This window comes from Microtus pennsylvanicus, chromosome 3 (assembly GCF_037038515.1).
Source record: "Microtus pennsylvanicus isolate mMicPen1 chromosome 3, mMicPen1.hap1, whole genome shotgun sequence".
In the NCBI taxonomy this organism is placed as follows: domain Eukaryota; kingdom Metazoa; phylum Chordata; class Mammalia; order Rodentia; family Cricetidae; genus Microtus; species Microtus pennsylvanicus.
The window spans coordinates 4,879,073-5,005,204 of NC_134581.1; the positions used below are offsets into that span (position 1 = coordinate 4,879,073).

At 49.6% G+C, this 126,132-nt stretch overlaps 4 protein-coding genes across 13 annotated transcripts in view; all 4 read right to left on the reverse strand.

Moving 5' to 3' along the window:
- Positions 1–286: 286 nt before the first annotated feature.
- Positions 287–23,146, reverse strand: Exog (exo/endonuclease G). 3 transcript variants are annotated; one of them, XM_075964172.1, is made up of 7 exons: positions 22,911–23,127; positions 22,768–22,802; positions 20,961–21,110; positions 19,865–20,004; positions 17,660–17,736; positions 14,753–14,864; positions 287–2,515 (listed from the first exon to the last, which is right to left on the reverse strand). In XM_075964172.1, exons 4-7 carry the CDS (start codon positions 19,895–19,897, stop codon positions 2,054–2,056), a joined length of 684 nt encoding a protein of 227 aa, XP_075820287.1. In that variant the 5' UTR covers positions 19,898–20,004; positions 20,961–21,110; positions 22,768–22,802; positions 22,911–23,127; the 3' UTR covers positions 287–2,053. The 3 variants fall into 3 exon arrangements, with proteins under 3 accessions (XP_075820287.1, XP_075820286.1, XP_075820288.1); XM_075964171.1 differs by lacking the exon at positions 22,768–22,802 and having other exon boundaries at positions 22,911–23,146; XM_075964173.1 differs by lacking the exons at positions 19,865–20,004; positions 20,961–21,110; positions 22,768–22,802; positions 22,911–23,127 and adding an exon at positions 18,272–18,362.
- A 5,100-nt stretch (positions 23,147–28,246) lies between these two features.
- Acvr2b (activin A receptor type 2B) lies at positions 28,247–65,093 on the reverse strand. Of its 4 annotated transcripts, XR_012909934.1 has the most exons (12): positions 59,492–59,763; positions 43,799–44,006; positions 43,411–43,520; positions 43,134–43,285; positions 42,912–43,070; positions 41,380–41,523; positions 40,930–41,078; positions 39,043–39,157; positions 37,711–37,849; positions 37,497–37,627; positions 35,820–37,013; positions 28,247–30,692 (listed from the first exon to the last, which is right to left on the reverse strand). XR_012909934.1 is itself a non-coding variant. In XM_075964177.1 (11 exons), the coding sequence occupies exons 1-11, from the start codon at positions 64,762–64,764 to the stop codon at positions 36,819–36,821; spliced, it is 1,539 nt and encodes a 512-aa protein (XP_075820292.1). In that variant the 5' UTR covers positions 64,765–65,093; the 3' UTR covers positions 28,247–36,818. The 4 variants fall into 4 exon arrangements, 3 of the variants coding, with proteins under 3 accessions (XP_075820292.1, XP_075820289.1, XP_075820291.1); XM_075964177.1 differs by lacking the exon at positions 59,492–59,763 and adding an exon at positions 64,713–65,093 and having other exon boundaries at positions 28,247–37,013; positions 42,912–43,055; XM_075964174.1 differs by having other exon boundaries at positions 28,247–37,013.
- An 8,813-nt stretch (positions 65,094–73,906) lies between these two features.
- Xylb (xylulokinase) lies at positions 73,907–110,667 on the reverse strand. 4 transcript variants are annotated; one of them, XM_075964178.1, is made up of 19 exons: positions 110,487–110,666; positions 109,265–109,347; positions 107,254–107,323; positions 104,057–104,137; positions 101,297–101,383; positions 100,719–100,847; positions 99,236–99,301; positions 96,664–96,736; positions 95,071–95,189; positions 91,045–91,126; positions 89,041–89,081; positions 88,385–88,500; positions 87,621–87,736; positions 86,972–87,045; positions 84,770–84,866; positions 81,023–81,081; positions 78,722–78,809; positions 77,072–77,166; positions 73,907–76,071 (listed from the first exon to the last, which is right to left on the reverse strand). In XM_075964178.1, the coding sequence occupies exons 1-19, from the start codon at positions 110,541–110,543 to the stop codon at positions 75,994–75,996; spliced, it is 1,611 nt and encodes a 536-aa protein (XP_075820293.1). In that variant the 5' UTR covers positions 110,544–110,666; the 3' UTR covers positions 73,907–75,993. The 4 variants fall into 4 exon arrangements, with proteins under 4 accessions (XP_075820293.1, XP_075820295.1, XP_075820296.1 ...); XM_075964180.1 differs by lacking the exon at positions 107,254–107,323 and having other exon boundaries at positions 110,487–110,667; XM_075964179.1 differs by lacking the exon at positions 77,072–77,166 and having other exon boundaries at positions 75,934–76,071.
- Positions 110,668–121,597: 10,930 nt separating this feature from the next.
- Positions 121,598–126,132, reverse strand: part of LOC142845458 (3-ketoacyl-CoA thiolase B, peroxisomal) — a 10,458-nt gene continuing 5,923 nt past the window's right edge. For both annotated transcript variants that reach the window (XM_075964182.1, XM_075964183.1), the window contains 7 exons: positions 125,501–125,599; positions 124,517–124,597; positions 123,151–123,341; positions 122,822–123,001; positions 122,507–122,562; positions 122,277–122,422; positions 121,598–121,956 (listed from right to left, as the gene is read on the reverse strand). In XM_075964182.1, the coding sequence (XP_075820297.1) occupies positions 121,881–121,956; positions 122,277–122,422; positions 122,507–122,562; positions 122,822–123,001; positions 123,151–123,341; positions 124,517–124,597; positions 125,501–125,599 (829 nt within the window). In that variant the 3' untranslated portion in view covers positions 121,598–121,880. The remainder of the gene's footprint in view (positions 121,957–122,276; positions 122,423–122,506; positions 122,563–122,821; positions 123,002–123,150; positions 123,342–124,516; positions 124,598–125,500; positions 125,600–126,132) is intronic.

Below are 126,132 nucleotides of genomic sequence, written 5' to 3' on the forward strand. Positions count from 1 at the left end.
GGAGTTCTAACCCTTGGTTTGGGCCCTCTTAATGAAACACAACTCAAGCCCCGCTGTCGTACACATAAAAGGTGAGGTCAGTGCTAAAGAGCACGGGCTGCTCCTGCAGAGGACCCCAGTTCAGTTCCCAGCATTGACACGGTGGCTCTGGAAGTCCAATCCAGGGGGTCCAGTGACCTCTTCTGACCACTGTGGGCAACAGGTGCTCACGCTGCGGGCACAGATGCATATGGGAAAACAGTCATAAAAAGGTTCAAAAGGAAAAAGAATGAGACCTGGCACACTGTGATGTTACATTTTTATCTCTATTTTTCATAATAACCAGGAAATACTTCATAGGAAATAAATACTGATATAGTCAAGATTCTTCACCATCCAGGAGGAGAGGCAGGAGTGAGGGAAGAGACCCAAGACCACCAGCAAGTAGTGCCAGCAAGCAGAACAGAGAGAGGCTCAGCTGCATGGATTCAAGCAGGGACCCAGGACATAGCCCATTGAGTGCCGCCCCTGGGGCTCCTGGAGAAACACCCAGGCCCCACCATCACCTCTCTTCTGAGGAGACAAACTAACAGATTTTTTTGGTCACAGTGACATTTTTGCTTTTTATCCTTAGCAGGACTGGCACAAGCTAATGGGGAACAGCAAGATAAAACAGAATGGCATTAATCAGCTGGAGTGCCCTACCCAACTTTTTCTGTTTACTCAAATGAAGGAGCAGAACAGGGTCAACCAATGCCTTATCTTTATTGTGAATCCGGAGCATTTCTATCAGAGGCAAACAACACATCAAAGATCTCCCCGGTTCCACTGCTCGGAACACGGCAGCCGAGTGACAGAACCAGACACGTCCTTCCCCTGGAAGCCACTGGACTATCTACACCTAGGACAGCTCAAGACTGTAACCCACGACAGCTGCCCCCTCCCACAGGAGTGGCCCAGGATCTACCTCCTATGGTGTGCTGGCCTGGCAGACAGCAGGACCATAGGCACCTGGTGACTCGGCACACACCTTTCTTGGGCTCCTCTGGAACGCCCCAAGTGAAGGAAGAAACAAGCCTATCTGGCCCCATGGGATCCCTGGAGGGAATCGCAGGCTCTGGTTAAACCACAAACCATCTCCATCTTTGCTCTCTTCTTCCCAGCTCAGGTGTTAAAGTGTCCCTGCCTGAGGAGACAGCAGAGACAGAGCCTTCTCAGCAAGCAGAGCCTCGGCCCAGGAATTTCCCATGGACACAGGTGATGTGGGATTCCCCTCCGCATGCTGTGAATACCACTGGTTAATAAAGAAGCTGCTTTGGGCCTATTGCAGCGCTGAATAGGGCAAGGTGGGAATTCCAAGCAGATAGAGGAGAAAAGAAGGCGGGCTCAGAGAGATGCCATGTAGCTACGGGAGGAGAAAGACACCCATACACCGGTACCGGTAAACCACAGCCTCGTGGTAAAATATAAAATAATAGAAATGGGTTAATTTAAGATGTAAGAGCTAGCTAGAAATACGCTTATGCTATTGGCCAAGAAGTATTGCGATTAATACAGTTTCTGTGTGATTTCGGGGCTGGACGGCTGGGAAACAGACAAGCAGCCTCCGCCTACACATAGGTATATACTTGAGTCAAACTCCATCCGACCTTGTCTACTTCTGTAGAATACCAACAGGGAAGATACAGTTCTCTACGCCTCAACATCCCCACATGTAGAATGGGAACAGAGGATTCTGCACAGAGGCTCAGTCAGACAACGCAAGCAAAGCACTGCCTACAGAGCACACTAGGAAAGGTTTCAACAGACAGACAGAAGGACATCAGGATCGTGGGAGGAGAAGCAAAAAGTACATCATCAGTGTATTTGGACAGGAGAGGAGAGGAATTCTAAAAGCCACCTCCACCAACTCAGATCCTAGGGAAAGAAAACCCTGAGTTTTAAGCTCTTAAGTCTTTGGAGGGATGTTTAGTCAGGATTCCATCATTTCTTTAAAATAAGTCTGCTAAAATACGACTGCCTAGAGAGGGAACGCCTGTTCACTCATTACAGGCGCTCAGCATACACCCGGACTCTAGGACAGGTTTTCCCGCTGGGGATCCACCTGCTCCTTAGCCTTCAGTTCCTCTAGCTTCTTCTCATAGCGACTCAGAAAGTAATCGTCAGGTTCGACCCCCGAGTTCTTCAGAGTTTCCAGGACCTTCTCCAGTCTGGCCACAGAACGGGCCCCGTCGATCTTCCTTGTACTTAGGTACAAAGTGAACTCCTGGAAATCCAAGAGCTTACAGGTGTCCACAGAGCAAATGTTCCGGATGTTGGTGGTTCTGTCCAAACGGGGGAAAAACACCAGACCTGACATCTTCTCTAAGTCCTGCAGGCTCACCTGGAACTCAGTTAACTGGGACTGGAACCCAATAGCTGTATTTGGCACCACAAAGGCCCCCAGTGCCAGCGGTTCCGTAGATTCCGGGCTTCTGCGAGCCAGAATCACCTTGTAAAGGTGTGAAGGAACTGCCACGTTGTCCTCACCGATCACCTAAAAACAAAGCAGCCCAATTAGTGGCACTGATCTGTGCCAACAGTTCCCAAGGTTTTGTTCCTACGTCTTAGATGCATTACCATAAAACCTCTTGTGAGCAGCCTCAGTGTACCCCAGTGCAGAGCCCAATGCTAAGGAAAACCAAGAGATTCAAATAAAGACAGTTCCAACGAGTCTTTAAAGTAATTCTGCCCCAAAGATCAGGACAGAGGAGGAAGGGCACTAATCATTAAGTTTTCAGGGGAAAATGCTGTTATTTTCTCTTTATCTCCAATTCAGAGTTTTTGGCCCTTTACATAGGAGAAGCCAAAGCTGCTGGCTTCAGAGTCTCAGCTCTCATAATAAAAACGGCCCTGGCTTAGCAAACTCACCAGCAGCTGCCATGTCAACAGAACTTTCTAGACCACTTCGATCGCAGCTCACCTTTTCACAGTAAGCACATGCAACTGATTTTACTTAGTTTTAAATGTTCCTGGACTACCAGACATTGAACTTGTAAATTATGCTGTCGTCAAATCAGACATGATGAGGAAGGCCAAGCAGAGAAAACACGTTGGCTGTGTAGGTTGGACGTACTAATGAAATAACATTATGAACCTCTTCAAATGTCCTCCCAGTGTGCTTAAAAGCCTCATCTGCTGCCTAAAAAACAAAAGCTGAATGTCCATTTACTTAATGGTCCCCGATAAAATGACACAAGCCAAACAAGCATGCCTGCAGTGTGCCTTCCAGGGCCTCCTTCGGCCCGTATCTCCCCCTGATCAGGCAGTTCTAGCTGCAGGTTCCCTGTCAGAAGCTCAAATAAGACAGTGAGATCAGAGCCAAAAAAGGGTTCTTCTCTGATTTTTATAAACTCCTATTCACACCCCACACAGCCCACAACTCCACGGCCATCTACTATCTGTCACAGACTGCCACAACCAACAGCAGGACTTCAGGGAAGACCGAGCCACAGGAATGACATCCACAACCAACTGTCTGTGAACATTCTGAAAGTGGTGGGGGGCTCAGTAGGAGTGAGGTTTATGAAACCACGCGGTCCATAGATTCAGATTTCTTATTCCCAAGAGTGACTTGTGCCACTAGACAAACGAGCTCGGAAAGCTACTGCATGTTCACACCAGGCTTACAATCCCCAGTAGCATCCCCTAACAATGTTCAGGGGTCCTGAACCTGGCCGCGAGCCTCTAATCCTAGATCCTAGCATTCAGGTGAAGGCATGAGGATCAGAAGTTCAAGGTCACCCTTGGCTGCTCACTTAGGGAGCTCTAGGCCAGCCTGGACTATGCATCTCCTTTTAAAAGGAAACGGGAGGGGCACCAGCAACTCCTGAAGGGGAGCCAATGCCCACAGATCACCCTACAGGCAGAACGTGGCCAGATACTAAAATATGACGGATAATGACGATAAGGGGGCTTGGGGGCCAGAATTAAGGGCATAGTGACTATGGAGCCATATTCTCGAAGGGGTATAAATTGAAATGAGCTTCAAACGCTATGTATGGTGGTTAGGGACACAGTTGGTAAGCAAATTACTGCTGCCACCTGGTGGGCTTTCCATGTCACTGCAACACAGCACAAGAACCTCCAGCTCCTTGGAGAACCTTCTACACATCCACTTCACAATTTCTACCTCAACGGCTCCTGTCCACAGACAAATGGCTACTTTCTAAAATACTTAACTGGCCATGTACACTGGTTGCCAACCAGAACTTTCAACTGAGTTCCTTACATACCAGCAAAAGGCATAAACGTTTGACATTTTACATTTCATGGTCTCACTGCATGGAAATGTGCCATTTCTATAGTTCTGGATCTCTCAAACGCACACAAGCTAAAACAGCTCCGATGCTGCAGTTTTGAGGGCACTCCCAATCACTCAGATCCATCTCAATCCTGACACTGGTCATGGTCAGAGCCATAACATGCGACTCTTCTAGTCATGGCCTTCCCTACAAGCAGAAAATGAAATCAGGGTGGCGGTGGCACACACCTTTAATCCCAGCACTAAGGGAGGTAGACGTAGCTGGATCTCTGTGAGTTTGAGCCTGGTCTACAAGAATTAGTTCCAAGACAGCCCGGGCTGTTACACAGAGAAACTCTGTCTCAAAAAAAGCAAAAAGAAAACAACTTCTGACAGACTCCAAAGCTACAGAGAAACCCTGTCTTGGAAAACCAAAAAGAAAAAGAAAATGAAAGCAACTTGTTATCTTGTCCAAGTCAGTCTACTTTGTTCTCAGCACATCTAAAAGAGGCTGTGCCTGTTTGGAAATTCAAAAACCTACTGTTTCTTCCAAGATTTATAGCCGTGTAGTGGTTTTGCACGCTTTTAAAATCCCAGCACCTGGGAGGTAGAGGTAAGTAGATCTCTGAGTTTGAGGTCAGCCTGGCCTACAGAGTGAGTTCCAGGACAGCCAGGACTACACAGAGAAACCCTGTCTCTAAATAAATAAGTAGGCAAGTAAGTAAGTAAGTAAAGTAGGGTTTTCTTCCTTATAGGTAACTCAGCAACACACATTTGAGAAAATGTTCCTAGAATGCACAAGGTTCTGCCAACTACACAGCTCCTCGGGTTCCACTTTGCCATAACCCGGTTCCTTTCTTCCTGTACAAACAGCACCAACAACCCCCAAATGCCCTCGTAGAACAGTATGACAACAGACTGACATGCTAACTTAAAAAGCAAGACCAAAGCACATGCCTTTAATCCCAGCACACAGGAAGCAAAACCAGGGGGTTACTGTGAGTGTGAGTTTGGGGCCATCCAGGGCTATACAGTGAGGCCCTGTATACAAAGACAGAGAAGAGGAGGAAGAGGAAGAGGAGGAGGGTATGATAGTGTAAAATTAAAATCCCAGAACCTAGAGAGGTAGAAGGAGGAGGATCAGGGGTTCAAGGACATGGGCTCCAGTAAGATCAGCAGCCCGTTAAAGGTCAGCAGCAGGTTTCAGAAGAAGTCAAGCTGAACACAAGCGGCTGCGGACAAAGGGTTTCTGTCTGTACAGCTTAACACGAACCAAGCTTCGAATATAATATTGGTACATCAGCAACAAACCTTTTCACACAAGATTTGGCATAAAAATGCTTTACAGAAGAGACTGCTGCTGCTATCAGACCACTCAGGGACCCTGGACTCTTGTCAGGGCCAACAAAAACTGGAAACCAACCAGCAGGAAGCGACCAGAAAATACAACACACAGAACAGCTGTAAGATGGGCTCACATCTAAGTTGGTTATTTCCTATCTACTGCCCGGAGCTTGCTTCCTCCTTCTAAGACACAGAAATAACAACCTAACCCTGTCATAACCACAAAGAACCCCCCAGTTCCAGAAGAAGTTGGCAAGAAACAACACAGGCTCAGCCTGCTATCTGTACTGTCACAGAGTTGCTGTGTCTTGAGTAAAGTTCTTAAGATAAATGTATTTCCTGACACCATTCCCAAGAAGACAAGAAAGGAAGACATCAGACCAAAAATAAAACTACCACAACACATCAAGAGACCACGCCCTCAAAATGCCAATCACATGAAAGAAAGAAACACGGTAGTCTGGAAAACGGACTCAATCCCTACCTAGGACAGGAAGAACACACGAGGAGTCAAGGGAAGTGAAGTCACAGAAATGTTGGTGCCCTGTGTCACGGCAAAGCTAAAAGACACCTGTTGGTAAGGCAGCTCAAACTAAATAGAGCCTCCACTTACGGGACACTGCTCCAGGCAGTGGGCAGATACGTAAATGACCAAACTTTCCCTGGACTTCCAGGTTCCGGGAACAGATTTCTGATTTGCTTCCTTCCTAGGAGGAACTGGCAGAAATCTGGGTTGCGGCTGGCAGGGAAGGGCAGACTGTTAGACACTGCTCACGCCCCACCTCGCATCAGGTCATTTACAACGTTCCTGCCCAAATCCTCAGATATGGTCCACTCATCTGGACTCAGGCTCTCTTGTAACGGACACCTACCTCAGAGAAAGCACATGGCCAGCTCGGCTCTGCTAAGGATGACTCTGATTCGAGCTGTCAGATGGTTCACTTCTGATAACATCACTGCTACCAACCTCCCTGAGGCTCACCCGGACTCAAGGTCCAGGGTGCTGTGATCCACTCCCCCAGATTCTAGTGGACATTTCTGCCTGGCTGTAAGGAACCCTCTTGGCCCATTTTGTTATTTCTGCATGCTAGCAGATACTCCTGGCCTCCGCCTACAGCAGCTTCCACTGCTGATGGACTTAGCTCTGCAGCAGGCGCTCAGCCGCCCCTGTGCCACTGCGAGAGCCTCCAAGGACGCCGCTGAGTGAGCATCAAGTGTCAGAGAGATCCAGGTCTGCGTCTCCCCATCAATCTCAACCGGTGAGGCCTGGGTTTGCCTCCCTATCATGCTCAGTTTCTTGTGTGGAAAGGAACAAAGCCTCATTTTGGTAAGGGCTGAAGTGAGGACAGAACGACGGCAGGGTGAAAGGTCCTTACACGAGACCTCGTCTAAGGCCCTCCCTAGACGCCAGCTCCTTTGCGGCACCTCTCCAAAGTTTAAGCGCATACATGCGCCAGTGCCTGCACTGCAGACCCAGGTACCCCACATTCCCGAGGCAGAGTGTGTATGGCTGAAAACAAGTAGCAAGCCTTACACAGCCATGTGATCCAGAATCGTCAAGCACCCCTTGGAGACGGAGCTCAAGGTTCACACTGTTCCTTCAGAGGAACAGGCTGCTCTCAAAGGCTGCTCAATGTGTGTCCCCTTCCAAACAGCATTAAAAGACACCACTGGACCACAAATGCTCAATTGGAATTGATGGTTCTAATTGAGGGTTCACATGCTAGAACTGTCTGAATTTCTTGTCTGGACATTCAGGCTTCTGCCACCAGGCCCAGCCCTTCATCTCTTCTGCTTCTTCTACATAGACATACTGTTTCTCAGCACAGGTGCCTCTCCACTCCCCCTGCCACCCCTACCGCCCCTCCCAGCCTCACCTTCCCTCAAATGTGCTTTCCTTAGTGAAATGTTCACATATGCTTCTATGCATGCACACAAATGCATTTTTTTTACTCAGTTAAATTCTTTTTTGGTGTTTTTTTCCCCTTTTATTGAAAATTACTAGCAGGAGGTAGTGGTGCACACCTTTAATCCCAGCACTTGGGAGGCAGTAGCAGGCGAATCTCTATTAGTCTGAGGCCAGTCTGGTCTACAGAGTGAGTTCCAGGACAACCAAGGAAGGTGGAAGGAGGGAGGGAAGGAGGGAGAGAAGGAGGAAGGGAGGGAGGGAGGAGGGAGGGAGGGGGAGAGAGAGAGAGAGAGAGAGAGAGAGAGAGAGAGAGAGAGAGAGAGAGAGAGAAAGAAAGAGAGAAAATAGCTTTTTTTCTCATACAGCACATTCTGATTATGGTCTCCTCTCCCTCTACTTCCAGCTCCTCCCCACCTCCCCTCACAGTCAGATCCACCTCTTTTCTGACTCTCATTAGAAAACAAACAGGCAGGGCTGGAGACAGCTTATTGGTTATAGCACAGGCTGCTCATCCAGAGGTCCTGAGTTCAATTCCCAGCAACCACACATGGTTCACAACCATCTGTAATGAGATCTGATGTACTATCTGGCCTGCAGGCAAAACACTGTACACATAATAAATAAATCTTTTAAAAAAAAGGAAAACAAACAAGTTTCTAAGGAATAAAAAGATAAGACAAAACTACATGTTGGAATAGGCTGCTTAGTTAGGTCTCTACTGCTGTGAAGAGACGCCATAACCAGGACAACTCTGATGAGGGAAACATTTATTGGGGGCTGGCGACAGCTCAAGAGGGTTAGTCCATTACGGTCATGGTGGCAAGCATGGTGGTACACAGGCAGACATGGTGCTGGAGAGGTGGCTAAGAGTTCTAAATCCGAATCCACAGACAACAGGAAAGCAAAGTGAGCCACACTGGGCCTGGCTTTAGCATCTAAGGCCTCAAAGCCGGCCCCCAATGACACACTTCCTGCAATAATACCCACCTACTCCTAACAGTGTCACTCCTTGTGAGCCAAGCCACCACAAGGACAAAACAAACAAACAGAAGGAAGAGTCCAAGAGAAGGCACAGAAACAGACTCAGAGTCACTCATTCTCACACTCAGGAATCCCGTAATAACACAAACTAGAAGACACACTATATATGAAAGAACTTGAGAGTTAAAAAGAGAGAGGGAAAAACATAAATAAAATTTTAAAATGAGATGATTTTTCTAAAAGCCCACACATGACATTTCAGGACAGTTTTGTTCCTGGCTGGCCACTACCCCTGGGCATGCAGCCCACCCTTACGAGCAGTTTGTTTCCCCAGTGAACTCCGTGGAGAAAACTAAATTTTCATTTGCATGTGGTTATCAACTGAAGATACCCTCTGTGTTAGAGATGGGGGCCAATTAAATTCTTAAAATAGCAAAATTTTCTTTCCCTAATTAAATTACTAACAGACGATATCCTGCCCTCATGCTAACAGATACACTAAGGAGTTTCGGGTTTAAATTTTTAGTTGGAATCAAGTTTGACCTGAAAAAGAACACCCAAACTAGCTAAACCTATGTTATTATAGAGAAATCTACTAGTGAAAATAAGAAGTCCATTAAACTAAAGTCACAAGGCAGGTCTCTGAGGAAGACAAAAACTAGATGACCAGAGGATGGAGTCTTATCAACACTCAACTTCCGTGTATACATATGACGCATAACGGTGACCAGGGATCACACACACACCCTCCTCAGAAGACACAGTGAAGAAAAGCCTCCCATGTCAACACTCAACTTCTGTGTATACATATGACGCATAACGGTGACCAGGGATCACACACATCCTCCTCAGAAGACACAGTGAAGAAAGGCCTCCCAAACAGTGAGCACTGAGGTAGAGAATTCCGCTCTACTCTTTGGGGCTCTCTCCACCCACTATAAGTGCTGAACACACACAACAAGCAAACAGCAGCAGAAAGCAGACTTGAGAGTCAGCTTGTCATCAGACCTCAGAAGCAGGGCTCCTGGGGAGACGTACTGTGCCACAAAGCAATGGCCTTGTTCTGCTCCAGGATGAAGCTAACAATCTAAAGGAACGCTTCTCAAACCTGCCGGTCCATGTAACGCTCCCTAGGGAGCTTGACAGCTATGCAGATTCTGGAGCCATATTCCTAGAGTTTAGGATAAGCAAAGACTAGAAAGTTTACCTACATTGCCTCTTCCAGAAACTGAGGCTGAACCCCAACATAACACAAAAAAGAATATCAGAAAAGGGCCTGGGGAACTTAAGATTAAGTAGATCTAAGCTAAGTATAAAAAGCACACAGTAACAAAGACTGTTCTGAGTTTACCAATGGCGTACCCATCACCAAACTACCATTCCCCTTGAAATATGCCGTCAGCTTTGGGCCACCCTCCTGTTTTTGCTCCCACCTCCTCTCCCACTTTCTGACTCGTGATCACATTCATCAGACCTCTGAGGCCTGACTGTACCAGGGTTCGGACCTCCAGCCGTCCCTCCCATCTATACTTAAACATCTCATCATTTAAAATGTGTGTGCTCAAGACTTCCAAGCTGATCTAGACACCAAGCCTGACCTCTGAGGTCCAAACTCACTCATCCTGTCTACTCAGCATCCCTGAGTGGTCATCAAATCTCAAAATGACAAAGTGTACTCTATCCCTGCTCATCTCGGACTGAATGTGACTAGACTCCTTCCTCCTCCCCTGAGCAGCCCCTGGGAGCCTCTGCCTCAGCACCCCTGCACGGAGCAATTTTCTCTCAGAGCTCCACTAGCCCCTCACTCGACTGTCAACTCCTATTCTCACAAACAGCCAGTCAAACTAGGTTTTGCGAATGTAAACCAGATTACACTACTCTCCTGATGGAAACCCTGCAGGCGCATCCTGCATCCACAGTCCAGGTTTCTTCCCATCTTTCCTGGCCCACAGCTGCTGTCACACTGCCCAGAGTGCCGTTCCCTGACCGCCAAGCTAGGCTTCTCTCTCACTGTAATTAGGTTTCTGCACAGGTGTTACTCACCCCAAGTGACCAACCCTACCTTCTCTCCCTCCTCCACCATCCTTTACCACTCGTTCTTTAAGGTCCTTGTTTGCCTTTTCACTCTGGATGAGAAGCACCCTAGAGCTGTCCCAGGTATACACTGGAAGCTTAAAAAGACGTGGAATAGCTTAGGTACGTGGTGTGTACCTGTAGTCCCACCTGCCTAGGAGGTTAACGCAGGAGGATTGCTTGACCCCAGCAATTCCAGAACAGCCTGGGCAACAGAGCAAAACTGTCTTTAAAGGTAAAGCAATAAATAAACACACTGAATGAAAGGAAGAGGAGGAGGAAGCTGGGGAAGGAACACAAAGTTAAAGGGGTCCAAGAATAATATCTTAAAAAGTTGATTTCTCTTTTTAAAGAGTATGACGTTAAATGACCTGAACCATCTGAAACAGAAAATGAAAAGTGCGTCACACATTCTTAGAAGCAGCAGCTGTGGCTCCCTCACCTCCCATTCTGTTTCTGTCGTCTGTCTTCAGGGGGCACAAAATGGCACAGAATTATACCTACTTCCTATAGATCCAAACACATGACTCACACACACATGCGATGCTGTAAAAGCTGCTTTTATATTCTCATCAGACCCAAACAACAGGTCTAGATAGGAATGCAAAAGGAGAAACGCCAGTGGTGTGGGAAGTCCTTCAGTGTAAATGTTGCTTTTATTGGTTAATGAATAAAGCTGTCTCGGCCAGAGGCTTAGCAGAATAGGGCAAGGCAGCAATTCCAAGCAGATAGATGTAAAGAAAGAGTAGGCAGAGTCAATGAGAAGCCATGTAGCTGCTGGAGGAGACAGAGGCCGAGACTTTGCCCAGTAAGACACAGCCACAGGCTGATACACAGATTAATAGAAATGGGTTAATTTAAGATATAAGAGCTAGCTAGAAAGATGCTTAAGCTATTGGCCAAACAGTATTGCAAATAATATAGTTTCTGAGCAATTATTTGGGGTCTAGGCAGCTGGGAATGAATGAACAGCAGCCTCCACCAACACCACCAACACGCCACAAAGTGCTGAAGCTGAGATAAGAATATGCATTCCTCCAGGCAGTAGTGGAGCAGGCCTTTAATCCCAGCACTGGAGGCAGAGGTACCCAGGTCTCTAAATTCAAGGCCAGCCTGCTACAGAGTGAGTTCCAGGACAGCCAGGGCTGCACAGAGAAACCCTGTCTCAAACAAACAAAAGATCAATAGGCCCTATAAACTAATAGAAACACGGAATGATACAAGCTCAGAAGCCCAGAGAAGGACCTAAGACAAATAAAGCTTTAAGATAAAAACAAAAACCAAGACCATCACTCAAAATCCACCCTTTAGGAAGCTGACCCTGACTGACCTCACGAATCTGATCCCTGGGCAGAGAGGAGTCTCTAGAAACTCTTCAGGTGACTGACCACCCTAAAAGTCATCCACTGATAAACGAACAGCCACACTCCAGTGTAACCACAGTCACTGACGGCGCACGCACTCCAGTGTAACCAGAGGCACAGCAGCATCCTCCCGTGTTTTCAATTCTGAATTTCACACAGACTTTGCAAATGCTCTAAGAGCTCCATCCACTGTCCACCTATGCCCACCAACTGTTAACAAGTTCCTTGATTTCTTTATCACTCTCTTGTCTGTTATCCCTAAACTTATTTAAACTAAGTCACAGACCCACTGCTTGATCCACAGGACATTCTGTCTTACAGAGACATTCACTCACACAGTCACAGACCAATGACCAAAACCAGGAAATTGAGAACCAACCAGTCTCCAAACCTCAAACGTAGCCGGCTGTCCCCAAATACTCCTCGGTAGCCTTGTTTTCTTTTTCTTTTTTTATTTATTTACTGATTGATTGATTAAAGATTTCTGTCTCTTCCCCACCACCGCCTCCCATTTCTCTCCCCCTCCCTCGTCAGCCCAAAGAAAACTTCCCACAGGGTAGCCTTGTTTTCTGTCTCTAAGACCAGACTATAGGTTTTGTCTTCATATCTCAGTCAGGACTCCTGATTCAAGGTCAGCGGATGGTTCCCCAACTATGACATGGCCCCTCTCTGTGACGAGCACAGTGTGTTTTATAATGTCCTCCCCTGGGCTCCACCCACTATTTCCACACCATGGGACTGAATGCCACACATTTTTGCAGAATTCTCCAAATATCACCCAGAAGTGCCAACTTCTCTAAGTCCCTCTGCTAGAGATGCTAGCCGTGGTCCTTGGGTTAGGAAGGTAAAGTTAACACTTCTCACCTTTTGACCATTGAGTGACTAGGGGACGGGAAGTGTTCTGTTCCTCACAAAACTGCTGCCCACGCTCTGGCATCCACAGATGATTTCCACTTCAATCACTGGTTGCTGTGACGGCCGCACTCCGGCCAATTCCCTGGCTGACACCAGTCAGGAATGTCCCCTGCAACCTGTGTGTTTACTCGCCTGTGGTATTCTGACCTAACCGCAAAGGGTTACACTCCTCTTGGCTTTCCTATTCAGTCAGATATGGTAAGCAGGCGCTCCTTCCAGCTCATTCCTGTCCTCCCGATATGCCCGTTTTCCTGAGCACTTCCTTGGCTGGGGACGAGATGTTCCATTTTTGTACTTTCCCCTACGCAGACTCTGAGGGAACCAGCCGCTTCGCCAAAGTGCTGGGGCCACTTACCAAGAGGTGATTTTTAGAAAGCCAGATCTGCTGGTGGCTAAAAGCCTCTATCACTGCTTCTAAGCCAGCTCGGCACAAAGTAGGACACACGTTTTTATAAGCTGTAGTCTAGAAAGTCATATTCAATAAGAAGAGCAAAACATCAAACATTGATTGCTCACTATTGCATCTGAACAACACAGGTCACAGAAACACCATGCCACTGTATATGCATATTTATGGGTTCTGTTTGCTTTTTTATCTTCTTGGGTATTGTCTTGGTTTGGGAAAAGGAGGGTTGTTGTATTAGGTTTTTGTCTGTTTGAGAACGAACTTAAAGTCGTGTGGATAGAGAGGGGGAGATGATCTAGAATAGAAGAACTTGGGGGAGAGAAAGACTATGATCCAAATATATTTAAATTTAAAAAATTGTTTTAAATAATAAAAAATGTCAAAAACTACATCAGACACTGATTAAAAGTTAATTTTCCTTTTATATTGAGTAAAAATTTTATTACACAGCAAGCTATTTATATAAATCTCTCAATTTCATAAATCAAAACCTAAGTAAAACTGTAACTTAATTTCAGGTTTACAGTCACCAAACTTTTTGGTGGTGAGAGTAAAAGGATCTAGGCAAAGACAAGTATAATTATACCAAAAACAAAAATAACAGGCAGTTCTAAGCATTTTGGTTCTAAGATTTTTTTTTTTAAAGACAGTTTCTCTGTGTAGCCCTGGCTGTGCTGGAACTCTGTTGACCAGGCTGACCTCAAACTCAGCAATCCACCTGCTTCTTTCTCCTGAGTGCTTGGATTAAAGGTGTGCGACACCACTGCCTGGCAAATTCTAAGATTATTGTAGCCGCCTGGTCTACAAGAGCTAGTTCCAGGACGGGCTCCAAAGCTAGAGAGACCCCGCCTCAAAAAAAAAAAAAAACAGCAATAAAAATAAATAAATACTAAAATTAAATTAGCAATTTGGTCAGAAGAGAAAACTGAAACAAATTAGTCTTTCTTTTTCTGGTTTCTCAGTAGCTTTGGAGCCAGCCCATCTCTGCCTCCCAAGTGCTGGGATTAAAGGCGTGCGTGTACCATCGCCGCCCTGCACAGATTAGTCTTAAAGAATGAATTTTTCTGCCTTCCTTCATCACCAATAAGAATGACTGGGCATAATGACCAAAAGAAGTCCCCAGCGTAACTTTAAGGAGAGTGAAGCAGGCTGTCCCAGGGACCTACGTGAAAGCACATTCGGTGCTGAAACCACACGGCACATCTGGTCACAATCAGACACATGCAGACCACACACCCATCCTCCTGGCGCAGTGCATGAAGAGCTCCAGGCACATGGTGTCAGCAGAACACTCAGCCCTGCTCCTGCACTCCTGTAAGATGCCCACAGCAGCAGCTACGGTCTCTCGTGTCTCTATGTCATTAGAACTTCTCACACACTTGGTCTGCTTCCTGCAGTCCACAAGTGTCCTGTGTCTTCAACATTAAAAAAAGAAACATCGAATAAGATTACGAGTCCTTGGAACAACAAAAGCACGAATGTTACAAGTCCCTACCTACCTGGTAACTAACTGTTTTCTTCCCATCACTAGTATGAGGTAAGGTCAAAGGTCCTGATACTATCCAAACATCTTCAAATCTCTCCGTCAGTTCACGACAATACATTTCTATCCTGAAAAACCATCAAAACATGTTATATGTTTACAGGCATACATGTAAGAAAGCAACAAGTCTGGGCTGGAGAAATGGCTCAGAGGTTAAGAGAACTGACTGCTGTTCCGGAGGTCCTGAGTTCAATCTCCAGCAACCACATGATGACTCCCACCCATCTGTAATGAGATCTGGTGCTCAGAACACTATAAATAGATTTAAAAAAAAAAAGGAAGAATAAAAAGAAAGAAAGCAACAAGTCACCCAGTCCCTAGGAAAGACACCAAGAATCTATCTCATTTAAGAAATTAGCTTAGGAATACCTATAGTGGCACACACCTTTATTCCCAGCACCAAGGATGCAGAAGCAATTGGATCTCTTATGAGTTCAAGGTTAATCTGGTCTAAAAAGAGTTCCAGACAGGGGCTACACTGTGAGACCCTGTCTAAAAAAAAAAAAATTTAAAGCCAGGAGGTAGTGGTACACATCTTTAAACCCAACACTCGGAAAGCAGAGGCAGGCAGATCTCTGAATTCGAGACCAGCCTGGTCTACAAAGCAAGTTCCAGGACAGCCAGAGCTATTGAAAAAAAAATTTAAAGCAGTCTTTTGAACTTCAAACTATTAAAAAATATATCAAATCAGGCTTGATGTTGTACACCTTTAATCCAGTACCCAGGAGGCAGAGGCAGGAGGATCTGTACAGGTTAGAGATCAGCCTTGCCTACACCGTATCAAGACTGCAGCTATGCAGGCTTGTCCCATCTGAAGCTGAAGGTCAGACTTACATGGAGACGCTTCTCAGACTGTCTCCAGCATTACCTGGAAAAGTCAAAAGCTAAACCGCAATTCCCTAAACCACGGCTGTTTCTAGAAAATCGATCCTGAAAGACTGATGGAGCCAAACGGTCAGTTTAGTAGTGGCACTTGTCACCAGAATGTATCCTAAAACACTAAAGAGACGAGAAACACAGACTCCTTTACCTAGCTTACCACAGGAACTGTTAGGTTCTGGCCGCCCCAGTGGAAGCCATCTACACAGCACAGTGCTAGGGACAGAGACAGGTTCACAACACAATCAACATGGTAGGGATAAGCACTTTTTGTTTTGTTTTTTGATTTTCGAGACAGGGTTTTGCTGTGTAACAGCCCTAGCTGACCAGGCTGCCTCTGCCTCTGAGTGCTGGGATTGAAGGAGTGCAACACCACTTTTTATAATGCACTAGGCCGGGATCTGAAGGAGACGACAGCTCTTGCCCCCATTCCTCTCCGTTGCTTTCACAGTGCAAATGCCCAGCTACAAGGTGAAGCTCTCCTCTCTACAAGGATCTCCCCAGGGAAAAGAAATGTAAAGGGCCCCCACAGGTGTGCAATCAGCAACACAACATGGGAAGGGGGAAGAACATTCCAGAGCTTCAATAAGCTGGAAGGAAGAGCTTCACGGAGGGGTGAGAGGATGCACGAGTTAACTCTGAACCTCAGCTGGACAACCCAACAGCAGCAAATACTCGGGGGAACAAGCACCGTCAAGCTGGTACCAGAGATACTGCACATTTTTAAGTGCAATTGTGGGTTACATTTTAAACCAATTCTTTTCTCCTAAAAATACAATGTATGATGGCATATGTTATAATCTGAGCAGGTGGTAGGGGTTAGGAAAAATGGATGCAGCAGATGTGCGCTGACTGGAAACTACTGGTCTTTACAGACTCCTCTCATGGTTTTTGTGAGTCTGTGTTTGCATACAAGCACATGAGTGCAGGTGCCACAGAGCCCGGCAGAGGTGTTAGAAGCCCTGGAGCTGGAATCTCGGGCAGCGGTGGGCTAGCTGGTACGGAAGCTGAGAACCAAACTCCTGTCCTCTGCAAGAGCAACGCTGGCTCTTAACCACTGAGCTGCTTCTCTGGCCCCTGGGTTTTTAAGTATAGGGCATTTTCTTAATGCTTATTTTTTAAAATTTATTTATCTTTTTATGTGTGTGTTACCTGCATGTATGTAAGTGTACATGTGAGAACCGGAAGAGGACACTAGGTTTCATGGAACTAGTGTCACAGGCAGCTGGGGCCATCACGCTGATGCTGGACACTGAACTCAGACCCTCTAGACGAGCAAGCATGCTCTAAGTGCTGAGCCATCTCCCCAGCTTTATTTTCTTTCTTTTGTTTGTTTGGTTTTGGTCCTTTGGTGCTAAGGATGAAAGCCACGGCACCTACCCATTTGAAGCAAGTAGTCTGTTGATGAACTACACTTCTATCCTTATTCTGAACCGTAAAATACAAGAAAAGCACGCCTGCCTGAAACAACCTCAACCAGTGTTAGTCCCAAAGCCTGCTGAGACCACAGGACAGATGTAACAATGTTAAAAGAAAGCAGTAGGCTCAGATGTTCTGGTTTCTACAACTAAAATGGTTAACGGCTGTGCTGAACTGCACCACACCAAATCTTTCTCTCACAAAGTTCAGAAACAGGCAGTATGCTGGTTCACCCCTGCCACCCCAGGACTTTCAAGGCTGAGGAAGGAGAAGCCCAAGCAGGTGGCCAGCCTTGGCAATTGACAGTGCTTCCCCCAAAAAGCTTAGAAACTTAAACAAAGAGCCTTCCCTGGACACATGGCTCGCTACTATCAGGAATGTTACTTTGAGTCACTTCTCTCAAAACCTGACTTGAACAGAAGTGAACAAAGAGGCAGGCTATCTTTTGAAGTCTGCTCCCACACAGCCAAGGGACGGGCCTTTCAGCCAGGAGAGCATCTGGAAAGCGAGAGACAATGCATACATGCCCCAACAGTCTCATCACACCAAGCTCATCCACACCTACCTATTCCAGTAGCCAGAATTGTTATCGAAATCCTGAGGCACGATGTTAGAAAGGTAGAAGGTCTCCGCCATGGCCTTCTGTGAAAGAAAAGGAAACAGCATGTTATTCCAGCATGCCTTCCCTTCAAAGGCTCCACAGCAGATGCTGATAGCCCCAAATTAACACCTCATCTCTAACAGCTAGGACCACAGGACCACTCATCAAGGCTGGAATCCGCTGAGGCCAGCAGCCACTCTGCCACCCATCCACATCCCAACCCACTGAGACTTGCTTAGATAAACAAAGGCGTAAATATTCTAAGACAGAGAATTCTGTCATTATGCAATATAACAGCTCCAGGGTCAATGAGATTGCTCAGCAGGTAAAAGTGCTTGCCCCATGAGCTTGTTACCCCAAATTTGGTGCCTGGAACTAACAAAAAGGTGAAAGGAAAGCATTCTACAAGTTGTCCTTTGGCCTCCACATACAATTCATGCACACACGCACACACACATACACACACTATATGCAGAATAAATTTAATTTAAAAAAAAGACTAACCCTTTCTCAAAAAAAATTAATTAATTTTTTAAAAGACTATAAGCTGGATACAGTGGCACATGCCTATCATACCTGCGCTTCAGAGGTGAAAACAGGGGATCAGGAACCCAAGGTCAACCGAAGCTACATAACCGGCTCCAGGACAGCCTGTACCACATGAGACTGTCTCAAATAATAAAAGTATCAACTACAATAAAAAATAAGAACTACAATGTAAATAGTTCAGTGTGCCTGGCTTTCCCAGCATTTGTATCATCCAAAAGCATGTTCATGAGCTCCAGTGACTAAAAGTCTCCAAAGAGAGCTGCAGAGTAACTTCTAGAGGAAATGTTAACTTTCTGGGATTTTATTTAAGGTACAAACAACAACAACAAAACATTTAGTTCAAAAGTGGCAGAGAAAACGTCCTTTTCTCCCGGTTTCTAGCCACCACAAACCCATTCACGTGGCATGTCTGTCCGACATACACAAAGCTATTTCAATGACCGCAGTCACCAGCTGCCATCACCATATCCATCCCTTCAAGGGCGGTCCCAGCCTGACTGGCATGGTGGTCCTGGCCGCCACTGCGGTCCCAGCCTGGCCACCACTGCGGTCCCGGCCGCCACTGCGGTCCCAGCCTGGCCACCACTGCGGTCCCGGCCGCCACTGCGGTCCCAGCCTGGCCACCACTGCGGTCCCAGCCTGGCCGCCACTGCGGTCCCGGCCGCCACTGCAGTTCTACCCTGGCCACCACTGTGGTCCCAGCCTGGCCACCACTGTGGTCCCAGCCTGGCCGCCACTGTGGTCCCAGCCTGGCCACCACTGCGGTCCCGGCTGCCACTGCAGCCCCAGCCTGGCTGCCACTGCAGCCCCAGCCTGGCCGCCACTGCAGTCCCAGCCTTACCGGCATGGTGGTCCTGGCCACCACTGCGGTCCCGGCCTGGCCGCCACTGCAGCCCCAGCCTGGCCGCCACTGCGGTCCCAGCCTGGCCGACACAGCGGTCCCAGCCTGGCCGCCACTGCAGTCCTAGCCTGGCCGCCACTGCGGTCCCAGCCTGGCCGACACAGCGGTCCCAGCCTGGCCGACACAGCGGTCCCAGCCTGGCCGACACAGCGGTCCCAGCCTGGCCGACACAGCGGTCCCAGCCTGGCCGCCACTGCAGTCCTAGCCTGGCCGCCACTGCGTTTCTAGCCTGGCCGCCACTGCGGTCCCAGCCTGGCCGACACAGCGGTCCCAGCCTGGCCGCCACTGCAGTCCTAGCCTGGCCGCCACTGCGGTTCTAGCCTGGCTACCACTGCGGTTCTAGCCTGGCCACCACTGCGGTTCTAGCCTGGCCACCACTGCGGTTCTAGCCTGGCCGCCACTGCGGTTCTAGCCTGGCTACCACTGCGGTTCTAGCCTGGCCACCACTGCGGTTCTAGCCTGGCCGCCACTGCGGTTCTAGCCTGGCTGCCACTGGGGTCAGATGCACAGCCACTTTGTCTCAGCTTTTCTAAAGCTCTCAAACTTTTAAAAAGAAGAATGAGTAGCTGAGCCCCTAGTGGCTTTTCCGCCCCCTTTACATTTAGAATTTAGTTTTCAGAGGCAAGAGAAAGACAGACAGACACAGACATCCTCAAGCTTTACGTTCCACTCCCTAGACCATCAGCCACACATCCTCATCCTCTCAAAAGTGTGCCTACACTGGAAAACTTGTTATTTCCTGCTGGGGCCATGTGTCCTCGTGACCAGCCACTTCCAACATAGTCCTCATTGAGGGCACTGAAGGCTGAAGGGACACTAGGATCAGGCTTGAATTTACAATGTTTTCTGTCCGCGTCACCTGAAAAAAAAACACACAAAATGCTGATCAGTGGGTCTCTAAGACAGGCAAGTGGGCTTCTGTGAGACGGTACTCTTTCAAGTGGCTGTATTAGGGACCACATGTCTTAAGCTCCTAAAATAGTTGATCTATTTCATCTGAGCAAGCCTTGGTCTAGGACAGGCTGATTCTCACGCAGGGACACTAACTCTCACACTCGGACTCTGGCCTTTCAGTGAAGAAACCATCCTGGACAGCAGGCCCAGTGAAAACAAGGTGAGGGGACAGAAACCACCACGGAATAAACGTGAAAAGGGACCATTGTGTCACGCAGACAAAGACCCGCAGAGGGGCGAGGGGCATCACAAAGCTCCACTTCTCACTGAGAGCTTCTGGGAGAGGACAGTGGGAGGCAGTGGTGCACTCTCAGGAGGCAGAGGCAGGTGGATATCTGAGTTCAAGGACAGCCTGATCTACAAAGTGAGTCCCAGGACGGCCAGGGCTGTTACACAGAGAAAACCCTGTCTCGAAAAAAAAATAAAATAAATAATAAAAGAATTAAATAAATAAGATGCCACAGGACTATAGACCATTTACTCTAGTCATGGCTATATGCCCAGAGCTTCGTACCACTGTGCGACACTTAGTGGGTGTTTAAAAAAAGACCTGTTGAGGATAGGCTCCAAAGCCAAAAAAAAAAAAAAAAAAGCCCTGTTAAGGTAAAGATGATGCTCACTGCGTGAATATTTAGGATGGGGTCTTGAAACTCAACTATTGAAGCACGGATGTTCTCAGCCCCTGACCAGCTGGGAAGGATCTTGGGCTCCTTGGAGACTAAACTTGATCCATTTAATCAGAGAGGAAAAATAAGCATCATATTCAGTGTATGCTGTGATAGGCTACAGTTGAAAATATTCTCAACCATCCCCTTACTCTAAACTTGGAAACCCTTTCATCACTCTGTTCCAAGAACCCACCTACGATCTTGTCCTTGGATATATGCTCAAGGACCCATCTGGGCACCCGCTTTGCCTGATCATAAGACAAGGCATGGTTAGTGTAGCGCCTGGTCTCCGTTCCGGTCAGAGGAAATCCAAACTGTTCCAAGACAACTTTTTCTGCAGATTCTAAGAAAGAAAAAGAAAATAAATTAAAAAAAAAAAAAAGAAAAAGAAAACGAGGGGGTGAATAAAATACAAGTAATTAGTGACTCTTACTAAGAACAAACGACTATCAAGACAGCGGTAGCTAAAAGCAAACGGCTCAAAGGTCTCAGCAGGAGTGATTCCCAAAGCTGAGGGGCAGGAGGCTCTAACAAGACAGACCTCATTTGTGCAGTTATTCAGTCAGAGAAAACGGCCAGCAAAATCCCCTGCCTACGGCCTGCTGTGTAATCACCAAGCCTCAACTCTAGGGGGTGTGTATTTGGTTTTGGTGCTGGGGAATGAACTCAGGGTTCTCACTCGTGTTAGGCAGAATTCCTGAGGGCCACATTCCCAATCCTTCCATGTTTCAGTCTGATACAGGGTCTCGCTGCATGGCTCCGCTAACTGTGAACTCGCTCTGTGGTCCAGGCAGGCCTTGAACTTTTGTTCCTGCTGCCTCCACCTACCACAGGTTGCTGAGTTTACAGGGATGCGCTGCCACCCTCAGGACTCTCAAATAAAGGCCTGGCAAGAGGTGTGCAGGGTGGAGGCGGGCAGAGCTCAGTGACAGCGCTGGACATGTGCTAGTCAGTTCTTGGTGCCAAAATAAACAAGGACCGGATCTTACTAGCTTCCCAAATCCGTCTGCACCTCAAACTATAAGGAGACCTCAAAGGAAAACCATCACGTCACCGCTATCAGTCACTGATTAAACTGGATGGGAAAGAGGCTTCTACTTAAGGAGGCAAATATGGCCATAACTGTAGTTTCTCATCACCATGGTATCCCATCTGCCTGGCTAAATATTCGTTTTCATTTTTCTAAAGACCAAAACTCCAGGAGTGGGAGCACACACCTGTTACTCCAACAGGTTTGATGCCTGGTTGGGTAAAAAAAAAAAAAAAAAAAACCTAAACAATCCCTCACTGACACTTCCCCCATGTTTTAATCCAAGGAAAGACTGGGAACCCGGTACTTTCTCCTAGTGGGAGAGAGAGAGATAGAAAGAAGAAGAAAAAAATAACAAAAAAAAGAAAAAAAAAACGAGCTCTCGCCTAACACCGAGCCAGTTACTTCCCAGGCACCAACCACCAGAGACGTCCTCCGGCACAGTGGCAAGTATCAAAGAAGCTGGTTGTTCAGCACACAGCACATCCTGGGACAAGCGGGGCCTGCAGGTGCCCCCGGGGGAACGTAAGGACTTACGTACTCTGAAGACTGGGTAGTCAGTCTTCACAGAAACTCCTCCAGACATGCGTGCTGTGAGGGCTAATGTCAATTTGATAGAATCTAGACAAAATCACCTGAGACAGGCCTGGGTATGCCTATGCAGGGGTGTGGGGTGTGGGAGGGGATCATGGTTGCACTCAGTGACCTGGGAACCCCCTGCTTAACTGTGGGCGGGGTCATTCCCTGGCTGGGAATCCCACACTGTATAGAAAGGGGCCTAGCAGCAGCGGGCATTCATTCCTGCTTCCTGATTGTGGAAGCGATGTGGCCAGCTGCTTTAAGGTCCTTCCCCGCCATAATAGGGGCTGCACCTCGAACTGGGAGCAAAAACGAACCATTCTCTTAAGCGGCTTTCGTCGGGTATTTGCTTGCTTGTTACAGCTACAGGAAAAGAAACTAAGACACTTACTGAAGGCCAGCTCTGTACCAGGTACTGTGCTGCACCTAAGGTGGAGAACAAACAGAGTCTCAGCTCGAGCTGGCGCTTAGGACAGAGGGCAGTGACGTTGGAGCCCGAAGAGGCCAGGGGATGGCGCCCGCCCGCAGACTCACCGTGCGGCTCGCCGTCCCGACGCCGGAGGAGCTGCAGCGCCGTCAGTCCCGCGCCCGCCGCGCCCACGACGGCCCCGGCCAAGAAGCCATTCAGAAACCGCAGCGAGTCCCTGTGGCGGGAAGCGAAGCTCTTAGCAGCCATCGCACCGGAGACGCCAGCGCGCTGCCTCTGCCGCGCCTGCGCACAGCAGGGGTCCGAAGCCTGAAAGGTCCAATCCCAAACCCGGAAACGATGCGCGCACGCGCGGTCTGGAGCCGCCTCCCAGAAGTCTTCGCCGCACGGGGACTCGTGCGCCCCCTGGTGACCAGCTGGGGCAGACGCGCCTGTCTCCATCCCTGGTCCGGGCCATGTGATGAGGATGGATGAGTTGAAAGCGTCGTGACTTGCAGGCTTAATCGCTTGTGCATGGACTGTCCTCAGAAGAAAATACCTTTAGACTCCTTTAATAGTGAGTAAATGCGTTCTCATGATCCAATTCCTTGTGATCCCGAAACCTATACCACATTGGATCTGTTTGCAACACCTGGCTTCAAAGTCAAAATACACTTAACTTCTTAAGCTATGGTGCTTGTACCTCCTATCGAGTTTCTTGGCAAAACAGTACTCCATGGTAACCCGAGACTCTAGACCAGCGCTCAGAAGTTAAAATCCATGCCAAACTACTCGGGCATGGCACCCCATCATGTCTCCTCTTTTAATTTGTGTCTGAACCAACAAAACTGCTTATCTGGTAAAAGTACTGGCCACCAAAACTGACACCAGCACTCAACCCCTGGAGTCCACTAGATGGAAGGGGAGAACTGACTCCTGAGAGCATCCTCTGACCTCCACAGCTGTGCACCCGATGACAGGGAGAACTGACTCCTGAGAGCCGACCTCTGACCTCCACAGCTGTGCACCTGATGAAGAGAACTGACTCCTGAGAGCCGACCTCTGACCTCCACAGCTGTGCACTTGCCCTCCTACATGCACAGGTGTGCACAGCCAGACAGAAACAATTGAATGTGATAAGATTATAATCGGGTTTGGTCGAGCTATCCATAATCCAAGATCTAGGAAGGCTGAGGACGGAATGTCTGAGTTCAAGACCAGCCTACACTACATACTACATAGTGAGCTCCAAATGGATCTTAGCTACACAGCCAGACCTATTTCAAAAAAGAAGTTAAAAATCACCGTTCCATCATCATCATCTTAGACAGGACTAAGACTGAGGAGGTAACACATAAGATGTGTGCCTTCAAGCACACTGTAAATGTTAGCCTATTTTATGACACCACTATTTTTGGTTTTAGAATATGAAACTGGTGGGGGCTGGAGGGATGGTTCAGTGGTCAAGAGCATTGGCTGCAGCCGGGTGGTGGTGGCGCACGCCTTTAATCCCAGCACTTGAGAGGCAGAGGCAGGGGGATCTCTGTGAGTTTGAGACCAGCTTTGTCTACAGAGCGAGTTTCAGGACAGGCTCCAAAGCAACACAGAGAAACCCTGTCTCCAAAAACAAAAGCAAAAACAAAAAGAGTTTTGGCTGCTCTTCCAGAGGACCCAGGTTCAATTCCCAGCACCCACATAGCAGCTCACAACTGTCTATAACTCCTGTTCCAGGGGATCCAACAAGCTCACACAGGCATAGATGCTGTCAAAATACCAATGTACATAAAATATAAATAAATTTTAAAAAACGAATTGGCAAATGTCCACTGATAAAGGAAGAACATCTATTTAATAGGATTATGCGGCGAACTTCTCGACCAGCAAGAAAGAACAACCACCACACGAGGATTCTTCTCAGATCATGCTTTACTGGAGTGCCCTTGGTTGATGGGGAGCAGGAAGCGAGGGGACAGGAAACGAGGGGCAGGAAACGAGAGGGAACGCCCAAGAGCACTAAAGCAGCTGCTTATATAGGGAATTGGCACACGGGTCGCCCTGTAATTGGCTGCCACCATCAGCTGCCACCAGACTGCATCGGGATAGGCCCAAGGACCCTTATCCACCACGCAAGCGGGAAGCGGAGGGGGGGGGGGGGACACGCAGCTCCCAAAGGCAGAGCCAAATACGGAGTTGTTTATTTCCAACAAGACAGGATGTCGGCGCCATCTTGTAATGGCGATCCTGTCCGGCTCACTACAGGATTACACTCAGATGAATGGGTCCTCGAGGACCTTGCAGCATGGCCTCCAACCTCCGAGGTGGACCTAAAGTCTTGTTACAGTACACTGCTATTTTCCGCCTGGAGACAGGGACTCACATATCCCAGGATAGTCTTGAACTCTATGTAGCTGATGGACTTGAATGTCTGATCCTTCTGCCTCCACCTCCAGAACGCTGAGATTCCAGGTGTGTCCCACTATGCCCAATTTAGTCAGTGCTGGGGGCTCCAACCTAGAGCAAGCTAGGCAAGCGCTCTACGAACTGACCACATCCCCAGCCAATTCCCATTTCTTCACTGGAAACCCAGAGCTTTCATCTGACCTCAAGGGCAGTCACTCAGCAGGAGGCCATCTCTGTGACTAACCGAGGAAATTGAAGCATGGTCTTCAAAGCCTCACACAGACAAAGCTGTCTGAGGAATTTCTCCCGAAGAATACCTCTGGTGAAGTCGCGTATGATTCCATAGGTCTCTGACCCTGACTGCTTGAGCTGGCTTAGCCGCCCTTTCCATGGAGTCAGAGGCCAAGTTCTCTCTCCAGGTAGTAGCCTGTGATTTACCCACCTCCGTCCATCTAGACTAGTTTCCAGCCCAGTAAACACACAGCAACTGTATCTGGTCCCCCACAGAGCAATTACAGAACAAATGCTTAAGTACAGGTCTGGAGACCTTGCGACTCAATGGCCCCAGCTCTTAAGGCTCTTGAAGTCCACTTCCTGCCTTTTCCCAAGATAGGTGGCCACCTCACCAGTCTCCTTCCAGTACAGCCCCTTTTAGCCTAGAAATTTCTGTCTTGTGCAATGGAAAACCCTGATAATACAACCAAAAAAAATACTCGTCAGTGGCCATGAAGGCTACTTTGGAAGCTGCCTTCAGAACTTGTTACAGTCATCCAAGTGCAAAGATGAGGTAAGTGAACCTACATGGAGGCTCACAACAGGCTAGAACTCCATCCCAGGGAATCTGACGCCCTCTTCTGGCTATCGTGTGCAAAACACACAGTGCACAGACAGGTGCCAGAAAAACACCCACTTTTTTTTTTTTTAAAGTACAAAGCACATAGGTGAGTTTTTCGTCATCTGGATCTTTTACTTGAATGTCACTGTACATGCCACTTGGCCCCAAGAACTGGAAGGACCGCTGCTTTGGGACAGTGAAGCGTCCTGGGGACCTGCTTGCCCACCTAAATAAAAGGACTGGACCAGTTTTTAAACTGTCCAAGGGAGTCCCAGTCTTCCCTGAGATGCTTGAGATTTATCAGTGGGGGATAAGGCGGTTAATTCTTGAGTCCTTTTCTACTTCTCAAATTTATTTTAGCAAACTATTCACAGTGTGGTTTCTTTTCATGAAAGTTCCTTTGCTATAGGGAAGCAGCCAGGTAAGCCTTAAAAGCCAGTCTTAAAGATTTTCCAACTCCTTTGCCAAAACTGTGAGTTCTGCTGGACCTGGTGGCACATGCCTTAATCCCAGCACTGAGGAGGCAGAAGCAGGCCAGTTTCTTAGAGTTCAAGGCCAGCCTGGTCTGTGTAACAAGTCCAGACCAGCCAGGGCTACATGGTGAAACACAGTCTTTAAAAAAAAAGAAAAGGTTTCTCTAGATGAACAGAAAAGAAAAAAGAAAAGGATTCAGTTGTTGGTTTTTTTCAAGACAGGATTCTCTGAGTAGTCCTGGCTGTCCTGGAACTCACTCTGTAGACCAGGCTGGCCTCAAACTCACAAATAATTACCTGCCTCTGACTCAGAATTCTGGGATTAAAGGCGTACACCACCGGGCTAAAAATCTCTTTTCTGCACTCACTGATGAAACATTATCTGAGAGACTAGAAAGGGCCAGAGGTTGCACAGCAGGCCTGTAAAGGCGGCTGAAGAGTCTTCCAGCAGATGCTTACTTAAGAAAGGGTGACTTACAAGGCAGCTACCGCCTGGCCAGAAGCAGGACTCAAAAGTAACACTTCTCCACTTAAAACCGTGTCTGCAGAGAGCAGCAGGCTGGTTTCTGAGGCTGTGTTCTCTGCAAGGCAACAGAAACCAGTGTTGCTCTACTCCTTCGGGGACTTGGGCTCTCATTTGGTGCTGATTTTCAGTGGCTCAGCGGTTACCCCACACGTAGCCAGGTCTGGAGGGCAAGTCTCGTGCACCTGAACCGGGGCTGCAAAGCAGAGGAAGGCTTGAGGTGGCCTTCCTGGCACTTCCAGAAAACATCCTCCTGTCTTTCAGGAACTCACCCTTACTCGCAGAATAGTCCATTTAGGGGATGACCCCGAGGCCCTGGCCATTTTGCTTCCATCTGCCAAGTACTCTGCTGGAATGTGGTGCCACTAGCTATGGGGCGGTGGTTGGTTTTTAGTTTTAAAAGTTTCATGTATGGCCGGGTGGTGGTGGCGCATGCCTTTAATCCCAGCACTCAGGAGGCAGAGACTGGTGGATCTGTGTGAGTTCGAGGCCAGCCTGGTCTTCCAGGACAGGCTCTAAAACTACAGCAAAACCCTGTCTCAAAAAAAAAAAAAGTTTCATGTATGATTACTAGTGTGTCTGTGTATGCCCATGCCATGGCATGCATGTGGGGGACGGAGGACATCTTTGCTGACACAGTGGCTCAGTGGTAAGAGCACTCACTGCTCCTGCAGAGACCCCAAGGGCCATTCCCAGCACCCATGCTGGGCAGCTACAGCCACCTGGAGCTCCAGTTCCAGAAGATGAGACATCTTGCTTCCTCAGAATTGCACTCAGATGCAAATACTCCCCTGCACCTCACACACACACACACACACACACACACACACACACACAGTTTAAAAATGAAAAATACCCAGGGGGTAGTGGAACACGCCTTTAATCCTAGCACTCAGGAGAGGCACGTGGACCGGAGTACAAGGACAGCCTGACCTACAAAGTGAGTTAGTTTCAGGAGAGCCAAGGCTACACAGAGAAACCCTGTCTTTGAAGAAGGGTGGAGGTGCTGGAGAGATGACTCAGTGGTTAAAAGCACTTGCTGCTCTTCCTGAGGATCTAAGTTCAGTTCCCAGCACCCACATGTCAGCTCACAACTACCTGAGTAACTCCAGCTCCAGGGGATCTGATCACCAGTTTTGGCCTCCCTAGGCATCCATACACAGCATACAAATACACATATACAGAGATACTCACAATTTTTAAAAAAAAAGAAAATAAAAAAGACAGACAAGGTTACTTATTTATTATTATTTATTTTCATATACAAAAAGATAAAACTTGAAATAGTTCTAGATTTTTCCTCCTATTCTGTTGGGGGGTGTGGCTGCTCCTTCACACAGGGGGAAAAACTACATTCACATCGGTTTGTTTGAGGACCCAGTGCAGTATTCAAGCAGCAAAACCCCAACTTAGCAGATCTAATTTCAAACTTGACACTCGTTTCTAAAATTACCACAGGAAAAAGGAGCAAAGATCCACTGCAAATGAATGAACTATGATACAATGTTCTTTCCAAAACATTTGCATTTCGCAACTGTAATTACATGGATGTCTGCTTCAGGCCATTGTGTGTGTGTGTGTGTGTGTGTGTGTGTGTGTTATATATAGATATATATAAATCAGCACACTTTTCAAATCCAGACAGGGTAACAGCAACAAGCTTAACTCTGTATATATATATATTTATATATATATATATATTTTTTTTTTAAAGACATGATACTTTAGTATAACTTTTGTTAATTCAGTAGTACAAGCTATTTTCTGATCTACAAAATGTTTGTTTTATAGCTACAAGGGTGGAAAGTGTCCCGCTACATTTACACCTCACAGATTCTGGCAAACAAACAGTACTTAATCGAACTGGAGCCCCAAACTAGAAGTTTTTAGTTTCAGCACTTGAGAGAGCTTCCTCGTCTACACAGCCTGAAATCATAGACTAGTCACACTTGCAGACTTTGCAATGACTTGTCATTTTAAACTGTGAGAAACAGATGAATCCAAGCTTTTGATTACAATTCATATATACAAGTTAGATAACACAGCTCAGTGAGACTTAGCTACCCATCCTAAGGGCAGCACACACATTCTCCACTAAGTTAGACAAGTCTTAAGTTTTTTTTTCTTCCAAATAATGTACAAATTTAGAAGTAGCTGGTAAAACTGATATATAAGATGGTAAATAAAAAGTGACATTTTCTGTTGGTTCCAACACTGTCCCTGCAAAATTCGATGCTCTGCTCTATTTCCAGCTCACTGTCTGTCACATGCCAAATGCTCTTCTCCACGGGAATGGACATCAAACTCGACGCAAGGTGAGTTTGCAGTACTGCACAACACTAAGACAGATTCAAGGGCAGTTGTGGAAAAAGAGCAGCGGGTGAAAATGTGGCCTCTAACGTCACCATTGGGACCGTGTCGCGTTCATAAGCAGATTCTCTCGCACAGCTGAAAATGGCATCGTGTGGATTTGTGTCATGGCACTGAAATCTCCAAGTCTGTTGCTAATCTGCAGTAACCCTCGCCTTCAGTTCTCAAGTACCACCCAACTGTCTTTGCATTTTTATAGAATTCTGGAAAAGAAAAGTGAGGGAAAGCAAGCTGCTGGCATTTTAATAATTGCGCTCTCGTTGGTGGGCCTAGCATTTCAACGGAGGTCTCTGCCCACGTGACAACTGCTTGCTCCCAGGCGGCCTCTGACAACTCGTGCTTCCTACTCTGGTCTCTGTCATGCTTTTCCCTTATGGAGAAATTATTTGGCTAAACTTATACACTTCGCTCGTGGCAGTGCTCTGGGAAAACCCCACTAGGGCTAAAGCACTTGCAAGGACTGAGGTCAGCAGTCCGCTAAGCAGGGCAGACACCAGACACCGGAGGGCTGAGTTGAAACCCACCAGGTGCAAGCTGACCCTAGTGTCCCATGGTCAGCGGGACAGCAGGGCAGCCCAGGGCAGGCAACTCATGGCTGAGTTACCACTTTTAATCTCACCCTGCCGTCTGTGCCCCAGAGACAAAAATTCAGGTGATGACAGCTGGTTAATTAAGCTTTCTGAACTGGTAAAAAAGGCTCTTTAAAAATATATATATATTTATTTATTTAAAATACATCAAAATGACAAGCAGCCATGTCCCACAAGGCCTAATTCCACAGCAACATACACTACAGACATCTTCCCAGAACGCACTGCGGCAGTGGACGGGGTGGGGGTGGGGCCTCTACCCTGCTGTTTGACGGAATGTTCTAGGTCTGAGCTCTGGAGACTGGAAATGCGGGCGTTACGAAGAGCTGGTCTTTGGAGCTCATTTGCGTGCGAGACCAGCTAGTTAGGTTGCTTTGCTTATTCAGACACGTGAGAATACTGAACACAGCAGAATGCACAGGACACAGGAAGCACCATTCGGATGACATGCCCAACCAGTTCCCCCCTCCCCCCGCAGCGCCAGGACAGGCTTGCCAGGAGCCCCTGGTCCATTTGGGAAGAGTTTTGCTTTAAAACGAGTCAGTGCCCACACTCAGTGGGCCTCCTGCACGTGTGGTAAGAGTCGGCAGTTATCAAGAGAGTCCAGGTGGAGACACCGTTCAACGTGAGGTCTGAGGTAACCGGTTCTTAAAGTACCCGGATCACACAAGTGCATCCAGAAATCAGGGCTGGAAAGGGAGGCAGGGAAGGGGCGGGGGCTAGAAGAGACAAGTAGAGAAAGCTTACTGCAGTTGCTTTTGAGGGGTGGGTGACAAACCAAGGCACAACAGAATTACATTCCGAGACAGGCAGCTGGAGAGCACAGAAGTCTTCTTTTATGGGGAACAGAAGCAGGGGAGCTGGCTTCCAAAATGCAGCTAGAGCTGGGACTAAGTGTCCCCAGCAGAAAGGGGATAGATAACACGTAAAACAACATTCTAAATCAGGATGAAGAGACCACGGCTGGCTTGAAACAACACACTAAGGCTCTCTTAGCAGGAGCACCCATTCAGTGCAGTTCTCTAAGCAGCAGGCTGGAGCCAGCAGGCAGGGTATAGGGAGGAGGTCTTCGGTTGAACCTCAGAACTGGCCATGGGACATGATTTAGCTGAATTATCCACCTCCCCATCCCTATGCAAAGTCCCACCCACTCTCCCCCCAAATCAAAAGTTGAGATGAAGGCCACTTAGGCCTTGCCAGAAACCCTCTGCGGGCATCTGAAAGACACCCCGCTCTGAGATTGGGGTACTGAGTTTCCTCTGTTGGTTCCTGCTTCACAAAAGAGCAGAAAGCAGCCCTGATCAAAAGGGACAAACCGTGCCTGGGAACCCTCCACTTAGTTCCTGCATTATATCCATGAGCCCCACTGTTCAGTATGGTCCTAGATGGTTCTGGTTAGCGGAACTCAGGCCACCAAATCCCATTAGAATGTTTTCTGTGGCTCAAATCTTTCTCTAGATGCGTCCTTCGGGGCTCTGTGCTACAGCTTCCAAACCCAGTCAGGTACCTTCCATGAAAGGAGCAAAGTTTCAACCTCAGAACCCCTTATTCAGCATAAATTAAACCCACTACAAGCTCCTCCCTTCGCCCGGCCACTGTTCCCTCCACAGGCAGGAAGCAGGACCGAGGCCTCACTGCCCTGAGTGGAGCTTGGGCAATGGGGACCCGTAAATCGACTCCGGGCTGCCAGGGTATCCAGGAACCCATGCAAGCGCTAAGCTCCAGCCCTCGTACTCCAGTGTGCGCACGATCCTGAAAGTAAAGCTCATCAGCTTGGATTACAGAAGCGATCTCACTCCAACTCACTAGTTTATAAAAATAATCTGTAGTACAAAACAATCTCCACACTGCGTGGAGGCGACCGTCACATGACAGAACTAAATAGATGGGTGGAGCTACGGACTTTGTAAGGAAAACTTCAAGTGACGTCTCTTAATAGAACTACTCTTATTTACAACACTATCTACAACACTGATGCAGAGTGGTCAGGAGTCAGGGAAGGGTGGGTGCTCCAGAACTCGAGGCAGTGTTTGTTCACTCACATAAAACCCACCTTTGCTTGCCCCTCCCCAAAAAGACTAATGGGGTCGTTCGCCTCCTAACTGTAAACTCAAACACGCAGGTTACAAACGAATGTAGTACGTCTCAGCTGCAGGTGTCCAGATCTCCCCGATCCGAGAGCAGCCACGCGCACCCATGCAGCAGCCTACGCTAACTCAGCCTAGACAGTCCACGGACAGAGGCCTGGAGAACAAGAGGCCGTGCAGAGCCCACTGCCCCATGCTGGCGTTTTAATTCTTTAGGGAAACGTGGTGCTTCCGTGGATGGGGAAGTGGCACTCGCTGGCCTGGGCACTAAGGAGACAGGCATAGCACCGCAAGGTCAAAGTCTTCCTTCCTTCACGCCTGGAAGACGCCAGCATGAAAATGCTAAACTTGGTTTAGAAAAAAAGATGTAGGCGTTCCCGATCTCAGTTCAAATTGTCAGCCCAACAGTAACTTACAGCAATCGCAAAGAAGTCCAAATAGCAATATCCCAAGAGCCCACCAAAGAACTTGGGCTGATTTACTGATTGAACTAATTTTTTAAAATGTGTTGGAATCAACTAATTGATTCCCAAGGAAGTGTTTTAAACTTAATTTAATGTTCTATAAAACTAAATCATTATCCCAAAACACTTCCCTAAACCTCCCAGAGCAGAGGTCTGGGGTACATTCCCAGTAGGATTGCTGGCTACAGAGCTACCCCAAAGCACACATAAAGAACTACACATTAAATCCTGGGTGCACGGAAAGTTTGGCGTCTAGACTGTAAAGGACTCATCGGCCGAACTGCTCAGCCTACTTATCTAAAACAATGTTAGCTGGGATTTAAGCTCAACACCAGGCCAAACAAGCCAGCTGCTGAAATTTAGCCTTTACAAACAGCCAGAGATGAAGGGGAGGTCCCGTCACCCAAGCTGAGAGGAAAGGGACACCTTGCCGTCACCCTTTCTGGCCGGTTCCCCAGTTAGCAGAAGGATGGTTGGACGGCACACAGCACTTCTGGGAAAGGTGTCGCCTACTGCTCCAGAATCACCTCTCCAGAGGCGCCACCAAGTCCAAAAGGATGAAACAGGCGATGGTGAAGCTTGAGCTGAATGAAACTTTCCTGTGATCTGGGACACATCTACGAGCCAAGTTCTTGAGAACAGTGGTAGGAATTCAACTATAGTACAGTGAGCTTTTGCTGTATTAATTATTTAGGAAAAACAAGACATCCTCCTACCCAGCAGTATACACTAAACTTCACACACTACAAAAGTGAAACTCTGTGAGTGAGAGAGAACCAGCCAATCCTCTAGCTCTGGGTGGAACAGTCACTTCTTTGCCTAAGCGGCTAAGCTTAGGAACCACCACATGCCAGGCTGAGCCAAAACGCATGGCAAACATTAAATAGATGTAGGCTGGCCACCAAGAAAATTCCTTCATAAAGCCCAAGGCCTAGGACAGAGTAGCAAGACAGAGAGGGTCACGGGTGTTGTCCAGGCAGGCAGGGAGGACAGAGCATGGCAGGATCATACACTATGCTAGAAGCACCAAGCCTTGTCAGGAAGGCTGACCCAGCTGCACCCAGCAAGCCTGGTAGCCTTGTGATGAGAAGCAGGTCTGCCCTTTGCTGTGGAGGTCTGAGCAGAAGGGCCAGCACGTCCCCGTGCATCTGGTGTTGGGGGCACCAGGCCAGCCCATGTTAGCCCAGACGCTAATGGCTGCCTATGGTCTTCCTTGCCATTCACGAGGGTCTTCTGCAGAGCCCCACGACACGGCAGCCCTGTCTTCATTTGCTTTGTCCTTCTCTGACACAGCCACAGAAGTCTCTGGCAACGGATGACTGCCTGTTATCACAGGGATTTTCAACCAGAACATTCTCTGCCAATGCAGTGAAGGGAAAAGAACTCTCCAGCTGCTTCTCTCCTGACTGATCTCATCTCTCTGAACACACGGGGACTTCCTCAAGCTTCCAGAAGCTTAGGGACAGGGGACTAGAAGGAAAAGTGACATAAAATCTGTGAGAAAGTGGAAGGCAGAGGCCCCATGACCCCACTGGACACAAAAAGAAGAGAGAGAGAGAGAGAGAGAGAGAGAGAGAGAGAGAGAGAGAGAAGCAAGGGCCACTCTGGAAGAGCACCTAGCTCCCATGAGCAACTGGGTGTGTTACCCGAAGGCTCAAGGCGGTCTCCAGCCCCTATTCACAGACACCACCACCCCGACTCTCCCTTCTCCAGGCCACACCGAACAGGTACCCCCTCGTGACACTCCATTCTGGTGCAAAGGCCTGACAAGGACACTGTTGTGGCTGGACACAGGGTCAGCAAAGTGGGAAGCCACCCCCAGAAACGGTATCAGGCCTGCCCTAACTGGGATGTTCTACACCAGAGCTCAGCCAGGCCAAGATGCTATGACAAAACCAAGCCAGCACACAAGAGAAAAACACCCAGGGTCACAAGAGCACACGGGGAATCTAGGTTTAGTGTTTGGCACAGTGTGTGACTGGTGACTGGGTCACTCCCGCAGCGAAGGATCTACATTTCTTAGTGGTTTGTTAAGGGTCAAAAGTAGAGCTCTCCACTGCCTGAGGAGAAAGCTAAAGAAAGCAGATATGGCACTTTTCAATAAATATTTAAAGCTTCTTAAAGAAAGAGGTGGGAAGGAAAAGCAACTGCTGTAAGACCTGTTTCGCCAGGAAAAAGGTTTTCTCAGAGAAGGAAATCCCGAAGCACAAAGTCAGGCGGGGGAGGAGGGGACACACAGAGCTTACACAAACAAAGTCCATGTGCCCCCAACTACCTGGCCAGACCACGGTGATCCACAGAAACAAAGACCAAGGTCTGAGAGGGAAGTCAACTGGCCTTCCTCAGCACCCTGTACACAAACACCCACAGAAAAGAACAAGCCCAGGATGCCCCGGGCACCACACACCACAGGCTGAGGGAGCAGCTGCCCAGCTCTGAGCTGTGCCCTCCCAGACTTCACATCATAGTCACAGGCTGAGCCGAAGGAATTAACCCTCCAGTTCTACCTCACCTGGGCCTGAGAGCTGTGGTTCTGCCGAGTGAAAGTAGGGGTGTCATCCTGAATACTACTCAGGGGACTTAAGGAACAACACCTGGCCCTCTAAGCAACCCAGGAGGAAGTGGCCTACCCTCAAGACAGAGCTGTGCTGTTTAAATCCGGTCTAACCCAGCGCGACGCAGGCCCAGTCAGCTCAGACAGTGACCTGCGGCCGATGACTGCTATTTACAAGAAGCTCCTAGCAAACAAAATGGTAGTGCTGGCTAGAAGACACAAGCTTTTTTCTTTTTCTCTATTATTTCTTTTAAACTTCCTTGTCATAAAACCCAACTCACATTAAAATATACTTCCTACAAGACAACACAACTAACAAAATATATAATTAATAAAACATACACAAGTAGAAAATTCTGAGGTATTTCTGGTTTGAGGTGGTCTGTGGTCATGAAGTTACTTCCTTTACATTTTAAAATTTAAACCTCGGAAGCCACACAGCAAAGGATGTGTATATATGTGGATGTGTGTGTTCTGTCTGAAAAAAAAATTTAGCATGTTTCATAAATAAAAAAAAAATTCCAATGTTGAAACAGCAGCATTAGGAACATTCACCGCCTGGAGCAAGGTTATGGCGTAAGAGAAAACAGTTTTAGAATATGCACCATGCACCGCTTTAAAGGGTCCAGAGAAAGCCGTGTCCAGGAGCCTCAGACAGGAGCCAATAATGCCGCTGCATGGGGCCAAGCCAGAGCTGCAGGCCAGCAAGGCCCCCACCCAGGGATCCTCTGGGCCACTCACCCTGTGCAGTGGGCGCCACAGGCATCTCCCCAAATTGCCAACAGGAAACTGCAGTTCGGTGTCTCCTCCATAAAGATCCACAGTATCCATCATGTCTAACGAAGAACATCCACTAAGCTGTAATGCCCCCACCTAGTCTTAAGACACCAGCAAGGTAGTATTTCCTCCTGTGGGCAAGCCCAAGTTAGTATGAAGAAAACGGGCAGGCAGAGCAGCCTGGCCCCGCTCCCGGACTTTCCCAGACCCTGCCTGTGCTTGCCATTATTACTGCTCGGCCCCCAGAAGGTCCTTGCCCTCGATCCCTTGTTACCTGAGAAAACAGCCTCCATAGCCAAGGGTGTTGCTCCAAATGTGCCCAAGTCCAGTGTAGCTCTGCTCCCAACCCGCCCCAGAAACATCCTCCCTTCCAACTTCGGTCTAGACCATCCTCCTCATCTCTGCTTCCCTCTGCTGGGTCAGGATGACACCCATCAGATCCATGAAGACACATCTGCCATTTCTTAAGCTCACTGCCTGAAAAGGGAGAAACACAAAATAAAGGGGTAGGGGACCCTCTTCTGAGCAAGGGTATGTTCATGTAACAGTCTTCAAAGGTTCCTCTAGTAGAGATTGCAGCATTGAGGTTCCTAGGACAGGAGATGGGTTTCTTTGTGTTACAGACGCTGAGACGACAAAGAGAATGCTGGGGAACAGATCCCGAAGGACAGGAGGTGGCTGAGGCTCTTCAGCACGGCGCTGGTTCTGCATTCACAGCTCAGCACCTCAACGCCTGCTGACGTGTCCGCTGTTTGCAATACAGTAGAACAATATGCTGGTAAAAACTGATCCAATCCAAAAATAATATTATTAATAATAATTATAATAATAATAAAAGTCAAGGTAAAATAGCAGCTGCATTTTATGTGTTTGTTGGTTATATGGGATTTCCAAAACAAAACACAACTTTTTTCCTTTTGTCTTCAGATCCACTGAGTCTGGAGAGACGCTCGTATCCTAGGCTTAGATGCTGGACTCTTTAGGGGGCAGATCCACATTGGTGACGGAGGTCACCAGAGAGACTAGACAGTCCGAGGTAGTGCCGTTGACCGACCTCCTGATGAGGGACACCCGCTCCTCCACGCAGCCCGCAGAAAGGCGAGCCTCGGCATCGTGGTCCCAGCACTCCTCAATGGTCACACAGAGCTGGGCCAGGCCCTGCAGAGCCGGAGGGGGGGGAATCCTTGTTAGGGCAGCAAGTGACGATGTGTCGGGATCAGGCAGAGCCGATGGCCCAGCCACGGCCATTGCAGGTCGATTAGAAGGCTACAAACTGCAGGCCTCCATAGTTCTGCCCTCCCATCAGTCACCTCACTGAGTCCAGGCCTCCCTTAGAGACCCACGGAACTGTGCGCTAAACTTCAACACAGGAAGAAGAGGAACTGCTGTTCCCCCGGAGCACTAAACTCAAATCAAGTTGTACACAAATCCAAACACAAAGGCCCAACATTTAGCAGTTGAGCCACAGTGGGGACAAGAAGGAGGTCAGGGTCTACCTTATTCCCCACAACCTCAGAGATACATCTCTAGGGTCCAGGGAACATGGCGCCCTTTCCTTGTTCCTAGGCTCCTAGGCTCCTGTCATACAAGGCAGGTCCCTTCGCGCACACCCCCAGTCTCCTGAAGCCCCCGCTCCCTCACCGGATGCTTCAGCCAGTGATCCTTAATGGTGGGCCTCATCTTCTTGTGGACAACCACCTCCTGCAGTTCCTCCAGTGAAGGGTGCTGGCCAATCTCCTCCTCAAAGGGCAGCATGTACTCATCGACAGGCCCTGAGAAGCGAGAGGCTGGTGAGATCACCCGACGTCCAGCTCCCAGTCCCCAGGCCAGGACAACAGAGTTGCCACCCACTCACCATCTGCAGCCTTGCAACGAGAAACCAGCTCCCACAGCACCAGCCCCATAGCGTACATGTCGATGCGCAGGAAGGCATCTCTCTGGAAGTTGATGGCTCCCTCCAGTACCTCAGGGGCCATGTACCGTCTCGTGCCAACCTACAGGAACACAAAGGAGGGCAGGGTCTCCAGAGACCAGCTACACTCAAATACATACTCAGCTGGGAGAACCGCGGCCTGTGTACACCAGACCGATTAAGACAGAAAGTCAAAGCACAAAGCCCTGCTCCATCAGAGTTAAGATCATAGCTGATGATAACTGTAGAAACATCACCAAGTGGAAACAGTACTGACAAACTAGCTACACGGGTCCCAGAACATCCCGACAAGCTACTCCAAGGCTTTGTGCTCTACCGAGATTACTACTTGAAGCAAAGCCAGGCACTAGGAAGGTGAGGCAAGAGATCCAAGTTCCAGCCCCGCCTGAACAACACAGAGACCCTCTAACAAACAAGGAGATGGAGAGATGGCTTAGCTCCTATGGTACTTATCACTCAAGCATGAAATGAGTTTGGATATCTAGGACCCGCATAAAGTAGCTTGCCTGCAACACCAGCACCTGGAAAACAGGGCGAGGTCCCCAGAGCAAGCTGGCTAGACTGATGCATGAGATGCCGGTTCAAGGGAAAGACCATCCTTCGTATACAAGGGGGCAGGTGATCAAGCAAGACACCCAGTGAGGGGCTGGAGAGATGGCTCAGCGGTTAAGAGCATTGCCTGCTCTTCCAAAGGTCCTGAGTTCAATTCCCAGCAACCACATGGTGGCTCACAACCATCTGTAATGAGGTCTGGTGCCCTCTTCCGGCCTTCAGGCATACACGCAGAAAGAATATTGTATACGTAATAAATAAATAAATATTTAAAAAGTATGAACTTAACAAAAAAAAAGACACCCAGTGAGTACCTCAGACTTCCCCAAAACTGACCCCTAAATAAAACACGCACACACGCACGAACGCACATACACACACACATGCAGGCGCACACACACACACATACACACACATATACACATACACACACACACACATGAAATGTATTTTTGAAAAATAAATAATTACAACAGAAAAAGACTAAAATACAGGAGTAGTGGCCGAAGCCCAAATGGGGATCCTGGATTGCTCAGCTGCCTGGTTGGAGGAAGCTTCGCCAACCTCCAAGCCTAGGTTTCCCCGCTGGTGAGACAAGAACCCCGGTTCTCTGAGTTCCCAGGCAGCTCCACAGTCACTCTGGCTGAGCGCAGGAGCAACAGCCCTGTGCCGGCTCCTAACTCCGCTGTCCAGACTCCTTACCTGCCCATGGGTGTCCCCTGGAGGCTTCCCCGGCTCAAACCGAACAGCCAGGCCAAAGTCTGCCAGCACAGCAGTGAGGTCACTCTTCAGCAGGACATTCTTGCTTTTGAAGTCCCTGTGGAGGCCCAGAGTCTAGCTGAAGTTCATCAACACCCAGCCCGCCGTGAGCTGGAGGAATCAGGACCCTCCTCCCACTATGGCTCTCACAGTGCTAGAGCGTGGGTGTGCAACTCCCATCTTAAACCATCCCCAACTCTCCGGGGGAAGGAGGGAAAGCTGCTTGGGAGTCCTGCACCGCCCCCTCCAGAAGGCTTCTGCCAGAGCCTGCAGAACAGGCTGTGGTGGCTGGGCAGATCCTAAAAGTCAGTCCAAAGATTCTCAGAGGACATAGCACACGAGTCTTCGGAGAAGTTCTCAATGTTTGGAAAGGAACAAGAGTCTAAAAGCTGCTTGCCACAGCTGCACGGCGGGGCAGAGCAGGGAGTGTGCGGCCTCAGTTCTACCCCAACTCGGGGTCCTCAAGCCCCCAGTCTCCCCAACTTCTCTCTCAGCCTGGCTGTGAGGATTAAACTGAGGACCACACAGATGCTTCAGGCCAGCCCTACATGTACTAGGTGCTGCTGCTAGGCTGAACTATGTGAGCAAGCGCCAACCTTTGCCTCACACACAGCCTTCTCTCACTACTATCAACACCATCGGGAGCCCTTCAGCTTTGAAGCCAACAGTCAACAGGGAGGCTCATCCCTCCCTCAGTCACAGGGCCAGACTGAAGTCGTTCCAGGGCCTCCACTAAGCTGCAGTCTCTGTGCTATTGTTCCACCACTGACAGAGACAGCTTCACCTCACCCGAATGGAACAGGGTTCAGGGAGGTGACATTTTTTGAGTGTTTGGAACAGCTACTGCCAGAATCTTCTTTTGGGGGTGGAGGGGGTGAGAAGGGTCTCATTTGTGGCCTTGGTTGACCTGGAATTCACTGTGTAGACCAGACTGGTATTAAATTCACAAAGCTCCACCTGCTCCTGCCTCCTCAGTGCTGAGATTAAAGGTGTGTATTATCCAGCCTGGCCCCAGTGAGTGCCAGTTAATTGCACACAACAGTGCCAAGTTAACTAGGTGGCTCTTAAGGTGAAATTCAAGGCTGGCATGATGGCTCCTGTCTATATGCCTAGAGTCTGGAGGCCGTGGAGTCATGATAGCCTGAGCTATATAATGAAACTCTAACTTGGAAAAAAAAAAAAAGGATGGTTGAGTGGTGGTGGCGCACACCTTTAATCCCAGCACTTCGGAGGCAGAGGCAGGAGGATCTCTCTAAGTTCAAGGCCAGCCTGGTCTACAAGAGCTAGCTCCAGAACAGGCTCCAAAGCTACAGAGAAACCCTATCTCGAAATACACACACACACACACACACACACACACACACACACACACACACAAGCGGGGGATGGCTCAGAAATCCTAAAAGATCCTAAGACAGTTTTACGAGCCCTGTATCATTTCTGTAACAATCTATCATTTGCCTTTTTAAGCTCATCCCGGGAGTAAAATGCCATCGCCATCATACATAACCAAACACACAAGCTATATACCAGCAAGCATCAGCAAACATAACCTACATAGATTAGATAAATAGAGTCCTTCTAAGGATACAAAATGCTCTTGATCAACATCTGAGAACTAGAAAGGCCAGCTCTCCTAAGCAAAGGAGGCAGCACTTCCTCATGTGCCCAGCAGAGGGCTCCAGAACACTGGCCTGGAGAGCTAGCTATCCTGGAACACAGGAAGGCCAGATTTGCTCTGACACACCACAGGGAGGCGCCTCTGGTTTCCAACACTAGCCCTCTGGGCAACCCAGCACAAGTGCAGGGAGAGCTCCTTGATCCAGGTACCTGTGGGCAATAGAAGGCTTGTGGCCCTCGCCACGGCACCAGGGCACATCCTCGTGCAGGTACGAGAGGCCTCGTGACATTGTCTCTGCCACATGACACAGTTCGTTCCAGGTGATAATGTTCCCCTTGAGGTAATCCGTGAGGGAGCCCTAAAAGAAGGCAGCACAGACTGTGGGCAAAAGCTCCAAATGCAGGACAAGATGCAACCCAACCCAGCCTCTGCAATACGCAGAATGCAGGACAAGATGCAACCCAACACAGCCTCTGCAATACGCAGAATGCAGGACAAGATGCAACCCAACACAGCCTCTGCAATAATAAGCAGAACGGGCAGTGATGATTCTTGCCCAGAGTAACAGGTGCACCTGGTACAGGGGTCATATACCCTAATCACAAAACCACCACGAGACCCATCTGTCCGCTGGGGTCTTTCCGGCGGGGGGAGCTCACCTTGTCGTGGAAGGCTGTGATAAGCCACAGCTCCACTTCCAGGTTGGAGCCTCGTTTCTCGGCAGCAATGAACTGCAACAGGTTCTCGTGCTTCATGCCTGGCGTGCTGAAGATCTCCCGTTCGCTCTGCCACGACTGCTTGTCCTGCAGCAGGGAGGCAGCTCAGTCCTGCCCCTCGGAGCCCCACGGCAGGACAGCCACCCAACACACCCATCTCCATGCCCAGTCCCTGGCTTCCCCACCTCAGCAGCTGTACGACACATCTGGAGAACCAGGCCAACGGCAACCCCTGAGGAGGCTGACACCAGCACCCCGATCTACAAGTGGGACCACAAATGCTGAGGAGGTACCCAGGGTCAGTCCACAAGCACTTGATTTGCTAAGCAAACTGGGCAATAGCTACTTGGGTTGCCTGGTGTCTGAAGCCTCTGAGGAGATCATAAAGTCAAAAACCAAACTCAGGGCCCAGGGAGGTAACTCAGGAGATAAAGTCCTGCCTGACAAACACGAAGACTCAAGTTCGGATCCCCAACAGCCACACGCCTTTAATCCCAGCACTCGGGAGGCAGAGGCAGGTGGATCACTGTGAGTTCGAGGTCAGCCTGGTGTACAAGAGCAACCCCAGTACTGGAAGCAGGCGGGACAGAGATGGAGGATCCCTGGGACTTGCTTGCCAACTGGCCTATCCAATCAGTGAGTCCCAGGCTCAGTGAGAGTCCTTGTCTTGAAAAAACTTAAAAAGTAAGACGCTGGAGAGATGGCTCTGAGGTTAAAAGCACTGGCCGCTCTTCCTGAACACCCAGGTTCAACTCCCAACACAACACATACAGGGAGGCTCACCACTGTCTGTAACTCCAGTCTCAGGGATCCAACACCCTCTTCTGGCCTCCACAGGCAACAGGTATGCATGTGGTAAGCATAGACGCATGCAGACAAAACACCCATACACATAAAAATAAATACTTCTTATTAAAAATAAAGCCGGGCGATGGTGGCGCACGCCTTTAATCCCAGCACTCGGGAGGCAGAGGCAGGCAGATCTCTGTGAGTTCGAGACCAGCCTGGTCTACAGAGCTAGTTCCAGGACAGGCTCCAAAGCCATAGAGAAACCCTGTCTCGAAAAACCCAATAAATAAATAGATAGATAGATAGATAGATAGATAGATAGATAGATAAAAATTTTGTGAAGTCTACGGTGAAACCCTGTCTCGAAAAACCAAAAAAAAAAAATTGTGAAGGGCAGAGAGCCAGGCATGGTGGTACACACTTTTAACTCCAGCACTGAAAGTGGGAGTGGAGGCAGGTAGATCTCTGTGGGTTCCAGGCCACCAGGACTACATACTGAAACACTGTCTCGAAAAAAAGGTGGGGTGTAATAAAGGAAAGACTCAGTGTCAAACTCCAGCCTCCACACACAGACCTGTGCAAACATAAACATGTAAACCACATACATAGCATGGAAGTAAAGAAACCCCAAACCAGCATGGGTCAAAGTTTGGACCACAGAGAGAGAAGATGGCCTGGACACTCACCTGCAGTGGGAAGATCTTTACAGCCACAAAGTCATTCATGAGCTGAGCCTTCCAAACGCAGCCAAAGCGACCCCGAGCCTTGATCTCCAGAAGCTGCAACGGCTTCAGGCCCACCAGAGGGGATGGGGGTGGAGGTCCGGGGTCCTGGGAAAGCAAGGACTAAAAGGAGTCTGTCCAGCAGTCCCTCCTCCCTGCCCTGCCCCCACGCTGACACCGGCTCACCTCATGGACATCCACGTGGCCGTAGGGAGGCTTGCGATGCCGATACATCCAGAAGGCCAGCAGGACAATGAGGGAGAGGCCCCCAATTGGCAGCAGCGAGTAAGCCAGTACCGTGAGCAGAGTGGGGGCTGTCGGGGGTGGCTCGTAGGTGACTGGGAGACACACGGAGCCCTGTGTCACACAGTCCGCCCATTCCAACACTCCAGTAGGTCCTGTAGCCACTCCCCACTGGCTCCAGGGTGCCCCACTTTGACCCCTCTTCCCACGGGCTCCTCACCTTCTGGGCCTCCAGGCTCCGGCAAGTGGGTGAAGCGCTCGTTGCAGAAGTTGCCTTCACAGCAGCAGAAGTACACCTGGGGGTTTTCCTCAGTGGCCACACACTCCTGCCTGAAGGCCCAGAGTCCACATTACAAACTCTGGGACAGGAAAGGCAGGACTCTCCCGGGAACACCAGCAAGCAGGGCTCACCCTCTTCCCTTGTAGAGCCACCCAAGTCTAAGAGGGCCAGCCAGGTTAGACAGACACTGAAATGCTGCCTGAGTTCAGGAGAGCAAACACTAGCACAGGTGCGTGGGATCCTGGGCACGGCAACACAAGCCGTTTTCCAACTCAGGTACCCTGAGATCAGGAGGTGACTTCAGCAGCAGGAACGCGCCCCCGCATACCTGTCGTAGCAATTGAAGTCATCCAGCCAGCAGCCCTTCTTCACGAGTTCGATAGTGCCCGAGCTGTTGCGCCAGGAGGCGTAGCAGTGCAGCCGCTTGTCCTGCTCGCCCTCGCAGCGCTCCAGGCCGCTCTGGTTGGTGCGCTCTAGCTCCCAGTTGGCGTTGTAGTAGATGCACTCCCGAGTCTCAGCCTCCCCACGCCCGGAACCTGCGCCCCCAAGAGGAGAGAAGCTGAGCACTGGCCAGTGACACCTGGAGAAGACAGCAACCCACCCCTCTGCCCTGACACTGGACCCTCACCACCCACACCCAGCACCTGGAGGACCAGGCTAGGGTTTTCTTCCTCCATCCCCTGCCCACACCAGCCCATAACCACGGAACTCCCCGCACTCGTTCTTGCCTGGTACTGCAGAACATCTAAGCTTATCCGAAAAGAGGAAAGCTCCCGGGGTCACTAGGGGACATTTTTCTCAGACAGGAGGGGTAAGCTGCAATCACAGATCAACTTTGCAGCTGGGTTTGCCACACCCACCCACTCTTACACATTCTTTCCCCAACAGGAGTTCCATCCAGATAGCTGAACACTCCTCCACATAGCCTATTCACCCAACCCGTCTGTCATCAACCCAACCAACCAACCACAGCGCCAACTGCTCTGCCCACAACGACCCCATTAGACTTTGGGTGCAGGATGAAAAAGAGTACACAAGAGCCAGAGGAGGCCGGCCCTGTCTTGGTCCCTCATGACAAGGGGGTGGTATTTACTACCTCACTTCCAGAACCCTGTGAGGAAACCCTAAAGAAAAGTGTATTAACTTGGCCTGTCCACACCCCAGCTTCCTCTAACTGCCAGCAGACCTGAGGGCAGCAGCGCGCTAAGGTCCTGATTGAATTCCAGGGCCCAGTGCAGAGAGGGGGGTCCTGACTGGTTATTCACAGAGGAGTCTTCACTACGGCAGGTCAGGTGGCAGCCACCATCACATATCCCAGCCATGGTAGGAGGCTCCTTCCAGGGTGTCCCAGACTCGGGCAAACAGCCAATCTCAAAGTGTCAGGCAGGACCCACAAGTTCAAATGGTACCCAATCAGAATGGCAGTACCCAGCCTAGCCCAGATAAAAGGTCTCAGGATCCAGAACAGGGCTCAAATAGAGGAAGGCACTGGCCTCTCCCAACCAGGACCTCACTCACAGAGACACACGCTAGCGTCCCCAGTCAGGACTCTGTTCAAGCACAGGGCTTACATCTGTGGGCAAGATTCTGAGGGGGAGAGTGCAGGCTTTAAAACAAAGCCTGAACAAGTGCCCAGAGCCTGGGTGGCATGTTTATTGCCGACATGCCCCAAGCTACTTGTGGCAGTAACTGGCAATGGAGCTCAGTAAAGTACCCAGTCCAGAGAGAGCTACTTCTCTCCAACCTGGACGAGCAGCCACGTTAGCACGGAGTTCCTGACATGTCCAAAAAGCGTGTGAGTAAAACAGTCCAAACAATGCCCAGGAGGAAGTGAAGTGTTGGCGCCACGAACACTTGGACGAGGAGCAGAAACTATTATTATTAATTATTTGTATTTGTGTGTGTGTGTGTGTGTGGGCTGAGACTCGGTTTCTCTGTGTAGCACTGACTGCCCTGGAACTCACTCTGTAGACCAGGCTGGCCTCAAACTCAGAGATCGGCCTGCCTCTGCTTCTTCTGGGATTAAAGACGTGCGCCACCATGCCGAGCTGAGAAGTAGAAGATTGTTCATTTGTATGTGTCCTCAGCCATTGCTTCCTAGATGCCCAGCTTCCCCCACAAGACTGGAAAGCTGACCCCGAACACATGGGTAGGCGCACATGGGCAGAGTTCTGTGGGTACACTGGTTAAGGACTTTGAAAAGAAGTGGCTAACAAGGCTGGGTGGCCTCAGTGTGAAGCACTGCCCCTGCAGACACTGAGAACAGACCACGGGCATCGTGGATGTGTGGCTCCATGAAGCCTAGGCTCAACCTCCAACTCCGGAGGGCATCCACCTCCACTGTGACAGCAATCAGCCCCTTCTTCAGGGTAGGGAGTCACGGGAACAATACACACAGAGGGGCCTGAGGCTGCTCCAGCTCCTCTCTCCAGGCCACTGTCAGGCAGGAGTCCCTCTGGCACTTCCTGGGAAGTCCACCCAAAGGCTCAGGATGTCACCTGAGCAACTGACCAGACCCCTCAGACTCCAAATCCCCCTCTGCAGCTTTGCCTGCTCTCCTAGCCACTCTGTGGAGCGGTGACTGACAGCCCCTGCCTCCTAGGGTTGTGGCGATCCTTCCAATCCAGACCTCACACCAAGCCAGCCTGCAAGCCTTGCAACCCATGTGACATTCCACACCCCTCCCACACCACACCCAGGTTGCTGCCAGCTGGAGACCCAGGGGCCTCCCACGTCCTCTCTACTCCCAGGCGTGAGCTCTCTCTCTCTCTCTCTCTCTCTCTCTCTCTCTCTCTCTCTCTCTCTCTCTCACACACACACACACACACACACACACACACACACACACACACACACTGGCTATTTATAGCCAATGGCAGAATTCCAACCGCAAGGCCACCTAGCCTTTTAATAGATGAAGGCCTCCCGCCCACACCCCCTGCAGTCAGGTCAGGAGTCTCTTCAACTGGCCTTGCCTGCTCACCCATCCCACCAGTCCCCAGGACCACAGCCAAGGCAGCTAGGGATGGGGAACCTGGAGGAAAAGGGTGGGCGAGGCTGCAGCATGAGAAACACACGCACAGCGCATGTGCATGAACACTGTGGGGCAGACATTGGGAAGGAAAGCCCAACAAGTACCTACAAGAATCCACCACCCAGGAGCTGAGGACACAGCTCAGTGGTTAAGAGCCCTTATTCTTACAACTCCAGTTCCAGGGGACTCCAATGCCCTCTTCAGGCCTCCATGGGCACTGCACATACATGGTACACATGCATGCAAAATAAAAATACTCAAAAAATAAAAATAAATCTTTTTTTAAAAAAACTAGGCAGATCTCCGTGAGTTCCACCTGTAGGTGTGTGCCAAGCAAACGCCCACTTGGCACTTAGCTAGCTCATGCCACACCCTGAGCACTCTACAGATCACAAGAACCCCAAGGGGCCACCTCACAGAGGCAGAACTGACGCACAGTGGCTCTGCAGCTACTCCCTGAAAGTCCGCCAGTGTGATCGCCAGTGTGATCTCACCCTAACTCCGCTGTCCTCCGGCTGGACCCTCAGGCTATGGGCAAAAGTGACGTAAGCACCACAAAGCTGCCCAACCTCTGTGGGCATTTCCTCTCATACACACTGCGACATCCTTCTCCAGAATAGCTGCGCCGGTTTGTGAGCAGCTTCCCTGGTCAGAGCCTCATCCACGCTCCCGTGACACAGATGGCACCTGCCCGACTACAAACCTTTCCAGGGAACCATTCCCATTTCCCTCTGTGTGAAAAGGCTGGAAAGCTAGCTCAGCAGTTAAGAGCACTGCCTGCTCTTCCAAAGGTCCTGAGTTCAACTCCCAGCAACCACCTGGAATGTGAGCTGGTGCCCTCTTAAGAGACCTGGTCAGACTTCTCATTAACTTAGACCATGAGACTCAACATGGACAGGTTCAATAGAACCGCTGTATACCTTGTATACTTCAGCATTGCCAGGGCATAAATTTCATTTTCTAACTTTTGGAAAGTCTATGTTCTTGGGAATACCCTGCTGATAACTGCATAGTAACCCCACCCCCACCCCAGCTTGTCACGTCACAAAGAAGGATGCCTGTCTGGTGCTAACACGCCTAGGACGTTTCCTGTGTTTTCCCAGGTTCTTTTCCTGCCCACTTCTATTTTCTACAATTCAATCTAATGCTTTCTTAAAACCAGACATGTGTTCTAACATTCATGATTTAATTTTTTTTAATTCTTTTTCTTTTTTTCCTTTCCAGTTCTGGAGATCAAACAGCACTTCACGCAAGCTAACAAGCTCTACCACTGTACTGCGCTTAAAATGTCCTACGTTGCCACTTTGACCTGGAAGGGAAAGTTCACTTCTAGTAAAGTACCTAGTCTGAAGTGTAGCGCTTGGGCTGTATGTCTGAGGCAATCAGCCTTCCTGCCATCTCTCCCTGGAAGTGGTTTAACTCCAATACCTTTCCGTTTTCATTAATATTTGATCCTCATGGGAATAAAATTTTAATGTTTTATATTCAGTATTTAATATTTTTGCTGCCTGTATCTATCTCCAGAACATTATTTGTGGTTTATACAGCCAAGATTGCTTTTTTGCTGCTATAATGGGATCTTGAGACTAGATATATTAGCTACAGGATTTATTCTGGCTTATCGCTTGAGGGGAGGAAGTCTGCAGGGATGCTTGCATCAGAGGCAGGAGTGTGAGGATGCTCACAGCAAGGACGGAGGCGTAAGGATGCTTGCAGCCAGCATGGGCTGAGGTGTGAGGATGCTGGCTCACTGGGATGGTCCAAGAAGTAGTGACAAGGTTTAGAAGTAGGGTTGAGCTACCAAACCTTAAGGCCACCTTCAGTGACCCACTTCTGGCTAAGCTGTGACTCCCAAGGGCTCCAGAACCGGTGAAACAGCAGCACTAGGGAGTAGGAAACAGTATTCCAACACATGAGCCTACAGGGGACAGGTCACACACCACAACGAGATTTCTTACTGTTTGGGGATTCAAATGCTACAAACGTTTTGCTTGGGCTTTTCTTTTTTTCCAGGATACAATCTTATCTCTGGCTGGCCTCAGACCTGTGATCCTATCCTAACCTCCCTGGATGAGTTGTGTGCCACCACCTCTAGACTTGTATTGGAAACAATCCTCGATGCAAAAACGTTGAGATGAATGGGGGAGGGTGGCGGTGGTGGCACACGCCTTCATCCCAGTACTTGGGAGGCAGAGGCAGGTGGATCTCTCAGAGTTCGAGGCCAGCCTGGTCTAAGGCTCAAAGCTACACAGAGAAACTGTCTGGAAAATTAGAAAGAAAGAAAGAAGAGAGAGAGAGAGAGAGAGAGAGAGAGAGAGAGAGAGAGAGAGAGAAGAGAAGAGAAGAGAAGAGAAGAGAAGAGAAGAGAAGAGAAGAGAAGAGAAGAGAAGAGAAGAGAAGAGAAGAGAAGAGAAAAAAGGAAAGGGGGATGGGTCATGAGGGTCCTTACTTCATAGGTGGATTAATTAGCAGAGTGGGTTGGTGATCGTGGGGTAAGTTATAAACAGCCTCCCCACTCTCCCGCCATGTGACTCCTTCTACTGCATGAAAGATCGCTATGGCTCCCACAAATGTTAAAGCCACGCTCCTCACCTACTTACAGACTGTCAATGTGTGGTACTGCTTCAACAGCAGCAACGGGCTAAAATACCCACGTTAGCTACTTTCTCATCACTGCGACCCTAACAAACAACCTAAGGGAGAAAGGGATTGATTATTTGGGCTCCTGGTCCATCACAGCAGGTGAGGTGCTGAGCCTGGAAGCCAGTCCATAGCTAGCTTTCTCCTTTTCTCTTTTTAATTTAGTCCTGATCCAGGGTGGGCCACCCAACTCCAACCTCTCTGGAGATACCCTCAGACACATCCAAATGTGTGCCTCCTTAATGGTCTTGGTTGCCTCTTAGCCCAATCTTGCTGACGGTGGAAATTAACGATCACCTACCTACCCCCCTTTCATATTGTCCAAGTTCATGTCACTTGGTAATTCTTTAAGATCTCACTCCCAACCCACCGTTTCTTCATTTCACTGTCTAATCTGTTTCTCACTTACTTTATTTTTAATTTTTAATTACTTATGGTTGTTTCATGTGCACTGTTTGCCCGCAGGCTTATCTGTGTGAAGATGTCAGATTCCCCGGAACTGGAGTTACAGGGAGTTTTGGGCTGCCGGGTGGGTGCCGGGAACTGAACCAGGTCCTCCGAAGAGCAGCAGTGCTCTTAACTACTGAGTCATTTCTTCAACTCCCTTATTTTTATTTTGTAAGACACGGCTTCTCTCTGAAGTCCAGGTTATCTTGGAAGTCACTAGGTAGAACAGGCTGGCCTTGAATTCAGAGTTCCACCTGCCTATTCCTGTCAAGAACAGTACCAGGCTTGCAAAGTATACACAGAACCCAGGGTTTGATGCCCAGCACCTAGAAAATAAAGAATAAAATAAAAAAAAAAGCCCCACACCTGTGTGTGTGTGGACCAGGAACAGAACAGGACTCCTGGAGAGTGAGCAATGCCCTGACACCAGACCATCTCCACAGCCATCGCCACCATCCTGGGCCAATTCTGATACTCTGCTCTTTGGTCACTTCCAGATCCCCTCTCATTTATTTTTTACTTACTTTTATTATTTTTAATTGTGTGTATAAGTGCAAATGAGTATAGATGAGCTTCAAAGTCAGAGGCATTGGGTTCCCCTGGAGCTGAGTTAGATGTGATTATGAGCCCTGCATGGTGCTGGGAACTGACCTTGGGAACATCTTTAATTTGATTTAGAGTTTCCCAGAACAGGATGATAGGAACTTTTCTAACTTCCAGTTCATGCTTAGAGTGACAGATTCTTAGAGGAACTGCTCATGCCTCCACCCGCTCCCCTTTCGCCCTAGGCTGAGACAATACATGATCTCGCTGCTTTGTCAGCCACAGGCTGCATGGTCTCACTAAAGGCAGGACGCCAAGGAAGCTTAAGGCAGGAGGCCCCAACCTCAATTCAATGTCTACTGAACCCGTGTCTCTAATTTATGGAAATGGGCAAGATTACAGGAATGAGCAATTTTTAGCAAGGTGTGTGTGTCTGTGTAAGAGTATATGCCCGGGGCTGGAGATCTGGCTCAGAAGTTAAGAGCACTTGACTGCTCTTCCAAAGATCCTGAGTTCAACTGGTGGCTCACAGCCATCAGTAATAAGATATGGTGCCCTCTTCTGGCCTGCAGCAGACATTCAGACAGAATACTGTATACATAATTAATAAATAAATCTTTTTAAAAAAAAAAAGAGTAGGGGGCTGGAGAGATGGCTCAGTGGTTAAGAGCATTGCCTGCTCTTCCAGAGGTCCCAAGTTCAATTCCCAGCAACCACATGGTGGCTCACAACCATCTGTAATGAGGTCTGGTGCCCTCTTCTGGCCTTCAGACGTACACACAGACAGAATATTGTATGCATAATAAATAAATAAATATTTTTTTTAAAAAAAAGAGTATGGGCTGGAGAGATGGCTCAGCAGTTAAGAGCATTGCCTGCTTTTCCAAAGGTCCTGAGTTCAATTCCCAGCAACCACATGGTGGCTCACAACCATCTGTAATGAGATTTGGTGCCCTTTTCTGGCCTGCAGGGATACAGGCAGGCATAGTACTGTGTACATAATAAATAAATAAAATTTAAAAAAAAAGAGTATATGCCCTAAAACTGGGCGGTACTGGCTCACACCTTTAATCCCAGCACTTGTGAGGCAGAGGCAGGCGGATCACTATGACTTCGAGGCCAGGCTGGTCTACAAGGAGAGTTCCAAGACAGCCAGGGCTACACAGAGAAGCCCTGTCTCAAAAAACCAAAAAAAGAAAAAAAAATCAAAACAAACACGTGTACCTGCTGTGCATGCGAGTACCATGGAGGTCAGGGGTACATGTAAGATTCCCCAGAGCTGGTGTTACAGGAGTTTGGGAGTCATAGGATGTGGTGCTAGGAACAGAACTCGAGTCCTCCGGAAGAGGCAGAAGTGATGAACAAACAAGGGGCCACGTCTGCAGCAGAGGACAAACAAGCGAGGCTGGTGGAGGGGCACGGCGTGTCCAGCATCTTCATGCTCTTCCCTCGCGTTCCCACGCATGCAGCTCGCTACTGCTCTTAGCTTTTCAGACTTTGCCACTCATTTGTCCACTATAAATGCCACAGAGAACCCAAGAGCATTTCCCAAAGCGACGGGAAAAAACCAGGACACCTCACATCACCTCTAGACCAGACTTCATCAACAAGTCCCTGACAGCACTGTTCCACAGAACAGGGTGTGGTCCAGGGCCTTCTGCCAGCCCTATAATTCCTGAAGAACACTGGTGTGTGCCCGCCCTACCAGGTGAACACCGGGACTACAGGAATACATCCTGACTCCGCTGCACAGAGAGCTTTACACCAAAGCTGAACCCACAGAAAGGAAAACTCAGAGCTGGGGAGTGGACAGAGAAGAGGAACTGACCACACAGACCCCCCGACTGGCCATGGACAAAGCTGGGCATCAGGACTCTCCCACCACAGAAAACATCCAAGCCTTGGCACTCTATGGCATCAGATGTCACCGTAACAATTAAGTAAAAAGGAATTCAAAGACAGAGGATGGGCCCGTTCGGGCAATCAGACCCCGACCCTCATGGCTGGAGGCTGCCTTGCCCAAACCGGTAGAGACGACTAATTCCTAGAGGCATATAACAGACTCTGGGCCAAAAGGAGCAGGCCACCTCAAGCCGGAGGCACACTGAAACAGAGGGAAGAGGGCACAGCAAACATAGGCACTTAGCTCTCATAGCTGAAGCTCCCGGGACCCAGCCTATCACCCTCCACACAGACCAGAAGGTCCTCCTCAGCAGAATCTAACTGGCTCCCCAAACTATCTAATCAGATCTCCACCTATAGGCTCAGTGCTCTCAACCTGCATTCGAGCCCATCCTTAACCTAAATGGCACATGCTAAAGAGCAGGAATAGGAAACCAGAAGGGCGGGGCTGGAGAGATGGCTGAGCCGTTAAGAGCTCTTCCAGAGGACCCGGGTCCAATTCCCAGCACCCACATAGCAGCTCACAACTGTCTGTAACACCCACAGACAGACATGCAGGCAAAACCAGGGATAAAGCAAGAAGGAAAACAGAAACAAAACTTCAAGTTGCAAACACAGATGTAACTGGTGAGTATGTTCTGGGTGGTGGTGGTGAAAAACGCAGGATGAGAAGCCAGGCGAGGATGGGAACCCTCTAGCTGACCCCAGAACTATGCCGGGTGGAGCAACTCCACACCAGCAAACAAGCCCCAAGGAACTGGTCAGGTATGTCAGTGGCTGCTCACCGCAGAGAAATTCATTTGGTCAATAGAATTACCTGTTGTAACAAACTCAAACAGCAGCAGGTGGCACCAGTAAAATCAATGTCTTTGAGAGGAGCAGAGCAGAATCTAGAGTCTCTGTAGCTGCCATTCACTACATGGATATTATCCCCATTTCAGTGGCTGTAGGCCAGCCTTAAGACAACTGATGCAGGAATTAGCAAAGAGGCTAAACTAACACATTTCCAACGCGCAGAACAAATGCATTTGGGGGCTGCGGGGCCAGCCAGCTCAGCTGGGAGAGCTGCCTAGTCCTAGCCTGCAAATCCACACTCTTCCTAGCTACACAACACCTGTCCTTCAGTCCTTCAGAAAAGGGACTGGCCCTGGTTAGCAGAGGAGGAAGGCCCTGGTTTAATTGTGTGTGTGTGTGTGTGTGTGTGTGTGTGTGAGAGAGAGAGAGAGAGAGAGAGAGAGAGAGAGAGAGAGGGAGGGAGGGAGGGAGGGAGGGAGGGAGAGAGAGAGAGAGAGAGAGAGAGAGAGAGAGAGAGAGAGAGAGAGAGAGATGCTTAATTTAAAATTCACAAGGGGCTAAAACTTTATAACAGTTTGGATCTGAAGCTTCCCCTGCAAAGGTGGGGGGGACCCCACCCCCAGCTGGTGACAGACACTCAGGAAGCAGAGCTCAGCCCTGGGTACTGCTCAGAGGGAAGTGCCCTTGGGGACAAATCTCACTGGCCCCTTCCCCCCTTCTTCCCTAGCTCTCCTGACGGCTCTGAGGTAAGCAGCTTCCTCCCACCCTTCCAAGTCACTGCCTCCTCACAGACCTAAAGCATCAGCGCCAAGCTATGTCAGAAGGAGCAGCGTCGCTGTTGAACAGGGATATGATGACCCCAATCTGCAGCGCACCCAGGTCGGCTTCTGCTGGTTGTGTACTGAAAGCCATTGCCGGTCACTAAAACTGGGCAACAATAGAAACAAACTGAGGCCTAGGAGGCGGTAAAGCCTCCAGAAGGCATTGCTGGGTGCTTCTGGCTGACAATAAAGACATTATTAGCCTCAGAACATTTTAATTCAACATTAGGATTTGTCTGGCTCTTTGAATAACAAATTAAAAAGGGCTGACTGTACCCAGCCCTTGCTCAGTACTGGGCCTCTTGTCTTCCCAGTCTCACAAGACTGTCATGCTCAGCAGCAGCCTGGGCTCTCGACTGCCCCAAGGGATGACAGAAAACAGACCCTGAGGCTAAAGTTATCTCTCACCCGAGCTGTCTTAGCTCCAGGAATTCTCTGGTCTGTTGCCTTCTGCAAACGGACTGCACCAGATTAGCAGGAGAGAACCCTACATCTGCTTTTTACCCCTCTTCTAGACACTCCCATTCAGAACCACCATGTGCCCCAAGTGCACAGACACGCAAACAGCCTAGATTCCTAACTTCCTTCCTTCCGTCTGTCTGTGTGTTTCAGATGTGTTGGGCACAACATCTGAGTATACTTCCAACACTCCAGGCCTTCTTGTTTGTCCTCTGAAGCGCTACCCTACCGTCTGCCCTGCATGCATGGCTTTCTTGCTTCCTCTCATCTGTCTGGATAGTTCCAGCCATTGCTAAGATTCACAGCCTGAATTCTCTCACACCGCAGTAAAACTGTCTTGGGACTTCAGAAAGCAAGAAGGCGAGGGCCCAGACAGACAGACAGAAAGACACTGGGTTCACCATTGTAACCCATGGAAAGTGTTAAGTAGCTTCCAGCTGAGCTTAGCATCTTGGGCCTTTACTTCTGGTACAGTGCAGAGGCAGGCAAATCTCTGGGAGTTCCAAGAAGATGCCCTCCCTCGAACAGCAACAAACAAACAGACAGGCAGCAGAAGAGGTCACGAACCATAGATTTAAGAGGAAACTCCGAGTACACGCAGAGCAAAGGGCACAGTGGCAGGCAGCACTGCAGGCCAATAGGAGGGAGGGGCCTCAGCCAGCCAGTTGGCACCTGACTCTTGAACTCGAGTCTCAGTGCCGTGATTTTCCACTAAGGCCACTGTGCAGACAGAGGCACAAATAGTGTGTGTCACCAGGACAACGTCAAAGGGCCAACTGGGACATTATGCATACTAGAGACATTGCCACAAGTACAGTGTCATCAAAATCCACGAGCAGGGCCTGACAAGTGGGCCCACATCAGGACAGCTGAATCAAGGCACTGAGAAGCCGGACTTTGGAAATCACACCATCCCAAAATGCCTTCCCTACTATTACATGTGATCACGCCAGAGGGCTGTATAAGGGAACCAGAGACATACAGAAATTCCCGAGGCCCTTCCATTACGAGATCTCTATTACGGCATGTACAACCAGAGTCTTGACACACCAACATTTTGTCAAGCACACTGTGCTCAGAGGCAGTGCCCATTACCACCCTGAGCTCTTCAGTCACCCTCAGCAGGTGGCACAGTCCCTAAAGAGGGCAGGGGTGACACACTGCATGGTAAGTGGCACATAAACACACATGGCTATCACAAACTCAAGCCCACGCATCCCGCCAGACTGTGGCCATGTCCCTTGTTAGCACTATAACCATGACACCCCAACAAGGAGCAGCTGCTGATGCTGGTACCTTCACCAGTGTGGCTACTACATTCTCTGCGGTCCATCCTTGTGGTTGAGGCTGAAATCCAGAACCCCAGGAATCCACACCCAGCTCTGGCGCCTACTATACCACTGGCCATTTTCAGTGCTAATCTAAATGGGAACTGCATGTCAATAGGTAGGGCAGGCACTAGACCACCATGACTTGTGTTCATTAATCTACTAAATGATATATAATCAGAAAGCCCACCAACAGGAGGCTAAATAAAACATAGTCTATATCCATACTTGAGAATTTTGCATGGCTATTAAAGGGTAAACCAAGCCGGGCGATGGTGGCGCATGTCTTTAATCCCAGCACTCGGGAGGCAGAGGCAGGCGGATCTCTGTGAGTTCGAGACCAGCCTGGTCTACAGAGCTAGTTCCAGGACAGGCTCCAAAGCCACAGAGAAACCCTGTCTCGAAAAACCAAAAAAATAAAATAAATAAATAAAGGGTAAACCAGGTATGGTGGTGAACGCCTTTAATCCCAGCACTTGGGAGGCAGAGGCAGGAGAATCAGCACAAATTTGAGGCCAGCCTGTGCTACACAGTGAGTTCCAGGCCAGTCTAGGCTACAGTAAGACTTTGTCTCAAAAGTCAATCAGTCATTTGGATCTAGCCCCTGCCCTATTTTAAAAAGGGGAGGGGGGAATATATGTATTAGAATGGCTGTGTACATGGAACTGAGTTTAAAAGACGTTAAAGTCACAGCGAGTACGATGGATCCACACACAAACTGTTCAGAGCTGTGAATACGGTCATGTAAAACAGAACAAGCCAAGCTAGGTATACTGCTGAGGTCTAGAAAGCGGCACCCTAGGAGACGGGTGCACAGTGAGAACAAAACGAGGGGCTTCAGAGCACGCTTGGCATTCTCCAGGCCCTGACTGCAATCCCAAGAGTCACTGGGACAGGTAGTTTGGAGAGACACGGACTACTTGTAATGTCTAATGCTTGATCACAGGGCAAACTGCACAGGTGTACCCATGTCCGTGGAAACGCATCAAGAGCTAGCTTGTGGCAACTGCGCATTCTTCTTCAGATAATTTGTTTAAATCATTATCTTATGGGCATGGCTGCTTTGCCTGAATGCATGTCTGTGCAGCACGTGCACTGCCTGGTGCCCACAGAGGTCAGAAGAGGGCGTTGGGTCCCCTGGAACTGGGGCTACAGAAGACTGTGAGGCACCGTGTGGATGCTGGTACTCAAACCTGGGTCCTCTGAGAGTAGTCAGTGCTCTAACCACTGAGCCATCTTTCTAGCAGCACCCCACCCCTCCCCCCACATTTCTAATCTTTGTGCAAGCGCAGAGCCCTGCATATGCTGATCATCTTCTACTCCCGTTTCTATGGCACCAGGCTTTGCTCCAGCCATCACCAGTCCTCTGCATGTACCTGACACTTCAGCCAATGTCCGCAGCAGTGAGTCCGTGTTTGATCCCATGAACTTAGATGACAGAGAGAGCCAGCTCCTACAAGCTGTCCCTGACCTCCACATGCGTGCCATGGCACCTCCCACACATGCTAAACATTTTTAAAATGTAAACAAATAATAAAACTATTTTCTAAGTATTGCCTATATCTCTGGGGGGGGGGATGCCTGAAAGAAAATGTACCAACCACAAAACTCACCTGAGATGAGAAGGTGGCTCAGTTGGGCCAGCCTTTGCCTAGCATTCATGGAGCCCTAGGTCCCATCCCCAGCAGCACAGACACTGGGTGTAGTGAAGCACAATTGTAACCACAGCACCCAGGAGCTGGAGGCTGGAGGATCGATCGTATGTCAAGACTCCAAGGCAGTTTACACTACATGAGACCTTGTCTCAGAAAGGGTGCTGGGGACAGGAGCAGGGGAATGACTCCGCAGGTAGAGTGCTTGCTGCTCTTGCAGAGGACCTGGGTTCCAATCCCAGCACCACATCACCAAGCTCACAACCACCTGTGATTCCAATTATAGGAGATCTGAAGTCTTCTTCTGGTCTCCATGGGCAATGCATGCACACAGTACACAGAAACTTACAGGGTCTGTACATGCAAACGTGCGTGCACACAAACATATGTGCATAAAAGTAAGTAACTTTTTAAGGAGGAGAGCTTACTCAGGAGACACCAGGCTTTTGTTTGCCGAACTCTCTATTTTTGAGAAAGAGTTTCCACAGCCCAGGCTGACCCCGAACTCCTCATCCTCCTGCTCCTCCCAAGTACTGGAATTATAGGCACGTACCACCACTCCCAACTTGAGACCCCAGCTGTGCCTACTAGCAGTTTTTTCTGTGACTGAATATATGTGTTCCTTGAACGGCTATATACTTAATAAAAATTAAAAGGGGGGAATAAGGCTCATGTGCTCTCTCTCCCCACAGTGGTTAGCCACGAGACACTTGGATAAGAGAAGGTTTGGGTACAAAGGTTTTCAGTGTAGAGGAAGCAAGTCCAGCCCCACCCTTGGGCAGGATTCACTTGCGTTTCTCAACTAAGCCTGACTCCCTGGAACTTGTAAGCCACTTGGCAGATGAACCTTGCCCCACGTGTTCTGTGCAGTCACTAGATCTCCTGGGGAGCCTGGGCCAGACAAGGCTCCCACCAAACCCCACTTCAAATTCACATACAAAGGAAATCCCCCCAATACACAAAAGAAAAGTTTCCTAAAGCCCAACTGCCAGCCCCAGGGCTTGAGAACTCATTAAAACTTTCTGCATTAATGGACAGGTAACAGGTCGGGGGGTGGACGGTGAAGAGAGCTGACAGTAACAGGACATCAGGCGGCACTGTCTCCATACCTGGAAACACCGTGCACCACTGCACAACCAGCAGGAAAAACCGTCCCAGTCAGCCTTCGGCTGTCTTTACTGGTTCAAGTCTGGAGGGCAGTCAAGCATCCCTCCCTCTACTTAGATGGACAGACAACAGCTGGTCTGGTCATCCTCCCAAATACCGGGCCACAAACATGGAGAAGCAGCCTCCTCCACCTTCCAGCCAAGAGCTTGGGTTTCCAACAGCCTTCCCTTTCCCTTTCCTCCCAGAACTAATTTTAGCCTCCTTGGTTCTCAGAGGTAGAACCGAAATAGTCTGCTGAGGAACACGTTTATAAACAAGAGCATTGGCTTAGCCTCACAAAACACCTCAGCTGTAGCCCAGAAAGTAGCCAGGGAGAGGTCCCATTGTCCAGCAGGCCAGGCCCCTCCAGAACATTCCCAAGGGAGAGGGGCGGCAAACCTGCCCAGTGGGCCAGGCATTCTCTCCAGCCCCAGCACTCAGGAGTCACGTGTCCATGAATGAGAACACAGGCTGAGCTGTCAGTCCCCAAGAGGATCTGAAAAAAACCTATGTGTGCGCACAGCAAGAGGGAAAGAGTGGGGCCGCCCAAGGCCAGAAGCCATGACTAGCCTCATGCCAGGAGGAGGCACCCTTGACCCTGGGACGATCCAGTCCCCACAACTGTCACAGATGGAGGTATTCTGCCAACCTTTAGGACCAGGTTGGAGGAAGGCGGCCGTGTCTCCCAAACCAAGAACCTGGGTACCCAGAAGCAGCTCCAGTGGGCCTGCCATGAGCGGCCACCTCTGGGCTAGGGCTCATCTGTCAGAGCAGCCCACACTGAATCGAAAAAGAAGCCAAGAATAAGGGGTGTCTGACCCAAGCAAAACATTGGTGACTGCATGGGGGGAGGGGCCCAGCCCAAGAATTCTAGGAAAGCAGCCACACCTTCATGGGGAGACAGCCTAGGTCTCACCTCAGCACTCGCTTCCCTGGGTAATGTGAACGCTTGAAAGGCTTGTGAGGCGGCTCGAGTCCACCCTGCTGCCTACCAGGAAGCAGCTCTAAGCACAGTAAGATCTTACTGAGTGGAGTCAGAAAGGAATGCCCCCAATCCTCGGCAGAACTCTGCATAAAAAGGAGCCTGAAACACGGCCCAGCCACAGGAGCTTGCCGGCCTGCAGAGCCCAACATACAGAGGTCTCTGTGGAAACCCACCAGGTCTGTCACAGCTTATAGCACTACACCTTTCTGTGGCAAGGCTTGCCCACCACACACCTCCCAAGCCCAGTGGGAAAAAAGACAAGCCCATACCTTTGGGGCGAGGCTGCCCCCCTGCCCTGGCGTCCTGGGCCTGGTCATTCCAGGCCCACAGTCGCTGCGGCTCCTCTGAGCGCCACAGGGCAGACCCACTCGGGGGGAAGGGCATGCCAGGATCCTGCTACAACCCCCTGGGCTCGGCAGACAGGTACAGCTTGGGTTCACCCAGCTCCCAGGTGAACAGAGAGGGGGTGTCGGGCAGGCGGAGCCCCAGCAACAGGCACTTCCTGACATTCTGTGCTTGCGGGAGGGAGAGGCAAGAGTGCCAGCCTCAAGGCAAAGGCCAGAGCAGGTGGGCGGGTGCAGGCGGGCAAGCTGCCCGGCCACCCACAACGGGCCGCCTCCCTGAAACCCGAACCACTTCTGGGAAAACTCAAGGACGCCAGGATTCTCCTTAGTGGCAGCCGGTCCGTTGGAACCACTGATTCTGAACCAAATGCACACTCAAACAGGCTCGGCTGTGCAGGAATGGCCTATGAGGGTGAGCCCAGCTCCTTCCCTGACTCCAGAGGGAGAATAACAAATGGCACTGTTGAACCATAACCCCATCTCCTCCCACAACTGTTTACCCCCATAGAAGCTGGACGGACTAGAGCACTGGTTCTCCACAGACCTAAGTATGATTCTGCCCCTACCACTTAGCGATGCCCGGAGTCATTTTCACTTGCCATGTTCAGAGATGCGATACTGGAATTGGCCAGCAGAGGCCAGAGATGCAGCTAAGTAGGCATCTTCAACGTACAGGCCAGCCGTTCACCTCCACTGTCCCCATCCCTCCCCATGTAAACAGAGAAACCACAGATACAGATGTTCATGGTGAGCAAGGCTGGGAAACCCTGCTCTAGAGAGGCCCATGCAGCCAGGAATGTCCATCCAGGCTGCCTCCTAAGTGTGGTCTAGGGGACTGGGAGACAACTCAGCTGGTAATGCATGCCATACAGGCACAAGGACCATCTGGATACCCAGCATCCCATAAAAAGCCAGGCAGTGTAGCAAGCATCTGTAATCCTAGCTTTAAGGGTGAGTTCCAGGGTTAGAGAGATCTCAGATCTCAAAAATGAAGAAGGGACCAACCAGTGAAATGTCTCTGCAGAAAAGCTTGCCTCCTGCGAAGCCCAGCACCCGGAGTGTGAGTCCCAGGCCCGCTGTGGAGAACCAAGTTCCACAAGTTATCCTCTCACCTCCACATACGCACTGAGCTGTGCACATGCCCACAAACTAAAACAAAATGCTTTTAAAAGACAGAAAAAAACAAGGGGAGGAGTAATGTAAAAGAAGTTAATGGTGATCTCTGGCCTTGACGTGCACCCACGTGCACAGGCGCACACCTACACGTGTGCGTGAGCACGCACACACACACAGACACACACACACACAAGCCTGGGGTATGGATAACTATGAATGGTCCCAAATGGTCCAGATTAGCTCTTTTCTCTTCATCCACTGCATCCCAGGCCATGGCAACAGGTTAGCATCTGTGAGTGGCTCTGAACTCAGGCTCTGATACCCCGTGGGTCCCATCTGCCCTACTGACCTCCCAAGTAGAGAGGCTAAGTACATAGGCACTCAGAGAGATGGCTTCCTGAACGGGGAAGAAACCAAGGAAATAGAGGGATGGGCAGAACCACGAGGAGCAGCAGTAAATGCAAGGACATGTTCCAGACCGGAACAGGGGAAGCAGAGGTACTGAGAGAAATAACCTCCTACGGACAGGCTGCCCCTCTGCCCCTTGGGAGGGTTGACTGCGGGGGAGTCAGGATTTTACGGAGTCCAGAAAGGCACGCACATACACCTGTACAAGTACCCGTGCAGGCACTGGTTTATATTTTCTCTTCAATTTTCTTAGATTCTCAGAGCAACATGGCAAAAAGCAACGGGTCCTCCAGGGGCTCCCTTGGGTAACTGCCAGGGCAAGGGCAGAGGCTTGTAGGTCTCTGGGTGCCAAGAAGAACAGCAGAGGACTACAAAGGTCCACCTAGATAGGTCGCAGGCAAAGGGGTCTACGTGAAGTTTCCACCCAGCTACAGGGTCTGCATGGAAAGCCTCTGAAGGCTGAGAAGGGCACCCACTCCTTCCAAAGGGCGTGCCCGCCTGATAGGCAGGCAGCATGAAATGACCACCAACAAGACAGAGAACAGGGGACTTCCTCTCTGGGGAGGGACTTCCATGACTCTGTAGCCCTTGGCCTTGGCCTCTCCCACTACAGGGACCAGAAGACTAAAGGTTACTCTCTCATACAAACCTCCACCCACGAGGAAATGGCCGAGAAAGAAATCGCTCTGTGTCAATGGTCAGTCTATAAGGATGCTTTGGGGCAGTGAGGACCTGATAGGAGCCTTCTCAGCCCCTGGCTCCGGCTCTGCTCTGAGCCCCAAACACAGAAACAGATGTCGAGAACAGAATGTGCAATGTTCCCTGCAATGCAAGAGCCAAATGCCGGGCACCCAAGGATGGAGGGGCCAGGCAGAGCCAGGAAGGCTTCCAGAGGTATCCACTAGTTGAAACATCACTTCTGTCTTCCCTCTCAGCCTGTGCTGTCCGATACAGCAGCGACTAGCCGAGTGTGACTACAGAGAGCCTGGGGTGTGCAAACGTGGAACCGGCGTGCTCACACTGTATTTTGAAGTTAAAGAAATCTTTCAAGTCTCTTTAACTGTTTTAATGGTGATTGTATGTTGAAATGATCAATTTTTAAATTAAATTAATTCCACCAACTATGAAAAAGATCAAGTCTCTACCCCCAAATTCATATAGAAAGCCATAACCACCAGTAATGGGACCTTGAGGAAGCAGTAACGGTTGGGCTGGACCATGAGGGTGGAACCCTCACTGTAGGACTACAACTCTTAGGGCAGACCCGACCATCCCAGCACCCCAGTCTGGATTCTAGAACCAAGTGAGAACGAACACTGTTGACTTTTAATTATATATGTAAGCATATATATCTATATCTACATGGCTGTTTTAACTTTATTTATGAGTTACATCTGTAGTTATGTCTGTGCACCATGTGTAGCCTGGTGCTCTCAGAGGCCAGAGAGCATGGGTCCCTGCTGGAAGAGGGGTCCCAGATGGTTGTCATGAGTCACCATGTGGGTGTCAGGACTCTGCAATAGCAGCAAGCACCCTTAACCACCCGGCTACCTCTCTAGCCCCAATACTGCTGCTTGAATCACAGAGTCCTGTGGTATTAGGGAAGCCAGAACACACTAAGACACAACTATTTCTCCTTCCTTTTACTAATGAAATTATTGGGAATTTTTAACTTAAATATACCTGTCCATGTTCCTAGGCCCCTGCGAGCAGCACGAGTATAGCGCTCTTCTTTACACCACAGGGCTGATCATTCTGAAGACAGAGCCAGGAACATGAAGGAGAGACCGTTTTGAAGCCAGGAGGGCCAGTTCTGCCCCACCAGGACCTGGGGAAGCTCTCCTCTAATTCCTCAAAAGACAGAGCAGTGGCCACTTTGAAGTGTGACAACAACAGGTGACTCTACCTTCCCCGAGGGAGGAGGCCAGGTTCTGACACAGAACAAATGCCTCTCGGCATTCTGCTACACACTCACTCGCCAAACAGTGCAAAGAGAAAGTAGACACAGCGCAGGGGACCACCTGTCACCCTGTCCCAAGATGGGAGGTAACTGATGAACTCAAACTGGGACTAACTGGTGTGTGATGTCCAGATTCAGAGTCTGAGGCGCACTGTCCTGAGAGCACCCTTTCAACAGGCCTGGACTTGAAAGGGACAAGGCAGATCAGGAAGCGATCTGAAGCAGCTAGGGGATTGCTATGTACCCTTGGATCAGTCCACAGCTGCCCTCCCCAAAGCAGGCAATGTTTTCCGTCACTTCCAAGCCTCCACTCTTGGGGAAATCCTGAAGAGCAACACTTCAGTGAATGGCAGAAAGAAACAATGTTCAACTTGAGACACCGCTTGCTTCGCCTCGATCACTCCAGCACAGCATCGAAACCGCTTCCCAACAGTGTGCTCCGGTAGCCAAGAAGTGGTCTCTAGCCTCTGGCTCGTACACTCACGCTCCACCGCACCCAGATTCGTGCAAAAACTCTCAGGGTCAGAATTAATTGCTAAGCCTCACTACCTTGCAACAGAAGGGAGCAGATTGAGGGTGGGGATCCCAGTGGGGAGTGCAATGGCCATCTGGGATACCCACCGCCGCAACAGCATGGGGGATCCCAGCCCCTCCCCTGCACTCCGGGCCCCGCCCCTCGCGGATTTCCCAGACTCCGCGCTGCTGCCACCTCGGGCGGCAGGGGACCCGAGCTGCATGTGTAATGGGGGTTGGGAACAAAGACGCGCAGGACCCAAAGCCCCGGCCACCGAGCACCAGCCGTCCCAGTCACCACTTTCTTTTCTCTGGAGTCTCAATGCCCGACTGTCCGCGTTTCCCAGGACTGCCCCAAGCCGGTCCGGGAGCTCCTACCAGAGTTGGACATACTTCAGCACCACCGGGACAGAGAAATCCGTGCCTGAGCTTTAGGGGCGAAAGCGCTTTCCCAGCACAACTTCGCGCGCGCACACCCACACGTCCCGTTCCCAAGCAGACGCGCACCAGTCACCCTCATCCCGCAGCCGCCTGCGGGCTGAGCGCAGGTCACTCAAGCCCGCCACGTGCCAGCCGGAGCGACCTGAGACCTGTTGGTTCGCCTCCTCAACCTCCACTCCCAGTAGCCCAAAAAACAAAAGCGGTCCCATGAGGGCGCATCTGTAGCCCGCTGCAAGGAAAGCGGGTGCAGGTAGGAGCCACTTGCAAGAGGATCACGACGCAGAGTGACGGGACGGAGTGCAGAGGGCTCCGAACGAACAGGCTGTAAAAAGCCGTACGCTTTGCTTTTCGACACTGCCTCTCAGGGGCAAGCAGCCTCATCCCAGACACCCCCGATTAGATGCCCAGCCACCCTGGCCGCTTTCCCCACGCTCAGGTTTCCCTCGCTTGGTTCCTGGGGTCCGCGAGCCCGCGGAACCTGAACCCCGACCCTGACGCTCCAGGTTCCCCCATCCCCAGCGCCTCCGCGAGCCAGAATCGTGCGGAGGAACCGCACGGGCGAGCTTGTCTTTACGATCGCGATCCAAGCGCCCCGCGCGACCCCGATCCCAGGCAGGTGGCGCAGCGCCGAGGCCGCGGGGCCGCCCTTTGTTGGTAAACACCGCGCGCCCCGGGTTCCCGCACCCCCGCGCCGCGCCGGGTCCTTACCGGCGCACAGCGATCCCCAGAGAAGGGCGAGGGCCGCCCAGGGCGCCGTCATGTTCCGCGGCGCCGCCCCGCGGACACCCGGAGCCCGCGGGCAGGGCCGCGCTACGCTCCCGGGGCGCGCAGGGCCCGGCGGCGGCTGCGCTCTGCTTCCCGCTCCTTCTCTGGGTCTCGCTTCCAGGCGCGCTCGCTTCTGCGCTTCGGTTCCCAGGCAGCGAGCAGGGATAGGGGCTCAGGGCCGCTGCGGGCGGCGCGCAGTGCGGCCCGGGCTATGGGGCGACGCGGGGGCCGGGGGGCGGCGGCGGGGCGCGGGCCAGGGCGCGCCCGACGCGGGCATGGCGCAACGGGGCTGGGTCCGGGCCCCGGGCGCAGGGGCCGAGTCCGGAGGGGCCATGAACGGGGGGGTGGGGGAGGGGAGCTGAACCGAGTCCAAAATGGCTCCTGAGCGGTGGCCACGGAGCCGAGCCAGCGGGGAAACCCGGATGTTGGATACAAAGAGGCGGGCGAGCTGGGCGGGGAGGGGGAGGGGAGGCGGGCCCTCTGGCCGCGTGGTCCGCGCCCCCCTCTGGGGCGGGGCCGGAGAGGAACAACAACACCGAGGCTCCGCCCCCAGCCCGCGCCCTCGGGAGGCAGCGCGCGTGCTGCACGGGCTCTAGGGACAGGCAGGGCGCGCGCTCGGAGCTGGTGGGATTGGACTGCGGCCCACTTGGCTGCGGACTTGGGACAGCCCGTAGCCATCCTCCTTGATGCCGACCCCAAACTGTGGCGCCCACGCTGCGGAATGCATACTCCTCTGAGACCCCTGAATGAGTGGGTAGCCCCCGGACCCCATAGCCCGGACACCTCTGCCCTCCAGCTCCCGCGCATCTTTATTGATGGACTAATTAACTGGCAGAAAAAAGCAGAAGCCTGAATTGGCAGCAGTCCCCCAGAACACACAGAGAGCTATCTCCAAGCAGAGGAAGACCCACAGAGCAGCTGCAGGTGGGAAAGAGCTGTTGGCGACCTGCTTCCTCAGGGGTCCTCAGGAGTTGTCCCACCTCCTCCGTCTCCCCCTTCCAGGGTTACCTGCAACGGTCCTCCCACCCATTTCAGGATTGTCCAGAAAATGCACGTCTCTGCTCTTTTCACGTACACACACACACACACACACACACACACACACACACACACACACACACACAGAGCAGGTTCCTCCATTTCAGATTGCACATTCCTTATTACACAACCAGAGGTTGTGAGGATAGCAGGGCTCCCAGCTAGTCTGGGAAAGCTGGTCACAGCTCAAAGAAAAGGCTGCGGTGGAGACCTCAGATACCTGCCACGGTTAGTCCTGGCAAGGGCAGCGGGGAGGAAGGTGGCACCGAGGAGTCTGAGTCCTTTCAACTGTCTGAACTTCAGTTTCGCCTTATGAAAGTGACAGCGTTAGACAAAACTCCAAGATTTGTGTAGGTTGTCACTACTGCGGCTTTGTCTCTGAGTCGGGGATTCTCAGCCTCCCAAGTTGCTAAGACCACGACCTGCCCTGGCCGCCTTTGCCCCTTTTGTTTTGTCTTTTTCTTCTGCCTGTGTAAACCCCAGATGACCTCAAGCTATCCTCCATCCTTCTGTGACTTTCCTTTTTTTACTTATTTTATTTTGTGTGTTTGCCTGGTGTATGTATGTGTACCGTGTGTATGCCTAGTGCTAGTTTAGAAGAAGGCAAGCGTCAGAGCCCCTGGAACTGGAGCTAGAAATGGTTGTGAGCAAGCTTGTGGGTGGTAGAAACTGAACGTGAGTCCTTTGTAAGAGCAACATGTGCTCTTAACCGCTGAGTCATCGCTCTAGTCCCACAATTTATTTTATTATGATTATGATGATGATTAGTCATGGTAGCCATGTCATGGTAGTGGTATTCTTGAGACAGGGTATCACTGGCTGTTCTGGAACTCACAAGACCAGCCTGACCTCGAACTCACAGAAATCTGCCTGCCTCTGCCTTCCAAGTACGTTTATTTTATTTTTAATCGTATGTATATATGTGTGTGTATGTGGGTATGCCAGTGTGCATACAGGTGCCCAAGCAGGCCAGAAGAGGACATAGGATCCCCTTCAGCTGGGGCTAAGTGGTTATGAGCTGCACCCCATGGGTGCTGGGAACTGAACTCAGGTCTCTGAAGGGACAGCTAAGCTCTGTTAACAGCTGAGCTGCTTCTGCAGCCCCAGCTGTGCACTTCATAAACAAATGGTAGAGAAGCAAGCCTACCATGATAGATCCAGTGTATTAGGGAAAGCATTAGTTACCTTTTCCGTATTGGAAAAAGCTATCATTCATATGCCAAAAATCAGACTGGCTGGTTCTAGACTTCTGTTTTGTGACTGAGGGAGAAAGAGTTGTTGGGGACGGGTACGGAACATAAAGGGTCTCATGTTAGCCCAGGCTGGCCTCCTATACAGTACACTTCCAAGAATGACCTTGAAGTCATTCACTCTCTGTAACGTGCTGTGAGGATCAAACCAGGGCTTTCTATACTTTAGGAGGACGCTGCCAACTCCACTACACCCCAGTTTCTGTACCACACCAGGTTATATGTCACATAATTCCAAGGGGTCCAAAATCTCCACACACCAAAATGTTGCTCTGGTCTTACTGGAAAAATCGAACTTCCTATCTAAGCTGTTACCTTCACAGCTGCATTCGACAACCTGTCTGGTGTCCTGAGTTTGACTCAGCAGAAAGGAAACTCCCATGTTTCCCCTCAAAACCTGCTCCTCCCCACCCGTCCCTGTCTGAATCGATGGCACCATCAGTTGTTCATACCAAAGCATTCGGAGTCACCCTTGAATGTCCCGTGTCCAATCCATCAGTAAGCCTCAAAGATACAGCGAACATCCAGCTGTTTTGTTTTTCATGTGTGCTGTACCATATCAGCCTATGTCTCATATCTGGACTGCTTCAGCAGCAGTGAATGGAGCCTTAACTGGTCACATGCACCCATTCAAGTTGCTAGAGTATCTTCTATTTCTTTTTAAATTGTGTTACATTTTACTCATTTATATAGTATGCGTATGCTAGAGAGAAAGAGAGAGAGAGAGAGAGAGAGAGAGAGAGAGAGAGAGAGAGAGAGAGAGCATGCATTGAGGTCAGACAACGGCTTGCTGTTTCCACTGTGTGGGTCCTGGGATTCAAACTCAAATCCTCAGGGTAAGCATCAGGTCCCTGCACTCATTGAGCCATATCTCTGGCCTGAGTATAAACAGTCACTGAAGTGAATCTTTAAAAGAGGGAACTCTGGGACTGGAGAGATGGCTCAGTGGTTAAAAGCACTTGCTGCTATTGCAAAGACCTGCATGTGGTTCCCAGGGCCCAGATCAGACAACTTATGCATGTCTATAACTCCAACTCCAAGGAATTTGATGCCCTCTACTGACCTCCACAGACAGCTGCATTCCTGTGTGCACACATATGTATACACTACACACACGCACACACACACGTGCATAATTAAAAATAAAATATAAGTAAAAAGATGCTCATATTACATTATAGTAATTCCCCTTTATCTTGGTTTCTCTTTTCATTTTATCAGTTACTAACAGCCAACCAAAGCTGAAAATATTAAATATAATTTTTTTATAAAGTCAAACTTTTAAACAGTGAACTAACCTGGGTAGCATGCTCACTTCTAGCCACTGAACCCCGACCCTGCCAGGACAGGGTTCCTGCATGCTACCCACTCACTCCTCTCTCTTTTTTATTTCTATGTATGCACATTTGTGCGCATGTGCCTGTGAAGACCAGAGGCGGGCCTGGAGATAGAGTTGCGATTGTGAGCCATCCTCTGAGGGAGCTGGAAACTGAACTCTGGGCTACTGCAAGAGCAGCACGCACTCTTAACCACTGAGCCATCTTTCCGGTCACCCATTGGTATCTTAATGACCATCTTGGTTATCAGATCAACCATCGTGGGTTCATGGAGTTTGTTTTCAAGGAACCTGCATTTCACTAAATAATGGTCCCTATTCAGAGAATAATGCTGGCAGAAATTCAGATATGCCAGAGAGAAGGCAGGAATCATGTTTCGTTTAGCACGCAATGAGAATGAGTTCTCTCTTTCTCTCTCTCTCTCTCTCTCTCTCTCTCTCTCTCTCTCTCTCTCTCTCTCTCTCTCTCTCTCCTCTGAGACAGAGTTTCTCTCTGTAGCCCTGGCTGTCCTGGAACTCACTCTGTAGACCAAGCTGGCCTTGAATTCAGAGATTGACCTGCTTCTGCTTTCTAAGTGCTAGAATTTAAAAAATAAAAAGAAAGTACTACCTCTCTTAGTTAAGGTTTCTCTTGCTGTGAAGAGACACCATGACTACGGAAACTCCTATAATAAAAACAGTTAACTGGGGCCGGCTTACAGTTTCAGAGGTTTATCACCATGGCAGGGAGCATGGCAGCGTGCAGGCAGACATGGGGCTGGAGAAGTAGTTGAGGGCCCCATCTTGCAGGCAACAGGAAGTCAACTGAGACACTGGCCAGCATCCTGAGCATCAGAAACCTCAAAACCCACCCCCACAGTGACACACTTCCTCCAACAAGGAGGCCATACCAACTCCAACAAAGCCACACCACCTAATAATACCATTCCCTATGATATCATGGGGGCCAATTGCATTCAAACCAACACATACCTGACTCATTTAATTTTATTCTTTCATATTTATCAGTATTCCATATTACAAGCTATATTTTCACTTACTGCTTTAGTTATGTGCCATAGATTACATTTGTTAATTGTTAATTACATTTGGAGGGTTATAGATTTTTAAAGATTTATTCATTTGTAGTGCAGTGCATGTGGAAGCCAGAAGAGGACGTCAGATCCTCTGGAACTGGAGTTACAGACCATTTTTAGCCGCTGTTTGGTTGCTAGGAATCAAGCCTGGTTCCTCTGGAAGAGAAACAAGAGTTCCTAACTACCAAGTTTTTCTGTTGTCTTAGCAGCCACACCTGAATCTATTGATATTTTAACAACTGCCAGCACCCCATGGCCCTGCAGTCAGCACCCAGAGGCTCAGATCTCAGCCTGGTGGAATTTCCAATCCCGCCAATGGTAGCACTGGCTCAGTCATGGCTACCAAATGTAGGTTTTAACTAAGTCTCTATCATTCTATTTACCAATACTCAAGAGTCAGATATTGGGGTGAAAACCTACCAGATCAGAGACGCCAAGAAGTGACCAGCTGACCTTCCATTTTGGCCAGAGACCAAACAAGAGAAGCATCTCCCACTTGTCTCTAACCAAAAAAGACCGAGAATCTCTAAGTCCCTCCCTACTCCTTCCTGTGTGTCTCTCTATTCATGTTCCTGGCTCCTCCGCCCCTCTATGGCTAATTCCTGTCAACTAGTCACAGACTCCACCCCCTAATCCAAGGTTAATTTTATTAACAGTCTCAAAGGTGTACACTGAAATTAAATGTCCCACAACCACCAAGCCATCTCTCTAATTCTGAATTTGTTGTTTTGTTTTGTTTAGGACAGGATCTCACTATATAGCCCTGGCTGTCCTGGAACTCACTGTGTAGATCAGGCTGGCCTGGAACTCATGGAGATCCACCTGCCTCTGCCTCCTGCAAGTGCTGGGTTGAAAGCATGTACCACTAGGCCTGGGACTTGAATTTTTTTTTAATCTATCTTGTCCTAGGAGTTTAATAAAAACGTTTTTCTCCAAATTGGACTTTAAAAAAGAAGTTTTGTTCTAGCCAGGTGTGATGATCATTTCAAGTTTTCTTTATGGTGTAGTAAATGGTGATTTTAATACATTTATTTACCTGTGTCTCTATGTGTGCACACATGCAATTGTGCTTCTGTGAGAATCAGAAGACAACTTTTGGGAGCCAGTTCTTCTTCCATCATGTGGGCTGGGGGTCACGCTCAGGCTGCCAGGCTGGGTAGCATGTATCTTTACTGTTCAGCCATCTTGCCTACTCTAAAGGGTAAATTTTTATGCATGAGAACAGGCATATTGCTATTTTAATGTGGGACATTTGTGCTGGGGATAACTTAGTTGGTAACATGCTTGTCTCACAAGCATCAAAACCTGAGTTTGATTCTCAAGAGTCATATTAAAGCTGGACAGGGTGACTTGTGCTTGCAATCTGAGTGACAGCAGCATGGGAGGAGGAGATCAGTGGATCGTTGGAAGTCTAATGTCCGGTCCCTGTCCAAATGGAAAGTAGAAGGCATCTGAGAAATGCTACCCAAGCTAGTCCTGACTTCCACATGTGCGAGTACACAAACATGCATGCACCTATCTATGCACATATATACCCGTCTACACACACATGCACCCATCTACACACATGCACCCATCCACAAATCCCCATCCATACACACACGCGCCCATCCACACACACATGCACCCATCCACACATACACACATACATCCATCAATACACACATACACCCCCTCCATACACACATACACCCCCTCCATACACACATGCACCCATCCACACACATACACACACACACATACATCCATCAATACACACATACACCCCCTCCATACACACACGCGCCCATCCACACACACATGCACCCATCCACACACACATGCACCCATCCACACACACACACATACATCCATCAATACACACATACACCCCCTCCATACACACACGCACCCATCCACACACACATGCACCCATCCACACACACATGCACCCATCCACACACACACACATACATCCATCAATACACAGATACACCCCCTCCATACACACATGCACCCATCCACACACAGACACACATCCCCCACACACATACAAAGTGGAACAGTCAATACACAGTTAGGTCTACTTTGTAGGAACAACCTCCATATAGTTTTGTCTTCCTTGGCCTTGAATAAGAGAGGAGCGAGTTAAAACTGTTATTTCCAGCTGTCTGTTTTCCCTGCTGCTGCTGCACAAATGCCGCATGCTTTGACAAGGCCCAGCTAACGGGAAAGGAAGCTAGTGCACAGACAGGACTCTGGCGCAGAGGATTCCAGAATGTCATTTCAAGCTGACAGTCCAAATAGCTGAGCCTGTAGCACTGGCGATTAGCATATCACTGTTGCGGAGCGTGGTCTTTGTGCCTCTCTGAGAACTCTGCCCCTTTGAGATGGGCATTGCCATCTCTGCTTCCTGTGGCTTCTGTGTTTGGACTGTTGCTGTCCAAGCCACTCTTCAGTCTTTCCAAACCACTGATGTTATGTGTGTCTCTTCTAAACATGACAGGAACACATTGTTTGGAAATTCTTTTTCTTTTAGTAGGTGGATTAAGGCTCTCATGTTTACCGGCTGGACTCATGCTAGAACTTCGTTGACTGTGTGCACAAAGCTACAATTACCATGTGTTGCATGTTATATGATCGGGTACCTTTTCTTTGAACACTGGGGGACGTTTGCATTTTATATGTATTCATTCGTGCATTGTGGACATATGACGATACTCATGTGCCAGGAACCTGTGTGGGACCAGAGGACAACGTGTGGGAGTCAGTTCTCCCTTCTATCATATAGGTACCCAGGGATCGAAATCGGTAATAGAACCTGGCAGCAAACACCTTTACCCACTGACCCATCTCCCTGATGCCAAGATCTGCATTTCTATTCATTTTTAAAATCTTTTTATTATACCGATTGTATAGTTTTTAGTACTGATGCCCTTAATGTTACAAAATAGTTCTATTGTCAGCTCGCCTTTTTCAATATTTAAGCCTCAAGTATTTGGTTTGCAATTTCTTTTTCTTGGTTTTGTTTTTTTGAGACAGGGTTTCTCTGTGTAGCCTTGGCTGTCCTGGAGCTCGCTCTATAGGTCAGGCTGTCCTCAAACTCACCTGCCTCTGCCTCCTGAGTGCTGGGAGAAAAGGTGCATGCCACCAACACCCAGCTAATTTTAAGTATTTTTGACTCCTCAAAATTGCAGGTGCAACAATGAGTTCTTTGTGCTCTTTTCTCCTCTCCTGTCCTGGCTGGCTTCAACTGTCAATCTGACACAGTCTAAAGTGACCTGAGGGACTCTCAGCTGAAGGACTGCTCGGATCCACTCAACCGGTGGCCATGTCTGAGAGAGATTGATGGTTGATCCGGGAGGGACTGAGCGACTGTGGGTGGCATCATTCCTAGGCCTGTGTGCCTGAGTCTGTGCTGGAGCCAGTAGGCAGCGATCCTCCGTGGCTTCAGCGACAGTTCCCGCCCCGAGTTCCCTCAGGGATCACTGTGACCTGGAACAGTGAGGTGAAACTAACCCCTCCACTCCACCAAGCCACCTTTGATTGAGGACATCTCTCTTCTTCCTGTGCTAGTGGGTAACCTCGTCCAAGCGGTGCATTTGACACCCGTCCACGCCAGCACGCGCATGTCCTGCTCAGGGTCCCCCATCGTCTCCTGGTTGGGTGACAGCTGTCTTTTAGAACGCTAAGGGTCTGTGAGTCAACCTTAGCTCTGGCACAGCTAAGACACTTGCATATCTTAGCCAGGTACAGACCTGAGCAATCTCTGTTTTCCTTTCCTTACATGGTGTGGGGTGCGGGGAGGCATGCACATCGCCACAACACACGTGTGGAGGTCAAAGGACAACTTGCTGGAGTTGGTCCTCTCCTTCCACCATGTGGGTTCTGGGGATTGAACTTGGATCATCAGTCTTGGCAGCAAGCCTTCACCCACTGAGCCATCTCACTGGTCCTCATATTTTTCTCAGTTCTTTGAAAATGTTCCGGGACGCAGGAGTGCTCAGTGACCCGCCCCATCTTGCAGAGTCCGGTGTGGCCTGTGGCCTTGGCCCTACCAAGATGCCGCAAAGCCTGAATATCTGGGTCACCATGAAACCCTTCTGTAGCCAGGTTTACTGGGACGTTTGGGTAAGAACAGGACTAAAGACCTTCGTCCTTGCAGCCAAGCTGTAAAAGGCTCAGCCCTTCACCTGCCCAAGTCCACTCAAGATAAACCTTGCAGGATAAACTTAACCTCACTGTGTTACAATGAAATATGGAACATTGCTATACACCTGTCTGAGACATACCATGGGAAAGAAAGTTTTGTTCCATTGCTCTCTTCTTTGCTGAGAAATCTGACGCCAACCTGATCTTTCTTTTGTAAGAGAGGGCATCCTTCGGTCTGAACATTTTACTTCCACTTTCAACACAGAATGTTGTACTTTATTACACAGTGTATGCTGGAATGCTGAGTTCAATTTTTTTAATCTTTATTTTATTTCATATGTATGACCGCTTTTCCTGCCTGTATGTCTGTGCATCACATGGAGTATGGAAGAGGCCAGAAGAGCCCATCAGATCCCTTGGGGCTGGCTGTGGATGCTAGGGATCGAACCCAGGTCCTCTAGAACAGCCAGTGTAATCTCTGAACCATCTCTCTGGCACCCCCACCCCCTCGGTTGATTGTTTTATGTTCTAAGAAAGCCTTTTTGATGCTGGGTCAGTGAAATAAAAATCCCAGACCACTGCTAGAACACTTCTAAATTACAAGGTGGACACTTAAGATACAGTTGGTGGAGCTGGTGGTGCACCTTAGTAAGAGAGGGCTGGCCCAGTACCTTCAGGGTGACAGATTCAAGTCCCAACACTGGTAAAAGGCGTGGGGAGGGAGGGAGAAAAAGAGGTTGATGAGAGGGAGGGAGGAAGGGAGGGAGGGGAGGTAGAAGGGAGAGAGGGAGGGAGGGAGGAAGGAGCAGAGGTTGGTTTTAGGTGTTTTCAAAGTTGTGTTTTTATTTTGGGTAGTTCCAGTTAGCAACAGGGATCTTGTCTTTTGTTGCTGAGAACACTAATGTTACCCGTGTTGTCTTTTTCTTTTCCCTTCTTTTCCGGTGCCTCACTGATTTCCTGCCATATCTGCCTCCTCTTCCATACGCTGTAGCCCAGTCTCTAAATCTGTCATGACACTGTTCTTCTGTCTGATCACTCTCTTCCCCCATAAGCTTGCTGCATTTGCATTTGGATTTGTTTTTGCCACCCATGGCATCTTTTTCTTCTTCCACGATTGTCTGATTTATTGTAAGGATGATCTATGTCGGAATGTCATCTTAGTTTACTGTTTTGTGGTCCCAGATGCTGTTGCTCAGGGTTTAAAACAAGAGGCTAGACAGCGTCTCCTCCAGCTTGGGTTTGCTGTGGCAATGATGGCCACCTGCAGCTTCTTTGCCCATCACACACCGAGCCTTCCCTTCCAGAAGGAAGATGCTCTTCAAGTCTATGCTCTGTCCTTCAGACTTCCCAGCAGTCACTGCTCTCTGACCATGTGATCTCACACCTGTCTGCAACACCTCGCCACTGTGGTCTGAGTTCCGTGCAGCCGTGTGGCTGAGGAAAACCCTGGGGTTTTCATAGGAGTGAGGTCACAAGGGGTTTATCTGAGCAAGGAGCAGGGAAGTCTAAAAAGGAGTGAAGAGGAAGGAGGGAGGACTCAGCATCTGGACAAATATAATAGGATATGTGGACATGAGAACAAATAAAAAGGAAATTCAGGCTGGGGGTGTGGCTCAGCTAGCAGAGTGTTCGCCCAGCACACAGTGGCCATGGGATCCCCAGCACTATATAAACCAGGTGTGGTGGCACATGCCTTTAATCCCAGCACTTGGCAGATGGTGGCAGGAAGATCACAAGTTTAAGGTCACCCTCAGCTGCAAAGAAAGTTTGATGGTGGCCAGGCTGCAGGAGACCGTGCCTCAAGAAAAAAAATCCAGAATTTCTCCAAGAAACACACAATTTTGTCATTGTGTGAATTACAATGAAACAGGGAGAACCCTAAAGTGTTTAGCCTGGGCGATGGCCCAGCCGGGTGACCCGAGGCACCTAAAGACACAGGAGGGTGGAGACAGCTGGGAGGGTGACATGGGGGCTCCAGAATCTGGTTTGCAGGGAAGGATGGAAGGAGTGGTCCCAGTGTGGGCTGAGGAGGCTAAAGGCGAGGACCAAGGAGGTGTAGTCATCCAGGAAGAAAGCTGTTCCCTATTCTGCTGAGTTTGGTCCTGAAAGAGAGCTTTCTTTCTGACTTCGGAAGGGGTGTGTGTGAGCATCTTTGATGGCCACACCCTACACTGTTTTCCTGCCTCCTGAAAGATAGAAAGGAGAGGTGCAGTCCCACCCGGGACATGGCGCAGTCCCACCCGGGACATGGGCAACCACATGTCTCCAGGGAGTCCTGGCCAGCTTCGGGATGGTCCAGGACAGGACAAGAGCGTGCCACTGAGTCAGCACAGGCAAGCGGACAAGTGGGAAGTCTGGGCAGGTGGGAGGCAGCAGGCTGCCAGGGTACACAGTCATTCCAGAGGTCCCCGGGCCTGAGACAAGATTCTCTGTTCAAGTTGAGCATACCGAGGAAGAAGGGCCTCATAGACCTAGAGGGGCAGAAAGAGCAGTTCATAATGAGAATGGGGCCGGGGGATGGGAAGGGAAGTGCCTCTTACATGAGCTTGAAGCTTGCAATTTAAAAGTGTAGAATCTGAGCCTGCTGCAGTTGGTGCATGCCTTTAATCCCAACACCACAGGGGAGACAGAGGCAGGTGGGTCTCTATGAGTTCAGCCTGGTCTACAAAGCAAGTTCCAAAACAGCTAAATCTGTTACACAGAGAAACCCTGTCTTCAAAAACAAATAAGCAAACAAAAACAAAAAAAAAGTAAAAGTAAATTCTGAGGCTGGAGAGATGCCCCATGGTTTAGAACACTGGCGGCCCTTCCAGAGGACCCAGGTTTGAGTCCCAGCACCCACATGGCGACTCACTATGGCCTACTCTAGTTCCAGGGGGTCCAACACCCTCTTCTGGCCTCCTCAGGCACCAAGCAGGTGCATGGTGCATAAACATACATGTAGACAAAACACTCATACATATAAAATAAATTAAAATTTAAATAAATAAATACATATATTCATAAAACTTATTCCAAAGTTCCAAAACCAATGTGGATTATGACATCAGTAATTCCTCTAAGCAGTTATGTACTAAAATGATGACAATTTGGATACATTAGATTAAGTGAAATATATTATTAAAATTAATTTTGTTTCTATTTTTACTTCTGAAAAATGAGAAGCTGGAGAAATGGTGCAGTGAGCACATATTGTTTTTGAGGAGGACCCAGGCTCAATTCCCAGCATCCTTGGTGTCTTTGTCAGCCAAGATGTAATCCATTGTCAAGTGCCTGAGATCCTTGGCTGAAACCCTAGGATCAATCCCCAGGTTCTAGGGAGTGGGGAAGGGGCGAGGTAAAATTTCCCTCTAGTTAGGCACATCAGGTTTAATGTAGATGAGAAAGAAAACCTTGCCTTTCAAGAGAAGAAAAAAGACCCGAGCCAGACCGAGAAGGCAAACAACAAGAGAAAATCCGATGGCTTCTCACCTGGGAAGCTCCGGGGCTGGGGGTAGCAGCCAGGCTGGGATGAGGTGCTGACTTCACAACCTCTGAAAAGGCCACACCTGTCCCTCCTGCAAGGCCTAGAGGGGAAAGGTCATCTCACATTCATGCACCTCATCAATGAGGCTGACCAGCTTGTGTGACAGCCACCGCTACTGTGACAAACACTGTCAGGAGGACAGGGGAGTGCAGCTCAGCAGCAGGTGCCACCTCAACACGCGAAGACCATGACTTCAACCCAGCACCAGAACAGGAAAACCCACAAAGCGTTTAAGCCGGATTAGCCCAGTTCAGACGAGTTGGTAAAAGTCATTGGCAGCAAAACAGCTAAATACTTAAAATGCGTGTTTAGGTTTTTTTTAATTTTGCATATTGGAGAATGGCAAGTTCAAAGCCCACTTGTGTGAGACCTCACCTCAAAACAAGAAAGTATATATAATAGAAAGAGAGAGAGGCTTGTGCTATATAGCTTACCAAGCACAGACTAGCACCAGGCCCTGGGTTCAATCGCCAGTACGGGGTAAGAAGTTAACATTTAGGCGTAAATTCCCCAGTGTTCTAGCTCCATGAAGTTGTATGAGGTGATGGAAAAAGGGGGAGGAGGATAAAAGGGTTCACTCCTAAGCACGTCACCCATTTGCAGTGTTGAGAGAAGCATCAAGTTTAAGGAGATGTGTTGAGAAGCGGGGGGAAAGGGTGGAGCCCCAGATGAATCTGACAGGCATTCCCTAGCAGGCAGATGACAGGGAAAAGCAACCTAGCTGAGGGGGCTAACCTTAACCCCGAACTCTGTCTTCAAGCAGTCTGAAGTTTCAGGGAGACAGCATTCAGAGCCGGGCCTCGAGGGAGCTGTCCACGGTTCTGGACTCCCTGGCTCTGAGCCTTCACCATTGTCCTGGTTTCTTGCTGTTCTGGACTTCATCCCTAGCACTACCTTCCTCCCTACTAGCTGCTGAGACCTAGACCCACGTCTTGTGATGCCCTGTGGCCTTTTTGGTCCTTCTCTGAAGGGCTTGACTCTGATCAGGCCTCATCCAGTTTGAATCTACCTCCCTTTCTCCACTCTCACTAGACAACACAGGACAAAGGGCATGGGTTCATTTTTGCCTGCTGGGAGGGACAGAAATGAGGCTAACACTCCCAAGACCCCAGGTCCATCACCCTGGGAATGCCATCTGTGGTGGTTTGAAAGAAAATAGCCCCCAAAGGGAGTGGAACTATTGGGAGGTGTGGCTTTGTTGGAGTAGGTGTGGCTTTGTTGGAGGAAGTATCCCTGTAGAGGAGGGCTTTGAGGACTCTTACTGCTCAAGATCACTATCTCAGTGTCAGACACTGCCCAGTGTCTTGGATCACTTCCTGTTACCTGCAAGATGTAGGACTCTCAGCTACTTCTCCAGCACCGTATCTGCCAGCATGCCACCATGCTCCCAGCCATGATAATGGACTAAACCTTTGCAACTGGAAGCCACCACCTCAATTAAATGTTTTCCTTTATAAGAGTTGCCGTGGTCATGGTGTTTCTTCACAGAAATAGAAACCCTAACTAGAACAACATCCTCTCCCCTGTCCCCTCTTCTAATGCCCAGTGGTGCCTAAACACTTCCAGAGATAGCCACACCCCATCCATTGACCTACCATGAAAAGCTCGGTATGCAGAGCCCACACAGGCTGAACTGGTGGTGTCTATGACATACACAGGGGCTCCAAAAACATCTGCGAGCACCTGGGAGAGACATAGGGTACAGTGGGTGAGTGGTCACTCAGAGAGACCATTGAGAACCTTCCAGGCTCTGCTCTCTTTCCCATAGCTTCCATTCGACCATAGCTATCTTTGGAATGCTTAGCACATGGAACCGGTGACGAGACAGGATGACCCAGAGGAAGTCCCTAGGAAGGGCCAGTCTCCAGTCTGTCCCTGTACCTTTTAAAGGACAAGACCCTACCATATAGCTCCAGCCAGCCTGGAATTTACTATGTAACCAAGCTAACCTCAAACTCACCATCTTCCTGCTGAGTAAGTGTATCACAAGTATGAGCTACCATGCCCTGTATTGTTTTGTTTTGTTTCTTCAAGACAGGGTTTCTCTGTAGCTTTGGAGCCTGTCCTGGAACTAGCTCTTGTAGACCAGGCTGGTCTCGAACTCACAGAGACCCACCTGCCTCTGCCTCCCGAGTGCTGGAATTAAAGGCGTGCGCCACCACCGCCTGGCATCCTGTTCTTTTTTTCAAGACACCATCTTACTATGTAACCCTGGCTGGTGTAGAAATCACTATTTAGCTGGATGGATGGTGGTTCATGCCTTTAATCCCAGCACTCAGGAGGCAGAGGGAGGGGAATCTCTGTGAGTTCGAGACCAGCCTGGTCTACAAGAGCTAGTTCCAGGACAGGCTCCAAAACCACAGAGAAACCCTGTCTCGAAAAAAGCAAAAAAAAAAAACAAAAACAAAAACAAAAAAAAAAGAAAAACAAAAACTAACAAACAGGGGTTAGAGAGATGGCTCAGAGGTTAAGAGCATTGCCTGCTCTTCCAAAGGTCCTGAGTTCAATTCCCAGCAACCACATGGTGGCTCACAACCATCTGTAATGGGGTTTGTTGCCCTCTTCTGGCCTGCAGGCATACACACAGACAGAATATTGTATACATAATAAATAAATAAATAAATAAATAAATAAATAAATAAATAAATAAATAAATATTTTTTTAAAAAAGTAAAAAAACTAACAAACAAAAAAGAAATCACTAGAGCTAGTTCCAGGACGGGCTCCAAAGCCACAGAGAAACCCTGTCTCGAAAAACCAAAAAAAAAAAAAAAAAAGAAATCACTATTTCAATCAGGTTGCCCTAGAACTCACAGATCCACCTGAGCACTGGGATTAAAAGTGTGCACCACCATGTCTAACCCCTGTGTGTGTGTGGGGGGGGGGGCGGTTTCTCATGTGTGCAGGTACAACTGGAGGCCAGAGGTTAACGTCAGGTGTCTTCTTCAATCACTTCACCTCGCTGTTTGAGAGCCACCAGCTCACAACCGGCTAGAGTGGTAGCCAGCACTCCCTCTTGTCTCCACTACCCCGGTGCTGGGATTGCAGGGACACAGGACCAAGACTGACTTGGGGTGGTGGTAGGAATCTGAACTCAGTTCCTCATGTCTGCACAGCAAGCACTTTGCCAGCTGAGTCACCCCTAACCCTGTCCTAAACTTTTAGACTATTTATATAACTATTTTGTTTTGCTTTTTGTTAATTTGACCCAAGCTAGAGTTATCTGAAAAGAGGGAAACAGGGTTGAGAAAATATCTCCAGGAGATTAGCCTGCAGACAAGACAGTGGGGCATTTGAAATTTCTTAATTAATGATTAATGTGGGAAGGGAGGGCCCATTCCATGGTGGGTGGGGCCACCCCTGGGCAGGTGGTCTTAGGTGCTATAAGAAAGCAGGCTGAGCAAGCCATAAGGAGCAAGCCAGTCAGCAGCACCTGTCCATTCCTGCATTAGCTCCTGCCCTGACCTCCCTCAGCAATGGACTTATAAGCTCTAAGGTGAAATCAACCCTTTTCTCCCCAAGTTGCTTTTGCTCAACATCTTACAGGTACCAAGTTTATTTATTTATTTTCAGTGCTGGAAATCACACCCAGAACCTCAAGCGGCACAAGACGAATGGATGGGAGAAGACGGCTCATTCAGTGAAGAGCTTGCTAAATATGCACAAGGACCAGGTTTTAAACCCTAGAAACCCACGTAAAAACCGCTGACTGTGCAGCACGTGACTATAATCCCAGCCCCGAGGAAACAAATCCTTCAGGCTGGTTAGGCAGCCATTCTGGTCAAATCTGTGAGCACCAGGGTCGGTGAGAGACTTTGTTCTCCCAAATAAGACATCTAGTTCCTAGATGCAGTGACACAGAAGACGTTGTGGTACAGGGTCACCACCACACGTACCTGTAAGATGTCTTTATTGTGAGATGCTCCCCCTGTGGCCAGAATCTTTGTTTTGGGCACTGTAAAACAAAAGATGAAACAGAACTTAAGTGGTGGTAGCAATTCTCCCAGCGCAGAGGCCTGCCCTTCAGTCGTGGATGGCTTGTGGTGGATCTACGGCCCCTGCTGATCTCCTGGGCTGTGCAGAGACACAAAGCTTGGCTTGTGGTGGATCTACGGCCCCTGCTGATCTCCTGGGCTGTGCAGAGACACAAAGCTTGGCTTGTGGTGGATCTATGGCCCCTGCTGATCTCCTGGGCTGTGCAGAGACACAAAGCTTGGCTTGTGGTGGATCTATGGCCCCTGCTGATCTCCTGGGCTGTGCAGAGACACAAAGCTTGGCTTGTCCGTGTTAGACCCCTCATATGTGATCTGCAGTCCGTCTGCCCGGATTGTCTTTATCAACTAAAAAAAAATTAAAGTCAGAATTTGGGGTTGGGAATGTAGTTCAGTTGGCAGAGTGCTTGCCTAGCAAACACAAGGCCCTGAGTTCAACCACGAGCACCCCATTCTGCCCCACCCCCCAAAAAATAGAAAAAGGGGGAAAAATCTCCCATCATGTCAATAACAGAACAGAATTTTCTTCATTTGATAGGGGCCTTCGTGTCCAAACCGTACATTTAATTTTGTATGTACGCATCTGTGTATGTGGTTGTATGTATGTATCTGTGTATGTGGTTGTATGTAAGTATCTGTGTATGTACGCATCTGTGTATGTGGTTGTATGTATGTATCTGTGTATGTGGTTGCACATGTGGGAACATGGAGGCCAGAAGAGGGCACCGGGTCCCCTGGATCTTGAGTTACACTTGACAGGAGTGGCGGGGACTGAACTCCAGTCTTCTATAAATGCAGCAGGAAATCTTAACCACTGAGCCATCTCTCCTCCACCACCCCTTGGAAGGGATTGAAGTAGGATTTATTTTCTTGTTTGTTTGGGCTTTTTGTTTGCCAATACAGGGTTTCTTTGTAGCTTTGGAGCCTGTCCTGAAACTCGCTTTGTAGACCAGGTTGGCCTCAAACTCAGAGATCCTCCTGCCTCTGCCTCCCGAGTGCTGGAATTAAAGGCGTGTGCTACCACTGCCCGGCTTGAAGTAGGATTTCATCTAGTCCAGGCTGGCCCCAAACTCTCCATGTAGTAGAGGATGACCCAGAACTCCTGATCTACCTGAGTTCACCTCCTCCCCAAGACTAGGATGACAACTATTGACACCATTCACCCCAGCCCGACAAACAGCATTCTTTTACACTTATTTGTTTAAGCGTGTGTGCCTATTGTTGAAATGCACTTTTTATTTTTAGACACTATTAAAACTAAGCATGATGACCAACCAAGAACAAAACCTGATCTGGCCAATACACCCAACAAGTACACCTCCATGGATGGATCTTTTTGTTTGCAAGCAGAGCTTGTCTGGGAGCTGGAGCTATGGCTCAGTGCTAGAGGACCTGCCTAGCAGAACCCAAGTTCAATTCCCAGCACCCACACGGCAGCTCACAACTGTCTGTAGCTCCAGTTCCAGGGGCTTTGATGCCCTCTTCTGGCTTCTGCAGGTATCAGCCACACAAGTGGCACACAGACATCTATGCAGCCAAAAACATTCATATACATAAAATTTCATTTTTGAAATGAAAAATAAAAATAATAAATAAAAAAGGAACCTGCTGAGAGATGGCTCAGCAGATGATGGCACTTGGTGACAAGCCTGACATCCCGAGTTCAATCCCCAGGGCTCATGTTGTAGAAAGAGTGATCTGACTCCCAGAGTTGACCTCTGACCTCCACCTTCATGCTGAGTTGTACATGCCTGCCCCGTACATAAATAATAAATGTATTTTACAAATAAAAGGAATGCCCCCATCCTCACCCCCTCCCCCCAAAAAAACCCAGGATGTCTTGTTTTAAGAGGAACCCAGAAGAGCTTGCAAGGCAGGCTTGATTCTACTTTTCAGCTTGCTAAGAAAGTAAATTTCTTCACGTCCTACAGGAATTGCTTTGACCACACACCCCTCCCAGCCTCTCTGCCCTGCCTCCCCCTGCATCCTGGGCTGCTGGGATGGCCTTCCATGCCTAGATGTTCCCTACTTATGATCCAAAGACCCCTGCTGGGCAATTAGAGCCAGCTTCTGTGCCCTGATCACACAGCCTCATTTCTCAAAGACTACGTTCCCAGGATGGTTAGATGAGGGAGTACATAGAAATTATTTTACTTATTTTAATATTTGTATTAAAAACTCAGGTATTGGCACACACTTCTAACCCCAGTACTTGGGGAAGTAAGAAGGGTCAGGAGTTCAAGGTCACCCTCAGCTACAGAGCAAGCTCAAGAAATCCCTAGTAGTGGGATTGCACGTATGAGCTGGCATGTTCATTTCATATGGTGCTGGGGATGGAACCAAGGCCTTGGGTTAGGCAGGCATCTTCCACCGGAGCCACACCCACCTCCAACTATCCTGGTTTAGCAGCAGTGGGTAGTGTCTGCACTGGGTCTGAACCCCATCTTCCTTTGCTCAGTGCCAGTCTGTGCCACCAACAAGAGTGTAATTAAGGGGGGTCCACTCCACTTCTGTGTGGTAACCTATCCTATGAATACACATAAGGTCTACATTTTTTTTGTTTGTTTTCTTTTGATTTCTGTTTTGTTTTGCTGAGACAGTCTCTCTGTGTCGCCTGCCTGGTCTAGAACTCGGAGATCTGCCTGCCTCCACCTCTCAAGTGCTGGGATGAATGACAGATGCCCCCAGACCCCGTCATTCTGTCTATTCTCAATAGATACTAGATTGCTTTCATTTCGGGGCCTAGTAAGGGAAGGGCCACACTGAATGTTCTCACAGACACTTTCTTTTCATAATGAACATACATGTATGTTGCTGTGCGTGCTCACATAAGAATAAAATTGTTGGCATGGAGTACATTCAGTTTAAGTAGATGCTGTCTTCCAGGTTTCCCGAGGCTCCTTTTACTTGGTTGGTTCAAAGACAATAAAACATTCTACACAGAACCTGAACTGGTCACGAAACCCTCCTACGGGCACTCCTAAGCAGACAGGCTTCATGGGAATTTTGTTATCGCTATTGTTTATTTGTTGAGACAGGATCCGGCTACGTAGCCCTGCCTGACCTCGAACTCACAGATCCACCTGCCTCTGCCTCCCTAATGCTGGGTTTCAACTGGACACTAGTGGGCTTGTACAGTTTTGTAAAACCCTTATAATAGCCCAACTCCATCAGCAGTGGGGAATCACTGAGCCCTGGGACCCGCTTGCTCTGCAGCTAAGTTCTTAGGAATCCCTTCCCCAAGCCGTGGCTCTGCCCTCTCCAACCAGCCCTGTGAGTGTTGGCAGTGGTACTACATGACCATTTTTCCTGGTCCAAGCTGTCACAGCCCCAGAACACAGCCCTTCTACCTGTACTGTCCAAATCCCCAAGTTCAGAGCTCAGGATGTGTATCTGCTGGTAGGACCTGGGGGGCCCCGGAGGACCTCTCCTAATGCCTACAGCGTATGACCAAGAGATCAGGTAAGCAGTGACAGAGCAGAGAAGCAGGTCACGTGACCTGCTGCTGCACACCTGCTCACGCGTGCCTGGATCACTCCCTCACCCTACCTTCTCCTGACCGCATTCGGTGATGACTTGATCTCTTGGCCTCAGCTCTTGACCTCAGCCCCTCCCCAGCCCCAGAATGCACCCAGCTGGCCGCTCACTTACTGACTCGGTAGCCTAGCCCTTCTGCGTGGATTCTTTTGGCCATGAACTGTCCTTCGATCAGTGCCCGAATCTCCACATCCCCAGGGAATGCTGAGACCTGTTTACAGAGAGTAGGCACAGCGTGAGGGACTGTGAGCGTTCTTGTGTATGTACAAGTGTGCTCGTGTGTGTGTGAACGCACGTGCATGAGTGTGCATCATGCACAAGTGAACATTCACACATGTGTAAGTGATCTTTAACCACCAATTTCACCTGTCACATCTTCACACGGGCACAGCCCTCACATGCACCCCTCACCTGTGTGCCACTCTGAGGTGTCCGTGACATCACGGTGCTTGATTTCAGGCAGCCAAGGGCACAGCTTCTGACTTAAACATTTCCCCTAGACCTCGACGAGCATGTGGATCTTCTTGTTTCGTCCTCTTTCCTAACCTAGGGCTACAATGGTGGAACCTGGTTTTCAAGGTCACATGAGCAGATTAGGTTGTCGGGGCCAAGGATTCGGAGTTCATGTCTGATGAGTGACAGCCATGAACTTATCCTGAGTATCCACAATGACAACTGTGAAGCATCAAGACAGCTCTGATGGGAGTCACCCCAGGCTGAGGCCTGACCTCCAGCCCCTCGGATCAAGAAGTAAATCTGCCATTCTCTCTCACTGCTCTTGCAGAGGACTCGGGTTCAGTTCCCAGTACCCACAAGGCAGCTCACAAACATCTGTAATTCCAGTTCCAGGGTATCTAGTGTCCTTTTTTGATCTCTGAAGTCACCAGGCACACATGATGTGCATACATCCACGCAGGCAAACAGAAAATAAGCAAATATAGAAAAAAACCACTCATAACCGACCAAGTGAATGAATGAATGAATGAATGAATGAATGAATGAAGAACACAAGTTTTTCCTTGAGCCTCCAACCTGATGACCAGGATGAACTTCCTCTACTTTTTGTCTGTTTGGTTTTTTTTTTTTGAGACTGGGTCACTCTACACAGTCCTGGCTGTCCGGGAACTCGCTCTACAGACCAGGCTGGCCTTGAACTCACAGAGATCTGCCTGCCTCTGCCTCCCAAGTGCTGGGATTAAAGGGGTGCACCACCGCCCCGAAAACTTTCTACATCCTACCCAAAGCATTCTATGGAATGTGTAAGCCTTAGTCTGCAACACCGAAGCCGTGTCCCCTGACTAGTACAGCATTAGAACATCTCACACCAAGGTTCCCCGACAGCCACTGGGCTCACAAGCATCCTCCAGCTCCTACCTCCAAAACATGGTGTCAACTCACTGCAACAACCAGAAAAATCCATCCCAAACAGGGACTCTCCCAGGAGGGGCCCCATGGAAATGAAAGAAAAGTGGCTTTTGTGACAAGGGCCTTGGTTTGAGCTTCCTCCACCACCTGTGACCCTGTGACTTTGGGAGGGCACTGAGGCCTCAGCTTCCCCTTCTGTAAAAAGGATTCATCATCCCTTCATTACAGAGTTGCTTAGAGAAAGAGGATGATGCTGGGAAGCCAATGGTGCTCAGCGAATGTTCCCGTCTCCCCCTCAGGCTCTTCCCACCAGGAAGAAACTCCTGCCTTCAGGACCCAAGGGCTACTGGGAGGCGGAGGGTAAGGCCACCAAGGAGATACCCAGTGACACCAGTCTGGGAGCAGACAGTAGATCACAGCGTACTCTGGTCCCCTGCATTCCTCCTTGGAGGAGGGACAGGGTCTGTCAACCCCTGCTGAGCCCGCAGCCTCAAGAATGGACCTGAGCACACATGTACGCAAGCAGATGAGTAAGCCCTACAAACAGGATGCTCTGAGGCCAGCTTTTAAACAGAGCACTGACACCGGAGTCAATGGAAACCCATAGCGTATAGGGCTGGGGTGTTAGCTGAGCACTTAGAAGACCTGCGGTGTGAACAAGAGGGCCTAAGTTTGGAACCATAGAGCCCTCAGATACGCGAGGTGGGCAGGGTGGCTTGCCTGTAGCTCCAGCCTCAGAAGGTAGAGACAGAGAATCCCCTGAACGGTCTCCGGGGATCGTTGATTGAGAGAACCTGTCTCAATGAATCAGGTGGAAGAGCAACTCAGGGAGATTCCCAGTGTCAACCTCGGGCTGCCTGCCACATGCATGCACACCCAGCAACACACATGCAAACATACATGCACACCACACATATATACACATGAAAAGAAAACCAAAAACATAAGTACCTCAATGTTTTCTGCGTTAAACCTATGACGTCCCATAATTCCAGGGGTGATCTCCATTACATCGAAATAGAAACCTGACATGGAACCAAGAAGGGATTAGCTGTCAGCAACCCAGAACAAAGAACAACTTCTTACAAGACTTCACAAAGGACGAGGCAAAGTTACCTCAGGCTTCTCCGTCCCCTCGAGGAGCCCTGTGGTATCCTCAATCCTTTCTCTCCAGTAGAACAGAGGGGACTGGGAAGGCTTAGCTGTCCTGAGGTAACTCTTCCCCCTTTCCCTTGGCAGCTCACTAACCCCAGCCCCAACCGAGGTGTGCTCAGGAGACGTGGCCCTTCCTTCCTCAGGAGGTAGCCTGAGTGCTGCATCCTATCTCACACAGCCTTGTATCTGGAGCAGGAAGCTGCACACTGAGAAGCAGCAGGGCACAGAAGACCCTGGGGCGGCCAACTCATTCCCTAGGGGCTTTGATGGGGTGGTGGATACAGCTATAGTCTAACCTTTCACAGCCAAGAGCAGCCTCATGACCCCACCCTCAGAACCTGGGGCCCACAGTAGTGTAGGCAGAAAGGACCCCCCCAAAACCTCTCCAGGCCCCCAACTCATGGCACTCTAAGTCTTCCATTCCCTGTACACAGGCACAGCCTACCCAAGTTGCCCTTGTTCCCCATCTCTGTGGACTGCAGGGCTTTAGAGAACTTGTTCCAGGAACCAGAAGCAGACTCATCTCTGATCTTCTCTCTCATAAGGGAGCCATTCTTAAAGCTGCAGAAACACACACAGGATGAGTCCTGGGCTCTTGTGGTGGTGCTTGAACCCAAGTTCTCCATGTGCTAGGCAAGGATTCTACCACTGGACTTTATGTGCAGACTGGACCCAGGGATTTGGAAGAGTCCCGGGCAGTGGGTCTTCAGGTCACGCTAGACCGCAACCTCTGGGTTCGGTTGTGCCTGTCTGCACCTCCCTCCCCTGATGGAGGAAGGTCATTGGTTAATTAAATAAAGAAACTGCTTGCCCTGATAGGTTAGAATATAGGTGGGTGGAGTAAACAGAACAGAATGCTGGGAGGAAGAGGAAGTGAGCTCAGAGACCCCATGCTCCCCTCTCCCGGGCAGACGCGATAGCTCTGCTCTCTGAAGCAGATGCGATGGAGCAAGCCACCAGGTCAGACAGCTGAATCTTTCCCGGTAAGAGCACCTAGTGGTGCTATGCAGATTATTAGAAACGGGTTAGGCAAAATATGAGAATTAGCCCATAAGAGGCTAGAGCTAGTGGGCCAAGCAGTGTTTAAAAGAATACAGTTTCCGTATAATTATTTCGGGTAAAGCTAGCCATGCGGGCAGCCGGGTGCCGGGAAAGTAGCCCCACTGCTCCTACTACTACACTCCCCCGACCCAGAGAGTCCAGGATTACCACAGAAGTGCCATGTAGTGTTGTACATCGACGGGATTGCAGAAGATGTGGCCTTCCAGGGCAGGCGTGGGCTCTTGGAGCCAGAGAAATAGGGTGTCGCTGGTGCCCAGGCTGACCTGAGGAGAGCAGAGCGCGAAGGGTGAGGTGCCTACGGTGGCTACCAATGCTCCCTTTCTGCCAGGGATGCACGCCACATCCTGCCACCCCTTCACCCAATCACTCCATTCCTCACACTGCAGGTGACAACTGCCACTTCCTCAGAGACACTTCTTCTTGACTCTCCCCATACCAGATGAGGTAAAGTTACAACCCAGATCCAGGTTCTCATGAACACCATGACTACCTTTCTAGAACTTAATACAAAATCATCAAAATAATGGTTCCCCAAATGGCTTCCCTGCTAGGTGTAGAAAGCCATAGAATAAACATTCCCATGTACTTGGGAGTCCACAGCGCCGGCCCACGTCCAACACTTTCACACCACACCCAGCAGGCAAGGGCCATGCTTGACATCAGAGAAAGGCAATGACTAGCTAAGGTTAGACCGTGGGACACCATGCTCTTTAGAGGCAGCAGCCCCTTTGATGTGTAGCAAACACGTAGCTGAGCACCATGGCCCCCAGGACAGAAAGTCTAGGAGTGAGGAGCTGCCTTACCGCAATGTCACCTTCCTCTAGCCTCATGCCCGCCAGCGATGCTGAGGGTGGGAGGGAAATTCCAGGTTAGCAGGAGTCACGTGATCCACAGAGCAAACTGCAATAACCGCCCAGACAGCAGCACAGACATTAACCGACAGTTCAGCAAGCAGAGGGTTCCAGGAGCCCCAAAGGTGACAGGGGTCAAAGGATGAGCTGCTCTAGCCAAGGCCCCCGATTTGGGTTGAAAAATCTGTTTTCTCAGGGATTGAAACCCCACCCCTACCCGGTTCTCCAAGAAGTCCAGAGAACCAAGCAGACCGGACATACGTGACAGGGAAGCCCAAGGAGAGGCTGACTCTATGAGGTCTTCCAGGACGAAGGAAGGGCTGAGGTCATGGTGACTGCCCTACCCCCAGACATAGGGTCCCCAGCAGCAATCTTTCTGTGCCCCCATTGCTGATACACCCCACCTCTGAAGAAGACATGGCACAGAGCTGGTGCCCACTAAATGTCAAATGAAGGAGAAATGGGACAGGGACAGACACGTGTGAACTCGTCTAGAGGGCTGGGCTTCAAGGCTGTGCGCATGTCCAAGCACTGAAGACAACAAGGCAAAGCTTCCTCAAGGCAAAGAGTAGAGTGGCCTCCTGGTCTTTCTTCAGAGACCAGAGTGATGCATGATTCTCCTCTGTATGCTGTAAATATGTTTGATTGCCGTTGGTTAATAAAGAAGCTGCTTTGGCCTATGGCAGGGCAGAATAGAACAAGGTGGGAAAACTAAACTGAATGCAGGGAGAAAGAAACTGGAGTCTGGCAGACGTCATGTAGCTGCCGAAAGAGAAAGATGCCAGAACTGTACTGGTAAGCCACAGCCTCTTGGCAATACATAGATGAATAGAAATGGGTTAATTTAGATATAAGAGCTAGCAAGGAATATGCCTGAGCCCTTGGTCAGTGTTGTAATTAATACAGTTTTTGTGTGATTATTCAGGTCTGGGTGTCTGGGAAATAAAAGTGAAGTCTCTGTCTACACCAGAGGTCTTGAGAGTCCATGAAGGAGAAGAGGCAAGGTGGGGGGGGGCACAAGAAGTAAACTGTGTTTATGGATCTAATGACCTCAAAACAGTGCCCTTGGAGAAGCCGAGATAGTAGCTGGAATAGGAAGGAGGAAGGATAGAGAGATATCTGCCTTTTTATTATTATCAACATTTCCCTTTATTTTACAGACCAACCACAGACTACCATCTACTCCTTCCCCATCCACCTACTCCTCTTCCATCTCCACTCAGGAAGGGGAAAGCTTCCCATAACGACCCTTTTTACACCCACCAACCTTCACGGAGACAGCACAGGCCTGATCTCATGCCCGCGCAGGTGGTCAGGACCAGGCTGGGGTTGAGACAGAGTCAGATTTCAGAGGGAAAGAAAACACCACAGAAGGCTTCATCAAGAAGCTGGACTGTGGTCTGAGCGTGGTGGCATACCTTTATACCCCCAGTGTTGGTCCCAGCATTGGAGAGGTGGAGACATAATAGATCTTCGAGGCTCTACCACAAAGTGGCCTACTCTAACTGAGGGTTCCAGGTTAGTGAGAAACCCTACTTTAAAAAAGGAAGGTAAGCAGCATATGAGGCATGGCAGACAGCAGAGATTATCCTCTGGTCTATATATGCACACACACGCGTGCACATGCATCTGCACACACACACGTGCACATGCATCTGCACACACAAGTGCACCTGCACACACAAGTGCACCTGCATACACACATGAGAGAGACATGAACAAGAAGACGAGTGTAATTCTTTAAAAGTCCAGTATGAACAAGGTGTGGTGGCTCATATCTGTATGCCCCATACCCAGGGAGGGAGGACTGATGAGGACCTGAGGTCAGTCTGGGCTACACAGGAAGATCCAGGCTTTCAGAGGGAGACCCCATCTCAGTTAGATATCTATGGAGAAAGGCAGGAAGTCCAGCAAACCAACAGTCACTTGGAGAGCAACTCCTCCTGAGGCACTTACCTGGGTTGTCCCCAGTGAAGGCCACCACTTTGCATGCCGGAGGGAATCCATAGCGCTGGACATAGTAGGAAGAAATGGCTCCCTAGGGAGAAAGAGAACCTGTGTTCTGCTGATGTAACCACAGCCTGCTCAGCACAGCCATGCTCACCACAACCCAGGAGACCCCTGGCTCCAGGTCACTGGAGCTGAAGAATCTTCTCAGGCCATGAGGATGCTGTGAGCATCTGTGGCAGAGCCTGGAGCACCATCATCCTTCCCAGCCACACCCAGCAGAAGGAGCCCAGAACAGGTATGGAACCACAGGCCTGAGGTCACCTAGAGAATCATAGGAGTCTGAGATTGAGGGTAGTTAGAACATAGCGATCTCTAACTTGTACCTACTTTGTGAACACCAAATTCTGGATACAATGTTGAAGAAAGTAACATTGGGAAGCAAGCTCACAGATACAGCAAATGCCTTGCTTCCTTGTTTATTATGCCAGCAACCAGACTAGAATAATCAGATAGGCAAGTACATAGAACAATGTTCTAAAAAAAAAAATAACCTCAGGGTTAGCCTGGGCTACAAAGCAAGTTCAAGGCAAGCCTGAACTAGATAGCATACTCAAGGCCAACCTGGACCACATGAGACTGTCTTAAGAAAAAGGGGGTAGATTAAGGGTGTAGTTCATCTGTCAGAATGCTCAACTAGCCTGCATAAAACACTGGATTTGAACCCCAGCACCCTGTAAAACCAGGCATGGCAAGGGGGCTGGAGAGATGGCTCAGCGGTTAAAAGCACTTAGTGCTACAGCAGAGGACCTGGGTTCCGTTCCCAGCACCCCATGGTGACTCACAACCGCTCATAACTCCAGTTTCAGGGAATCTTCTGACTCTGTGGGTACTGCATGCACATGGTGAATGCACATACATATAGACAACCACTCTCACACGCAAAATAAATTAATCTTAAAAAAATTTTAAGACAGACATAGTGCTGTACATGTAATCTTAGCTCTCAGAAAAGGTTAAGGCCAGCCTGGGCTACACAGCAAGTTCTGGGCCAGCCTGGGATTCCAGAGGTCCTGTCTCAAAAATTAATAATAATAATAAAACTAAAGAAAATTAACCAAAAATTAGCAATTTATGGTAGGGGACTCCTTTAAAACAAGAGCAGAGATCATCTCTTCCCAAAGAGATAAATATTATATAGAAAAAAGTTAGAAAAGGCAGGGCATGGTGGTTAATGCCTATAATCCCAACACCTAGGAAGCTGAGACAGGAGGATGGTCATAAATTCAAGACCAGTCTGGACTACACAGCATTAGGTCAGCATGGGCTACAAAATAAGATTGCCTCAAAGAAACAATATTTTTTTTCTTTTGTTTTGTTTTTTGAGACAGGGTTTCTCTGTGTAGCCCTGGCTGTACTGGAATGTACTTCATAGACCAGACTGGCCTCAAACTCACAGAGATCTGCCTGCCTCTCCCTCCCGAGTGCTGGGATTAAAGGTGTGCACCATCACCACCTGGCAAGAAACACGTTTTTAAAGAATTTTCCCCCAGTGTAGGGGAAGACATCTTGGTTCCAGCCATGTTTGTTTCCATCACAACAAGCCATCCCCTGGGAAAAGAAACATCTTGACCTGGGTTGCCTCAGAAGCCAGGGAGTGATGGGCCTGCAAGCAGGTTACCTTGGAGGAGTGACCTAGGAGACTCGAGAAATCAAGAGTCCACTGTCCCATTGGGCACCCCAAAGGCCACAGAGGCTGAAGCCACAGAGGAATCTCTGGAAGCTGGGATTGGTCCTGTGGATGGTCTCTCTGGGTACAAGTCAGAGGCAGTCACTCACCCACTGGTTCCCATGCCTCTTTGATATGGCTGCCCTACACACTCATAGGACACAGGAGTCAGGGACGTCCAATACAGAAAGTATGGCTCCAGCAGGGGTGACGCCTGCATGAAGCCACCATGACTTTTGATGCACGGTTTGTTAGTAAAAAATGCATTCTTCAGAACTGGTTCTTTCCGATTCCTCCAGCACTCACCTCTGAAAATGACTCCCTTAGATGCATTCTTGGTGTAGGGAGAGCAAAGCCTTAGACAAAGACTTGGTCTCCATTTCACATAAAACAAAAGGCCACGGATCGCAGTAGCATTCCAGGGGTTCAGTGTACAGACAAAAAACAAAAATAAAAGCGAAATTTCCACACTTCAACAATCAGGCCACATCCACTTACTCGGGGCTTGACCCATCGTGAGCCATGATATCTTATATACAACTGAAGCCTAACTTCCTGGTTGTTTGTTTTTGGAGACAGGGTCTCCCTGTGTGGCTCTGGCTGTTCTGGCACTTGCTATGTAGACCAGGCTGGTCTGGATCCACCTGCTTCCACCCTTCGGTGCTAGGATCAAAGGCCTAGGCCACCACCCATGCTTGAATCCTACTTTTTTTTTTTGAGACAGGTTTCTCTGTGTAACCCTGGCTGTCCTGGCTGTCTTGGAACTAGCTCTGTAGACCAGGTTGGCCTTGGATCCACCTGTCTCTGCTTCCATTAAGGCCCAATGAAAGCCTAATTCTTAACGAACATGGCATGTTACAAATGCCCCAGTCTCAAATAAAACAATGTATGCTGTAACATTCGTTGCTCAGCAAGGTAACTTGGTATCCGCCTGTCCACCTTGATGGGGACCCCACACAATGGGACAAGAGCTAACTCCCGCTGGCTGCAGTCTGAACTCCCATGGTCTTTCAGCAGCGGGATCCTATGAGGACACTGGGCCTCTGTGTTTTAATTAATTCTCCCTTGGTTTATGCCTTGGTAATTTTTTATGTCCGCACCACTGTCTGGCCTTCTGTGCTGTTTCAAACAGAAGCTGTCAGTTATCTGTTTGCCTTTTCTGTCTTTCTGGCTTGCGGCATCCACGCCTTTGGGTCTTGCACTGTAGGCTTCTCTGGGCAGGATTTCTCTCCCTTCAGCTCTGTGTACTGGCTTCACAGAATACCTGGGGAACAGTGGTTTGGTGTTCTGCCCACGGTAACAAGTCAGTGAGAATCTTACGGGAAAACAGTGGCTATGCCTGAGCGTGGCAACAGCCCATCTTCCTGGTGGCCCATGACGGTGACCCAAGGCTCCTCCTTCCTTCACTATCAGCCATCTGTCCCATACGGGATTCTTTTTTATTGTTCTGGCTTCATATGTGTGTCATGTGTATCAAAAGACACCATGGACCCTCTTTACTCTCATGTCTCCTCTGTATAGGCAAGAACAGGGCTGGCCAACCGGATCACACTTGGGTGTTCAGTCCATATCCACTCCAAATGGGAGGCACTATACTCGTGGTCAAGTGCCCTTAACTTACTAGTGTGTCCAACCACCATCCAAATACACTACGTCTCATCTCACATGCACAGGAGCCTTGTAAGAGAGACAGGATTATTCCCAGATGAGGAAGCGGGACACTGATTAAACAGAAGCAGGCTGGGCTAGGTACGGTGGCACACATCTTCAACCTCAGCACTGGGGGGCAGAGGCAGGTGGGTCTCTGCGCACTCTAGGCCAGCCTGGTTCCAGGCCATCAAGGCCTCTATAGAGACCCTGCCTCCAAACAAAACAAAGCAAAACCAACAGTGAACCATAAGCAGGCAGGCCTGAGCAGAGCCGGGGTTTAGTCTAGGTCAGTGTGATGTCAGCGCCTGTGGTCTATCAGGTCCTTAGCGCTTCTGTTTCCCAGAGCCTGCCCGCTGCCCTCTTCCATGCCAGTGCCCAGAACCTCAGCACGGTGCACTTTTACCCCTAGGTGTGTTTGGAAATCTAGCTCTGCTGTGGACAAGTCCCTAATCCAGATAGTCAGATATTCTGACTAATGTCAAATGTTGATTTTAGGTTTAAGTAAAGTGTGTGTGCATGCACATGTGTGTGTGTGTGTGTGTGTGTGTGTGTGTATGTGTGTGTGTATGGATGGATGTGCATGGATGTGCACACCCTCCTAGGCTCCACCAGAGTGCCAGTACCCCGCAGGCACCATCACTGAAAAGAGGATTTACCACAACTGAGCACGAAGGGACTGGTGAGCCGAGTTTCTCCTCCAAACGGGGGGCACAGGCACCAAGGCAAGCTTGGGACCAGACTTTTTCCTGGATCTTCAACAAATTCATTCCAGAACCTAAGCAAGGACGGAAGAAGGAAAAAGAAATAAAAATAAAAACATCTGGAGAGCCGTGTGTGTGTGTGTGTGTGTGTGTGTGTGTGTGTGTGTGTGGTGGTGGTGGTGCACGCCTTTAATCCCAGCACTTGGAAGACAGAGGCAGGCAGATCTCTTGTGAGTTCGAGGCCAGCCTGGTCTACAAGAGCTAGTTCCAGGACAGGCACCAAAGCTACAGAGAAACCCTGTCTCAAAATCAAACAAACAAACAAAAACAAAACATCTGGAGGCTGGGGCATTGGCGGAGGTGGTGAAACTGGCAGAGAGAGCTAGTTGTCTAGTGTAAATGTATGGCCGGGTCTCTTTCTTTGTTTTTGCTTTTTAAGATTTATTTACTTGTGTATGAATGTTTGCCTGCATGTATGCCTGTGCACACACATTTGCAGTGCCAGTGGAAGGCAGAAAAAATGTCATATGCTCCTGAAACTGGAGTCACAGATGGTTGTAAGCTGTCATGAGTGCTGGGAACGGAGCCCAGGGCCTCTACAGGAGCTCTGAGCCATCTCTCCAGCCCTGTGGCTGGACCGATTTAATCGCCGAAGGAAGGCAACACACTTTGACCCCCTTCGACCCAAAGCCAGGAGGCAGCAGGGTCCATGTAAATATACCATGTCTCTACCTCCTCCAAATACTCTCCGCAGACACTTGTCACATGGAAGCCTGAAAATCTGCTGTTCTGAGGCCCCCTCCCTCCCTCTCTCCCTCCCTGCAGGCCCCTCTCTCATTGCCCCCTCCCTCCCTCTCTCCCTCCCTGCAAGCCCCTCTCTCATTGCCCCCCTCCCTCCCTCCTTGCAGGCCCCTCTCTCATTGCCCCCTTCCTCCCTGCAAGCCCCTCTCTCATTGCCCCCTCCCTGCAGGCCCCTCTCTCATTGCCCCCTCCCTCCCTCTCTCCCTCCCTGCAGGCCCCTCTCTCATTGCCCTCTCCCTCCCTCCCTCCCTGCAGGCCCCTCTCTCATTGCCCCCCCTCCCTCCCTACAGGACCCTCTCTCACTCCCTACAGGCCCCTCTCTCATTGCCCCCTCCCTTCCTGTCATCAACTACCTTACAGAGGGACTTTAGAAGCCTCCTGCCAAAGGTCTTGTACAAGATTCTGAAGCAGATCCCGCAGCTCCAGTGAAGCCTTCAGATGCCTGCAGCCCTGGCTGCCAATTTGCCAACAATGGGAGTGATCTTGAACTAGGACCAACTAGTCCAGCTACTGCTACATTCCGGACTAAGGGACCCTCAGGTAACAAGGGAGAACTTAAACATTTGCCATCTTAAGCCAGTAAGTGATGGGGACACTTGTTATACACCAGAAGATAACTAATACTCCTTCCTTCTTGGAATGATAAGACAGCCGCCTGACTGGCATCCATCCAGGCTGGATGAGGCGTGTGCAGTGCCCATGGCCGCCCTGCATGTGAACAGCATCTTTACATGGGCTGAAGCTTACCATCACTGTAGTCGATGGGCGAGTACCCACCCAGGAACAGCGAAGCAGCAAAACTACTGACCAAGGAAATCCTCTGGAAGAGAAGGGAGCAGGGTGAGAAAGGACTCCCTTCCACACACCCTAAGCTACAGTACGCTTTCTGTGCATGCGTCCGTGTACACACACACAGAGAGAGAGAGAGAGAGAAAGAGAGAGACAGAGAGAGAGAGAGAGACAGAGAGAGAGAGAGACAGACAGAGAGAGAGACAGAGAGAGAGAGAGACAGACAGAGAGAGAGAGAGAAGAAGAAGAAGGAGGAGGAGGAGGAGGAGGAGGAGGAGGAGGAGGAGGAGGAGGAGGAGGAGGAGGAGGAGGAGGAGGAGGAGGAGGAGGAGGAACGGAAGCTGAAACTTCAGCAGGGAGTGATAAAGACTAAGTATCCATTCAGGCCACAAAACTATCATGATTGATAACAACAAAAGTCAGAGCCCTGTGAACATGTCCCAGGTAGGGAGGCTAGTTTTCCACCTGGAATCCATTCGTACACCCTCAATTCCTCACTCCACTTCCATGTCTTTGGCATTTGGTCACAGAGAAGTGGATGTGTGGCCACAGAACACAGAATGAGGCAAGATTCTCAAGACTACCACAAGTTTAAAGACAAAATGACACCCCACCCACCAAGAAACTCCAACACCCGGTCACGTCCCCAAAAGAATCACCGATGAACTGTAAGCATGAGCCTCAGAATCTTTAGAGAGGGAGCCAGCACCTCTAGTCCCCATTGGGACAAATGCCTTGATCCACACCTACACCTTCAGGAGGGTTTTCATTCCTCAGTGGCTAACGCTGCAGAGTAATCTGGAAGCTGGAATCATTAAGTAATATAAACTGCAGCCAGGTATAGTGGTATCGTCCTGTGTTCTTAGCACTAGAGGGAGAGGCAGGGCTTTGAAGGCAACCTGGTCTATACAGTGAGTTCAAAGCAAAACCCTGTCCCAGAAACCACACTCAAAAGAAAGTAAATAAGTAAAAAGAATGAGCCGGCGGTGGTGGCGCACGCCTTTAATCCCAGCACTCGGGAGGCAGAGGCAGGCGGATCTCTTTGAGTTTGAGGCCAGCTTGGTCTACAAGAGCTAGTGCCAGGACAGGCTCCAAAGCTACAGAGAAACCCTGTCTCGGAAGAAAAAAAAAAGTAAAAAGAATGAATGTTTATAACTCTTATGAGTTTGCCAGACTTGTACAAAAGCACAGTATGTAGTTGGTTGTGGAAGCCAGGCTTCAGGATGGTCCCTGATGATCGTGACTGACCCACGTGACCACTCCAGGTACCAGCAGCACCGCCCCTGAGCTGGAGCTCTGGACTGAGCAGAGAGGAAAAGGTGATCTGGGCATCGACATTCATCTCGCTCCGCTTCCTTTAGGGTTCCTTATCTTATGTATCCTTTATCTTATGTATCCGAGCCTTTGTCTGCAGGCATCTATGCTGGCACCACACAGCATATGTGTGCCTGGTGCTCACAGAGGCCGGAAGAGGATGTCCAAGCCCTGGAACTGGAGTGACAGATGGCGGGAAGCTGCCATGTGGGTGCTGGGAACTAACCCCAGGTCCTCTGCAAAAACAGCCAGTGTTTCCAACTCCTGAGCCACCTCTCCATCCTTCTCTCTGCTTTCTGACTAGAGACACAGTGTGACCCATGGCCTCAAGCTCCTGAGGCTTCAGCTGCCCTGACGTGATGGATTTGTGCCCTCGACAAGTGGGCCAGAGTCAACACTTTCTCCTCGAGCTGCTTCTATCAGCTATCTGTCACACGAAGAAGAGAGTGAACTCCAACAAGGAGCCCAGCACAGAGGGGCACACCTGTAACTCCAGCACTCAGGAATCTGAGGCAGGAGGATCACACGTTCCAGGCTAGCCTGTAATACATAGTTAAATCCTGCTGCCGAAAAGACAAATAAAGAAAAAATAAGGAAGGATGGCCAGCAAGAAGGCCCAGTAGGTTAGGGGACTTGCTACCAAGCCTGAAAATTTGAGTTCCATCTCTGGGCCCCATGTGGTAGAAGGAGAGAACCAGCTCCCATAAATTGTCCTCTGACCTCCACACACACACCCAGACACACAACTAAATAAATGGGATGATTTTATTTTCTTTTAATAAAATAATAAATTTAGGAAAGGAAAGAAAGGAGGGAAGGACAAAGGAAGAACGTCCTAAGCAATTTTATCATCATGAAAACATCATCCGGAATGTTTATATAAATCTGGACAGGAGAGCCTGGAGCACACCAAGGCCTTGTGGTGCAGCCTCTGGCTCCTGGGCTCCTGTACCAACTGCCGCAGACAACTGTGGTACAGTGCCCTCTGCGCATCTACAGTTAGAAAAGACCCTGTAGGTCGTGGGGATTGAGCTCAGGCAGTCAGGCTTTGAGGCAAGTCCCTGAACCCTCCGGCCATCTCAACAGCCCCGCTCTGAATCACTTACACCTGCTCAGCAAAGGCCTTAGCCAATGTATACGAGGTGTGTCTGCGCTGAGACGCGTGTGAACAACAGGATATAAGTGTGACTTTGATGGAACACGAAGGCTCACCGACCTCAGAGTGCGAGTAGGCCTCGGGGTTTTGCTGGAAGAGCTTTGCTATCTGGTTGCCTGTAAAGCGCTGGGGAGAAAAAGAGCACAGATTCTTACCCTACACAGAATAATCTCAAAGTGCAGTTAACATAGCACCATCTGGATGTGGTGTAGAGTACCAATAACTTTGAAAAACCCACAGATCCAGACATGCTTGCTACCAGCCAAACACGGAAGACGGTGTATTTGGGCCTTTGAGTTCTGAAAATGTTCTTAGTAACGAGCTCTGGGGCAGTCAGCAATCCTTCTGCATCCACAGACAAGGCAGTAGCCTTGACTTCCTGGGAGAGCGTCTCCTGTGTCAGTCAGTTCTGTGACTGGCCCTTACTGGAAATGTCCTTAAAATATATTTATTTATGTAATTAATGTGTATGGGCCAATGCCTGAGTGTGTGTCTGTGCGTCATGTGTGTGCAGGAACCTACAGAGTTCCGAAAAGCATTAGATCGCCCTGGAGCTAGCTAGAACGAATGAACTGCCATGTCGGGGCTGGGAACTGAACTGTTAATCACAGAGCCTGCTTCCCAGCTTCATGAGACCAGAGGTGGGGACTCAGATAGTCTCCTTGTGGAAACCGTACTGTTAGTGGTCTAACTAGACTTAAAATGTTTTGTCTTTATTTTCACTTTGCTTATGAGGGAGGTAAATGTGTGGCTTCCTCACATAAATAAAATGGACATGTCTGTGTGTGTGACTGTCCATGGAGATGCCCGAGAAGGCCAGAGTGAGTGTCCAACACCCTGGAGCTGGGGTTACACGCAGGTGCTAGTCACCTGGTGCCCTGGGAACCGAACCTCTGCAAATCCAGAGCAATCTCTAGACCTCCATCACCTACTTAAGCCATAGTCATGTGACCCTAGATACCCAATCACAACAAACTCTGGGGCTGGGGCTGAAGCCTTTGGGGCCCCTTGAGTTATGTCTGCTGGGCTCTAACTTCTTTCAACCTCAAAAGCACCTCAAATAGACTATGTTCTGCTTGCTATCGCGAGATCATAGACCACGAGTCTGAGGCAGCCACTCCTCCCCCTACACAGTAGTTCCAGTAGGGGTGCAGTCATGTCCATACCCCAGCTCTGGCCAGGGACTACATAAAAGGAAATGCCATTGCCTACTAAATGAGACAGGGCAGCCTGGATTAGAACCCAGGGCCAAGCTGGACATTGGTGGCGCATGTCTTTAATCCTAGCACTTGGGAGGCAGAGGCGGGCGGATCTCTGCGAGTTCGAGGCCAGCCTGGTCTACAGAGTAAGTGCCAGGACAGGCTCCAACGCTACACAGAGAAACCCTGTCTTTAAAACCAAAAAGACCCCAGGGCCAGCACGAAGCCTGGCTTCAGGACCCACACTAGCATCAGTTCAGACGGTCCCTGCACATCTGGGAGGCTGGGTGCCCACTACACCCTCCCAGAGCCTTACTCCCCATCCTGGCATGGGTGTTACCTACCTCATAGGCCCGAGACCCTGTGAGGCAGCTGAGAGCCCGGGCTCCGCCCATGGCAGCCTCCAGCTGGCGGCACTGGGCTGCAGTACTGGAGTCCATCCATATTGGGCAGTCGCTGATGGAGAAGCAGGCCTGGAAAGAGCAGGGGAGGTTCGGGTTTCCCTTCTCCCACTAGACAACCCTGGGGCTGGCAGTCACACTGAAGACCCTGGGGACAAGTCTTCTGCAGGACCAGCGAGGTCTCTCAAGGAAGCCCAAGGCTGGATGATCTCTGTTAAAGGTGCCAGGGCAAACCAGGCTGCAGGAGACGGGCAGAGGGCAACAGTGGCACCAGAGCGCAGGTCAGCTGGGGCTTTGGGAACAGGAGGAGAAGGGAAACTGGAGACCTCGCCTCCCGGCATCAGCAAGGGCCCACCGCTACTCCGCGAAGGAAGGGACTCATTAATGAGAGGCCATCTGAACCTCTGGGCGACGCCAAGGAGACGTCAGCTTGGGGACGAGGCAGACCATATTCCACCTCCACTCATGATGGTGCAGAGATGTCCCAGATTGCTGGTCTATTAGATTCACAGCATCGTCACCTGCAGCTGCCGGTGTAACGGGAGAGCTGGTGACAGGCTCGATAGCGCCAGGCTGGCTCCAGTCTTCCAGTAAACGCTCCCGTGTTGCTGTCGAGGGGAACACAAGCACACGTTCATGTATCACGCCTGGAGCCACAGCCTCTTGCAGACGCAGAGCCAGGCCTCAGGCCAAAAAGAAACACAGAAATGAAAGTCTCCAGGACTATCTATCTCTTTGTCACATAGCTCAGTGCCTTCGACACGAGGTTTCCACTATCATAAAATGAGAAGGAACTCCTTCACATCACCTCAAAGCTTGCGGGAAGGGTTCTAGAATCATCAGTCTGTATCTTGGTATCTTTCGTCAAACTGTAATAATTTTTCAAATATCGTCTCATGCCATTTATTTACCTAACAAACATACTGGGCAGCAAGACCATGCCAGACATGAGTTCATAGGTTATTACAGACCCTGATGTCCAGGACAATGAAATTGAGTGAGGGAAGGACGCAAAAATGCAATTACAAAACTCCATAGCGGGCTCAGGAGATGGCTTAATCATCACAGTGCTAGTCTCGCAAGCATGAGGGCCTACGTTTGGTCCCACATTTAAAAAATAACCTGGAGCCGGACGGTGGAGGAACACACCTTTAATCCCAGCACCCAGGAGACAGAGACAGGTGGATCTTTGTGAGTTTGACTGAGGTCAGCCTGGTCTAGAGAGCGAGTTCCAGGACAGCCAGGGATGTTATACAGAAGAACCCTGTCTTGAAAATCCTAAATAAATAAGTAAAATAACCTGGGGGGAATGGAGAGATGGCTCAGTGGTTAAGAGCACTGACTGCTCTTCCAGAGGACCCCGGTTCAATTCCCAGCACCACATGGCATCTAACAACTGTCTATAACAACTCCAAGATCTGACACCCTCACATAAACATGCATGAAAGCAAAATAACTATAAAATAAAAATAAATAAATTTTAAAAAAGAAAATAACAATAATCTGAGCACGGTGTGTGCTTATAATCCAGTCCTGGGGGTGTGGGAATAGGCAGATTCCTGGGGCTCACTGGCCAGTCAGTCAGCCTAACCTACTCGTTGAGCTCTAGAACAATGAGAGACCCTGTTCTCTGACCACCCACATGAACAGACGTGCATCTATGCACCCTCTCACACACAACCCTGTGAAGCCACAGTGATGAGAACACAGAGAACCCAGCCAGTGGGTGTACAGATTGGGAGCATGGACAGGAAAGACAGGAGGGAACTCCAGGCTAAGAGAAAAAGCTGGAGAGAGAGCTGGGCACCTGCTGCCAAGCCTGACAACCTGAGTTTAACCCCTAGTGTCCACATGGTAGAAGAAAAGAACCAACTCGCAGAAGCTGTCCTGAGACCTCCACCCATTTGCTCTGGCATAATGTCATGAATGCACACATACTTTAAATAGCTTTTTCATTTTAAAAAAAGAGTAGCTAAAATGTAAGAAAGTGTGTTATGTTCCAGGCACTGTTCTACGTATTTAACAGTCACAGTGACCCTCTGCCAGAAAAGGATGTGGAGGCCCGGAAGCCTGGGTGATGACTTGGGTCAGGCTTCTGTGAGGCAGAGCTGGGCATGCCCAGAGCTCCTCTTCTGGTTGGCAGCACCACCACCAGCTCAGAATCTCCACTGGGACTAGAGAACTCGAGGACTGAGCACAGGGTTTGGCACTCCCTCACTACCTGATGCTCTCGACAACAGGATACTACAGCTCTCTACTGAAAATACTCTCAGGGTGGAGAGATGGCTCAGCGGTTAACGGAGCTGGTTGCTTTGGCAGAGGACTCAAGTTTGGTTCTCAATGCCCACAGCAGCGGGGCTCACAATAGCTTGTGATTCCAGCTTCAGGGGAACCAACATCCTCTTCTGGCCTCTTAAGGCACCTGCACTTATGTGAACAAACCTACACACACACACACACACACACACACCTAGAAATAAACACATTGCTACTATCACTTCTTATTGTTTTTCCTTCCAAGAACTAGAAAGCCATTTTAGTGCCACTAAACGGCCATAACAAACCCACATCTAATGCACCTTCCATCCCTTATGGGGCCTGTACATAGCTCCCCTATCAACTGCCCTATTTCACTACTGTTTATTGAGTACTGAAGAGTGAACATCGGGCCTCATGCCTGCTAGGAAAGTATTCCATCACTGACTTATAGCCCTAGCCCTCTGTTTAACTGATTTTGAGAGAGCATCTCATTAACTTGCCCAGGATAGCCTCAAACTTACTCTGTAGTGCAGGTAGGCCTTGAACTTGCAATCCTTCTGCCTCAGCCTTGCAATTAGCTGGGATTACAGTCCTACACCACCACACCCACCTAAATGTCCTATTTATATCAAGTAGGAGCATCTCAGATCCTTTAGCAAGGAGACCAGTTATAGAGCCCTAAGGTGAGAGAGCTGGAGGTACTGTCACTACCAAAACATGCGTACTCACATTTGAGGCTAGCCTGGTCTACAGAGCCAAGTTCCAGGACAGCCTCGTCTACAGAGCGAGTTCCAGGACAGTCAGGGCTACACAGAGAAACCCTGTCTTGAAAATCTAAAAGGAAAAAGAAAGAAAGGGAGGGAGGGAGGCAAGGAAGGAAGGGAGGGAGGGGAGAAGGAAGGAAAGGAGGGAAGAGAAGAGAAAGAAAGAAATGCGCACCCCACAGGAAGCCATGAGCTCAGCCCCCACCCACTGCTGAGATAGCCAAGTTCCCAGGGCCGGTGTGGCTGCTGTGGACAAACCTGGCCTGCTCCAGATAAGGCTACAACTTGAGAGAAGTCAAAGCCCGAAGCCTTCATCTTCTCCAGGATCAGGTCCAGAGCCTGAGAAGAAGAACAAAATCCACCATGACTCAACAGAACCACTGAGTCCTCTAGACCACAAACCTCAGCACAGAAACGCGGAAAGCTCTGCCGAGGGGGTGGAATCATCAGTGTAACATCTGTGTCAGGAGAGTTCATTAAACAAGCCGCATCAGTCACATAAAAGGGTCAACTTGGCTAAACACAGTATTTTTGTTTGTCTGTTTTAAGCACTTATTTTTTCCAGACATTGAAGCACACGCCTTTAATCCTAGCACTCAGGAGGAGGATCTCTGTGAGTTCGAGGCCAGCCTGGTCTACAAAGTGAGTTCTAACAGTCAGGGCTGTTAGACAGAGAAACCCTGTCTTGAAAATCCAACAGAAAACAACAACAAAAACCCCAGATTTATTTGTATTTGTGTGTATATATGTGTCTGTGTGTGTGTCCCATGTGTGCAGGTGCCTGAGGAGGCCAGAAGAGGTCATGAGATCCCCTGAAGCTGGAGGTACAGGTGATTGTGAGTTGTCTGACTTGGGTACTGGCTGCTAAATTCAGGTCCTCTGGAAGAACAGCCAGCATTCTTAACCTCTGAGTCATCTCTCCAGCCTATTTTTGTTTTTTTGAGAGAGGGTCTCATGTAATCCAGGCTGGCCTCCAACTCACTATGCAGCTAAGTGGAGGGGGGTCCCTGCAGGTGTCCAGGAAGGGAAGCAAACCACTCACAAAGACAAGAATGAAAACCTGAGCTGGGTGGTGGTGGTGCACACCTTTAATCCCAGCACTAGGGAGGTAGAGGCAGGTGGATCTCTGAGTTCTAAGCCAGCATGGTGGCCAGACATATAGAGAAATCCAATCTCAAAACAAAAGAAAGCAAAAGCCAGTGCAGATAGCCTTGATCAACCTGGATCAAACTTTGGGGAGACTAACAAGAAGCGGTGTATTCCCAATGTATTTAAGCACAGCGTAATTTGGAAAAAAAGTTTCCGGGTGTAATACAACCCTTGGTGCACAAGGAAGCATAATCACATTGAGACTCAACTCAGGGTACACGTAATTTCTTCCAAAAAGAGCACTTCTAGAGATAGGCTACCTGTACTAGCTTAATAGAGATCACTGGGGTATTAGCCACTTCCTGTCTTGGTTGTAGGAACTTGATATAGCCTGGCCCAACAGATAACACCACCTTATCAATCACTTCCAATTCTCAGGTTTCTGGAAGGAAGAACAGGTTTTTCATCTTTCCCGTTGGAAAGACAATGTTAAGTGTGTTTAACAATCAAGGTTTTTCTGGAGCCACAGGGTCACAGGGACCTCCCGTTAAGCTAAACACCCAACAGCTAACGATGACCTTGAACTCCTGATCTTTCTGCCTCCACCTCTGAAGTCCTGGGATTCCAGGTAGGCACCACCAGGCCTACTCTGGCCACATAAATGTTAAATAAATGAAATCATAAACCGTTAATCCTCAGGATTTCCGCCGCTACTTGGCACCTCCCAAACACAGGGGAAGAACCAGAGCAAACAGCTCCAATTTGTGTTTTCCTTTTGCTCATACTTCTACTTCACCGCCTGAATTACCCAAGGACAACATGGAAGAGCAAAGCGAGGCAGATGTTGCCATCAGGAGGGTGCAGGTTCAGACTCTGTACCCAGGAGCACGAGGCCACAGGACTGAGGACAGCCAGTGGTTGTGCTGTTAAGTGTCCATCTAATGTTCTTGATCTGGCTGGAATCTTTTTCCAGAAGTGGGTGAGATACATGATGGTGTCCAGCAGAGTCTTACTGCTAAGACCTCATGGCCAGATGGGCTGGGATGCAGTTTAATTGGTAGAGCGCTCACCTACCATACATAAAGCCCTGGGTTCCAACTCCAAACCACAAAAAAACCCAGCGTGGAGATAGAGATACAGAAGATAGAGGCAGGGGGAATCGGAAGCTCAAGGTCATCCTCAGTTACACAGTGTTTGAGGCCAATCTGCAATACATGAAAACCTGTCTCAACATGTATCTATTTCATGGAAGATGACAGACAGACAGATGCATGAACATTTCATGGCAGGAATCTGAGACTCATCCCAGCCTATATCTTCTGAGGGCCGAGAAATAACCCCGCTCCATACTAAGGTCACTCCTGGCCCTTACAAGGCCGCTTGTTAAACCTCAGACAGGAGGGCAGGAACTGGCAAACCTTGAAATAAGTCCAGCCCCAGAGGCTGCCACAGCCCAGTGACCACCCTGACTCCACATGCAACCCCGGATCTGCTCCCACCTACACTGACACAGCCCTTAACCTAATGTCTGGGACCTCTTGACCCTTGCCTCTGACCTCCCACTACCACCGCTGATCCGGCTGTCTTCTGGGTGCCTTTCAGCCAACCTGTCTGGTAGAATCCATCCTTAACTCTTCAGTGTCTGACCCATGATCAGGCAGACAAAACAGATGGTTCAACAGGGACGAGAAAATGCAGAAAAACTTTCGGCAGACACACAGTGCTGCCTTCGGCTTTCAAGTTAAAGGACTTTGGTACCATCAGTCACGAGGCAATCCAGGCCCTATCACGTCTGTGTTGAACAGATCCTTGCATAGGTCACCACATCTGGCCAGAGGTGGATCATGGTGGATGGTCCTAAACAGGCAGGTTTAGCTTGGGGTTGATCTCAGCCTGACTAGTTGACTTTAAGACACTGCCATGGGGACAAACACTAAGACACCAGGGACCATACTTGGACTGACAGCAGAGACTGGGAAGCCTAGCTCTCTGTCCCTTTAGAGGCAGCACGGGTTGGGGACACAGCTCATTTGGTAGAAGCTCCAGGACTGCATGCTGGGCATGATGGTACACACCTATAACCCCAACACTTAAGGAGTAAAGACAGGAGGAACAGAAGTTCAAGGTCATCCTTGGCCACCTAGTGAGTTCAAGACCACCCTGGGCTATGAACAATCTTTGTGGCTCTGATACCTGCAAGTCCCTCGAGAGTCCTCGCAGATAAGTACAGCTAAGGCTGGTCTGCCTCAGGAACCACGCAACTTGTTTTAATCCCAGCTAAAGGACGCCCCCATGAGATGCCACCTTGGGGCCACCAGTGACACAGGCTGGATACGGGAGAAGGAAGGGAGCCTCCCTATGCTTACCTGGACCCACATCAGGACTGGAGAGGTGACCGTCAGCCTGTCCTTGTGTACATGGACACCGCCCTGAGTTCTGCAGGGAGAAGAGGTATGTGGGACGGAGCTCCAGGGCAGGCTGAGCTCTGAGAAGCTGCCCCGTGGTGATAGGAGACCGCCAGAGAGAGGACACTATTCCCATAAGTGCCACGCAGACACTATGTTCTGGCTGGGGAAAGGTGTGAAGTAAAGGCCTGGAGTCTTTGTTCATATGAAACTAACAACTCATTTTAATTTCAATTCTCATTTTATCTATATACATGTTTTGCCTACACGTATGTCTGTGTACCACGTGTGTGCCTCGTGCCCTGGGAGGTCAGAACAGGCTATAAGAACTGGAGTCACAGAAGGCTGTGAGCTACTGTGTGGGTGCTGGGAATTGAACCCAGGTTCTCGGGAAGAGCAGCCAGGTCCTCGAGCCAGTGCTCTTAACTGCTAAGCTGTTTCTCTAGCCCTGCAAAAGCATTTCTTAGAAGACACCTCGTAGAGAAAACCTTGCCTAGAAGGCAGGGTTGGGCCTATTGACTGAAAACTGGTTGCTTCCCCCACTCCCAGAGTCTTACACCGTAGCTCAGGCTGACCGGGAATCAGCCCTGATTGCTGAGAAAGCAAGTATGTACCACCACACCCAGCTGAGCCAGGAACTTTAGTTGAGACTGAGGGACATCAACTGTTAATATGTACAGAGCCTCCTTCTCTGGATCCCCAGGACAAAAAGAAAAATGAACAAAGTTTTCAAAAGGAGCAGTCAAGTGTGGTGTCACACTTGGCTGCTGCTCCTGTAATCCCTGCACTCAAGGAGGCTGAGGCAGGAGGGCTATGAGCTGGGGTCTAGCCTAGGCTACAAAGTGAGTCTCTATCTCAATGACAACAACAACCAGATGTGGTGGCTGTAACCTCAGCCTCTGAGAAGGAAGCAGGAGGGTTTAAGGTTATCTTCAGTTACACAGTGAGGTACATGAGACCCTGTTTCAAAAAGGGGGTGAGGTGCCGGGTGGTGGTGCACACCTTTAATCCCAGCACTTGGGAGGCAGAGGCAGGCGGATCTCTGTGAGTTCAAGGCCAGCCAGGCCTAAGCAGTGAGCTCCAGGGCAGCCAAGGACACACAGAGAAACCCTGTCTGAAAAACAACAAAAGGAGAGGCAGAGAAGATTCACTCAAATGCAACACACATGTACACATATGCATCCCTTCCCTTTCCTCTTGCCAAGTACAAAAAGAAAAAGGAAGGCCCACCATAGATGTAACCTGGACTCTGACCAGAGCATGAGGTCATGCGAACCTTTTTTGTTTTGTGTTTTGAGGCAGGGTTTCTTGTGTAACAGCCTTGACCATCCTTGAACTAAGCTCTCCAGTCCAGGCTGGCCTCAACTCACAAAGTCCGCCTGCCTCTGCCCTCTCTGCTGGGATCAAGGGTGTGTACCACTACAGCCTCGCTTTGTGAACATTTTTCTTTCTGACTTCACCAGTCTGTTGTACTCTCTCATTAGCTACAGAAGATAGCCAAGTACAACCATCAGAGTTTAGCGCCCAGCACGTGGCCCAGCAAAAACACATCTCAAATGTCTAAGTGAGTGAATGACTTGAATTGGGAAAGAAGAGGGGAAAAGTCACTCTCTGTATGGAAAGAAAAGATTCTTGGGGGCTGGAGAGATGGCTCAGGGGTTAAGACCTGGGTTTGATTCCCAGCACCTTATGGCGGCTCACAATCATCTGTAACTCCAGTTACCGGCGTCTGATGTTGTCTTCTGGCCTCTGTGAGCCCCAAGCATGAATGTGGTGCACAGACATAAATGCAAGCAAACGCCTATACATAGATGATGATGATGATGATAACAATAATAATAGTAATAATAGAAGGTGATCAAGCTCTACATAGACTTCCTCTCTGGCACTGGGTTAAGCCAGAACAGTATAGCTAATAGCACAAATGATTTAGAGATCTCAACCCACCCACTCACGCACACCAGGTACATACCCAAATTCAGGAAGGTCTCTGTCAAAATGCACACTGTCCTCATAGAAGACATTCAACTCTGCATCAACAGCAACGATTTTTACCTGGAAGACATTTATGAAAATGGTATCTAGGGTTTTCTCAGCCTCTACTTTCCACCCAAGGGGCTCCTAACTTCAGTCACGGTTCAGCAGCATTGTAACCACAGCAACAGAAGTTTCATGGGCCACATGTTCAAGATTCTGTAATAATAATAATGATACTAATAATAATTTTTAAAAGAAAAAGAAAAAAATTAAAGAATTGGAAAGCCAGCTGAAACTCCCACTGTTTACAAGAATCTATTCCCCAAGCAGTGAAGACCAGGTTCAGACCCGGCAAAGAGGCGTGTCTCCAGGGGTTGTCCCCAGAGCCATGACCACAGTCATGACCACATGACATCCTAATGAAGCCTTTCCAAGCAAGATGGGGAAACAGGTCTCATAGAGTAAGGAGACTGAGTCCTACGGGATGCTCCCCCCAGAAACAGGAAAAGCTCTGCTTCTTCACCCATCTGAGTAGAGAGGCTCCACAGCCGCGGTGCTTATTCCCCAAGGATGCATGTTGAAACCCCCTGGGCGCCCCATGCCTGCTTGGCAGCCAGGTTTTAATTCCACCCAGCTATCTGCTGGAAACACCAACCTCTGACCAGCAGCCCTAGAATCACGGACCCTGCCAGCCAAGAGAGGTCACCGGGGTAGGAGGCAGGGGGTACGGGGGCAAGGACGGGCAAAGTCCGTTTACACAATATGCCATTTCACTTTTCAAAGATGCCTGTCCTGATGGCGCTCTCCTTTAAACCCAGCACTCAGGAGGCAAAGGCCGGTGGACCTCTAAGAGTTCAAGAGCAGCCTGATCTCCACAATGAGTTCAGACCAGCCAGAGCTAAACAGTGAGGCCTTGACTCAAAATATGAAATAAAATAATAAAAACAAAGTAAAGGTACTTGGCTGTGAAGTGGATCTAGGTTAGCATGCGCGCACACCGCCGCCAGCCTGTGGGCTCTGCGGCTTTCGCCGGGTGTCCTGGGTCCCTGCCACCCGCAACCCTGACTCCTCCTCCGCGTGGACCCCTGGGGTCACTTCCCCACCCCCGATGCACGTCCACGGGGTTCCGCGAGGAGGCACCCGCGGTTTCCGGGAGGGCGCGTGTGGCTGGCAGGCATCGCCAGGCTCCCACTCCGCGCCCCGCGCCCCGCACGTACCTGCTGCGTGCTGAAGTCCCAGCCCAGGCAGCAGCAGCGGCCGGCGCGCTCCGTCATGGCCCTGGGGGTTCCCTTGGCGGGTCCGTGCGTCCGTCCGTTCCTGTGTCCAGCGGCGGCGAGACTACCGCCTCGCTCCGACACCCAGAGACGACAGGGCCTGCCTCTCGCCACGCCCCGCGGGACTCTGGCCTAGAGTCACGAGGCGGGTATACACTCTGGCGCCGCCTGCCGGAGGACGCTAGTGGGACTGCGGCTGGCTGGGACCCTTGAAGGTCCCCAGAACGGCAGGTTCCCACCCTGCAGTGCAGCGGCTTCCCTCTAGGTTCACCCCACTGCCCTAAGAAGCTTTCTTTCCTTGGAGACACGTGGGACACAGGAGGGAACTCTGGGGTGACTAGTTCTTGCAAGTTCCTCAGGCGGTTCTGGGCCAGGCAATCCTTTGGGGTAAGTGGATTAGGTGTTCCACCTCATGGTTGTGACTTAAAAGTCACAAGGAAATGGGGCCTGAGGTTGGAAGACCTGGGCCTTGGCAGGCCTTGTCCATACCTAGCACATCAGTTTGTTACCTAAATGGGTCGCATCTCACCTCTGGATTTAAACTCAGTGTTTTTGGTTCTGTGAGATGGTTCAGGGTGAAGGCACTTGCCACCAAGCATGAGAATCTTAGTTTCATCCCCAGGATCTATGTGGTAGAAAGATCCTACGCATCTTAGAAGTTGTCCTCTGACCTCCACATGCACAGCTTGGCACATGTGCCAACACACACCATACACAAACGAAAAAATAATGACAACATTTGAAAACAAAGCCAGAGGCTGTGATGGCCCCTTGGATGAGACTTATTCATCCCTGCCAGCTAATGTATTGGTGGTCTAATAATATGTCAGGCATGGCAAAGTCAGACAAGAGCCCAAACCAGCCTGGCGGTGGTGGCGCACACCTTTAATCCCAGTACTTCTGTGAGTTTGAGACCAGCCTGGTCTGCGAGTGAGTTCCAGGACAGCCAGGACTGTTTCATAGAAAATGCTGTCTCGAAAAACCAAGCCAAATGAACCAACCAAACAAAAACAAAGCTAAACCAACCAAACAAACAAAAACAAAGCCAAACCAGATGTGTTTATAGAGCTGAAGGCACCTCCTTTTCCCCCGGTGACATCTTTCTAGAAATTCCATGACATCTGCTGCGCAGATCATGTTCAGCCTTGCTACACTCCAGCGCTTGGAGCTCTGCCTGAAAAAGAAGGTTCCTGTCCTCCAGGACACTCACCACACATTGCGGACACAGGTCCTCAGCAGTCAGCACTCAGCACACCAGTCAGTGGTCAGACATGGGGACTGCTCGAGAGCAAGCGTGCCTCACAGCGATTTGACCAACTCCGTCCCATCTTTTGTTTGTCTGGGCCTTGTGTTTTATTTATATTAATTCCATTTAAAAGGAAGGAAGAGAAGGAAGGAGAGAGAAAGGGAAAGCAGGAGGAATGAAATGTTTCCCCAGCCATGGTGGCATAGACCTGTAATCCCAGCACTTGGGAGGCTGAAACAGGAGGATCTCAAGTTCAAGACCATCCTAGGTAAACTATTAAAACCCTGTCTCAAAATAAAATTCAAAGGGGACTGAAGAGGACAGCACCCTTTAATCCCAGTACTCTGGAGGTAGAGGCAGGTGGATCTCTAAATTCATGGTTAGCCTGGTCTACAAAGAGAGTTCCAGGATAGCCAGGGCTACACAATAGACTGTCTCAAAATAAAGGTGGATGGGGAGCTGAATGCCCATCCGGGTGTGTTGGTGCACACCTTTAATTCCAACACTAGGGAGGCTGCGCTGATGGATCATTACAAGTTTGAAGTCAGCCTGATCCACATAGCTAGTTCCAGGTCAGCTACATTGCAGGGCTACATTGCAAACCTCCCCCCCAAAAATGAAAGAAAATAAAAAGGAAGTGGGGGCTGACAAGCTTTTGCCTAATCTGTGCCCTGGAGTCAACCCTTTGTAACTACAAAAATCAAAATCTTAATTAAACTTGGGGTAGTAACTTACACTGTAATCCAGTACTTGGAAGGGTGAGACAGGTAGACCATTAGTTTGTGGCCAGCCTTGGATACAATAATAATCTTATCTATCTATCTATCTATCTATCTATCTATCTATCTATCTATCTATCTATCTATCTTATATCATCTGTCTGTCATCTATCTATCACCTATCTATCAGATCTATCTATCATCTATATATCTGATATATCTATCTACTTATCATCTATCTATCTATCTATCTATCTATTATCTTCTGTCTATCTATCTATCTCGATTCCTTCTCCTCCTCCTTCTTATTGTTTGACAGTATTTCAGTTTGGATTTACTAAAATGTCTGGGCTCAAAAGATCTTTATGCCCAGAATGCTCTTGGATTTATACTCCTCCTGCCAGAGCCTCCCAGTAGCTGAGCTTACAGGCCCGTAACACCAGGTGTGGTATGACAGAGTCTGTTTTATTTTAAGACAGGATCTCCTGTGCCCCAGCCTGGCCTTGAACTCAGTGTGTAGCCAAGGCTAGCCTTGAATTCCAGATCCTCTAGCCTCACCTTCTCAAATGCTGTAATTGCAGGTCTATGCCACCATACCCTCTTTGAAATGATCTTATGTTGTCACCCACGGGTCAGCAGATTACCTGGGGGTGAGCCCATCTAATCCTAGCTTAGTTGGGGTGGCTCTGCTCCACATGACTCCTGTCCTCACCCTGAGCTCAATATGCTGACTGTGCACTTGTGGGATAAAGAATGGGGCCAAGGTGGGGCTGGAGAGATGGCTCAGAGGTTGAGAGCATTGGCTGCTCTTCCAGAGGTCCTAAATTCAATTCCCAGCAATCACATGGTGGCTCACAATCATCTATAATGAGATCTGGAGCCCTCTTCTGGTGTGCAGGCATACACGTAGGCAGAACACTATACATAATAAATAAATCTTAGGAAAAAAATGGAGCCAAGGGCATGGTGGGTCAGGCCTTTGTATTCTAGAGGCAGAGACAGGCAGGTCTCTCTGTGAGTTCAAGGCTAACCTAGTCTATAGAGAGAGTTCCAGAACAGCCAGGAATACACAGTGAGACTCGGGTTCAAATAAACAGACAAATAAACAAATAAATAAATGGGGTCAATGATGAAGTCCCCAAGAGGTCATTGCCAGATCTGGGTTTCATACTCTTTGTTGGAGACAAGGAAAAGAACTCAGGCTGATTGGTGATCTCCTATTTAGCTGGAATGTTTGAGGTCCTCCAGAGTATCTAAGTGGAGATGTCAGGCAGGCCAGGTTGGATGTGTGTCCTCCAGCTCAGGACAGAGATCTGGATTGAGAACAATGATTTGAGAGCTGTTGTCTCACAATGGATGAGAGCTCAGAATAGCACAGATGGAGTGAATTATGAAGAACACATCAAACAACACAGAGAATCACGATAGATAGACACTAGACGTCATTAGAAGAACCTTCCAGGAAGGTTGGGTTTGGGCAGTTCCATGCCACCGGAAGTCTGTTCTGTTGAACAGCAGAGAAACAAATCTCATGAATTCAACAAGAGAAGAATCAGTGAGTTCCCAAGGACCTTACCGTGTGTTGTCACGTTACTCTGGCCAGTGTCATGGCCTAAGCAGCTAACACCTGTTTCTCAGTTCTCAGCCTGGGAAGTCTAAGGCCAAAGCCCTGATGGTCTGCTCCTGGTGAGTACTCTTTCCCAGATTTGCAAATGGTGGCCTCGTGTGTGTGTGTGTGTGTATGTGTGTGTGTCCCTAGAGAAAGGGGGAAACTCATGCTGTTGAGGGGTACAGGGAAGAAGGCAGAACCCCACTCCGACACTCACAGGAGCTTCAGGAGTTCCCTTAATCCTTTAATTACCTAAACTGAGGCCAAACTGAAAAGCCTGGCTTCAACACTGAAGAGAATCTCAGGACTAACCACATAAAGCAGAATTAGATTCTAGTTTTTTGTTTTTACGTTTATTATATAGCGTGCGTGATGGAGCGTGTAGCTGCCAGAGGATAGTGTGCAGAAATGGTTCGTTTCTTCTACCCTGTGAATTCTGGGGTCAAACTCAAGTCAGAAGACTTGAAAGATAAAGCCCTTACCCACTGAGCCATTTGATGGCTCATGATATTTTATTTTATTATTATTTTTTTAAACATATTTATTTATTTATTATGTATACAATATTCTGTCTGTGTGTATGTCTGCAGGCCAGAAGAGGACACCAGACCTCATTACAGATGGTTGTGAACCACCATGTGGTTGCCGGGAATTGAACTCAGGACCTTTGGAAGAGCAGGCAATGCTCTTAACCACTGAGCCATCTCTCCAGCCCTCATGATATTTTAATATAGACTTTAAGCACAAAGACTATGGCAGTCTGGAGAGATGGCTCCATGGTTAAGAGTGTAATGATCTGTCCTGTCCCTTTAAGGGACAAGCCTCGCCCCTTCCCTCTCCAATCCCTGCCCCATTCCACAGAGGCAAGCTGATCTTCAGCTTCCTCCCTTCTCTCCCCTGAAGAGGCAGCTTCTGCCTCACTCCATTCTCCCCACTTCTCCCCCCTCTCTCTTTCCACTCCATTTCTCTCTGCTCTTCCCCCTTCTCCCCTTACCTTCTCCCTCTTCCCTTCCCTTCCATAACCACTAATATCCAACCTCACTCTGCATGGCGTGCCTATCCATGTCTCTGTCTCTCGCCCACTGTGTGGCTCCCTGCCCAGGACCAGCCGCCTTCGGAGACCTGCAGTGTAGTCTCTTGGCGTGCCCATCTGTCTGTCTCTCCCCTTGGTCCACTGCAGCCACTTGGGGAACTATGCTGTCCCTGCCTGGGACTGGCTGCTCTCAGGACCCTGCTGCCCACTGCTACTGCTTGGGGATCTGCAGCATTTTTACTTGATCCATTACAAAGAGTACATTCTGCCTTTGGAGAGGAGCTGAGTTTGAGTTCCAAGCACCCACTTCTTCTAACTTGGTCTACAGAGTTCATGAACATCCTGAGCACTTTAGTGATCTCTGTCTGAACATTAAAATGAGTGTTGGGCAAAGTGGTTGTGGAACATGCCTTTAATCCCAGCATTCAGGAAGCAGAGGTAGGTGGATCTCTGTGAGTTCCAGGCCAGCCTGGTCTACAGATGAGGTCCAAGACAGCCAGGGCTACCCCCAAAAAATTCCTGACTCAAAAAAAGCAGAACTAATATGAGGGCCGAGAGTGTAGCTCAGCAATAGAGTACTTGCCTAGCAGGTGGAAGGCCATCTTCAGTCTATTGTGACTCAAAAGAAAATTAGTCTTTAAATCAGTGGGAGGCTATTATGAGTGAAGATATTTTGACCAACCATTCCTATCAGGGCAGGAATTGCATAAGCCCTGGTCCCAGTGGGAGGGGTTGGACCTGCCTTCTGTTAAATGAGTAGCTTGTGCAGCTGACACTAAGATTTTTGAAAAACCTGAGTTAGTGTTTGCAGCTGGAGAGATGCTCGCTCAATGGACTTTGATGTTTGAGCAAACAGAGCTCTAAAGGGAAATGTGTTTATTTTCCCCAAACAGGGTTATGCCTGCTGTTTCTGTTTGTATTCTTTTTAAAAGCAAATTGGCTTAGGAAAATTAAATGTTAATCTCCTTTCTGGTTTTACACTGTTTATACCCTGGGGTCTGCGTGCCTACTTTCCTTCACTCTGAATATTCGAAGCTAGCATGTCTACACACATGAAAGAAAGGTCTGGACAGACATATCCCTGTGTTATATCCATGAAAATTATCTATGAAAATGAGATTCAGAAACTAGTGGTTAGGAGTGACTTTTACATTGTCATTTTCTTTATGTGGCTTATAATTTTTAATTTATGGACTGAAATGATACAGAAAAAGAAAATGTACAGAAAAATAAAATAGCCCACTATCATCTACGGAGCCATCTCTCCCATCCTGCCCACATCTTTTGAAGGGACATACTGTCTCATGCTTCAGACCATGCTAGCCTAGAATTATTATATAGACCTCCAACTCACAGTGATCTGCCTGCCTCAGCCTCCTTAGGGTTGAGATTATAATCTGATTGATTGGGATTTTTTATCGGAACTTTAAAAAAAACATTTTTTAATTATTTAAAATAAAATAAATAAAATAATAAATAAAATTTATGTGCATGTGCATCTGTGCATGGAGACGGGAGCCAGATGCCCGTGGGGTCCACAGAGGCTGGCCTGACAGGCAGCTGTGTGCCACCTGATGAACGAACTCGGGTTCTCTAATGGAGTCAGTTGCACTTTTAACGCCGACCCATCTCTCCAGTCCCTGATTAGGACTTTTAAATCCTTCCCTTTATGAGATGGGCTCTCTATTTTTTCCTTTTATTGAAAATAAGATTTTTTTCTCACATAATATGATTTTTGTTGTTTGTTTTTTGAGACAGGATTTTCTCTGTGTAACAGCCCTAGTTGTCCTGGAACTAGTTCTTGTAGACCAGACTGGCCTTGAACTCTGAACTCGTAGAGATCCGCCTGCCTCTGCCTCCCAAGTGCTAGGATTAAAGGCGTGCGTGTGCCACCCCTACCCCCCACCCCGCAATATTATCTTCATTACAGTGTTCCCTCCCTCTGTTCTTCCCAGTTCCTCCTGCCCTCCCCTTCCCCAGATCTACCCACTTTCTGTCTCTCATTAGAAAACAACAGGCTGCTAAGGAATAATAATAAACATAAAATAATAAAATATAATAAGATAAAGAAAAAAATTAACATGCCAAAATACGACAAAACAAACAGAAGGAAAAGAACCTGAGAAAAGGCACAAGAATACAGACGCAGAGATATAGACACACAGATACAGACACAGAGATACAGACACACAGATACAGACGCAGAGATATAGACACACAGATACAGACACAGAGATACAGACACACAGATACAGACGCAGAGATACAGACGCAGAGATACAGACGCACAGATACAGACGCAGAGATATAGACACACAGATACAGACGCAGAGATACAGACACACAGATACAGATGCAGAGACACAGACACACAGATACAGACGCAGAGATATAGACACACAGATACAGACGCACAGATACAGACGCACAGATACAGACGCACAGATACAGACGCAGAGATATAGACACACAGATACAGACGCAGAGATACAGACACACAGATACAGATGCAGAGACACAGACACACAGATACAGACGCAGAGATACAGACGCAGAGATATAGACACACAGATACAGACGCAGAGATACAGACACACAGATACAGACGCAGAGATATAGACACACAGATACAGACGCAGAGATACAGACACAGAGATACAGATGCATAGATATAGACACAGAGATACAGACGCAGAGATACAGACACACAGATACAGATGCAGAGACACAGACGCAGAGACACAGACGCAGAGACACAGACACAGAGATACAGATGCACAGATATAGACACAGAGATACAGACGCAGAAATATAGACACACAGATACAGACGCAGAGATACAGACACAGAGACACAGACGCAGAGATACAGACACAGACAGAGAGCCACTCACTGCACACTCAGAAATCCCATAAATCTCTAAACTGGGAGCCATGCTATATACAAAAAGAGCCTGTAGGGTAAAAAATATATAGATTTTTTCTTATTTCATATATATATGTATGTATGCATATAAAATTTTCCTTTTAGCCGGGCGGTAGTGGCGCACGCCTTTAATCCCAGCACTCGGGAGGCAGAGGCATGCGGATCTCTGGGAGTTCGAGGCCAGCCTGGTCTACAAGAGCTAGTGCCAGGGCAAGCTCCAAAGCTACAGAGAAACCCTGTCTCAAAAATCCAAAAGAAAAAGAAAAAATAGAAGCTGTAGAGTTAGTTCATTTTCTGTTGGCCATCTGCTGGGCATGCAGCCTACTCTTAGAAATAGCTTGCCGGGCCAGTGGTGGCCTATGCTTTTAATCCTACACTTGGGAGGCAGAGGCAAGTGGATTTCTGAGTTTGAGGCCAGTCTGGTCTACAGAGAGTGTTCCAGGTCAGCTACAGCTATACCGAGAAGCTCTGAATCAAAAAACCAAAAAAAAAACAAAACAAAAAAAAAAAACTAAATTTTCATTTGCATGTGGCTATCGATTGAGGATGCCTTCTGGGTTAGGGATGGGGGCGTGTGCCCAATTCTTTTAGCTCTAGGACCCCATCTGGCAGGCCTGTGCATGTTACCTCAGTCTGTGAGCTCACGTGTGTGCCCATCATATTGACTAAGAGGACTGTGTTCCCCTGGTGTCCTCCATCCCCATAGACAGAATTCCCTGTAGGTCAGGCTTACCCCAAATTCTGGGGAGTTGAGAACAACCTTCAGCGAACGCCTAACTCACCAGCCTCTGCCTCACTTTGCAAGTGCTGGGCTGACAGGCTCACACCGCTCTGCCTGACTTAAATCTTTCCTCTTGATAACTAGAGGTTTCTGCCATGAGTGGAGGCACACGCCTGCAGTCCCAGCACTTGAGAGGAAGATGCGGGTCAGTGTCTGCTTTGGCCTGCGTCCTTTGGCGTGAGTGCACTCTGGTCTGCTGTTCTCAGTCCGGAGGCACTGTGGGAGGAAAACTACCTTGGATGTCCCGTTTCAGACCCTAGCAGGCCTCTCACGTCCTTAGGATAAAAACAAGCCTCTCATCCACCCAGGTCACCCTAAGAGAGAAGAGCAGTTTCCTTGTACTCTGTCCCGCAGGCCTCTAACTCCTGAGGGCAGGGAAAGCTGTCTTCTGCCCTGACCAGAGCAGGTGCGTGGAGACCAAATGCACCAAGAGGAGGCACTACTGAGCCAGGTGCTGGGCGGCTGGGCCAGTCCAGCTGGAGAGACTGCCCCACTGAGGGCCAAGCAGGATATCCCTGGACCTGCAGCAGCCACCAGTGGGAAAGCAGGGGACAGCTTCAGATGGAGCTTGCCTTCAACAGCCTGGGTGACACTGTCCCCATCTACTGTCCTACCAGAAGTTCCAGGCTTACCAGAGGGGACATTCCACAGACTGAGAGATGGCATTTGCTCAGGAGTCTGCTCCTGGAGTGTCCCGCAGGGAGGTGGACAGCACTGGCCAGGCTGTTCCCAGGCCGGCCTTGCTTAGAGAGTGAGGGGCTGGAGGGTGGAAAGACAACCATTCTCCCTTGAGATTGAAGATGAAGCCTGTGTCTAGTATACTAAAGGGAAATCAAAGGACGGCCTGATGGGAGGGGATGGGAACGCTGAGCTCTCAAGACAGCTGGGAGGGATGTTCTGTTCCAGGCCTGTGGAGCTCCAGGGTGAGCTTCATCGGCAGGTTGGCATGGAGCTGAGTTAGTCAGAGTACCTGGCTTGAAGGCCAGCGCCAGGGAAATGCCAGAGAACAGAAGAAGAGGCAGAGCTTGCTAGCAGGTCCCAGGCAGCCACTGAGGCCAAGGGAAGGAGCTTAACCATGGTGATGAGTGAGCACCAGTGATTTGGGAACTGCTGGGGTGCCTGAGATAGAAGAACCTGCCCCACAGTGCAGAGCTAAGGAGCCAAGGGGGGAGCCTCAGCACCTGCTGTGGAAACTCCGTCTCCCAGGCTGCTGGCCTCCTGGACACTCAGCAGTTGTGGCCCCAGAGAGCTACACAAGATGGGTACATTAACATTCCATCCTGGAGGGGAGAGAGGGCTCGTGATGTGGCATCCCTCTCTTGAGGATAAGGAAGGGTTAACCATTTCTAGGGAGGGGCGGAAGGACATTTTCTTTGGTGGTGTGACCAACCACAAGCTGCCCATGCTCTTGTAAGGAAGCCCTGATTTAAAACAAACAAACAAAAAACTCTTAGGTTCATTAAGTTGGACTTGAGTGGAGTCAGCTTTGATCCCTTGTTGGCTTCCTATCCGGAGGAAGAGATGTTTGTTCATGTTTCATTAGGAAATATCACATGACAGCTCCACAGAAGGGAGGAGGGAGGAGGCAGAGGGTGAAGGTCAGATGCTGACTGAACCTGCCAGCCTAGGAGTAGAGCGCTGACAGCTCCGCTGGAGCCTAGCAGCAGGTGCCCTCTGACCCAGCTCCCCCAGAATGCCACATGCACCTCTGGCTTTGGTGGCAATGTCAACTCCCTGCTGTCTGCTCTCCTTGGCTCTGCTCTGTCCCAGGGACCCCAGCTCACAAGCCCACCCCAGCAAGGATGCTCCATCCCTGAGTTACAGCCTTGGGCTCCCCAGAGTGCCCCCTGCCCCTGTGGGCTTTCTGTCTGTGTCAGCGCTGCAGCTCTCTGCCAGCGGGGCAGACCTCAGAATCTGCCTCGAGACTGAGCAGAAAACCCAGGAGGTCTGAGACAAACTTCAGTGGCTTCTGGAGCAACCGGATCATGTGACTGAGTACGTTCTGCCTTCACAGGGGTCCATTGCTCCTGGGTGGAACCGGATAAGACACCTAGGAAGGTGATTGAGTACCTGGCACTCCCGGAGTCTGCCAGTCCTCCAGTTCCCGGTTGCCTTGCCCTGAACTGCTGGCATCCGTGACATCCGTGGGACAGGACTGGTCTGAGGGCAACACATGGAGCGGTCTGTGCCCATGAATGCCCTTTTTTTCCTCTGTAAAGGACATGGAAGCTAAGGCTTTGAAACACACCCAGGAGTTCTCCACTTTTGCAGGTTTTCTTTGCTGACAGGTAAAAGCTGCCATGGGGCACCACCCACAGGGCCTGGGCACCGGTTGGGGCTGCCTAATATCACCTATCCCCACCACCGATTGCCAGGAGCAGCGGGCTATCCTGAGTCCAGGTGGTGGAGGTCTGCTGGCTGTGGCCGTGGGGCAGAGGACATTGGGATGGTGCAGCCTTCCTATACATGGCACCTTAGCAGCTCTAAGGCATCCAGCACCAGCCTCAGCCCCAGTTAGAGAATTCAACATGATCCAACCAGATGGGCAGCTGGACGGTGGCTGAGGGCTGGGATGGTCTCTGGGATGAGGGAGCCTCTTCTAGGGCAAGGGTGTCAGCTGAGGTCCTGCAATGACAGGTCTCCGGAACTTGCACATAACTAGATCACTAGGGAGACCACGGCTCTTAATCATGATGCAGATCACACACAATGATCCCTGGAGGAAATGACAGCCACTAAAATGAGACAACATACATTTATTACGTCCATCCGGCCTCAAGGGAGGCACCGTCCCTCAGACGTCCACAATAATTTTGCAACCTCGGTGTTCCATGCTCACTTCGGCATAGCTTGGGGACCTTGACGGGGCAGTCCCTTCTCTTTGTGCCACCACTGATCACATTATCTAGATTAAAGTGCTGTGATACACCCTCCAGTGCTGAGTGTCCCATGCAGATGGCTTCCGTAGAGTCCCCCTCTGGCCACCACTGTAGGACTCTCTGGGCAGTGCCCGCAGTCAGGGCTTCAGTACCCAGGGTATTCAAAGACAGCAGCGGCTCCCATCCCTGTCCCGATGCACATGGACACCACTCCATAAGCCCTGGGGAAAGAGCCTGTGTTGGCTGCACAGCGCCTGCACAAGCCGTGCCCTCACCAGGCAGAGCTGCAGCACCAAGGGCTCATGGACAGATGAGCAGAGCAGATCTGTGGAAACTGAGCCGTGGACAGACACAAGCCAGGTGGCAGACACTTCCACAGGTTATGCTGCCTTTTAAGCAAGCCATCAGGAAGGCAGGTCTCACCCCTCCATCCCTACATCAGAATACCTGTGCATGTGTGCGCACTCACCTCCCCAGGCCCCAGCCATCAGACACCCCAGCTCCAACACCCCCCACACCACTCCACAAGGAGCAGCCTTACCGTTTCCCACGGCGCTTCAGTTCATTGAGAAGCGTGATGACCTGCCTTGCACCGGTGCAGCCCAGGGGGTGGCCCAGGGCTATTGCACCCCCCAGGGGGTTCACCTTCTCTGCAGGAATTCCCAGCTTCTCCACACAGTAGAGGGCCTGGAAGGAGCCAGAGCAATGGCTGGAGCCTCCATCTGCTCTGAACCATGGGCCCAATTGTTCCCACCAGACACCCTGGCTCACCTGACTGGCAAAGGCCTCATTGATCTCAAAGACGTCTATGTCGTTCACAGTCAGCCCTGCAGGCAAGATACAGAGCAGAGCTGACAGTCATGGCGGGACTCTGGATTTCCTCTGGGCTCCACCCCAAGCACAGCTCTCGTGGTCTACTGTGTGCCAGGCGTGTGGGTCCCAATGGTAGGGTAGGGAGGCCTTGGCTGTGGGGTGCTAGCCTGACCCACCTCCATTCCAGAGCACCCACAGGTCAAACCCAGGACACTCCAGTCCCAGATACAGGTAACAAGGGGTCCAGGTACAGGATGAGAAGGGGCCGCTCACCTGCTTTCTGCAAGGCTGCAGGGATGGCATAGGCAGGACCGATGCCCATGATGTCAGGAGGGACGCCGACCACTGCATAGGACCGCAGGACCCCAAGGATGGGAAGGCCCAGTTCTTCAGCCTTGGACCTCCGGGCCAGCAGGACGGCAGCTGCTCCATCACTCACCTGACTGGAGTTTCCTAGGGGAGGAAGGGTGAGATGAGGAGGCCTCAGACTGAGCTGAAGAGAGCCAGCCCTCCACCGTCACCTTGCCAAGGGGCCTGGTCAGCTCCACGTCTCAGAGAAGAACTGGTCACCTCCATCAGTCCTATTCCCAGCCCACGCTCACCAGCTGTGGTAGAGCCTCCATCCTTGAAGGCCGGCTTCAGCTTGGCCAGGCCCTCCATGGTGGTGCTGGGACGGACGCCCTCATCCTGGGACACCGTGATGGTTTTCTTGTTGCCCTTGTCATCAAGGACTGTGGTTGTCACAGGCACGATCTCAGCTCGGAAACAGCCCCTGCTCTGGGCTCTTGCGGCCCTGCCAGCAGCATGGACAGTGAGATACAGACATGTATGAGTTCCCTTCTTGTCTGTCCCTAGCTTTTGCCAAAATGTACAGGAGAACAATAACTTCAGGGGCTGAAGTCTGGGAATAGATGTGGCCCTTGGGGAGCTCTGTAAGGAATTCCTCAGGACCCTCACCTACTTCTTGGTAGGGACAGCATGCCTAAGGTCATCCATAAGCTCTTCTTCATCTGCCCCACAGCTCTGGATCCCTATCTCAATGGGGAGCAGGGAGTTAAAATGAAACTTAATTTGTGTGTTAGCGTGCACACACATATTATATATATATATATATATATATATATATATATATATATATATATATATATATGTATATATATATATACACCACAGCATGCATGTAGTGGTCAGAGGTCAACTCTGGGGTGGAGGTGGAGGCCATCTGTTCGTTTCCCGGCTGCCCAGACCCGAAATAAACACACAGAAACTGTGCTAATTAAAACACTGCTTGGCCTACTAGCTCAGGCTTCTTATTAACTAACTCTTACATCTTAAATTAAACCATTTCTATTATTAACCTTACTGGTAAACCACGAGCCTTGTGGTAAAACACAAAATAATAGAAACAGGTTAAGATGTAAGAGCTAGTTAACAAGAAGACTGAGCTAGTAGGCCAAGCAGTGTTTTAATTAACACACTTTCTGTGATTATTTCGGGTCTAGGTGGCTGGGAAATGAACAAACAGCCTCTGCCTATACTGGGGAATCAGTTTTCTCCTTTCATCTTGGTAAAGGTAGTGTCTCATTCTGTTATATTGAGTTCAGGTAGTTGGACCACACACTTCTCACTGCTTCTCTTGTCTCCACTAAGACCCCTTCTTGAGCAGGCCACCAGGCCCAGACACTATGTGTCTCTTTGCTTTCTCCTCTTTGTGTAGCTGGATTGATCAGCCTAGCCTGCCCAGAGAGCTAAGGCTTTGTATTTCTCTGATGGCAGCCCAGCTTTGCCTGAGGTCAATTACCCACACTCAGGCCTATGTCCTAGCCCAACTCATCATGATGCTGGTCACTGCAGCCTCCCAGCTAGAGATAAGAGTTTTGTCCCCTGGGAAAGCTCTACCTGAAACTACTAGGTTGGCCCCATGTCCTACTCTCTGCCCCATCAAGAGCCCACCCCAGCCGCACTCACTTCTGCTGGGAGGCCAGAGCAAAGGCATCCTGCTTCTGCCGTGAAATGCCAAACCGCTCGGCCACGTTCTCCGAGGTTATCCTAGACACAAACAGCAAAGCAGGAGGCTGTGGGTCTGCTGGCCCGAGGGCCAGGGCCGTACTGAAGGCCTGTGCTTGCACCTCTGGGCATCCAGGACAGTTTCCAATCCATGCTCCAGGGACTCCTGGCTAATCACTGATATTGATCACCCATGTCAAGAGATGCTCACAGGTTCACACTTCAAAGACACCCTCTTACAGGGTAGAGCAGCCTAAATGTGGGATCTACAAAGGAACTGTCCCCTGGGTGGGTTGCCTCAGCCCATAAGACAAGGGCTGGGGGTACTACCTGGCCTGTTTACCTGTGGCTTCCAGGCTACTCTTGGAAACACAGGATGTAGACACAGCTAGGTCAGTTTGGAGTCCTCACATAACCAGCCTCCCCAGAATCCTTTGCCCTTGACACACTATGGAGAGCTCACAGACATGGTTGCAGTACTAAAGCACTGGAGAGATGGAACAGATTCCCCAAACTGCATCTCACAGGTCCAAGTCCCTCCCGGGCATGCATAGGAACCCGAGCTTCCCTTGTTCTCAACTCTTGAGGCCTCCAAGGCTTTGGGGTCTGCTACCACTGCCTTCCCTGAGACATAGCATCTCAGTGACATGCAGGGTGAGCTACATTTGGAAACTTGTGTAATCAGAGAGGACTCTGTGTGTGTGTGTGTTTTGAGTGGGTGGGGGAAAGGCAGGTCTCAGGAAAGGGAAGTCAAGGGCAGCATTGATCCTCTATCCAGTTCCCAGGGAACATATGACACCCAGAGGAAGAAGACAAAGCTAAGTACTGCCAGCCACAGAGGAGAAAATCCCTGGTGTCTGGTCAAGGACAGGCAGAATAGTGATTGGGTGCACACACACACACACACACACACACTCACACACACACACATCTGTGGACACTCACCCCATAGGAATCAGGCAGTCTCTGGCCTTCTCGTTCTCCAGCAGGCGTGAAGAAATGTTCCCAGGGTTTCCTCTCTCAGACAGGGACATGGACTCCACCCTGAGGAGAAGGAGTGGTCTTAGCCCTAATAGGAAGCCCCAGGGAGGGCTAGCTGAATAGCAATTTCTGGGCGAATTTCAGGCAGTCCAGGGAGTGTGGTAAGCTGTCTAGGAAGCCTAAGGAAGGCATATGATAGCCATGAAGCAGGTGGAGCTTTCAGAGCAGCTGGGCCTCTCTCCCTCAAGCCCAGCCACTGTTTCAGACCCACTCCCAGGGCCATGGCCAGTGAGGCAGCCCCCAGGGTCCCCTCCTGGTACCCATCCCCACCCCACCCCCAGCTCAAGGCATATGCCCTGAGTTAGGCCAAGCTCTCCATTATGTCCAAGTCAAAGGGGGAAGGGAGGAATTCCTTAGGTTAATGCCAATCAAAGGGAGACCTGGCTGGAATAGGCAGGGAGGATGGACAGGGATTAGGTGTACAGGACTCAGAAAAGGGTTGTGGGGGTGAAGCTTCAAGATGATAGCAGATGGCCTTAGCTGAGTGTTTGTCCTTCCCTGGTCATTAGCTCAAACTCTTCCCAAACAGTGACACC

Coding starts and splice junctions, on each gene's coding strand:
- Exog (XM_075964171.1), bottom strand. CDS start 23,052: ATGGCTGCTAAGAGCTTCGCTTCCCGCCACAGGGACTCGCTGCGGTTT. Junction 17,737..19,864: donor GAAATAACAAGTTTTCCAGT/GTAGGCACACTT, acceptor TTTCTTTCACAG/AAGGCCATGGCGGAGACCTT. Junction 2,516..14,752: donor AGAAAACAGTTAGTTACCAG/GTAGGTAGGGAC, acceptor CTTTGTTTTTAG/GTGATCGGTGAGGACAACGT.
- Xylb (XM_075964178.1), bottom strand. CDS start 110,543: ATGACGGAGCGCGCCGGCCGCTGCTGCTGCCTGGGCTGGGACTTCAGC. Junction 89,082..91,044: donor CTTCACTGGGGACAACCCAG/GTAAGTGCCTCA, acceptor TCCCACCCTCAG/CATCGCTGGCGGGCATGAGG. Junction 88,501..89,040: donor TAGAGGAAGGTGACATTGCG/GTAAGGCAGCTC, acceptor TGCTCTCCTCAG/GTCAGCCTGGGCACCAGCGA.
- Acvr2b (XM_075964174.1), bottom strand. CDS start 59,606: ATGCCCTTCCCCCCGAGTGGGTCTGCCCTGTGGCGCTCAGAGGAGCCG. Junction 43,521..43,798: donor GACTTCAATTGCTACGACAG/GTATGCGGGGGC, acceptor CTGGGCCTTCAG/GCAGGAGTGTGTGGCCACTG. Junction 41,524..42,911: donor TAAAGATCTTCCCACTGCAG/GTGAGTGTCCAG, acceptor TCCCTGCTGCAG/GACAAGCAGTCGTGGCAGAG.